The sequence below is a fragment of the Nannobrachium achirus genome, assembly GCF_963921795.1.
Source record: "Nannobrachium achirus genome assembly, chromosome: 22".
Taxonomy (NCBI): Eukaryota; Metazoa; Chordata; class Actinopteri; order Myctophiformes; family Myctophidae; genus Nannobrachium; species Nannobrachium achirus.
The window spans coordinates 25,230,580-25,374,758 of record NC_137829.1 but is presented as its reverse complement, the minus strand read 5'-3'; the positions used below and the strand labels follow the sequence as shown (position 1 = coordinate 25,374,758).

Here is a 144,179-nt window from a genome sequence, read left to right as displayed (position 1 = left end):
GGACAACCTACTTAGAGGAGAGGAGACACAGACCCAGCTCACAATAAGGAAAATAAATAAAGAGAGACATTAGGCTACTCTCCCAGGTTCCAAGTCCTTATAAGAGAAATACCGACATGATCATCATCATTAATCAGATGTCATGAGCAGATCAAATGTCAGTATTTATGATTATGAAGCCTTTCCTCTTCACATGACTGTGACGGTTTCAAGTCTCATCTCAGGATTGCTCTAGAACTGTGAGAAACCAGACTGGACCAATTGTGTGTTTGAATGTTTTTGAGTGGGATATTATTATGGACCATGCAGGTATATAAAAATGTCTTAAGGATAGCCTTGTTCTTCAACCCTTTATTGTGGTAATAGACATTAATGTTATGTAGCAGAGTAGAGCGTTTTAGTTGCCATTATGGTGCAGTATCCTTTTTTGTAAAAATAAATACAACTAAAACAAAAAAACATTCGGCCCAACACTCTCCCATTTCAATTTTCTAGCAGGGCAATACTGTACGATAGAGTTGTGTGTTTGTGGCAAGGTACTAATTGCACCGTTCAGTAAAAAGCAATGTCAAAAGTACAGGCACCTAATTGATTCCTGTGTTGTAGTGAATGAACAGCAATAACATAGCTTAATGCTCAGGTGAAGGATTGCTTGCTCAGGACAAGAGGTGTCTAGCTGGCTGGACACAACACAGAGTGACTAGTGACAAAAGACAACAATTTATGGCTATTAGCTTATGCATACCTATATTTTTAAACTGTCCTATTTTCTGTGAACTTGCCTTTTCCTACATTGATGCTCAGGTTTAAGTTGCTGAATGAGAGTAGGAGCAATATATCAATCTCCTCTAGATGGCGACAGCTACAGTGAATTGTTTTGCCTTGTTTTGTGTAAATGTAATGATTTCATTCCTTCTATCCTCAGCCAGTGACATGAACACTGTGTTGAGCACTGTGTACACTGTGTTGAGCACTGTGTTCATGGAACCCTTGCAATATTACTTTTATCTTGTCATATTTGAAAGGGGATACTGCATCTTTGGAAGCTATAAGGTATTTTTCCTTGTCCCAGTGTTTGTCATCAATCTAGATCATTTTGTAGTTAGAATAGCAAGTCAGGGTTGAAGTTAACAAGTTAATGTCAAACGTATACATGTCATAATTGAAGTGTGTGGAGTTGGCTGTAATTCAATGTAAGGAATATAAGCCAGAGACAAGGCCACAGAGCAACTAGTCCGCTCTTGGTTTTCAATGACCTCATCTCAGTGTTAGCCTCTCTCCTGTATATAAGCATCTGTAAATGTCATGTGACTTGATTTTCTGTCTTCTCCAAACGTATCTTACGACAAGCTTGGGGCCTCTTGTTGCTGACTGGCCAACTGGCTGTCAATAAGTAGCAAGCTATATTTAAATTATCCTTGTCTGTTATTTCATCAGTATTGAACGTTGCATTTGGGGTGTGATTCATAAAAGCTGGGTTCATTTTTGAAGGTCTGTGGGAAGGCAGTAAACATTTGCTTCAAAGCTGGGTGGAGATGCTTCCCACTGGCACTGAATACACCTGAGGGTCTGTCCATGTTCAACCTTCTCATGTTTACGAGTGAAATGTTATAATCTAGTGTAATGTAATTACTGGGAATTAGACCAAGCTGTTAACAGCATTGTCTTTCTGGCATATATCCCGTGAGGTATGATTGTTGTAAAGTTTTAAATTATTTTGAGTCTTTTTTTTTTCTTTTTTTTTTGTAGCTGGTCTACATGATTATGGAATTAATTTATTATGGAATGACTGGGCATGTTTAGTGTTGTTTTTAATTTCAGGCAGCTTTAGAAATGTTATGTCTCGGGTTAGTTCTCATGATAAGTATTATGAAAAGAAAGCACAACAAATGGATATAGGAAGTGGACAGTATTGTGAAGCATAAAAAGGCATAATCACAGCATTGATCTGGTCATATTATCTTTTAAACGTGTTTTGGGGTCTTTTCTTTTGTCTTTTATTTGTCTTACATCCTGACAACTCATCAATTAAAATATTGTGTAGAACTTCTCTTTGATATCATTAGACATCAGGTTTGGATCTTGCTGGCTTAATTATGCACAGCAACACCAAGTTTTCCTTAGGATTATGTCTTGATATAGCTAGGCTATAAGGCAGTCTCTGAACGGAATATGACTTCATGCCCGGAGACATGTATAATACAGGTTCTGTCCATTCTGCAGTGATCTGCCCCTATTCTTAACCAAAATACCAATTACTTGAGTTTCTGTGCAAGTAACTCTAACTGTAGAACATAATTTTTGCTTTTTCCTATACCAAACATCTGTTTCTTTGTCACTCATATTTCCAATTCCTTCTCCTCTTGAATGGCATTATGATCAACCAATCCTGACAACGTCCTGTATTATTCTGTGTACAGTGCAAGGGTTATCCGGGAGAATAAAATCAGAGCAAACAACTGCATGGAATAAACGCTGATGTACTGTACCAAACACCCTGTGGTCTCTGTCTGTTTTCTTAAGAGAAACAACGCTGAATTACAGTATATATTTTTTAAATTATACTAGATTGGCTTCTTATTTGTAAACATAAAGTGAGTGTCTCCCAAAGCCAGAAAAGACTGGCATTGATCACCTGAGGTGTTGTTACCTGACACCTGGGCAAAAGAGATAATCTAGCCTGGCTCCAGCCCCTGAATCGCTGAATAATGGAGTGAAACGAAATGAGAATTCAGGATGATTGAGTGTCAGGCTAGAGATAATCAGGTCAGGAAAGGAGGGTGTCTTCCTCTCAGTCTGTTTTATACAGGCCTACAGATCTACAAGTTCACATAGAGTTAGGCATAGTTTTACTGAAGTTAGGGTTAGAGTTAGGCATAGTTTTACTGAGGTTAGGGTTTGGGTTAGGGTTAGAGTTAGGCATAGTTTTACTGAAGTTAGGGTTAGAGTTAGGCATAGTTTTACTGAGGTTAGGGTTTGGTTTAGGGTTAGAGTTAGGCATAGTTTTACTGAAGTTAGGGTTGGGGTTAGAGTTAGGCATAGTTTTACTGAGGTTAGGGTTAGAGATAGTCATAGTTTTAATGAGGTTAGGGTTAAAGTTAGACATATATTTTACTGAAGTTAGGGTTAGAGTTAGGCATAGTTTTACTGAGGTTAGGGTTAGAGTTAGGCATAGTTTTACTGAGGTTAGGGTTAGGCATAGTTTTACGAGGGGTGTCAACATTGGACTGTCAGAATCCAGGAGATTTATTTTTTTGGGGGTGCGCGGAACTCCCCAACCAGGGTCTGGGGGGTGCTCTCCCTAAAACGTATTAATAGATATATTTTCCTGTGTTCTGTTGAATTGTGTGCATGTTTGATACATTTATCAGGATTACTTTACTAGCATGTGTACAATTTCAGCCTAAAATACCAAATGTAGGTGTACAGATTTGATGACTGCAGCAAAGTAAGACATCTTTAATAATGATGTCTCATCTGTAAGTCATTACTTAAGTGAATATCTGTATGATCTTGCATGAATTGCCCCCACCCCTAAAGCGGGGGGTCTGGGGGTCCTCCCCCAGAATTTTTTTAACATAGTAGATTTAATCTCCTGTGTTGTGGTGAATTTTGTGCATGTTTGATACTTTTATCAGGCTTGCTTTACTAGCATGGGTACAATTTCAGCCTAAACTGCCAAATTTAGGTGTACAGATTTGATGACTGAAGCAAAGGACATCTTTAATAATGACTTCTCATCTTTAAGTCATTACTTAAGTGAATATCTGTATGATCTTTCTTGCATGCATTGCCCCCACCCCTAAAGCGGGGGGTCTGGGGGTCCTCCCCCAGAAGAAAATTAACATAGTAGATGTAATTTCCTGTGTTCTGGTGAATTTTGGGAGTTTGATACAAAATCCAGGAGAAATCCAGGAGATTTGCCAATCCAGGAGCATGCCAGGAGATGGGGTCAAAATCCAGGAGACTCCTGGGAAATCCAGGAGAGTCCAGGAGAATCCAGGAGAGTTGACTTTTACTGAGGTTTAGGGACTAGGGTTTGGGTTAGGTTTAGGCATAGTTTTACTGAGGTTAGGGTTTGGGTTAGGGTTAGGCATAGTTTTACTGAGGTTAGGGTTAGGGTTAGGCATAGTTTTACTTTTACTGGGTTAGGGTTTTGGCTTTTGGGTTAGGTTTAGGCATAGTGGCCACAGGCTGTGGCCCACAGCCGAGCACTCCAGACCTCCACTCCAGCCAATCACAAGCCGAGCCTTCTAATTTATGCGACACCGTCTCCTACAGTAGGAATAATCGCAGCTGGGGGGGTTCGAACTCAACTCCGCGCGAACCACTATCCTACTACTACACAACAACAACAACAACAACAACAACAACAACAACAACAAAAATGTTATTGATTGATTGATTGAAGAATTTATTAGGAGTTTGCAATAGAAAAAAGTACCGTTCATGACAGTAATTGCACGTAATAGCCGAATTATACATTGTTATAGTGGATGCATACAACGTAGCAGATCAGCATTTGGAAGCCTCTGTGTTGCATATTATTGCATAAGCGCGTAATCTTTTGGAGGAAGAAATTGGATCGGAGGAGGAGGAGGAGGAGGAGGAGCCAGTTCCAGAAAGTGGTATTGCTCCCAACAAGGAAGCAGATGCATCTCGCTCTTCTGTTCCAATTTAGAAGCTATTAAATAAATATTGCCAACAACTAATTTACTAGTTCAGATACAGCTATAGCTGCGTGATCGAAATGACTTCGATGGATTTGGAGAAGCTGAAGATGACGGGCGCTGGCAGAGCTCTAGCAGTTCTGACCAGTGGCGGAGATGCACAAGGTAAATCATATGAGAAACCCCACGTCGGTGTGCACTACAGTTATAGACTAAAATAGGTGTGACATTAGTCATCTGTCTTATATTTTATGTCGTTATTGTTGACTTGTTAATTGCCACATTCACTGTAGTTTACATGGGTAAATGACAGAGTTATGGGCGAATTGCGTCTGATCTAATCCAAAATGAGAATATCTCCTTCAACAACATCTTGTGAAAAGGATCTGAGGACTGAAAATCGACAGTACCGTTTACTCAGATTGTGAAGTAATTGGGTCGACAATATTATAGATATGCATTTAATCGATTTTGACATTTGCAAATCTATCATTAAATGTAAAAATCGATAAATGACATCTACTCTAGTCTTTGATCAAAGGCTTTATTGTGAAGCATGATAAAGAATGCAATGAATGCTGCTGCTGCCTTCATTCACAAGGTCAGTGGGTTGGGATGGGTGTGCCCAAACTGTAAAAGGGGACTGTCCTTGTCAATGGTGCAGCAGGGGTTGTCAGAATGGATTGCACCTTAGAATTTGTCCGAATAGAGATGCAATAAACATGCTGTGTCATCATGCAGTTTACATTTTTTCATAAGAGCTGTAATGAATTCAGTGCAGCAGTAATAGTAGTAGTAGTAATCCATGCAATCTGACATGTGTATTTGTTCTTGAACCAGGAATGAATGCAGCGGTCAGAGCTGTGACCCGGATGGGTATATATGTTGGGGCCAAGGTCTACCTTATTCATGAGGTACTTCTTCATCTCATCCCCTTTTCAGATGATATATTAACAATAACAAGCATACAGTACATGCTGAGTCAGGCCTGTTTCCTGCCTCTGCTGTGATCAGTAACTATGCAGTTGAGTTTACTGCCTTAATAGTTTATAGTGAGGCACTTCCTCGATCCAATAACAGTTGCTATCCTCTCTGTTCCATGCTCCCAGACTTCCCACACATCACATGCACAGTGCTGTCATTTTAAATCAGTTGTTCTACAACCAGCGGTCCGGGGACCACAGTGGTCCTTTAGGCTGGGGATTCCAGGTGGTCCCCAGCTAAATGATGGAGAGTTGGTACACTCTAAAGAGTTACATTCTTCTTAAACATCTGCATTACTTAATTTACAAGAAGTACACACAATTACATAATGTAGAAGATTTATGTTATTTTGAATGAACTGTTATCTCTCCTATCCACATCAATACAGCATGGAATTGTGCATAGAATCCTATCCAACGATAACAAAATATTTGAGGGTTTGGTTCTGAGAGGCTGAATCTCATCGAATAGTGGTCTTTGCATGGCTCAAACGCAGAATAAATAATCATCCTTTATATGAAAAGGGTTGAAAACCACTGACACACAGTCAGGGGCGTCACAAGGGGTAGGAAAGTGGGACTGAGTTACTGGGGCCCAAGGTGGAGGGGCCCTAATAACTTTATCTATTGAAAAATAGCAGATATACAAGCTCACAGCGCGGCACTGAGTGCCGCGCTGCGAGCTTGTAGATCTGCTATTTTTGAAAAGTTGTGAAAATGTGTGAAAATCTTTGAATATATGTATTTTTTTAAGCGAACATTTCTATCTCAAATTTTGCTTCTGGGAGTCCCTGGAGCTAAATATTTTGATATCGGGGTCCGTGGCCAAATACATATCATCTTGGGGGTCCTTGACATAGGTTTCTTGCACACATTTTCACGATTTTTCAAAAATAGCAGATATACAAGCTCGGGCTTGTATATCTGCTATTTTTCAATAGTTAACATTCATGGGGGGCCCACAGTGAATCCTTGTACCCAGGGCCCAGAATTTGGTGTGACGCCCCTGCACACAGTACACAGTTCTGTAATTTTAAATCAATGCTGTTGGTTTTCACTAGGGGTACCAAGGCCTTGTAGACGGGGGCGACAACATCAAACTTGCAGACTGGCACAGTGTTACCAATATCATTCAGCAGGTAGGCAGACAACACTGTTATTGTATGTTGAGTATTGTGCTTGGTAGTCATGATGCAATTAGGGCTGTCACGATATGACATTTTACATGACGATTAATTGTCACTCAAATAATTGGCGATTAACGATTTAATTGTGTTTTTGTCGTTGATAATTACATTTCTGTTTGGCTTTTAGGCTTTGAAGTTGTACATGGTAGATATGACACATAACCTAAATATACAAATAAATTACTGACATATTTGACAACTTACTACTTAAAAAATAACTTTGATAGTGGAAATAGCCGATCTACAAGCTCACAACGCGCCGCATCGCGACGCGTTGTGAGCTTGTAGATCTGCTATTTCCGCTATTTCCACTATTCACGATTATGACGATTATGACAAAATAATTGCGATAATGTCAAATAATCACGATTAGGCGATTATGTAATAATTGTGACAGCCCTAGATGCAATGTTCCTTTCTAAATACAGTATAATGCACTAGCATTATTATTGGTTGGTAAATGTATATTTCTCGTCTCATATCGACTCTCTTTCTCTCCTTGTCTCTCTTTTCCTCCCATTTGTGTGGTCTTTACTCTTGTTACCTCCTCACCCTTCTCTTCACTACACCTCTTCTCTCCCTACGTGTCTAGTTCTGATTGTAAACCGGTAAGGCATCTTGCTGCATGTGCTGTAGTGTAGCCACCAATGGTAGAAAAGCAGCAAGTTGCATATTTTTATAGAATACAATATTGGAAGCATTTTCTTTATCCATGTGTGTACTCCATGTTATTCATTGTCTTGGATTTGTGCATCTGATATTTTTGAAAGGGCATGCTTTGTGAACCCAAACTTGTGAGTTAAGAAGCAAACCTGCCCTGTGGGCTTGCTTAGAATAGTATTTTACATCATTGTTAGTGTCTTTGTTGCCTGTAGTCGCAAATTCTTGTTGTTTCTGTGACACAAGTCACACAACACAGGATCCTGTTGTGTGAAATATACACAGTCTTAGTTCCAATACTATTGTATTCATATACATTCAGTATTGCCAAAGTCTTCTGCAGGCTTATGTAATGGCTTATTTGCCATTATACTGACATTGTAATCCATTCAGTAAGATCCACATTTATAGATAGAACACCCATCACAGGAAGTGCAAACCATCAACATTATTACAGGACATATCTGATTCAAAGGTCATGTTAGGCTGGCAATTACCGGTTTTGTCAGCTTCTTTCTTTTTTAAGACAAATACCAGAAACTATTATTGTCTCCGGACATCCTGGCCTGAAAAAGAAAAACTGCCACAATCGATCTGTCTCCCCCCCACCCCCATGCCTCTCTCTCTCTCTCTCTCTCTCTCTCTCTCTCTCTCTCTCTCTCTCTATCTGGCTCTCTCTAGCGCTCTCTGGCTCTCACTCTCACTCACATTCATACACAAACATCACATGCTGACTTTCACCCGGGAGGGTGACATTGATAGTGAGTGTGAAACAAGGTCAACTACAAGCTGTGCAATGTCAAGTTGTGCATTTGAAGACTAGCATCCAACACAGTTGCTCAAAGACACTACACAACATCTGTCAGCTGTCCATCCATACGGTTGTGTGCAGGTGAAAGCTAATCACAAAAAAAGATACATACTGTTCCATAAAATGTTACCAATCTAATTGATAAGCTAAGAGCTGTACACTCTGCAAAAGCTTAATCAACAGTCCCGAAACTGTCTCACAGAGACTGACGCATGGAAGGCACTTGCCACTGAATACTACTACTACCGTATACGACTATACGTATATGTTTCCATGTCCCATGTGTAGCTTATTGCAAAACAGCTTAGCTATTAAGTGCCTTTTTTTTTGCAGTACACTTTCTTTACTCATTCTTATGAATGGATGTTTTTTACCTGGTTAAATAAAGATAAAAATAATCAAGAAGATTTATTTGTCACAACTCTCTCTCTACGTCGTCCTCAGACGAGCCCTCCATTGGCATCTCCAAGTCATCTCGGTTCTCCATACATCTATCCAGCTCCTTTGTGCTTTCCGCACCAGCATCTTTCTTTAGTACGTCCACGTAGGTAGGTGTGGGACGTCCTCTTGATCGATGCCCATGTGTTGGTTCCCGGGAGTTGACCGGGAGTTCTCTGTGTTTGTGGCATTGGCCAGCTAGTCTCATCCTCCTGACTGCCATCCTCTCTGATACACTTGGTAGTGCCTGGTACAGATGTTCAGTATCACATGTAAAATTCTGGTGTAGCACCCATCCAGGGACTTCTGTAGGGCTTGCGTTAGTGTCCAGCATTCCCAGCCATACAATAAAATGTTTTCTAAGAAACGAATAATGCATGATGCATCATTACACACACACATGGCACAGAAAATGTGCAATTTTAAGACAAAGACAAAGGGCCCTATTTTGATGCACTTAAGCTCACATCTTATGTGTGAAGTGATACCGCCAGCATCTTATGTGCAATCCTTATTATGCAAGTGGCACTGAACGCAAACACTTAAGGTTTAAGACTCGGCAGCATATTTAACATATGGGGGAGTGTTCATATGTTAATTAAGGGGCGCAATGCGGTAGCTGCTATTATGAACCTTGACTTAAAAAAAGTCTTGAGCGCAAAAATAAATGTTTGGTTGTAAGGACACAGCAGTTTGACTCGGCCATATCTCTGTCAATTCTGAACCGATTTTTTAAATTAAATTACATGAATATTGTCTGCCTATCAAAAGATATCAAGCTAAAACGCGACTTCGGCTCTCAACGAGCGCACATAGCGCGCAAATCCATATTGGCACTCTGCATCATGAACCATATCTCGGTCAATTCTAAGGCGATTTTTTAAATTAAATATTCTCCATATTCTGTGGGAAGTCTAATTTCATTTGCCACTTGCCAGACAGCCATCATTGTACTGTCAAAGATAGCAAGCGAAAACAAAAGCCGGTGATGGCCACAACACAGTACACACGCATGGATAGAAAGCCCCACTCAGTCAGTTTCAATCCATTAATTCTCAAGAATGTTTGTGATTCTAATTTGACTATAATCTGCAGACATGAGAGTTTCAATTCATTGTTTCAATTGATGTTAGTCTATTTACTGTAAATACAATGAGTTGAGCGCCCGAGTGCAGCTGAACTTCTGAAGAGTTCATGTGTAACTCTGCAACACTTGAATTAATAATTTATATCATGATTGTCATTACATTCTCTTTGATCAGTAACATGTGGGTGACAGTATGATACAGTATGTGTATCAAATATGGTTTTATTTATGCAAGCATTGGGATTGTGACCATATGATTATGGCCATGCATGCACCTCTCCTTTCAATATGACTTTCTTTTTCTTTTGGTCTCACCGCTTAACACACTCAAAATAGCACTGCATCTTGCTGATCTTTTAAAGGGAATGGCAGCCAATGTGGGTCTTGCCTGTACAGTGTCGATGCTTATATGCGCTGCATGCTTAATGCGGGCATATTAATGTGTTTGTTGTTACCTCAACAATGTAACATCAAGCTCTAATGGGTTATTTAGCACCATAACATAAGTTACACTATTGTTGTTCACGGCATGCATTGAAATCGATATGGTCGGACTCGTTAAATAGATAAATGGTAAACTGTAATCATGCTGGATATTCTTAAATTATATATTTTTTTATCCCATGATTTTGTAACCTATTTATCACCCGGTGTCAATTATCTAATGTAATCCTGAGCGCTACACTCCCTCTGCCAACCTCGGGAGACAACAGACTGACCTCATGCTTCCTTCTACAGTATGCATGAGGAGTCCAAGTTTCTTCTTTTCACCTGACAGGGGGGAGTTTCCCCGGTTGGACGTAGCGCGTGGAAGGAATACGTTATTCCAACCAGTACCTTTCCCCTGCCTCCACCGGCTGGCCAGGCAGTATAGAGACCAGGATTACTGCATGTTTTTTGTGATGGTACCTACCCTAGGAGACACGGGGAGAACATGCCAACTCCACACAGAAAGGCCCTTTTGCCAACCCCAGCTAGGGTATGGGCATGCTGGATATTCTGACCGTCAAGTTTAAAATCCTAACGCAACCTCTGTTTTGCTATCCCTGATTTGATTCATAGGAGTCAGGGTTAAAGGGTCTGTGATCTGTCATTCAGCATGACCGTTTTAATGACAGACAGGCCATGTAAGGGCTGTCTATTTTCCTACATGTACCTCCCTTAGCTCGGATGGTGATCTGTGTTTCCTGTCTCTGTCTATTTCTGCTACAGGGTGGCACTGTGATAGGCAGTGCTCGATGTAAGGCCTTCACGACCCGCGAGGGTCGTATCGCTGCAGCGTTTAACCTGGTGAGGAAGGGAATCACCAATCTGTGTGTGTGTGGTGGAGATGGCAGTCTCACCGGAGCCAACATCTTCCGCAATGAGTGGAGCGGTTTGCTGGATGAGCTTGTGCAGAAAGGTAAGATTCTCTCTGTCAAACGCTGTCTCACTAGTTACTAGGGTTGCTACAGCTAATCAAGCTAATCGATTTAATTGATTATAAAAAATAATCGCTAATCAATAAAATTATAGATTTTCAAAAGTTCAACAAGCTCAAAAGTGAGTTTGTAAATCGGCACTGGCTGCGTAACACTGTTGTACAACGACGTATAAAATATACATAAAATAAGTGGTTAGCATCCCTATTCTGGTGGAATATTTGCAAAAAATAGCAGATCTACAGTACAATTCACTCAAGACGCTCGCGACACGTTAATGTGGGTTTGTCTCACTTACAGGAAGGATCACAGACACACTAGCCAAGGAGCATAGCCATCTGAACATTGTGGGCCTTGTGGGCTCCATAGATAATGACTTCTGTGGCACTGACATGACTATTGGTGCAGACTCTGCCCTGCATCGCATCATGGAGATCGTTGATGCCATCACCACCACCGCTCAAAGGTCAGACTCATTCATGTTACACTGTAACACAGCACTGATGTCACAGGGGGGTGTAGTGGAGGTGGGGCGGGTTGAAGCGCCCCTCCACTAGTTGTTTAAGCTGCACACACGCCTCTACATGCATGGACATGCATGTGCATGGACATGCAAGTGCATACCTTGTGTATTGATCAAAAACAATCATTCACACCATCTTACCAAAGCCAAAGCTGCCGAGTGTCAACAGCGGAAATTAGCCCTGGCTTAATGCATATTAATGGTCCATTGTGTGACCAGTTAAGTACTGTATGTACGGTCTAGCATAGCTGTCAGATGTTTGCAGCTCCGCTAGCAAAAAAAATAGTTGAAAAATCCCCAACACACCCCTGATGACACTGTACCAACTACCAAGTGCCAAGGAGTCACTAACTGAACTAGCATTTCATTTGTTTAGTTACTAATTATGGCATAATGTAGAATGCAAACATAACACTTTTTTTTTACCTTGTCGCAAGTTACTATGAAAAGCTCCACCGGCTGTCAGTCCGTCAGTCAGTCCGTCACTTCACGTCACACTTTTGCCCTACTCTTATCTCCTGCACCGTTGCCCCTATCCATGCCAAACTTTGCACACATACTCCTTGGCTGCCAAACCACAACCTCCACCCCTCATTTCTCACATGGCCCTCTTCTAGCGGCACCATCAGGCTGATTTTTGCAAAACGCATCTTTGGACACTGCTCCTACAGATTTTGGCCTAAAATCACACAAAGTCATGTAATCAACACGGATCTGTCCCATTTCCCATATTCCCTCCTGATTGGCTACGATTGCCTTCTAAAGTTTGTGTATGCGACGTGACGGTCGCTTATCTCCCGATTAGGGAGTCTTACTGGTTATGTTTGTATGTGTGACACTGGAATCAAAGAGATCTTGCAAAGTAATTAGGCCTCTACATTGTAATGAATGGCGTGGAATTAAGACATTTGAGGTGGAAGTCAACCAAACACAGGTCAACTGTATTAAATAATATCCATGTCTCACATTCAATCCTATCTGTTCATGCTGGCAGGAAGGAATCTTGCCCATACTTGTTCCCCTGCGATTGAGCATGCTAATACAGTACAGTACCTCCAAATGTATTATTCAATTTGTGTGTTGCAGTCTATAAATGATAATTGGCCTTATCAATATATATAAAAAAAAAACAATAATGCTACTCCCAACAGCCACCAGCGTACATTTGTTCTGGAAGTCATGGGGCGCCACTGTGGGTAAGTAAGTCTTTATCTGTTTGTCATATTAATGCCACGGCCTAAATCACTCAACGTTGATTTATTGCCATTAGAAGGTGTGTGTTTTGTCATTTTAAATGTTCCTTTTCCTCCCTGTCATGTGGTATAATTCAGGTATCTGGCGTTGGTGACTGCGCTGGCCTCTGGGGCAGACTGGCTTTTAATTCCAGAGGCTCCTCCTCGGGAGGGCTGGGAGGACTTGATGTGTGCCCGTCTGGAAGGGGTAAGGAGAGGACTGCACTGGAATGTAGTTCCAGAGATGTACTACAGTTTGACCAGTGGTGGAAGAAGTACTGACAGTAACACAATATAAAAACACTCTGTTACAAGTAAAAAGCCTATTTTCAATTTTTTTTTTAATCACACCCATGTGAACTGAGCGGTGGAGGCTGTGGGGGTTGAGGTATATGGGTAAAATACATGCATTGCAAGGTAGCTCAACTGTGTGTGTGTGTGTGTGTGTGTGTGTGTGTGTGTGTGTGTGTGTGTGTGTGTGTGTGTGTGTGTGTGTGTGTGTGTGTGTGTGTGTGTGTGTGTGTGTGTGTGTGTGTGTGTGTGCGCGCGTGCGTGAGAGGGGTCTTTGACTTTCAACCCCTCCTGCGTGTGTGTGTGTGTGTGTGTGTGTGTGTGTGTGTGTGTGTGTGTGTGTGTGTGTGTGTGTGTGTGTGTGTGTGTGTGTGTGTGTGTGTGTGTGTGTGTGTGTGTGTGTGTGTGTGTGTGTGTGTGTGTGTGTGTGTGTGTGTGCGCGTGCGTGCACGCGCCGCGTGTATTGCAGTTGATGCTCAGGCTAGACTCAACAGCACCCTCTCTGGTCACCTAGTGGTACTCAGGCTACGGTACATACACCTCAGGCTACATACACACATACATACACACACACACACACACACACACACACACACACACACACACACACACGGATACACACACGGATACACACACGGCAATGCTATGGAGCGGTCTACCACCGCTCCAGAAAAGAAAAGGTACAAAAGTACAAAGGTATTGCTGTACAAAATTAAAGCGGATCCACAAGCTTACAGTGCAGTGATGTCATTACGTGCGCATCCCGCATCAAAAACTCAACTAGTAACCCATGTGTTACTAGTTGTCTTAAACCGCCACACTCTGCTAAACAGTTATGCTGTTATGTGTTTTGCCAAGTCCCGGAAAAGGCGCGCTGTGATTGGCCAGTACAGTCACTGTGATACATTCGGCAGTTGTGCCGAATGCTCACCCCAAAACATGATTTATGAGACTGTGGCGGCTCATGTGGGACAACCAAGGCATGGATGTGTTTGTCATGACAACTAGTAACACATTCATGGGGGAAAAACACTTTTGACCGCAATAAATTGTGTAAAAGACTTGTGTAAAGGGCTCCACTCTTATGCTATGAGGGTTGCTGGGTTCTGCAAGGGAAACTGGACAACAGGGGCATTTCTGCCTAGTAAACCCCATGGACAGTCATTTGGGATCAATATATGTAAGAAAATGAGCCTAGATGTTATTTATTCTGGAGTTGTCCTTTAAGGTAACAGGCTTGTCAGTGTTATTGTCCTAGGCATATGTTATTAATACCATTATGTATTTATTTTCAGAGCCGCAGTAAAGGTCGCCGTCTTAACATCATCATCCTTGCAGAAGGGGCAATCGACCGAAACGGCGAACCGATCTCTGCAGATTACGTTAAGCAGGTAAGCATTTTATTGATTATTATTATTATTGATCCTGGAATTGGCAGACTTTCTGGACCATATCTACATGATAAGTTATGTCTGCCTAATACATTGTCACTGCATGTAGCGTAATAAACTAAACATATGCCTGTCTGTAGCTGGTGGTAGAGAGGCTGGGTTATGACACCAGGGTGACTGTACTGGGACACGTGCAGCGAGGAGGAACTCCCTCTGCCTTTGACAGAATACTGGTGAGTTGGAGAAAGGTGGAACACTAACAGTGGGTCGGGACCCATTTATGGGTCACGGAACAATTTTTAATTGAATAAAAATCCAATTTTCTTTCCCATTTAAAAAATACTAATATTTCAGAAGATTTTCCCTTCATTTTGAAACAAACAAACTCATCTAAGAAATTCCATAAATGTAAGTGAAAATAGCCGATCTACAGGCTCACAACGGGGCTCGAAGTGACGCATTGTGAGCTTGCAGATCTGCTACTTTCACTAGTTTGGGTCCCGGGAAAACGTCTAATTTCTCTTTTGGGTCTTAAAATCTAAAAGGTTTGGGAACCACTGCTCTGGCATAGCCAGACAATCAAAGATCTCTGGCTACTGATACGTCTGTAACAGTAGGCTGAGCCTGTTCATTGGATCTAAATTCAAGGAATGGGCTTGGTCACCAGCAGTATCAAACGCATGCCTGCTGCTTTGAAACCAATCCTGTGACCATCCCATAGTAAGGACCGCCCAAGGTCCTTGAATTGTCTTAAGTCTGTGAATTGGTTCTGTGAAATTTCAGCTGAAACACTCAACCATATATAGAGGCTGTGTGGTAATCAGAAGGTCACCGGTTGAATCCAAGACACTCTCCCTAACATTTTATCATTCTTCCACCTCATAACTTCATACACTTCAGATATTCTCCCTGCATTGTAGTAAGTGGATTTTGAGTGGTACAAGTCATGCTATCTGGTTTCTGTGTTTATATTTAGCTCAACATTGAACTGTGTGTGCGTGCGCGCGTGCGTGCGTGCGTGTGTGTGTGTGCGTGTCATTTCAGAGCAGTAAGCAGGGTGTGGAGGCAGTGGTGGCGCTGATGGATGCCACTCCTGACACTCCAGCCTGCGTCATTGGCCTGTCCGGTAACCAAGCTGTGCGCCTGCCTCTGATGGAGTGTGTAGAGATGGTAGATTATTGTCATTGTCCTCTTAGTACACTTCACCTTGATTCATTCTATTGGATGTAGCTATTAAACATCAAATGTGGCTTTAGTGGCCTAGAATTATTGAATGCTTTAACCAGTGAAAAATAGCAGATATACAAGTTCACAGCGCGGCACCGAGAGCCGAGCTGCGAGCTTGTAGATCTGCTATTTTTGAAAAAGTCGTGAAAACGTGTGCAAATCTTTGAGTATAATGTATTTTCAAAGCGAACGTTTGTAACTCACATTTTGCTTCTGGGTGGTCCCTGGAACTAGATATTTTGAGATGGGGGTCTGTGGCCAAATACATATCATTTTGGGGGTCCTTCACATGAAAAAGTTTGAGAACCACTGACATAGTAGTCTCTCAAGAACAGACTAACTGAGCTCCAGTTAAGTGAAAAGGACCTTTTCTTTGACGATGGCTAGCCAGATTGCTGACATAGAAACATAGGGTTTTTCAAAAAACCTTTGAAGGATTCAAAAGACATTTTCGCGATTTTTCAAAAATAGCAGATCTACAAGCTCGTAGCACGGCACTCGGTGCCGCGCTGTGAGCTTGTATATCTGCTATTTTTTTCAATAGTTAAAGCACAAAATAATGATACAAAATAATGTGTACCCATTCTGAATGGGTTAACATACACTATCCCCATCTGCAGACTAAACTGGTGCAGACCGCCATGAATGAGAAGAGATTTGAAGAGGCTGTCAAACTACGTGGCGGGTGAGAGAACAGATACTGTACTGTACAATAGATGGTTATGTTAGTTACTTTATGTATGCAGAGAGATCTGCATGGTCTGCTGTGCTATAATACACTGGCTGGCTACGATACAACATACAGTAATAAATAAACGTAATAATAAAACATACAGCACATGCATGAAGGCATTATAGGCCATTATAATAAATCAAGTGCACTCTGTTGATACATTAAAGCATTTTTATCATCAGTTAAGATTGCAACTACAAAGTAGTTGCAAGAATTACATTCATGCATGGAATAAACAACAATTACTCTTTTCCCAGAGGGTTTTCTAATGTTAAATATTCATGTTACGGTCTTGGCCTCGCCCACGTGGCGTGGCCAAGTTCTTCCTTGTCTAATGCCTCATTCACACTACAGATATATAGTTGAACGTTTTGCTTGGTAATTCAATGTAATCTCAATGGAAACCAGCTTTAAAGGCTGGATTCCAAGTACAGCCGACACGCCCAGCCTTTAAAGCTGGTTTCCATTGAGATAACATTGAATTACCAAGCAAAACGTTCAACTATATATCTGTAGTGTGAATGAGGCATTAGTCTATGGTCCAACTTCTTCCTTGCGCGTTTGCCATTATGCCTAAACCAAATCTTAACAGCACCCTTAACCTCACAAAACTATGCCTAAACGTACACTAATGTAAAATGTGTCTGGACATGCTTTGGTTAAAAAGAAAACACCTGCAGTGGGATTTGAACCCACGATCCTTGGAATATGCCGTCTTTACCCAGTGAGCTAAAGAGGTTCCAACACCCTTTTAGTTGTTATTTTAACCTTCTTTCTGTCAGAAAGCCTTTCTGGCCGCCCCAAAGGAAAGATGGACAATTCTGATAGAAAGCCTCTAGGGCAAATTAGATTTGATGACCCCATGACCTTTCCTCTAGCACCACCTACAGGTAAAAAGGTTACTTGCACGCTAGTGGTGCGCAGAGATAGGCTTTTGAGGTCGTCCGAATCCATCCGCGCAAATTAATTATCCGCCCATGACATTGCCTCATGAAAAATGACGGTTGCTTTACAAAATATATAAAATAACACACACTCACACAGACACACGAATACAGAGATCTAGCTTTTTATTGATATATATATATTATGTCATAATGTATTTCCTGCATTATTTCATCCGCGGTTATCCGAAATTAATTAATAATGATATTTGATTGATCCAAATCCGCCCGCACCGCGGTGATCCGCGGTGCACCGCGGCTTAAACCGCCATCCGTGCATCTCTATTGCATGCATACACTGTGTCAAAATCCAGAGAGTGGATTGCCATGAAACTTAGTTTTAGGTTTTAGCACAACCTAGTTTTATTTATTCAGATATAGCACCTCATCATATGTTTTATCATTTTACAAATAACTAAACATACCCAAAAATGATCTATAATGTCTTGATAGGAGCTTTGAGAACAACTTGAAGATCTACAAAAGGCTTGCATTCCTGAAGACATCTTATGTGGTAATACTCGCCGCTCTCTCTCTCTCCCTCTCCTAGTTGTTCTCACTTGTTTACTCTTACATATAAACAAATACAGTGGTGCTGTATAAACACCATCTGAACAAATTACAACTTCTCCCCCCCCCTCCTTCAGAGCAACCACTCCATAGCCATTCTGAACGTGGGAGCCCCTGCAGCAGGGATGAATGCAGCAGTGAGGTCTGCTGTGAGAGTGGCACTGACTTATGGACACAAGGTTTATGGTGTCAACGATGGCTTTCAAGGACTGGCCAATGGCACAGTAAGGCCTTCTGCTGTATCATGGGACTCACAATTTATGTATTTGTGTATTAGGATTTAACTATATGGCATTGACATGGCATGTTGCTCTTTATAGGTGTTTGAAATGGAATGGCACACTGTGGCTGGATGGACTGGACAAGGAAGCTCCATTTTAGGCACAAAACGGTGAGGCACATCCTCTGTCTGTATGGATGTATTGATTGATAGAATGAGTGAGTGAGTGAGACTGACTGACGGACAGACGGACGGACGGACGGAAAATCACATGACACGCAAGTCACTCATGGCTGTACGTTGAAATGTAACTGCATGTATACAGTAGCTATTATTATTAGGGCATCTCCCTCTTTTAGTTGTTCTCGCTTGTGCACCCTTATATATAAAGAAATACAATGGTGCTGTATTTTTATTGTGTGTGTGTGTGTGTGTGTGTGTGTGTGTGTGTGTGTGTGTGTGTGTGTGTGTGTGTGTGTGTGTGTGTGTGTGTGTGTGTGTGTGTGTGTGCACACATACACATTATAAACTTTAAATATTTTTGTTGTAATCTTAATACAACTTGCACATGACACACCATGCTGCTGTCTGACTTCTATTTCTGCATCTTCCCTTAGAACCCTTCCAAATAAATTCATGGAAAAGATTGTGGAGACAATCAACAAGTACAGCATCTCAGCTCTGCTTGTAGTCGGAGGGTTTGAGGTAGGGCCACCACTAAAATACTGTGTTCCTGTTCTATTTAGTTATACTTAGCACCGGTGTCGAGAACCGACAATAGCAGATCACGACGTGTTGTGCTGTGCCATGTTGTGACTTTGTAGAAATGCTATTGTCAGTGTGCGAAACTGGCGTACAACTAGGTATAAATCAGGCCTTAGTCTGCGTGAATATGGTTTTCACTCTTCATCTGTGTGTCTGTGGACAGGGCTATGAGGGTTTGGTCCAGTTGGCGGAAGCCCGGGATCGTTTCGATGAGCTCTGCATCCCCATGTGTGTCATTCCTGCTACCATCAGCAACAACGTACCTGGGACTTACTTCAGTCTTGGAGCAGACACTGCCGTCAACTCTGCCATGGAGGTGATGTGAAATTGTCACAAAGATGGAACTGATAGAGCAGATGCCGGCACAGCACAATTATTACATAATCGTCTAATCGCAATTATTTGAGATAATCGGCAATTCTTTTGCATAATCGTCATAATCGTTTCCATGTTGAGAAATGTTAATACAGTTACAAACACTTTCAAAAAGTTGTGGAAATAGAAGATCTACAAGCTCACAACGCATCGCATCACGGCGTGTTGTGAGCTTGCAGATCGGCTATTTCCACTATCAATGTTCTTTTTTAAGTATAAAGTTGTCAACTATGTCAGTAATTTCTTTGTATATTTATGTGTCATGATTGCCAAGTGCAAATTCAAAGCCAAAAAGGAATGTAATTGTCAACGACAAATACACAATTAAATCGTTAATCGCAATTATTTGAGTGACAATTAATCGTCATGTAAAATGTCCTAATCGTGACAGCCCTAGCACTCCGTCCAAACCTTGACATTTTCATCCCAGTTCAAAATGTTCATTGTGTGATCCGTAATACCGTCATGTCACTGATTTTCTATCCAGGGATGCGACAAGATCAAGCAGTCTGCCAGTGGAACCAAGAGGCGCGTGTTTGTAGTGGAAACCATGGGAGGTTACTGTGGCTACCTGGCGACTAGCACTGGCATCGCAGTAGGTGCAGATGCAGCCTATATCTACGAAGAGCCTTTCAGTATCCGTGACCTTAAGGTGAGAATACATTTTTCGAGGCCCAGTGTGGTGTAATTTGGCCCCCATCTAAGGAACCATTTTCCCCTCCTGTCTCTCTTTTCTAGCATACTTTTTAGTCATGGGCATTAAATGGAGATAAAAAAAATAAAAAAAAGAATCTAGTCACTATTTGCATAATCACGCATGCTGACAATTACTGTACACATACTAAGAAACAGTACAGAATTCTAAGAACTGTTTTAAAACTGCATGTTCTATTTCATGATTACAATACTGTTATTACAGTCAAGCTGTCAAAGACTGCACACAGTGCGTTTTATTTTATTTTCTTCTTCCTGTATGGCAACTCTCCTGCACTAAATAGAAGCAGTTTGTTGTCTTAAGGTTGCTACATAAAGTCCACCTACCACACAGACAAACTTTTAATCAAATTGAAAAATGTTTCCTGCAATGTCATTGGCCACTGTATCCCCTCTGGACTCCACACGTCCTAACACCTAACACCACACATCAAAACATGTTACGCCTCTGTCTGAACACACCTTTAAACCATGGATGTTGAGTATTTTATTTATCGGCGGTCTTAATAAAGGAAAAAGTGTGGTTAAAATAATCCATCACTGTTTACCAGTTCTTGAAAAGACAAAGATAATTAAGTAATTAATACATTCCCAGCAGTCTGACATCAAACATATAATTTTCCAAATGTCTGTCTGTCTGTCTGAGTGTCTGTCTGAAACAGCGTTTCTCCTCAGTGGCTGGAGCAATTGATCTGAAATCGCATCACCATTAGCATATGAACACACCTAACATAACTGTGAAGCCCGTTTGTCACTTTCACAAATCGTATGCTGTATATTAGCATTTTTATGGTGCATCTACTATCTATTCTGCATCTAGCATGAGGCCTATCTATTCTGCATCTAGCATGAGGCAACATGTTTAACCAGCTCTGTGTGTGTGTGTGTGTGTGTGTGTGTGTGTGTGTGTGTGTGTGTGTGTGTGTGTGTGTGTGTGTGTGTGTGTGTGTGTGTGTGTGTGTGCGCGCGCAGGCGGGGGGGTGGGGGGGAGTGTCATGGCCCTGTTACAGATGTTGTCCAAAAATCATGCAGATCAGTAGTAGTACACAGTATCTCTATAGTCTATAGCCAAACGAAACGGGTATTTCTTACATTGATGCTCCTACATATTATCATGTAAGCACCAGTTAAAGTTACTTTCCATCCTTCATATACTGTGTACCCACAGTGCACCCCATAACCCACACACTGCACATCATTTCAGAGCTCATATCTTTGAACGGGTAAGGGCTAGTTACAAATAATGGAGTGATATGCAGCAACTGCAAGTATATTTGTGTGACCTTTTAATAATGGCAAGATATTCTTCATCAGACGATAAGACTGCTCTTTAATTACCTTGCCTTTTGCCCAGACCAATGTGGAGCATTTAACAGAGAAGATGAAGAAAGATATCCAGCGAGGTCTGGTACTGAGGTACATAATACCTTTATTCATATGCATAGAGATTAACTGCTGACTGTAAAGCCAATAATAATAATAATTATAATCATGAATTAATTTTATCTGCACTCTGTATTATCAGGAATGAAAAATGCCATGAGCACTACACTACTGAGTTCATCCACAAGCTTTATTCAGCGGAGGGCAAAGGCATCTTTGACTGCAGAGTCAATGTGCTGGGACACCTTCAGCAGGTATGGAGCCACTATTTGCCACTGGGTTTCTGTGAAAGCGAAGCACATACTTGCTCATATACTGTTGACCATTGGTATACTCTGTGGCTGTTTTTCTGTTTCTGTTTTTTTAGGGAGGATCACCTTCACCATTTGATCGAAATTTGGGCACTAAGATGGGAGTCAAGGCTGTGACGTGGCTTTCTGAGCTTTTGACTGAAAACTTCCGGCAAGGTAGGTCAATTATACGTTTCTTTTCGAAGATCTATGCTTGGTGCAAAGGATTTTTTTCTGAACTTAACTCAGCGAGTGCCCACACGTCAAACTCTTTGATGTCGCTGGAGGCCCACGACGCGTTTGACGCGTTTACTGTATTTACAGTAACAATATTAAATACCACCGTAAGGTCGGGGCTACGCCTGGATGTTGCCCAATCACCGCGGGTTGTTTCCATTGGACGCTGAGAGCATCGCGCGGCCGTGTTTCTCCATATAGTCCAATGCATTTCCCCATCTTTAAAGCCCTTTATCTCTGATGTTTGTTTTTATGGTTAAAACTCCGGGCGTGGCTGGAAACATGGCCAAATTAGATTGGCAAACAATAGCTAAATCCTACACTGGCCCATACTAGGTGGAAGAACAAAACTTCCTGACTACGGTCATGTGACCAAGTGACGTCATTACCGTGTGCAATAGAATGGTGGTGGACCTGGGCAGTCAGAGGGGATAACTCTGGCTCCATCTAGGTGCAGCCAATGTGTTGGAAAATTATAACAATTACATTATTAAATCATTCTAAGTGTTCGTTTCTTTCTCATCAGGGCGTGTGTTTACCAACTCACCAGCGACGGCATGTGTGCTTGGTCTTCAAAAGAAGGTTGTCTCGTTTATCCCTGTCACTGAACTGAAGGCTGAGACAGATTTTGAGTAAGAAACCACAATCTACATTCACTGTTACTATCAAATGACCATATCAGTATTCAGTATATAGGTACTGTATGTTCATTTTAGATTATATTAAGTAAGCACAATAGCTAAATAACTCTGCTTGGTTTATGCAGGCATCGGATGCCCAAAGTCCAGTGGTGGATGAACCATCGGCCGATGCTTAAAATGTTGGCCAAGTACCAAACCAGCTTCACTGAATACATCCCAGGAGAGATCGAACATGTGACTCATCGATCAATCAGCATCGACCCTGGGTTCTAGACATTCAGGAACTATGTTCTCCTTAAATAGCCCTTATCGATCAGCCCCTTCCTGCTGTGTTTTATTTGGTTTGTGCATATACTGTATTATGTGTACCTGAGAGATTAATGGCATTTTAGAGCACTGAACTGAATCACTTTAGTTGTTGGACAAAGATAAAGCTAATTATTTAAATGTAATAATGTGGACATTAGCCCAAGATTGAATACATTTTATTGTATAAATTAATCTGTAAATTGAAATCCAAGATAATTAATCTAAATACATTTATTTAGGTAGGTTTGTGTTGTTTTAAGGTAATGGAAATCTATATGTGTCTCAATGGCAATGTATCTACGAAGTAAGAGATTAGCTGGAGCTGTCAGTGTCAATTGATGCAGAACATCCTTGATAGTTGACAGTCAGAACTTATTGCAGCTCATGTTTTGGAACCAGTTCTCTGAAATGTACATTTCAAATAATTATATTGCTTGCGATAGAAGCACCAGTGCCATCATTTTTCTAATTATTACAAACTGAACAATATATTTCACAAATATGCAGTTTATTACATTGTATGTGCAATTACCTCTAAGTCTAATATTATGACACTGTCCCTACAAAACCTTGTGGGGGTTTTCTTAGAAGTAATGTGAATGTTATGTCCTTATATATTTGAATACTACTGCATGTATGTCTAAAATAAAAACTTGTGTGCAAAGGTTTCAGAAATTTATTTTGTAAACCAATATAGTACATAGAACCCTTTTTTTCATTTACAGACAACAAATAGGTATTAATATGTGAAGGCAAAAGAATAAATAGAACACTTTTCATTTAAAGACAACAAATGGGTATTAATATGTAAAGGCAAACACAAAACTTATCTGGAGCCTATGAGAAATTTCCCAAACAATTTTGATCTTTTTTTGGTCTTTAAATAAAGTGAATACTGTCTTCAAATAAAGTGAATACAATTGTGGGAACAGCAAACTAACATCTTACAAAGCAGAAAATTTGTATTTTTTTCTGCCAGATATTTTTCCTAAAACATGCCAAAGTTGGATCGTTTCAGAAATGTATTTAGTAAACCAATATAGTACATAGAACCCTTTTTTTCATTTACAGACAACAAATAGGTATTCACATGTGAAGGCAAAAGAATTAATAGAACACTTTTCATTTATGTGAAGGCAAATACAAAACTTATCTGGAGCCTATGAGGAATTTCCCAAACAATTTCAAATTTGGTCTTTAAATAAAGTGAATACGATTGTGGGAACAGGAAACTAACATCTTACAAAGCAGAAAAATTGATTCTTTTTCTCTCAGATATTTTTCCTAAAACTTGCCAAAGTTGAATGAAAATGGGAAAGCATCTCCAGCAGGCTTTTCTTTTCTGCCTACAGCTGCCTCAGGACTCTTGGAAGCAAAAGAGAACTGGAAATCATCTTCAGATCTCTCTGTTTGGTCCTCAGGACTCTTGGAAGCAAAAGAGAACTGGAAACCATCTTCAGATCTCTCTGTTTGGTCGAAGAGGAACCCTGAAACACATCATACAGTACATCAGAGTTAGCATTTGTTTTATCGTCGCTGTCGGGTGGAAACCTTTCATGTCCAAAACGTCCTTTTTTATTATTTTAAATACATTAAAATAGTGAAAATAGCAGATGAAGTCCACAATGCATCTTGTGAACTTGTACATCGGCTATTTTCACTCCTTTTGTGTGACACTTACAAAGTAGTTACTAAATATGGAGATGAGAGGTTTCTGCATGACAGCAATGATATCTATAATTTGCTATATTAAAATGCTATAGTATTTGCATATTTACCACGTGGGGATTTGGATTCAGAAGATTTCTGAAAAAAAGAGATAAACACTGACTTCAGATACATAACACTAGACGAACAAACGGAAGAAAAAGAACAACCAAGAAATTAAGTTAAGTTATAATGTTAGAAATGTATGGTACCTTGTCGCTGAAATATGAGCTGGTGAAAGTGAACGGTGACTCCTGTAAGGAAACAGTTACAGTATACATATATCAGAACAATCTCACCTACCGGTACGCAATTAGTACAAAATGTGTTATTAAATTGAAAACTGATCAGATCTTTTCCTCACCTCCTCCTGTGCAGAACCCATGTCAAACCCAAATCCAGAGAAGCTTGTGGTGCTGGCATCAGGGTTCATGGAGAATAGCATGGAGAAAGCAGGAGACTTGGAATCAGAGGTCCCTTCACCTTGCGAGCTGCCAGGGCTACTGCTAAATTGAGTATCACACACACACACACACACACACACACACACACACTGTTAGTGACTGGCATTCATGTCCCCCCTGGCTGAGTTGTATTACTGTAGCTTACTGTACCTATAAGCAACACAAACACAAAGGCCTTACTTGAGTGAAAAGGTCGGAGTTGAGGGCACAACTTTCATTCTTGTCGGCGGGGTCTGAGAATTGACACTTGGAGGTGTAGACGGAGGAAACACTGCATCCTTTTCCTCCTCTGTAGAAAACTCCATCTGCTCCTCTTCCACAGTGACTCTCTCCTCTGTCCCTTTGTCCCCTGCATCCTCTATCTCTGACATGGTGGAATGTTCCTCCTGATCAAGAGAACATCTTGAGAGAACATTTACCCTGGGAGAGGAAATGCCTCCAGAAAACAGTATCAGCAAACAAGGGATAGTGTTACGGGAAAGGTTAACTCACTATAGTTATCTGACTCTCTGAAATGACTTCAAACTAAATTAAGCTCTATCTGAATTTACAGTTAATCAACAAACAAGTACAAGACCTGATCCACTGTCCCACAACCCTGGTCCTGATGGGCACTTGGCATCTGCTCTGAGCGCTGCAATTGTTCTGAAGGAATAAAAGGACTCTAACTGTAAAGTTGCCTGGAAAATAGACTTATGCACAACACATCAAAACAAATATGGGAAGCTATGTCTATTAAATTCATGTCCAACTTACTAAAGATGGTACATACCAGCTGACTCTTGAATAGACCACAGTTCATGTCTTTCTTCTTGTGGTGCAGGAGGGTAAGGAGGAGAATCCTCTTCCATGTTTCTCTCCTGGGTCTCTCCTGTGTTAACTTCCCCAGACAAGTTGTGAACATCCTGCAAATTCTGTTCAAAGTGAACCAAAGAAGGCACTTATAAACACAATGCTAGAGGATGGGAACAAATCTTCTGGATACAATATTAACCGAATGCTGACCGAATACCTTTGTGTGGCTGAGATGAATAGAGGCAATGTCTATGGAAGAATTAATGTCCTCTGTCGGATTATCTAACTGCTTCTCCGTCTCTGTCACGGTCAGCTGGCCAGAGGCACTAAAGGAAAACAGAGTTAATTACAGAAATATAGAGTACAGCTCAAGGTAGGTTTTCACTAGCCTTGCGTTGCCAGACACTCATTCCCCCTACCGGTCACACGCAGTGTGATATAGTCTGGCAACACAAGGCTAGGTTTTCACCCCCATGATTTCATTCAGTGTTCTCAAAAGCATACCTCTCTGGTGTGTTCCCAGTGGAAGAAGAATTCACTGCTTGACCTGCACAGTCAGAAGTTAAATGAGCTTTGTGTTAAGCGCAATGAATCTTGAAACACCATTATGTAAATTATTAGGATAGTATAACATAAAGTGTATTACCAATTATATTTGCCATCTCTTTCTGCTTCATTGTCATTTCATTTTCAAGATCCTTAATGCGACTCTCAATTTCCTCATTTTCAGCCTTTATTGTGAGGAGCTTTTTAGCAAGGGGTTTCTGGTAGTAAAGTTCCTTGTGTTTCTGGAACTCTTTCTTGTAGCTTGCAAGCCGCTCTTCGTGCACGCACCTGTTTTGGTTCAAACGGAAAACAGTCCACTCAATTAACTTAATTTCATGTCCAAATATAACATTTCACCCAGCCACCACTGAACTTACAAGAGTTGGTTATAGTTGTCCCGACGTGTGTCTAGTTCTGCCTTCAGTGTCTTCTCATACTGAAGAAGTAGGCTGTTCGTTGCCTTCATGCTGGGCAGATATCAAGTGATATACTGTTATTAACAAACAACTACAGCATACTTAAAATATTACAACCGTCCTTGCATTGCGTCTACCTTCTTTGAAGTTACAAATCCATACCTTTTTGTATTGTCTTTGATATGTTTCACAGATTTTTGTTTTGCAGTGATTTCTCCGTCAAGTCTCTGGATAGTTATTTTGGTTGTTTCAATGTGGGATTTCTTCTCTGCTATGTCAGCTCTGCTAACTGTTGATAAAAAATAAAGTAAAGATGTTCATGTTATTGAATGCAGATGAGATAATGTTACTGCAAGTTGTAAGCTTGTAGATCTACTATTTTCAACAATCATTCTAAATAGAGATGCTAGGGTTCATGTTGTTGTGTATTCTACTGTCAATCATTCACAGTCAAAATCTACATGTGGACACAGACAGGTGTCTTGACTTACTTTTAATTTGTTGGTTTATCTCATCCTTCTTCTGAGCAAACTCTCGAGTTTGAAGAGCTATACAAGACCATTGAGAAACAACAGATGAAATTAGAAAAATGTGTTAGTCTCTGTATTAGCTAGCATTACTGTAAAGTAACTAAGTACATTTACTTAAGTACTGTACTTAAGTAGGCTACAGTTTTGAGGTGTTTGAACTTTACTTGATTTTCCAATTTTCAATACTACATCTACTCCACTACATCTCGGATCCAAATATTGTACTTTTACTCCACTACATTTATTTGAAAGCTTTAGTTACTAGTTACTTTGTAGATTATTATTACAAAACCTACATAAACCACTTCATGCAGCCACAGGCTATAGACATTTCGAGCATTTTTGTATACATTTAAAAACCTGAGATGGGACATAGGCATATTCTGCATAATGAACACTTTTACTTTTGGTACTTTAAGTACATTTTGATACCAATACTTTTGTACTTTTACTCAAGTACATTTTGAATACAGGATATCTACTTGTAAAACAGAGTATTTCTACATTGCAGTAGACCTATTGATACTTTTACTTAAGTAAAACATTTGAGTGCTTTTTCCAACATAGGTCTATGTATTAGCTAGCGAACCAATTTAGTTTGTGTTGGCTAAAGCTAGCAATGGGACAAACTGACATCTCTTACCTAATTGAAACATGAGCGTATCAAGTGACTTCTGGTCATCCATTTTTCAACTGACGTTGACATTAACCATAAAAGAACAGTACTAAGTGACTAACTACTGTACAATATTCATCCACCCACAGTTGTGAACAGTTGACATGCTAATCATTCACAGCAACACGGTTAATTTGTCAATATTGGTCAATTAGTTTGGATCTTAATCAGTAGGGGGCGCCAGAGGGAGCCTACAGTAAACGGTGAAGGAAACGCTCAATGGATGGAAACAATGAACGGAAAAACTGTGATAACTATTATTAGGCTGATGTAATGTCGTGCCATTTGCGTGTATATCTTCCCATATTATGAATATGTTTGCTTCTCTCCCGTACATTATTTATGTCCTGTTATTTTATGTTTTATTATTTTTATTTTAGCCCAATCCGTCCTGTCTCTCTGAATGTTAAAATAAAATAAACACATAAATAAATAAAAAACTGCAAAGTGATTTGTGTGTAGACTACAGTATGGACATTGGTTCTCAAAGTGGGGTCCTTGAGGGAGTTCCAGGGGGGTCCCCATGCCAGCTAAAAGATAGGCCAGGAACCAAATCCAAATGGACAGTTATGGTTGGGCCTATGTAACTCAGATATAGCCTGGTTAATAAACCAGACTGCAGATAGTGTGTAACCCGTGTAACCAAATGTACCAAACGGGTCCTTTTTACACACACTCTCTGAGTTAAATTAACATTGTGTCCGACGTAGCCTAAAATGCATGTCAAACTGATGGGGGGTCCTTGAAATTAAAATGGTTGGGAATCGCTGCTAAAATCTTCTCTTGTGGGGGGTCCCTGGCATATCTTTTCAAATTGGGTCCGTCCGCGGGCTAATAAGTGGTGTCAATTTGAGGGTCCTTGATATGAAAAGGTTTGAGAACGACATAGCATGGTTTGACTAGTGGGAAAGCCTGGTGACGCGAGGAGGATCTGGTTTGACAGATGAGGTGGGTTAGGGGCGGGTTTAGTGCTATTCTGGAATACAGTTTGCGGAGCGCATCTGTACAGTATCTGACTGCCTGCTCACCCACCCCGAATGTGTGTCAAACAAATACAACAATAATACAGCCGACGATATAGATGTGCCGATCTAGTTGTGGATCCAATCAACTGATTTGAGGTAAGATTCTGTTTCAATTGCCATTTTAGATCCAGCCTTTGCATCCGTCGCTGGGGACAAAAGAGCCGACATGGGTGTGATTTAAAGGGTGGGGGATCAGCTGTGTAGACTGGGCCGGCCACATTGTGCACATCCTCTCTCACACAGCCTTTGGAAAATCCGCCTAAAAGCATGTATATCCCTCTCTCTTCTCCCTGTAAGCAAAGTCTACTGTAATAATGATTTAATTATTTTAAAAAACGGGGTTTCGTGATGGTTGATAACATGGGTGTTGGCAGTGTGCAAGGAGGAGATTTTTTAAGGCTATTTATTTAGGCTGTATCGTTTTAGCATAAAAGAGAACTACATTTACGTTTTTTTTTTTATATATTTTTTGATGCAAAGTTTTAAGTGCTTCCTCAGTTCAGTTGCCTTAATACAGATACATTACAGTACACAGACTGTAGCTAACAGAAGATAACGGTTTAGCTTAATGATCACATGCTGCTATGGCTCATTCAAAATCCAGGCATGGACTACAGAGAGAAGAGAAATCTAAGCTATCCCTGTTCAAATGATTATTTTTATAACTCTAGTCTCTCTCTCTCCACCGCCCCCCCCCATCTCTCTCTCTCTCTCTCTCTCTCTCTCTCTCTCTCTCTCTTTCTCTCTCTCTCTCTCTCTCACACACACACACACACACACACACACACACACACACACACACACAGACACAGACAGACCCTATGTACAGTAACAGTATAGTGTTCCTTGTAGTCTACAAGTTGTAGATTTCCTTACAATGGATGGCAGCAGTCTGTCCCGTCCAAGAAATCACCATTAGTTTCTATATAGTCATCAGAACAGTATAGTCAAACGTTAGAAGTCACTCTGCTATAGGCGAGACCATGGCCCAAGTAGAGGAACCACAGACTGAAGGGGCGAGCAGCCCTCAGATGACCTCCTTGAGGTCTGACACATCAGGGAGCCATGCAGAGGAGGGTGAGGTGGGACCTGCCATGAGGAGGAAGAGAAAGAAGAAGAAAGAGCCTCGCCCTGAGTCCATCATCGTTTACCGCTCCGACATGGAAAGAGCACCTGGAGATGAACAAGGCGGGGAGGAAGGTGCAGAGAGAAATGCTGAAGAGGGTGCAACGTTTCTTTCTACACCGACAGGCGAAGGTGAGAAGACGCTGTCTTTTTATTACTTTGAGTTGTTGTGTCAGATTCAGTTAAACAGTTAATTAACGATTAGTGCCAGAGTAATGAGTCATTCATTTGAACAATTCTCATGCATTTGACATTCTACACCTGACACTGCACTATAATAAATTGTGATTTTCTGATGTTGTGAGCACAGTCGTGAATGTTGAGTCATTTATCTCGTGATAATTTAATCTGAAACTGATCTGAATGGCGCTTCCAAACAGCCCCTCAAAAATGACAATGAAAACGATTGGAAGCTACCCAGTACAAGAAAACACCCTTTATTTGCTTTTGTGCAAAATTGGACGCAAAAAGGCTTAGGATTTAAATATACTGTTGCCTTTTGGTTGATATGCTGTTGCCTATCAACCAATATATGCTGTTGCCTTTTTGTGTTCAAGTGTTTTGCAATTCATGCAAATTATTAATTATTGTGTGTCATTTGATCTGTTAACAGGGGCAGGGTGGAATCTACCTCCAGACAGTAGATACGTGACCTTGACAGGTACCATCACCCGGGGTAAGAAGAAAGGTCAAATGGTGGACATCCATGTCACACTGACAGGAAAGGAACTCAGGGAACTGGCCAAGTCAAAGGAACGACTTGACGCCGAATGTGAGGCAGGGGACGGTGGCAAGTGTACGTGTGGCTTCGGCATGTGCCAGGGCCCACATGTCGTCCTATGGAGCCTTTCCTGCGCTCCCTTGGTTTTCCTGTTCTCTTTCATCACCTCCTTCTACTACGGGACGCTCACGTGGTACAACGTCTTCTTGGTTTACAACGAGGAGCGGACATTTTGGCACAAGATCACCGTGTGTCCCTTCCTCATCATCTTCTACCCCATGCTCATCATGCCCATGGCTCTGTCCCTGGCTCTGTATTCTGCTGTAGTGCAGGTGTCCTGGGCGTTCAGCGAGTGGTGGCAGGTTGTACGAGACCTGGAGAAAGGCTTCTGTGGCTGGGCGTGTGGGAAACTAGGCCTGGAGGACTGCTCCCCCTACAGCATTGTGGAGCTGCTGGACTCTGACACTTGTATCTCTGGGACTCTGCAGAGCAAGGCCCCAAGTGAATTCGCTCAGACTTCCTCAGTGTAAAAACAGGGTGACACTTACGTCCATGGTCACACATGGATCCATACCTGGCTGAAAATACTATTTGGATTTGGTATAAAGACTTGTTTAAGGCTATACATATACGTGTGTATCAAAACAGCAACATGGGTACGCCAAGACCCGCCCGCGGAAACTTGTGATTGGCTGAACCGGAGGTAGAGAGCGCTCTGTTGTTGTGTTCACTTGGACTGAGCGAAGGTGCCGAAAGTCTTTACTTTTTACTATTCTGGCCCCCTGGTTTATAACGTCTAATGGCGCTTGTTCGACGGTGTCTCACGTGGATCAAGGTCGTCTGAGACGGCGCGCCTCCTTCGTCATCACCGAAAACAAGGTCTCCTTTACAAGAACCAGCCTTACCTGTTGCTGTTTTGAAACACGCTATACCTACAGTACCTACAGTACCTACTGTACATGTGTGGACTGCCACGTAGGACAAGACCAGTACAGGACATTATTTGAAAGCTGCTTTAAAACAATTTACTGTGATGGACAACTTGCTTGACACCACCCGAATTACCTTAAAGTTCCAAGCATTTTAAAGATAAAGCAAAGATTAGCAAGTACCCTCTCTCCAGCCTTTCCAGTCTTTCACTGTCACTATCAAAAATAAAGCAGGGAAAAAAGAAAATGGAAAAAATATTAGTAAGTACCTGAGCCAGGTCTGGATTAATCAGGCTTTTCTGAGTCAGGGTTAATTATTGTGTAGCCAATGTAGGGCATTGAGGTTATGGTTTATATAGGCCTACTTACACAGGCAACAGTCCGCCATTCCGAAACACCGCTATTCCGAAGCAGGGTTAGGGTTAGGTTTAGGGTTAGGGTTAGGGGTAGGGTTAGGGGTAGGGTTAGGGTTAGTTAGGGTTAGGGTTAGGGTAAGGGTTAGGGTTAGGGTTAGGGGTAGGGTTAGGGTTAGAAGTCAACGTTCGGAATAGCGGTGTTTCGGAATGGCGGGGTGTAACCCTTACACATCTTTCTGTATACACAATGGTCATTGATTATGCTAGAATAGCAATCCTACTCAGAAAAGATTGATAACTGGGCCTTGTCTTCTCTCCAGTTCCTGTAAGGATTTGGGTGCATTTTGGACACAAATGGACACATACCTCTCTCATGTAAATATACGTATTTTAATGTGTGTGTTGTCTATGTTGTCTACACTGTTATCATGACTTTTTAATGCAAATTTCAAGTGTTTTTAAAGTGAAATTATTATTATTACCCTTATTATTATTATTATTATGCATTGAAGTTGTATTTAAGCCATAGTCACGATAAGCTGATGAATCAGAGATTTTGTGGCAAATTTCTGTGTTCTCACAAATTTACAACACCAGCAGAACAGGTGTTTGGATTATTGAACCACTCAGTGATGTCTTCACAATTATGGTCCAAACTCAAATGAATTCAAGACCTTTTTGTACTTGCACCAGAAGATAGGTTTGACATGTTGTTATTTTAAGGTAGCTACTTTCATTTATTTATTTTTTAATACATTTGAGTTGGGTAAACTAGCTCAAATGTATGTAGATGGCTGACTTGATTAAATGTATGGTAAACTGATATCTTGTTATTTGAGAGATGTGTTCACATACTATAAGACTGATATGACAAAAAGGACTAAAAAAGTTTGATGTTAGGTAATAAGAGACTAAGGGCTGTATTTTGATTGTCTTAAGTACCAGATGTTATGCCTTAACTTAAAGGCCTGTCCATACTGTCTCCGACCACCCAACCTTTCGTCGGAGAGTTCCAACTCTCCGACGTGCAGCTTTCCAAACTCTAGTTCGGGGTAATGCTTTTCAGAAGATGCGAGTGACGGCATTTTGTAGTTGAACCGGCAAAGGTTTGGTGGTCGGAGACAGTATGGACAGGCCTTTAAGTTAAGGCATAAGAGCTGGTACTTAAAACAATCAAAATAGAGCCATTAGAGTTGAATAAAGACACGATTTTACTGTGCACATGGATGAAATATTTGCAGTTAACATATTTCATATTTTGGACCACTTGTGTGAAGCAATTCTATATATTTTCAATTGCTGTATGACAATTCAAAGCATGAATTAGTACTTGTATATATGGGATGCTTTTTGTACTTTGTAATTTGCCTCTAGATGATGCAATGCAAAGAGATGCATATTAAATTGAAATAAACACTCTCCACATGAAATTCTGTGTGATGTGCGTGCTGTCTTCATGACATTGACTCTTCGATTTGTACCTCTGACATCACTGTGATGTCAGGGGAACCAAATCTCTTTAATTGCCATATATGGAGATCCCTGTGATGCCAGGCGAACCAAATCCCTTTTATGCCCATATATGGAGATCCCTGATGTCATCAATATTAAGCCCATTAAGCCTTAAAGGGTGAGGTCGCTTTTCTCCCTTAGGCATCGTACTGGTAGCTTTACTGGCACATTGATGTGAAATCTGAAATGTTGACTGATGTGCTATTGATGTATATAAATAAAATTATAAATACATACTTTTAAGGGCAATAGCCTAAATAGAATAGGCCTATCGGCTATCAATGAACTGCAAGGTCCATTTGCAGTGAAAACATGAGCATGCATTTCATAATTCATTATGAACACTGGAGGGCGTTTTTACCTACTTTTCATTTTATTTTAATTCAATACAATACCAGAAATAAATAGTGTAGAACAAACCATCAATGCATTCGTACAGCACGCACTGTTTACTATAGTAGTTTACTACTACTACGTTAAACAACAATACAATGTATAAATGATCTAGACCGGATCAGACGACCTGTTTAGTGAGAAAGCCTGGTAGGCGAGGTTACCTGTTTAGTAAACGAATACCAGGCTTTCTCTCAGGAAAGCCTGGTGAGGCGAGGTTAGGCAACTGCTAGCTCTGGTCCATCCATAGCTGGCAACTGCCTGGAAATCTATTTTTTGCCGATGGGTTTGACGGTGACCTGCTGGTGATGCGAGATAACAGCGCAAATAGGAACCTTTTGTTAGCTGTATTTTCTCCATCCGGACTCATAACAGAGTGACACGGTATCGAGGAAGAGGGAAAGGATTGAAGAAAGAAAGAGCAGCTACAACAAATAAAGACCGAAACCATGCCACCAGCAGCCAAGGTATTTTTAATCACGCTACGCTGTAACACAATATAGCGTTGAGTTATTAATTTGGTTTAAGAAGTTAAGAGCTGTTTTACGTAACATCCAGATGGTTGTGTTATCGTTGCATACATTACGTTCAGCTTCGCGGGCAAGTAGGGACATGTTGATGATGAGCTGACAGTGGACTGGACTGGACAGGCTGTCACGCCCCCACGAGCGACTATAATAAAAACTGTTTAAATCTAACCATCAATCCCCAGTGGTTTTCAACCTTTTTCATATCCATTATTTATTCAGCATTTGAGCCACGGACCACCATTTGATAAGACACAGCCTCTCAGACCCAAAACCACACATATTTGTTTATTGTTGTTGGATAGGCTTTTGTCCACATAGGAGAGATAACAGGCAAACGTTGATCAAAATAACATTTTTTGTACATTCTCTAATTGTGTAGACTTAGGTAAACTAAGTAATGCAGATGTTAAACAAGAATTTACGGGTCCGTTTGGTTTCATTTTACACTCTCAAGAGTTAAACATCTACTGTAAGGGTCCATTTGGTTGCCAACTCTCCATCATTTAGCTGGGGACCACCTGGAACCCACCCAAGGACCACTGGTTTAAAACCACTGATGTACCTCTATGAGTTTGATTTACCAGAGAGTCTATTTTATTACATGTATGAGTGAGCACCTTTTAATAATTGATATCTAATTCTTGTTAAAGCCATCGAAATTATATATTCTCTCCTGTCTCTCATATTATTTCCCCCCGCTTGCAGGCAGCCTGTGTGCTGTGCATGGATGTGGGGTATTCCATGTATGACCAAGGCGGAGACGGTCCTTTTGATCAAGCCAAAAGAGTCATTCAGAAATTCGTTCAGCGTCAGGTAGCCTACTACATGCTGCATCTTCTTGTTATGAAAGAAATAAAAGTACTACATTTGTTTTATGTTTATTCTACCCAGCGTAATCTACATTGAAAAATGACTTTGCCCCCTCCCCAGGTTTTTGCCGAGTCAAAAGATGAATTGGCTTTGGTTCTTTTTGGCACCGACAAGACCCAGAACCAACTAGCACAAAAGGACCAGTACCAAAACATCACTGTACATCGCAATCTGTCCATACCTGATTTTGGGCTTTTGGAGGAAATTCAGAATCAGATCCAGCCTGGAAGTCAACAAGCTGATTGTATCCTTTCTCAAGTCACTATCTTTCAGGAGACTGAGCTAATGGACGTTCACACATAACCATTTCTAGGGCATTGATTGAATTAGCTGCAAATTGACTCTAGATTATTTTTTATATGTTGAATCTAGAGTTGCAACACCAACCATTGACAGCCCATACATCCAAACAGAAAAGTGCTACCAAAATAATCACCTGCACAGAATGTCTTTTCTGAAAGTAGCTCACATGGATAACATTCAATTAAAAGTAGTCTACGGTGGTTTTTTATGAAACAAACACTTTGCAGATAGAAAAAGGATAATTCCAGCCACAATGTTGGTGAGTTTGACGTTGTTTAATCAGATGTTTAATGTTTTAACTGTTTGGATGCATTGGCTGCCAATGGTTACTATTGCAACTCTAGTTTCTTTGATTGACTGATTGATTGATTGAAGTTTTTTAGCAGTTTGCAATAGAAAAAAGTAGAGTTTCATGACAGTACAAATCACTGGTACAAGGTCAACTACAAGGAAATCCTAGTAAGCTTTACGGCTTATTTACACAGGAACCACTTTATAAACACTTTCAACAGACTTTTATTGCACACTTGTCAAATTTAGAATGTGTACCCTTAAATGTTGTTCACCAGGGCTCGATGCTCTTGTTGTTTGCATGGATCTTCTTCGGAGAGAAAAAGAGTAAGGCCACCGCTGCTCCCACATAATCAATTCTAAAATCATTGATCAAGAACTTGCATGGGCAGATTGGGCACCACTTTGTCAAATTTAGTGAAGTCATTGCATGCATTTCTTTTCCTTTCAGAGTGAAAAAGTTTGACCGGCTCAACATTGCCATCCTGACAGACCTCGGCACAGTGGCCAACCAGGACCAGCTGGAGATTATCGTTGAAAATCTGGCAAAAGAGGACATCAACCTGCAGTTCTTGTAAGACTCAGACTCAGACACTGTTATCTTGAAACAAAAAATATTTTAGTCAACATAGTCAACTGTACCCCAACCCACCATGGTTGATTCATGAAGACAATTATAGTTGTTATTTACATAACAGAAGTATTATGTACATGTTGACCCAGATTTATTCAATATTGTGTGGACTATATATTCAGAACTGTTGCACACGAGTAAACACTTTTCTTTTGTAAATGCTACAAAAATCTGGGGTTAAAAATGAAAATGTTCTACATCACCAGATTACACTCTTGATGCAAATCTTTTAAATCCTCAAATCAGCTGGTGTCAGTCAACCAGTGTACCTACTTTGGCCAGATTTGGCTCCTTGACCACCCATAACAATATTTGCCTTTTCAGTTTACCTTTCCCGTTGGAAGATAATGATGGTAAAGAAGCCAATGGGGACAGTAGAGTATCCAGTCATGCAGGCAGAGGCAAAGCTTTGTCGGTGGAACAGCAGCTCGGCGTGGAGTTGATCAAGAGGATCATGCTGGGTCTGGATGACATAGACGGCTTGGATGAAGTTTACACCCTCAGGTTGGGAGCCAGTCACAGCTGTTAATCCAGCTATTGTATCTTCTTTTTTCCGGCACGCATCATCTCCCATCTCAAGTCACACATGCCGAGACATATATCAAATAGAACTGAGAGTTATTATCGTGAAAGGACAGTATTGAGTGTTAATGTATGGCAGTGAACCAGTGGTCCTTGAGGGGGGTACCATCATGTGGTCCAGGTCCTCAGCTAAATGACAGAGAGTTGGTAATTTGGGGTCGGAGAGGATAAATCTCATCAAATGGTGGTCTTGGGCTCATTGATGATATGAAAAGGGTTGAAAACCACTGCTGTATGGTATTATCTTAACTTTACTGATATTATCCATGTGACTAACTCTTGTTGCAGAGGTGCCATTGAGCAGCTGGCCATGTTCAAGTGTGTTGAGAAGAGACCTATGGCCTGGCCCTGTATGCTCACCATCGGCAGCTCTCTGTCCATCCGCATTGTGGGATACAAAGCAGTAAGTAGTATAGTATATATGGAATAATTACTGTGTATCTGAACTTGTATTACATGGTATTATTATGTGCACTGTGCAGTGTTACTGCACACACTGTACCTACTTGATTTGAAATAGATTCCAACATGGTCTTTCGTTTATTTTTTATCATATTATAATTATTACGTGCATAAGATTTGGCATATTAGTAGCTCTCAGGCTTAACCACCTATATATATATATATATATATATATACACACACACATACATACATACATACATACATACATACATACTGTTCTTCATCATAATGAATAGTGGAAAAAAGCTGATCTACCAGCTTGTGTAAGTTTGTAGATCTGAACACATCAGAAAGTGGTTAAGTAATATTAATGTCAAAATAATTCTCTTCTAACATGATCCATTCGAAGTGGTTAAAGTAATAGCAGGCATCGACACTAAGGCTTGCCCACCTGCCCCCAGCAGGTGGGCAAGGTTAGGGTAAGGGTAAGTGCTTGTTTGAGCGGGGATGGAAACGTCTATAAACATAACACGAGATATCTGTCTAAACATCTGAACATGGACAGAATGCTCTATGTTCTGGTCTGTGGAATGTCAAATAAGAGCACTGTTTACCTATAATGTGTTGTTTTCACTGTTGCTATACTTAAAAATATAAAATGGATGTGAACCCATAGTCTTATTCAATCATAGCTATGTAGGTATTTGGATACAAATTTAGGTATGAGTGTTAAATTGAACGGTAATTAATTTTTTTAAATGGACGATTCGATTTACTTTTCGGGCAAGAGGGCATGACCTTTGGGCAAGTAGAACATGACCTGTACTTGCTCGATGGGCAAGTGCCTTTGAGACCTTAGTGTCAACCCCTGTAATAGTAATAGCAAAACAATGCTCTACCAAGAACCAAGGCCATCTTATAAAGAGCCAATGTGTCTCCCGAAGGTGACAAGTGAGAGGCCCAGGAAGGGGTGGACTACAGTGGAGGCTCAGTCCCACAGCAAAGATGATATTAAGAGAGAAACCGTATACTGTCTGGACGACGACAATGAGACCGAGGTCGCGAGCGACGACACCATTTCTGGTGAGACTGTGCTTGCTTAATTACAGACACCCACACACAAACAGACACACACGCAAGCATTTGCAAACACATACGTCCCAGTTTCAAATTATGTTCAAACCAAAACAGCTTGCTATGAATTGGTTTTATTTGATTAAAAACCGGTCTTGTATTTCCCTTTTTTTTCCCCTTCTAAGCCAGTGGTTCTCAACCTGTGGGTCTTTTGGGGAGTCCCCAGATGATTAACTTAATGTGCAACATTGTTTTCTCTCTCAACAGTAAACAAACCAACAAAGTTTATGTGTATAGAGGGTATCTGCACATTTCTAAAGTGACAATTTAATTTAATTTAACCTCTAAAATGAGAAATTAAACATTGGCCAAATTGTAAAATTTTAGAGGCAGAAATTGTGAAAATGGTCAATCTACATGCTCACAACATCTCTCAACGCGAGGCGTTGTGAGCATTTAGATCTGCTATTTTCACAATAGATTAATTTGGGGGTCATGGACTGAAAACGTTGAGAACCACTGTTCTAAGCAACCCAGAAATAATCTAGTGGCATTTTCTCTTTTTGTTTTCTTCCTGTATTCAGGATTCCGCTATGGGAGTGACATTGTTCCCTTCTCCAAAGTAGACCAGGACCAGATGAAATACAAGCATGAAGGGAAATGTTTTGCTGTCCTGGGCTTTGCCAAACAGAACATGGTATTATTACTTCCTTTTTTATGTCTGTCCGTCCATCCGTATATAATCTCGCATACTGCTAGTATCCGTTCTTACAAGTTCTGTAATATCTTTTCAATTCGGTCAACAACAATAATGCCGTAATTGCCGGACTATAAGCCGCAACTTTTTTTTCCCATGTTTTGAACAGGGCTCTTAAGTCTGACATCATTTTGTAGGCGGAGGAGAACTTCTGGTGCCAGCGCCCGTGAATCTTTTTACTATAAGCTCATTTCTCTTCTGTGGTAGAATTATACTTAAGTCGTTATTTTTGTCTCGGATCTGTTGAAATAGCGAGGGACACAGCACTGCCCATATACAAAATGATGTCACGGCTTAAACAGCTAACAGCCACCAGGGGCGCTCTAGCAGGAAGCAGGAAGGACACCTGTGGCTTATAGTCAAGTGCGGCCTGTATATGTACACATTTGTTTTTGTTCTAAATTTAGCTGGTGCGGCTTATATTCAGGTGCGGCTAATAGTCCAGCAATTACGGTAATAGCAAATATAAACTAGAACTGCACTCTGCAAGCAGAGCACGCCACAAGGTAGTCCCGCCAGGAATCCGCGATTTCGCGATCACAGAATTTAACGCAGAATTCGCGACCACCCGCGGATTTCTCTGCCATTCGCAGACTTTTCTGACATCTGCGGAATAACAGTCGCAAGTGGCACAGAGCGGCGGTAGTAGTTATTACTACTATTATAAAACGATTTGTACATGGTCTGGCCAGTGGCCACCTCATACAGAGCCTGGGGGAATAGCTTGGCTTCCCTCCTGCTAGCACTGATGCTGAATGGTCCCACATTCCTGACAGAAACTGTGTCCTGAACTATAGTTCCTCTCTATGTCTCTATGGTCCTGGCAATAACAATGCTGATGCAGAAGAGAATAAATAAATATTACACCCATACTAGGTAGTAGGTAGGTAGGCTATCCTCTAAAATGTGGTATGGTTTGGATGACAATATAGTCTTTGCAACAGAAAGTAATTATTAAAAACAATGACAATTAAAAAAAGAATAGATTTAATATTAGATTTTTATTTTCAAAAATGATTATTACACTAATTACAATTAATTGTAGCTATTTCATGAAGGGGTTTACTTGATTATTAGAACTATATAATTTTTAGCTTGATAACTGGTCATTTTAGGTAATGTCTGCGGAATCAAGAATTGTTCTCTGCAGAATTCCGCAGAATCAGGCTTGTTCTCCGCGGAATCAAGACTTTTTTTCTGCAGATTCCTGGGGGGGACTAACAAGGTGTGCTCTGCTGGCCTCATGTCCCTAATGTCTTCGCCGTTAATGAAGACATTACCAAGAGCGCTATACCAAACTCTGCTGTGCTGACATCATCACCTGTAATGCTGGTCCCTCATTGGCTGTAGGGGGACATCTACATACATACATACAGTACATACATACATATACTGTATACATTCCCAGAATCCCAGCCGTTTCAGGGCTATGGTCTTCAAAAATCCAAGTTACCTACATACATACCCAGCCGATTACAGTACTTGCGCCCTCTGCTTGCGCAAGTAATAAACGCAGAGTCGTCCTTGGGGCTATTGGATACACATCCTGTGAGACTGGGGTGCCATGGCATTGGTCCGACATTTCGTTGTTCCTACATCCCATTAGTCCGAATCTGGTGAATGTTAACCTGGTGAAAATACTATGCCTAAACCTAACCTCAGTAAAATATACCTAAACATAACCCAAACCCTAACCTCAGTAAACCTATGCCTAAACCTAACCCTAAAACCTAGCCCTAACCAAATTAGGACTAATGAGATGTAAAACTAATGAAATGTAGGACTTATGGGCAGTCCCGAGACGGGATCAGAGCAGTCAATACTAGGGCATCTGTCCTGCTGAAACGATTGTCAAATGCGTCATTCGAGCATACAACATAATTCGTTTGACATTATTGTTTTTCAACATTTCATAGGGTAGAAATACATTATCCAGTATTATTCATTAACTTGCATCAGAACGATAGGATTTGGTTTGAAAGGGTTTTCTCCCTCTGTAGGGCATAGCTTAGTTTTTGTAGTCTCTCTACATTAAATGTGAGTTATTGTGAGTTATTGTTGCCAATGTGCATATAATTCCTCTGCTGACACTTTAGATCTGTCTATGCAGGTCCAGCGACATCAGTTCATGGGAAACCAGGTCGTCAAAGTGTTTGCCCCCAACGACGACGAGGTCTGAACAAAGGAATTCTGGATTTGTTCACTTCAAAATACAGAATTAACAGCAGTTCAACATGGATCAACAACATAAAACATATTCTCTGTGTTGAGCAGCATGCAGCAGTGGCTCTGTCGGCTCTTATCCGGGCACTGGAGGAACTCAAGATGGTGGCTATTGTCCGTTACGCCTATGACAAGCGCGCTAACCCTCAAGTAGGAGCAGCCTTCCCTTGCGTCAAGGAGAAGTACGAGGTGAGGTCATCGGCTACAAAATGCAATGTCTTTCAACAAATAAATGCAAATAGAGAAATGCCAGTGGCAGTAGGCTAACTCCAGTTATTTTGTTTCACAGTGTCTCTTGTACGTTCAGCTGCCCTACATGGAAGACCTCAGGCAGTTCACATTTTCCTCTTTGGAAAAGAACAAGAAGTTCCAACCCTCAGGTATTAATACTGCTCTTTCTTAAAATAAACACTAACTTAAGGCATGTTTTCACTACAGTTCCGGAATTTTTCCTGCAAAATAATTAGCATAATAATTTTCAACTTGCCGGGAGTTTAGTTTTTTGGGTGTTTTCACATGAGCAAAAATGCTGGCATAGCCATAAAATACATTGTTTTCACTAAACCATTGTCACGGTATGAAAGTCTGTGTTGCCAGACTTTGCGAGAGAAATAAGCAACCAGGTGTACGAAAATAAGTGATATATAATAATATAATAAAAGTGATATTATCTAGGCCACAAGAGCACTTTAAAACTATACGCATCGCCGCATCAGCTACTTGAAAAATGATCTAGAAGCTTACAACAAATAAAACGCAACCAGAAACTATCAAATTATATATAAGCAACTTTGCGGAAATCAAGCCCATAGTCGCTTATAAGTAGCAGGCATGGCAACACGCCACACAGTCTAGCTGCTTGTTGAGCACTACAGTCTATGGTTGAGCAGCCGTAACGGGTGCTTTGAGTCTTCGCTTCTCTCTCTCTTTCTCTCTCACCCGGCCTGAACGGTTCCTGAACCCTTCAAATGGATTTAACAAGTTACAAGACATATTCTTCATGCAACAACACATAAGGTTCAGAAAGGATCGCTGCATGATGCAACGTGTTGCACTTGTGGGCTTGTAGATTATTAGCTGTTTTTTTTTCTTCACGCGGCACCATAAACGATGGATGACCAGAGAAAGAAAGAAATAGACTTCTGCTGTGTTTGTCAATGCGATTCTAGCCTAAATAATTAATCCCCTATACAAGGTGAAGTTGTAGACCTACTTTATTTCTATATATTCCTTTACATTCAGGTCGTTTTCAATCCCAGATACAATGTTTTAAACTGTTAACTGGCTCCTTTTATGCACCTGGTTGTCAAAAAAACGGCAAATTCACGGCATGCGTTTTCACTGGAGGGAAATCTGTATTGTCACGGTACTTTAAGCAAAAATTACTAGGTATTTTGCCGTCACGTTTCGGACACCAAAACTTCCGGCACACAAAATAGGTGGCCGTTTTCACATGGCGTGAATTTCAAAATTGCCGTAATTTTTTAGAAAACTTCCAGAAGTTTTGCTCTATGAAAACGGAGCATTACTTATACAGTATATGATACCTGCAAGCTGTGCTTCAAAGTTGTACATCTTTGTTGAGGGACAGAAACATTGACATTTGTGTGCTTTGTGATGCTGCCAGAGACTCAGCTGGCTGCAGTGGACACTCTGATTGACCGCATGATGCTGGTAGAAGACGACCAGAAAGGAAACAATGTGGATTTGTTCAAGGTCCACCACATTCCCAACCCTGCCTACCAGAGGCTCTTCCAGGTACTGCAACATACAGTAGTTGGTATGGGTAACTGTGTGAAGAGGATGCAGCACTGTAGAGCTTTGTTTGGGAATTTGCAGAGTACTGGTAATGTGGTGAAGACGGTGTCGGTCCACCCGGAAATTGTAAAAATGTATATGATTCTTTAGTTTAGATCTTTTACATTATCTGCTGTTTGCCAGTAAAATGTGAAAGGATATGCATGTAATTTTTACACATTTGTGACACTGAAACCTTGTCACTCATTAGAAAATGACACGCTTTTCTTTTGTTTCTTGTAAGTCTAATTACTCGACCACTTCGCTTTTTGTTGGTTGACTATCATTCATGCTGCTTATTGTGACATTGCACTTTTGTAAGTCGCCCCGGATAATCATTTAGCGAAATACCTAAATTGTAAATGTAAATTGTTTGACACCCACAAGATTTCTTTCTTCTTGAATAATCCCAGAAAGACTTGGATCAACCATTCATTAAACCAGTTATGAATCTTACTCTGGTACTTTTCCCTTGACCGTGACTAGGGATGGGAAGATAAGCGATATTATCGTTTATCGTGATAAAGCTGCATATCCGGTACCACTTAAATGCTCTATAATTGGTAAAACGGACCTGCAAATAACGTATTTGATGCAGTCTCTATACCAAATCTCTTTGCCAAAAAAATAGCCGATCTATCGGCAATTTTTTGGCTAATGTTCCGCCCCAGGATAATGGATGTTGGGGATATTTTGATTGACGCAATAATATTGTAAATCACGATTTCTTTGGTCACAATAATCATGATATGAAATTTTCATATCGACCCATACTTACTCCAAACCTTCCGCCTCCGTCCCTCAGTGTCTGCACCATCGGGCAATTAGCCCTGGCACTCCTCTGCCCTCCTTAGAGCCGTGGCTGAAGGCCCTTCTGGAGCCGCCCAAGGCCCTCAGTGAAAGCTGCAAGGCTCCACTGGAGGAGATGAAAAAGCTGTTCCCTCTGAAGGAGGTAGAGAAGAAGAAGCAGTTGAAGACCAGCGCTCAGATCTTTGGCAAAGGGTACGTGTGGCCTGAAGCCAAACAGGAAGTGGGTGGGAGGCCATCGGCGGGTCGTGTAAGAAATATGTGCGTTTTGTGGCCAAAAGCAACAAAAGCTTAAAATCCAATGATTGTATTGAGTTGCTTTTTTGGATAGTTTTTGTGTATTTATTGTAAATCTATTTGTTTTACAGAGAGGGATGATATGAGGATTTTTTTTTTTTTTTTTTTTACTAGCGGGGCACTACGTCACTTGCAAACACTCGCCCATACGCATGCATGTGAGCGGTCACCGATTGAAATAACCTCTTAAATATGTATGCCTATTAATTATTAACCTACAATATATGTTGTCATATGTATTTACCTTGCAGAGCTCTGTAAATGTTCATGAATCCATCAGCCACTGTTACCCAAACGTAAAAAATAGAGAAAAGAAAAAAAAAGAATGTGACTGTTTATGTTTACAGTACAAGCGTATTTGGTTTACACAATGAACAAGAATGTTGTATATGTACAGTATGTAGTGAAGGATTTCTGTAGTTTATACAGCCCACTGTCCCACTGACTCTTTGCTCTATAGCTCTGAAGAGCCTGACTCCAAGAAGGCAAAGCTGGATGAGGAAGAGGGGGAATTCAATTTGGCTGACATCAGTGAAGGCGCTGCCACTTCGGTGAGAGGCACACTGTCATATATATCAATAGTCCTAAATAGATATACCGGTACACTATACTAGATAGTTTAAAATGTATTGGAAAGCATAACTGCATAACATAACTATGAATTATGTTTCTGACAGATTAAAGAGGACCGCTCTAAGATAACATTTAAAAAACATAAATCATCAAACATTATATACATGTTCTAAAAGAGAATGCTTTCATCTTTTATGACTTGAATCTCCCAATTACTCAATTCTACACTAGGTGGGTAGTGTGGATCCAGTCAAAGACTTCTGTTCTTTAGTTAAGCAGAAGACACTTCCATTTGGAGAAGGTTAGATCATATGTTTTTATTCTGTGTCTGTGTGTGTGTGTGTGTGTGTGTGTGTGTGTGTGTGTGTGTGTGTGTGTGTGTGTGTGTGTGTGTGTGTGTGTGTGTGTGTGGTAGCTTGCTTAACACTTTGTTTGCCTTGAAATGCCATGTTCAATTGTTCAGCCCCATCAATACTGTTTTTATTTTCTCTTTACTTTCATCTGTGATGATGACCCATGTGTCCTTCCCAGTCTGTCAGCAGCTAACTCAAAGGATAGAGCAGTTGCTTAGCAACAAGAACACACACTACTTCATGAAATGCATCAACTGTATCCAGACCTTTAGAGAGCAGTCTATCAAGGTAAATAAATAAACTGTCTTGTCTGTTTGGAGAAGCATGGCGAATGTAATGTTGATATTCAGAGCGCATAGTATGAGTCAACTTGAGAAGATTACAGAGTCTGTTTAGTGTCTCGAGAGTGAGACACTAAGAGTGAGGCGTGCGTGCGTGCGTGCGTGCGTGCGTGCGTGCGTGCGTGCGTGCGTGCGTGCGTGTGTGTGTGTGTGTGTGAGAGAGAGTTAGTATGGCCTGTTTAGAATGTTGAGTGAGCAGAATGGTAAATGGGTCACTGTCACTGAATGTTGTATGTTTTTATAAATCCAGCTGGGGAATGCTGCTCTGTACAATAGCTACCTACAGTCCCTGAAGAGGAGCATTCCAGACAGGGGCCTGCAGGACTTCTGGGATCTGCTTGTTCAAGGTACGATAAGGCCCTGGTCATTGGAGACGATAGGATTTCCTCTAATCAAAATCCTCACACACCCAAGAATTATTATGACTTGAAACGTCTCCGCAGTGTGTTTTGTGCCAGAGTTAGGGAGATAAGACATAGTGCATGTTTGCAATTGTGCTCTGGGTTGTATCAGAGTATATGTCTGTTTTAATAAGTGTACTGTAGTTGATAGTGGGCGTAAGTCCTGCCCGGATGAGATTAGTTTTATTGATAAGGTGATGTAACACGATTCACTGATAGAAAGTCCACTGTGTGGAAAATGGGAATATTTGTGACTATTATGGGGTTCATATTTCCATGGGAGTAATAGGGGTAGGTTACTTATTTGAGAAATAACACCTGCTTTTCAATAAACTCCCGCATCCAGTTCCGGTGCTTTTCGAATAAATAGCATATTTCACATACTTCACACACAGTAAACACCTCCCTTTTCCATCTTCAGTCATTTTGGGGAGTGATATTGTAATTATAGATAGTTCTTGGATCAGTGAGTGAGATTTCTCATTTGCAGGGTAAAGAATGCCATCACACTAACCTGGACTATAATATTACTAGTTTTTTGGGGTCAGACCTGTTTGTTGGGTCAGGACACCCAAAAACATACTTTCTTTTTAGATGTTAACAAATATAAATTAGTTTTTGGGACAGGGAACAATAATATACCTGTAAGTCAATTTCTTCGTAGTTTTGTGCATTGGTAGCTTGCTGCTACTTTAGAACTAAATCAGCTGTTTTCCTTTTCTGGGCCGAAAATAAATTGTTGGCACTCATTACATATTTGCTCACTCTGTGTCCTGAACTTTAATTTGACCTGTTTGACAGATGCCATAACTCTCATCAGCAAGGACGAGGTCGAGGAAAGCACTATGTCCAAAGAGGATGCTGCTCAGGTAACTTGAAGAAGCTCCTCATACTTTATCTACCGGTATATACCCCACCCCCACCCCGACCCATCCACCAAAATGGCTGACATGAATTACCTGTTACCTATCCACTTCGTGCCTTGTAGCACATACGGTCTACGTCCTCACTGCAGCAGCAGCTGACATGAATATGGTACATTTTTCCCTCAGTTCCTGGTTACAGAAGAGCAGAAGACGGAGGTAGCAGCCCCTATAGTGGAGGATGATGGAGATGTGGATGACTTGGTATGTGCTGACCCTGACTCACTCCTCTTTCACGGGAAATTTCAGTATTACTTCATTATTGAGCACAGAATTCACTGTGGGAATACGTTAAGGCCATTCACAGGAAATGCTCTTGTGAGAAACCTGATTGTGTGTCTGGCCATTGAGACATTTGATATAACCTCTTAGTTTCTGCCTTTTCTTCTTTTCCTGTGCAGCTGGACATGATGTAAGAAGGGAGGTGATGGGAAGCCTCTTGAGTGCACATAGTGGAGTGAGAAGAAGGCATCCTTTGAATCAGGACCAACCCCATTCTGCCGTCCTTTGTTCTGTCTCGCACTCGAAAGGCTAGTCATTAGACTATTGTAGTTTGCATTGGTGTAAAACATTGATAGGTTTTGTTTGTCTCATCCTTAAAATGTTAGAGGCTCTTTTTCCACCAAGTTTTAATTAACTAATGTTAATAAATACAAGTGTAATAAATAAAAGTGTCCCCCCTCTAGACTCTACTGTCTCAGAAACTGCTGTCTTTTTAATCTAACCATAATAAATGCAGTAAAGTTTTATGGTGGATGAAAAGTGCAGCATTTTTATTTATTAAACATTATATCCAAGGTGAATACATTTCCGTGCCAAATCCAGTGAAGCACAAACAATGCATATACAGTAAGTGACATCATGGACAGCCCTTGCAGTGCAGTAGGAACCAATATCTCCATGTTTTAAAATAATTAATACAACAGCGTTAGCACTGCTATTATGTACAGTGCACATTAAAGGTTCATGTCCGCCTGACAATGGTCCCTCAACATATCCAGTGGATTAAACGATGAAAGAAACTCGACTGGGACAGGTCAGAGAAGTCTTTTCCTTTGAAGATGGCTTCCTGGTCACCCTGGGCCAGCTTGATTAAAACCTCCTGGTCGATATCACTTCCTGCGGAGAGCACTGTGGAGACAGCCTGTGCCCTGCGCATGGCGCTTACAGCCTCTTCCAGGCTCTTATGATCGCTTACACCATCGGTGATGAAAACAAAGTTGATTTCGGCGTTGTGTCTCGTTTGGCGTTCGCCACCAGTAGACAAGAGATTGTTGATTGCATAGAGTATGGCAGGCCCCACACTAGAGGAGGAATCCAAGTAGGTCATGTTTCCCAAGCCATCAGCGATGACGGCCGGATCATGCGTAAGAGGAAAGGCCACGTGGTTCTCATTTTCTTTTCCGTACTCAAGCAGCGCCAGACGGGCACGCATGCCGTCAGTCTTACTCCGAGCTAAGGTCAAAGTATCTGCCACTCTCTGCAAAAATCCATGGACGTGGTGGAAGTTCTCCATGCCGAGACGCTCTGAGCCATCCAGCAGAAATACAACATCCACGGGCCTCTCTGCACACCTCGCCACATCAGACTCTGCAGGGACGGACACAATAAACCATTGAGCAACCTTTCTAGTGATGAAATCTAAACAGCCGCAATATCAATACAATTCAGTGTGGGTTGAAAGTAATAAATGCTACTGTACAAGTTACTATAAAACCAGTTTGGAGGGCATCACTGAATTGGGGAGTGATTGTTTGGTAGGATGTATACATTTTATATTTAAAAATTTCTATTCATATTGAAAGATTTCTATTTAGGAAGTGATGTCACATTGACCCAAACTAAGTCATTGCTTCTTTTACTTAGTGGTCCCCACAAGTACATCTTGCATCTATGTGAGTATGTCAGTGCTGAGGGTGTTCTAGTACTCTTTCCACCTCTGCAGTTCAGTTCATATAATCATGTTTGACTGACCCTACTTAACATGTATGCAGGTGATATTATACAGATAATTAGTTGACCATATGCAATGCAAAGCTTACCCATTTTGCAAGGAAGATCAGGGCATACAATCACAGGTTCTGGAAAAAAGGATATACAGTATAAAAGTCTGTGCCATAACAGCTAAACGTTGTCATCCTCTTAACTGAGTGTTTATACCAAATCATAGCTTAATAAAAATAGATGTAACCTAGATATATGAATCCTGTGTGTGTCGATGGGACCTCACCTGGACAGAGCACAGTCTCCATCTGGTCAATGAAGTCCTCGGCCACCAGGTCAGCAAAACGCTTCATGCCTGTGACACGGTCCTTCCGCTGGCACGCTATGGACCCCAGGATCTCATCATCCTCCACCTGTCCAAACATGTCCCCAACTCCAATGGCGTTGACCACCACACTATTGTCATTGCAGAGGTAGGAGAGAAGAGTGTCGTCGTCTTTCGGGTCGAAGCGCCCGTCCGTGATCACCACCACAGACACCTTGGCTTTGGCTCTGCGGCTGTCCCTGATGAGGTTGTCGTAGGTGAACTTGAGAGCCGAGGGGGTGAACGTGCCCCCGGCTATCCACTGTAGGTTCTTCACGGCCGTCTTGAAGGCAGACATGGAATTAATGTTGGGGTCATTGGGATGAATGGCCTCAAACGTCCCGTTGTGACTGTACTGTACCACTCCAACTCTGGCACCTATAGGCAAGACAGGCATGTTGGGTACAATATTCAAACACTATGCCTTCCCTTATATAGTCAGTTAAGCATCACGTTTCATCTATCTATAAATGCGAGAAGTCTCTGCGTGTGTGTGTGTCTGTAATCCGCGTATCTCGAGAACCGTTCGTCCCACCGGCTTCAGATTCGGCACGCGCGTTCCCCGCCGCGGCACGGAGTGCAGTGCCGGGTCTCGACCCGACCCGACGCGCGGTTTTCCCGAACCGGCGCGAAACGTTCGGAATCTCCTTATGCGGGGTTGATTGTTGACTAAGCTCTGACTCATTGTGACATCACTTCATAAAAGGCTCTGACATCACGTACGCCACATGAGTCAACAAAAAATCTCTGTGAGTGTGTATGTATGTAGGTAATCCGCGTATCTCGAGAACCGTTCGTCCCACGGGCACGCGCGTTCTCCATATATGGGCATAAAATGAATGCCCCCATATGAGAACCGTTCGTCCCACGGGCACGCGCGTTCTCCATATATGGGCATACAATGAATGCCCCCATATATGGGCATAAAATGGATAAAGGGACACAGACAGACAGATTCAGAGATCTCCATATATGGGCGTGAAATGGACGCAAATAGACAGATATCTCCATATATGGGCATATATGGGCATAAAATGGACCCAGAACTATATGGACGCAAATGGCATATATGGGCATAAAATTTACGCAGAATCACAAAGATCTCCATATACGGGCATAAAGGGACACAGACAGACACACAGACAGACGGATACAGAGATCTCCATAAATGGGCATAAAATGGACGCAAATGGCATATATGGGCATAAAATTTACGCAGAATCACAAAGATCTCCATATACGGGCATAAAGGGACACAGACAGACAGATTCAGAGATCTCCATATATGGGCGTGAAATGGACGCAAATAGACAGATATCTCCATATATGGGCATAAAGGGACACAGACAGACACACAGACAGACGGATACAGAGATCTCCATAAATGGGCATAAAATGGACGCAAATGGCATATATGGGCATAAAATTTACGCAGAATCACAAAGATCTCCATATACGGGCATAAAGGGACACAGACAGACAGATTCAGAGATCTCCATATATGGGCGTGAAATGGACGCAAATAGACAGATATCTCCATATATGGGCATATATGGGCATAAAATGGACCCAGAACTATATCTGCAGTGATCTCCATATATGGACATAAAATGGACGCTGACAGACAGACAGATAACAGATATCTCCATATATGGGCATAAATGGACACAGGCAAACAGATGGTCAAAACGGGTCCTATGACAACAGGTATAATGGGGTTTGCATTAAAGGGCGGGGCATTCATTCCCTATTTACATTGTTCCGAGTTGGCCAGGTCGCCGACTAGACGCTGGGCCGCCCGAAGGGCGGCCCAGCTTCTAGTTTCAATAATAAGTGACGTTCGTTGTTCATTGACTACTGAAATACACACTATGTGTATTTCAGTAGTTGGCATATAACAAGCAATAACAATATTTTAATTAACCTCAAATTATTTTTGCATGATGAGATGGTGAAACAGCTGTGAGCTTGTAGATCTGAAAACACCAATTGACATGAATCCAAAATACACTGATGATTGTGCTGTCAAACAACAAAACTATATGAAATCTATGAAAAGGTTGTGGGGGTCCCTGCTTCATCTCTCTTTCAACTGAAAAGTTTGAAGACCCCAGATTTAGAAAGCTGAAAATACACTTAATGGCAGTCCTCCCTTTGACCTCACAGCCGTTGAGTCATTTCACGGCCAAAGCAATTACAGTACTGTCCAAGTGCTTTTGGAGTTCACAGTGTATCTTAGCATGTGGGCTGATTATGTCTGTGGAAACAGTTGTCTAATGTGGCAGTCTCAATTTTCACTCCTTTTGAAAAACATGTCTGCAAAAGAATTTATACTGGTGCCTGTTTTCTTTAATTTATTTGACTTTTGGCTTTTTTCTCAACTGTACCAGTAAGTGATGAGGGGTCGTTCGCCATATTGCCAAGCCTGTTGATGGTGCTTATGACAAAGTTCTTCTCCAGGGTGAAGTTTGTCAGCCCAACACTCTCTGAGCTGTCGATGACAAACACAATGTCCAGAGCTCCACAGAGCTTCTCACAGTCTGGTGAAAGACAACATACGGTTCAGTGTGTTGATGCAAAAATACAGCTAATACACCTTTGTTATTTTATTTGCACACACACACACACACACACACACACACACACACACCTGATAACCGTTACTTACCACAACAACCACATGACTCCCTGATGTATGACATGACATCACATTCCTGCATTAAACCGCACACAGATTAGCATTGTCACAGCTATGGAAAAGTAGATCAATATTCATTTAAAAACAAATATTAATTAAGAAATCACTCACAGTGAGGCCTGGATCTCCTGCTGGTCCTAAACCACCCTGTGGTTATAGAACAGAAGGCAAGATTTTGACATAATCTGAGAGAAGTTGAATTCATTGTTGTGTCACGGTCGGGCAGAAAAATCTCCATATTTCATTGTTATATGTTTTTTCACAAATGAATACCATTGTTGTATGACGGGGTCACACAAATAGTGAAAATAGCCAATCTACAAGCTCACAACGCATTGCGATTGTGTAGTGAGCTTGCACATCTGCTATTTTCACTATTTTTGAAACATTTTAATCTAAAATGAAATGACAAAAATAGGGACGCCAGGTTGAAAGAGGTTAAGTCTTTGGATTTTATAAATATTTACACAATGAAAAGTATTAACAGTAGTGTGGGACTCAATAATAACTACATTGGATCCATATTGGAACACATGTTTTTTTCTCCCCCATTTCCTGTAAAGCAGTGGTTTTCAACCTGTGGTAGGACCACTGAGGGGGTTCCAGGTAGTCCCTGATGGAGAGTTGGAAACCCTTATAGATCTTTAACTCTTGAGAGTGTAAAATGACACCAAATGGACCCATACGGTAAACTAATTTGACGCTCTCAAGAGTTTAATCGACGTTTTGCCTGTCAATATCTCCCCTATTGGTATACATCAATACAACATGGAATTGTGGGTAAAAGTCGTATCCAAAAATAACAAAATATTGTACGTTTTGGGTCTGAGAGGCTACATCTCATTAAATAGTGGTCCATGGCTCAAATACCGAATAAATAATGGACCTTGATATGAGAAGGGTTGAAACCCACTGCTGTAAAGTAATGGTCGGATTTTGGACGTACAGATTCTGTTTTCTTACATCATTTCCAGGATCTCCTCTCGGACCTCTCTTCCCTGCTTCACCTTGTATGCCTTTCTCAGCCTGAAGAGTACAAAGCAGACGTTTTTCGGTAGAGATGAGTCATTTCTCTGGAAAAATAACTAGACGTATCTTTGTTACATTTGGGATGTGATTCAACTAAATGCGACACTGGTCAATACTCTTGAAGGAGTTTATAATTCGATGTGGTTCCCCTTTATCATTCTTATCAAGGTTTATCACTCTACCAGTGGTATTGTCAAACAATAGCCATTAAGCGTCATTAAAATCATAATTTAGAATTTAGAATAGAATAGTCCATTTTATTCTAACCATTGTTGAAAGGAAAATGTGCTACTGTCAGTCCCCTATTCTCAATGTCATTCTGTGTGCAAATGGCCAGCGATGTGCAAGTGCGTCCAAACATTACTTTCCGAAAGCAACAATCCAAAAACCCTATACTCCGACTTTCCGCAGCGATTGGCCAGATGTGTGTGTAACTTCTTATTTGTCTAAATTAAATTGAGTCATCGTCACGTCATAATGAAGTTGATACTTCTCTCACACAATTTTGGCTGGCATACAGTTCTATGAGTAAAAGTGACACTTGCCCATTATGTCACGGTGACAGCTGCAGAAACTCACAATATCCAAGCTGGGCCAAATCCAGGGGGTCATTATAGGACAAGTCTGTGGAGATTTATGTCACCTGCAGCTCTACAGATTTGGTGAGTTCATCTATTCTATTCTTGTCTTGATTGTCATTTAATTATTGTAGCCTAGTCCTCCAGGCCGAAGGCATGGCCGAGACTAAAATAAATATTTGGAAATACTTTCCGTAATTGTTGATCTGAAGTACAGCAACTGTAATGGGATATATTGCTACATTTTCTGACCTGATGTGACTGCAGAGTGCAGACATAAGGCTAATAATTCCCAATTTGTATGTTGTTTTGGTTCTGACATTTTAGTTAGTTAGGTGATATTGCCAATAGTACCTACTGTGCTGTTTGTTATTTCAGATAATAAACACTTTCCATGAACTGGTTAACTTACAGGTTCTCCTGATGGTCCCTTGGCTCCAGGTTTTCCTTTGGGGCCACAATCACCTCTGCTCCCCCTGGGTCCTCTACTACCTGGATCACCTCTGTCTCCCTGGGAATAAAGTACAGTTGTTCCCATAACGATACCAGTATCGGAAAAGCTGCCGATAGTGCCTAAAATGCTGGTCTCAGTATCGGTGAGTATGGCAGTCTATGCCATTCCGATACCACACACACAACTTATCGCATGGTGATGGTTCATTTACAGTAATATTTTAACATTTTCAGTTTATGTTACATGACAGTATTGCACCCTTAAGGTCTTTGCACACTGCTGCGTTTTTCTGGCCGAATATCGAGTGAATTTCGGAGTACGTAAATAAAAAGATCTACCTCAACTTACGTTTGCACACTGCAGCCCGTTTCGTATTTATTTTCGGACCAGGGTAGATTTTTTTGGGATTTTCGCAACTGTTGCCACTGAGTCCCTTGCTCTCTCTCTCTTTCCTTTCTCTCTCTCCCTGGCCTCCGGATTTCGGATTTTCAAAACGCAACGAAGAAACGCAGTGCAGTGTGCAACCAGCTTTACTGTACTATTTGCATTCTTAGTTTACTAACTTGTAGCTGCACAATTATTAATGAGTGTACAAATGTATTTTTTACACCCTCTCCTGTAAGGGTCCATTTAGAACACCCTCAAGGAACACTGAGAACCACTGTCCGAGATCATTTTTAAATTACACACTGGTATCGGTCGGATCGGGACTCGGTATTGACCGATGAAGTGCAACTTATGGGTTTCGGAAAACGGTGTCGGGAAGGAGAAAGTGGTATCGGTACATCTCTAGAACAAAGACTTGTTTATACTTTGTTGCACAGCTGCATCATTTGATGAAAACGAATGACTGTCGAAAATACAATCACAATATAATGACAGAAGCCGACGTAGCTAGGCAAACTTACTGAGGGTCCTCTTGGTCCTGGATAGCTCAATCCATCTCTTCCTTTGTCTCCCTTTGGGAAGTAAGGAAACAATGTTATATTTGAAGAGTTGCCATGTTCCTTACTAATGTAAATAGGATGAAACTTTTTTTTTTTTTTTGTTCATGTTTAACGCTGTGGTTTTCTTCACAAATTTAGTGTGTTGGTTAAAAATGCATTCCTCTTTAGCTCACCATCGGCCCACGCGGACCGTGGTCTCCTCTCGGTCCAGCATCGCCAGGGTTACCTCTAGTTCCCTGTAACAAGGAAGAGGATCTTCTGTTACAATGCACTGTCATCATCAGCCATGTATTGTATATACTGTAGTGTTACAGTGTACATATACGTTCACCAGCCAGGTCAAACTAAGGGAGGTTGTGGGTGGGTAGAATGGGTAGATTGTGATAGTGTTTTTGACTTCCTGAGCTAAATATTTCGAAGCAATCTTAAACAATATACTGTACAGTAGCATTAGCAAATGTAAGTATACCAGCTTTTCAAGTAGTTTTATGAAACACAAAGAATAATGGAGGAGGAATAGAATCATTTTGAATACAGACAATAAAAATGCTGGCCCGTTTTGACCAGAAGGTCTTTATCAGACTCTGATGAAGGCCTTCCGGTCATTTTTATTGTCTGTTTTCAGATGAGTTAATAAAGGCTTTTAATTCATGTTCCAATTCTTGTAGTTGCTGAAGAGTGCTTCGATTTAATGCCTTCTATTTTTGTACTATTTTCTTGCTTACTTTGAAGAGCTGTAATGATTACATTTGTGTTGTTTGATCCACATGACACCCAGTGTCCTAAACTTTGAAAACAACATACATTTCCCCCAGGGCTGCCTTGGGCTCCTGGTTGTCCCCGTGGCCCTGGTAGACCTAGGTCCCCCTGAAAGAGCAGGTCAGTATCACAGACAAAACACCATTACTCACCATTGGTTTAGCTGCTAAATCAAAATACACACAAAAACATTCATTTTGCAAAAGTTTCTCAAGGTGAATTAGAAACTTATGGAATCAATGTCCAGTGAACTTGGCAGAATTTCAAGAGGGAGTAACATTACTGGAAATGGAAAATGTGAAAAATGTCTTACAGTTGCCGAGATATCTCGTCAAAATCACTCACGTCTCCTGTACGCTCACCTTCGCTCCCTTTAGTCCATCTTCCCCTGCATGACCTCTGATTCCCTCTGGCCCTCGTTCGCCCTCAAAGAAAATTAACATGTCTCAGTTTCAAAAGGCAGCAATAATAATAATTATTATAATAATAGTAACAAAAACAACAACAATAATATATACAGAACATATTTCAAAGTGTAGTCACTGTAATCTTCATGCTGTTATCAAACCGTATAATCTGTCTGTGAGAGAAACTGTGAAACATTCAGTTGTACTGGGAAAGTGAGCTTGCAACAGTATGGACAAAGACTTCTTAAATGTATTTTTCTTTCCTTGCTCAGAACAGTATTTTGGGGTGTGGATGATGAATCCTCTGGGAGAGAACATTGTTTACCTTTTTATCTCTATCTCTATCAGTTTGTCCCCAGACTATTTCCTTCTCTGCCAACTTTTTTTTTCATTAAATCTTTCCTCTTTCATTGTTGTTTGATGTTTTCCATGCTAAATGTTGTTTCAGTGTTTTTATGTTCTTGGCGTCATCTCCTTGGAAGGGATTTCTGTTCTCAGTGGGACTATCCCGTTTTAATAAAGGTTAAATGAAAATAAGAAAACCTCAATTGATGATGCATCATACATACCATAGACATCTGTAAGAGTGTTAAAAGTACCTTCTCGCCATTTGGCCCAACAAGTCCTTGATTTCCCTTAGGTCCAGAATCTCCTCTCCTACCCTGGTGACATTTATGTTATAATTAATGTGTTCATAACAGACTTACAAATGCAAAAATCAACAATTTGTTAAAGAAAAGAAAATTGGATTACAGGTTCGCCTTTTGGTCCAGGTTCCCCTCCAATGCCCTACAAGGAAAAACATTTACATTTACAATACACTTCGTAACTTAATAACAGCTATAATTGTACAAACAAATAACCATAATAATAATAATATTAACCTGTAATCCCTTTGTTCCTGGCAGCCCAGGATTGCCAGGATTTCCTAAGTCACCCTGTATGAGAAGAACATTTTGCTCATTGATTGGAGTCAAGGTACAGGAGAATACACATTTGCACAGAATATTTGATGTAATGTTTTTCTACCTTTAGCCCAGGATCACCATTGGGGCCAGTGGGCCCAGGTTTCCCAGGGCGACCTGGATCGCCCTAAAAATAGAACATAGAAAACCATGGTCTTAGCACTACAGTAAAATCAATGACCATACATGAAGCTAGTTAACATTTGTTTGTTAGGTTTCTTTAGAACTTGATTATATTGTGTTTTTCTCTAGATAGATATCCATTTACATTGTTATATTGCTGTTAATGTACTGACCTATTATCTTGTTTATTATTGCGATGTTGTATCTGCTTATTGTAAGTCGCTTTGGATTAAAAGCGTCTGCTAAATGCCTAAACTGTAAACTGTAAACTGTCTTAAAACAGCTTGTTTTTGTCTATGACTGTTTACATTTGCAAAATAGTATTCTCTTGAGTCGAGACAGACTGTTGGCTCACTCAATATTCAAATGCTTCCATGTAACAAGGTGTACATTGGAAGCATAGAAAAGTAAGTGGATACCTCCCCCCACCCACACTTCGCGTAAATAAGTTCTACTGGAAACCAAATTAGCCGAAGCCTATCTAACTTGCTGCTTAGCCAAAATGGAAATTCTAAATTATATTTTAAAGAAATGTTTTAATATGATGACAAACAGATGAATGTTTCCTGTCACATCTTTTACAAGGCATTCAAAGGTTGTGAAAGTTTGGTTCAAAACTGGACAATTCAACCATTCAATTGAGTTCATGTGCTGGACAAACCTTCTGTCCATCATGTCCAGGTGGCCCAGTGTCACCAGCTTCTCCTGCAAAGCCATCTGGCCCCTTTCAGAACAAAACAGAAAATATGTTTTCCTTATATATTTGATTGATTATAATATGGAAGTGTATTGCTGCCAGGCCAGGAAAACAACTTACATGACAAAGCAGCACGTTATAAGGTGATAATGTATTATTAACTTGAAACGTTTCAGGTTTTAACAAGATAAGGTAAATAGCGGTTCACGTTTAATGTTATAACATGATAACCTTTTGACTTGTTATAATGTGAAACGTTTCACGTTAATTGTTATCTTGTTCTTAAAATAACATTGTTACGGGTGTGGTGTTGCTGTGCATCTGTGTTTTAGGTCCTTAGGGTCATAACAAACATGAAAAAGTTATCAATATCTTGTTATAACATGAGAAATATATTGCATGGCAGCAATATGCTTGCATAATTATGGGATGAACTTTCCTGAGGAAAACATTGCCATCAAGCTCGACCTTGATTACAGCACATGATACAAATACATGTTTAGATTTTCATTTAATTTGTTTATTTGGGAGGGACAACATGTATTAATGAACATACATAAAATACGCTGTCATGCATAGAATTTAGCAAGAGAGAGAATTTAGCAAGAGAGAGAGATGCACAAGTAACATTAAATTCAGTGTATAGATGAACAGATATACTGTATGAATGTTGGACTCACTATGTCTCCTGGATCACCTTTGCAGCCAGGAGCTCCAATTCGCCCAACTTTACCCTGAAGACACCGACAATCATATCAGTTTCCATATACGTGTCATCCACAATTCTGTTCCAGTAACATGTAGTAAAGGACTGAGTCTCACCTTTTGTCCATCTGTTCCATTCCTGCCATGCAATCCAGCAACACCCTGAGTAGTAACAAGTCAGTCAGCAAAGAAAATCTTAAACTGAGAAGAGGTGAACATACAAAAGACAATGATACATGTATATTCACCTTTGCTCCACTGGCTCCAATTTCACCCTGTCCAAAAAGAAGCCACATGTAGATGATTTTTATTTTTATTTTTTTTATTTTTTTTAAGATTGAAATGCAAAAAAGATTGAAAATTAACATTTAGATCTTACCTTTTCCCCTATAGCACCAATCTCTCCCTGTATGGCAGCACACAAAGACATGTTTAAGAGACAGATATAATACAGCATGTGAATGTCTCTGCAACATGTATCTTGGATCAACAAACCTTTGGGCCAGGTCGTCCAATTGGGCCTTCGATACCAGGATCACCCTGTGACATAAGATACACAAATGTCATACAGTGCAGCTTTTTAATATGAATTATTTGTATGACTGTACATATCAAACTGAACAATAAATACCACAATATTGTAGACTGCTGCAAATGTCTGTGGTCAGAGTCTATACTTACTTGATGACCCTTTTCCCCTTTCAGTCCTGAATGACCACTGCCTCCTTTTGCACCCTGAAAATAAAAATATTTATGTTTTAAGAGTGGTGTAAAGCAAAAACATATACTTCTTAATGATTTCACACAACATCCTCACCTTTGCACCTCGATGACCTTTTGGCCCAGAGATACCAGGGGTTTCCAGGCATGTATGTTGGTAACACTGGAAATGGTAGATACAAATTATTACATTTTTAAGTTGACTTTTGTACAAAATCTTAGTGAGGATGAATCTTGCAATGTTTTCGATTTGGATAATTATGGGGTATAATATGAAAGCAGTTCCCAGAGAGAACATGTTTAAAACAGTTGTAGAAGTACAGCCTCATCTAAAATAGTCTTACCTGTAAATATGCTTGATATTTCTGTGAATAAAATAAAAGATTAAGTACTTATGTTATATATTATGTAAGCATATCAATTGTATACACACACACGCTCACGCTCGCTCGCGCGCGCGCGCGCGCGCACACACACACACACACACACACACACACACACACACACACACACACACACACACACACACACACACACGCACAGGTTTGCAATTGCTACTTTGTGGGGACATTACACATAGTCTACTATCTTTTTGGGGACATTCCATTCATTTTTAACCCTAACCCTAACCCTTAACCTAACCCCTAAACACCTTGTGGGGACGTATTAATTTGTCCCCACAAGGATTTTTCCTCCGATTGTACTATCTTTGTGGGGACATGAGGTCCCCACAAAGATAGTATTGCAAGCCCACACACACACACACACACACACACACACACACACACACACACATATATATTTATTGAAGGCTGGAATCACCATGGCATTTATGATACGGTCAATGGAATCTGTCATTATTTTTGGTCGTCCGTCAACGATATCCACAGCTATGTAGTCATCTCTATACACTTCGGAGGGGGAGTTGGCGATCTCCCTCATTCCTATCTCATCAATATTCCTGGAGGCGGCCACCGAGAAGATGTTGATCCCTTTCTCCCTGGCCCTCTCTGCCGACACCTTGATCCCTCCACACGGGCTGCCCGTCACGTGACCATCAGTGATCACCACGGAGAACAGGACAGTCCTTGTTGAAGGGTTGTGGTGGGTCATCTCATGAGTCATGTTGGTGAGGGCACAGTCGGTGTAGGTGCCTTTGCCCAGGTATCTGATGCCACTTAAGCTCCGGATGAAACTCTCTCGGGTGTTGAACTGGCTGAAGACCACTTGTTTCTGGGAGAAGTGGAGTCCTCCTATGGACCAGGTGATCCTGACCTGGCCCCTGTACTCTTCATCAGAAAGCTTCTGTGCAAAGATCTTGGTGAACTCCTTGACATTGTCCACTAGTATACCAGGGGGGGACTCTTGTAGGGCGATGGTCTCGGACGTGTCGATGGTGAAATATAGCCGGACAGGACAATCAATAACCTCTGAGAGAGAATGATATATTAACACAGGTCCAACCACAGTAAAAATGCTCATACTCACATATCCATTTGTACACTGTCCCTAAATTCTCACTAAAGTGACCAAAACATTTCCGAGTGTACAAATGTAACCAAATGCACCCCGCATTTGGTTACATTTGTACAATTTCATTTAAAGGAGTAGTTCACCCCCAACATGACTTTTTCAATCATATTGTTTTGTTTTTGTTGCATTCCGAAGCCGATAATTTGATTATAATAGATTTACCCCCATTTGTTCCGGATGGAGACCCAAATTCAATGGGCCTACAAAGAGTCTCCTCAAATTATTGACTTCGGAATGCGACAAAAACAATATTATTGAACTAAAGTCTCCACGGGGTGAGTAATAGATAGAAAAAAGGTTATTTTGGGGGTGACCTACTCCTTTAGGTCCCTAAAGTGACCCAGAATCCAGACAGAATCCAGACTCAGAGCTTTATATAGGCTACTTGACTCACTCTCACAACCTGTAGGAGTTGGTGATGGCGGTTTGACGGGGGGTGGAGTCGGTCTTGGTTGGTCACCTCGTCCTGGTATTGGCCTTGTTCCACGAGGGCCGAAATCCCCTTGGGGGGTTGCAGCTTGGAGAACGCACAGAAAGAGGAACCCTGAGACCAGCATCATGGTGCTCAACCCTGAGGAGAAAGGAGAAGGGGTGAATAGGATGGTGTTTGAAGCAGCTTTCTATTTAGTTTATGATGCTCCCTTTTGCACAGCAGGAAATGGCTGTCAAACAAGTGAGTCATCCCAGAAGGCATTTCCAGAGACCTTTGGAATGTTTAGAGTTGTTTTAAACAATTTCAAGGAATAGCCACACTTGGGAGTATAAGCACACAATATTCAATAAAAATGGTGAAATGGAACTGTTGGCTGCCAATCGCACCTACTGTAGGCTATACTTTATATTCAGATAACATTTCATTTTAGGTAGCCTATTAGAACGTACTTTACTTACTGTATCAGTGCATGTGTCAATTAGATATATTACAACATTGCCAAGAGAGCTGGTTTCAGCCATATTATCTTCCAAAAGTTATGCGTTTAGAATCAAGTATATATAGGCTATATCCAAATAAGTTCTTAACAATCATCATGCAAAACAAATAACTTAATTAAGAGCTTACACTACCTTTGCCAACTTCATGTGCCGACTCCACTCCACACAGCATTGTTGGAAAATGGGAGGATGAGGTTTAGTGACTAAACTTTAGTCTAGCCTGCTATAGCCGGCTAATGTATAAAAATCAAACCAAAACAAGAAAGCCGTTTGCGAAGAGTCGGTCTAATTGAAGCGAATTCCACAGACTATAAACAACAGATTGCCATCTTCATCGGAAAGTACCCATATCAGTGAAGTGGATCGGGGTCAGCTCTTGGTCGAGTAGCGCCTTCTTCATCTGCATGCACGCACAGGCGCGCCGTGCGTAATGGGGCGCGCGCGTAGCCTGTCCGACACACAGACACAGCCCAACACTAGAATCCACCAATTAGCTGCATTAGTAGCCTATATAGTCTGGTTAAGCCAGGCTAGCCCAGCACAGCAGTGAGACCTCTATTTCAAACACTCGGCAACTCGGCTCGTCGTCGGAAATCACATGATGTAATTACTGGCTCTGCTTCAAATTCTTGGCCCTTGGCCTTGGCAGAGGTGAAACATCAGAATATAAAGTTCTTCTCGGACGTTTACATACACCTCTATTTGATTTGCCAAGAGGTGCCAATGTGCCATTTTGTAAAGGTCTTTTGTAGCCTAATGAGTGGAGTAGTAACTACTTGTCGCCTAATGTTCCCCTAAAATGCCTAAAAGAGATCGTAGTAGCTTACGTAGACCTACTAGCATGCTTTATTCGCCTAGTCCACTTTGTTGATATAATATAGACATAATTTGCATTCCTCAGCGGACTGTCAGTCCTAAATGATTGTGTCTACAGATCAGCCTCCAGACCGTTTCATTCCCTTACATGGAGTGAGCTGTGTGTCTAGGCTACTCCAGCTTTGTGTATAATGTCAAGGCTGTAGCATGGATGATGTACCGGTATGTCTCTCCAGCTTCTTTCCAACTGTTGCATCTATAATCTATTCATTCTCACAAGAAAGCATGTCTCGCAGTGTCTGCCAGTGATACAAGGTCAACTAAAAGGAAACTCAATGCAAGCTTATTTCCGTTGAGATCCTTCGCCGTATAACACGGTTCTATTGTGAAAATAGCAGATCTACATGCTCATGCACATCAGCTATTTTCACAATAGGCATATATTTGACAATTTGGCCAATGTTTAAATTGTCATTTTAGAGGTATTAAAAAGTCCTTATTAAATTGTCTCTTTAGAAATATGCAGATATCACTTAAAGCACAACTTTGTTTTTTTACAACAAGGTTCATATTTTAGTCATTTAAGAAAAGGTGAATTAAAATGTTTCAATTTACTTTATCGTTTTAGTGATTTTAATGATTTTGATTTGCATGCATGCCCCCTGGGAGCATGCATGCAAGTGGCTAAATATGTATTTTTAGACACAATAAAGCCCATTCCCAAGATGCACCGCTATCCTGGGCAGATGTGACTTTGGGGTCTGGTGTAAAGTAACAAAGAAATTGTCTGCTTATTGGGTCTAAAAAGAAGGAAAAAAAGACACTTGTAAGCATGCCCCCACCCACTGAAGTAAAAATCACACCAGTGTGAAGTGAGCGGTGGTCGTGGAGGCTGCGCAACAGCACTACTGGGTGGGTGCAGCGGGGGTTGCAGTAGCCTACTTATGGGTCAAATAAATGCATTTCAAGATTGCTCAACAGAGGCACTTGAAGGTAGGTCAGCCCACAGATATAAAGAGCTAGATGCCTCGTTCACCTCTGCAGTTCATTGGAGCGACGTGCAACAGTTGTAGTCCGGACATCCTGGAAAAACTAAGGGAACGCTGTCAGTCAAAGTGACTACTGGCCAATCACAGCACGTCTTTTCCGGGACTTATCCAAGGACTACAATTCAATTCAACAGAGCCAGTTCCGATGTTGCGCGGCTCAGCTGTTCTTACAGGCTGCGTACGTAAAGACCCACCCCCACCTACCTCTGATTGGCCTAGCAACTTCCCTATGTGTGACGCAGTGGAAGCAATGCACACGTGATTCCCTTAGTCCCTCGATGCACACGCATCAGAGTCGAAGGAGGCGTCTACCTTTCTATGTCTATGGGTCAGCCAGATGTTGGAAGTAAATGGTGCTGGTATAGCAGTGGGGCCAAAAGCAAGGTGAGTGTGAGCCTGTGTGACCCCCCCTCCCCTGCTTGTGTTTGACATGATGTAGAGATACTTGTTGCACTAACTAGCATTGACTGTTATGGTCACTTTGATTTGGGCACTGTATTATATTGATAGTCGTGCTTTAGGACACTTTATGTATATATATTATTCATTCCCTTTTCTGTTGTACCTTGCTCTTACTGTACTTACTGTACTCTGTTCTTGTTTTTTGTTTTTATCTTTTTCTTCTCTGTAACTTTGTAAATAACCTTATACTGCTGTGCTGCGCTGTGTTTGTGTGTGTGTGTGTGTGTGTGTGTGTGTGTGTGTGTGTGTGTGTGTGTGTGTGCGTGCGTGCGTGCGTGCGTGCGTGCGTGCGTGCGTGCGTGTGTGCGTGCGCGCTTGTGTGTGTGAAGATAACACAGCCTGTGTGTGACCGCCCCCTCCCCTCTCAGCTATTTTCCACAATATTTGACCGTGGAACTGCATTAAACTAAATGTAACGCCTAAACTCTATAGGCCTATTCCAAGTGCTTGTTGGGGAGGGGGTCCACAGTTTAAATATGATTATTTTGTCTATACAGTGGTTCTCAAACCTTTTCATGTCAAGGACACCCAAATTATTAATTGCGACTGTAGGTCGCAGATAAGTATACGTGAACGGTCACAGCTTGTCTGTCTGTATGTAGGCCTATGTAGGCCTATATGTATGTATCTCTGTCACACCTGACACTGTGGTTCTATGGGTTTGTTAAATTGTCGCTCTGACATCATATTGAGTGAAAGATTCTATTTCCAGAAGAAATAAAATATTTAAGGTGTTTTACATTGTAGTTATAGAGGACAATTATAATGTATATATATATTAAGGCATATTTGTCGTATTAGCCAGGGATCCTTTTAACAGAAAGAGTTTGCTGCTCGGACATCACGCTCTGGCTTCACTATGATGTCACACTAACAGAATCCCTTGTATGCCCATATATGGAGTTCCCTGATGTCATCAATATTATAAGCCCATATCTAACAGGACTTCATATGGGAATACCCATACTGTATATGGAGGCCACATCGGCCACATACCACACTAAAAGAATCCATATACAGACCCCCATCTGAAAGGATGTTGAGCCAGGGAGCCCCATACAAGATTTGTGTTGTTAAAATCTTTGAAAATAGCACATCTGCAAACTCACAATCCATCATCATGCAGATTTTGTGAGCTACGAGCTCACAAAAGCCCTTTCCCCTTTCAAATAGCCATGAACTCGGGTTAAACCGATTGTAATGCAATATTAACTCTCTGCCACTGACTGGACACATCTACTTAAAGGGCCAAGCATCAACATCAGCCACATAAACCTCAACAACTGTTCCAAAATGGCTTTATTCACGAGATATGGTATGCGCTTGGCTATTCAATAATGTTACAAAATATAGGCTACACATTTTGTCAATGTTAGCCAGACTATACTCAATGTAAGCCCTCTATATGTTTAGCTTGAAATGCTGTCATGAGTGGTGCACATGCCTCCTGTTTGGATTAAATTCATACTTAGTTGCAGCTTTGTGTTGAAAGGGGCGTTCTTCCTTGCAGGCACCATAGTTAGACTATTATTTACAGGTGACCTAGAGCTTTGATTTTATCATGTCATGTTTTCAATACATCAGTAACAGCCAGGTGTCTGCCGCAGCAACAGCAGTGAGGTCATTCAATTGTCCTAGTGATTGAAACTATATATGCCTCGTTTAACTTCAAGTTCAGATTTGCTGTTGTAAAAACATTATTCAAAGATCTTATGGATGACTCAGCAGGTCATTTGAGGGGAAAACTCCCATTCTGCAGGCCTATAGCCTTAGCCTACTGTTTTTGTACTGTAGAATGTACTAGGTCTGAATGCAGGTCTTTTAAGCACTAATTGGCATCAATTTCAAACAGAGATAAGAATACAAAGGTACTGTAAGCTTTATAACAAAATAAATGAAGGCTTTTCTTCGTTTGTTGCTTTTTTATTTAGGTGGAACCTTCCTTCTGAAACTGTTAAAATTACTGACAACAATAAACACAAAACAAATTATAATAACAATACAAACAAAAATGAATCAAGTTAATAAAATGGGGAAAAAGCAACATAAGGTTGATCAAAATGAACAATTCTTCTACATTCTCTAATTATATAGACTTGATATGATATGATATATTACTTTATTGTCTGTTCACACTGAAATTTCTCTCCATTTAGCTGCATGGGGACCACCTGGAACCCCATCAAGGACCACTGGTGGTCCCCGGACCACTGGTGGTCCCCGGACCACTGGTTTGAGAGCCACTGCTGTAGTAGGCTACTATCAACTCTAAAAGTATTTGTGTATAAGGTTGAGTGTTTATCAATGTTCAAAGGAAGTGCACTCAGGAAGCCACTCATCAGGGGCTCCATTAGAAGAGCAGAGTGATGCTGCCATTGACCGGATCTCAGAGTACAGCTGCAGCAGCTGTTTTGTAGAACATCTTCCAGTGTTGTTTGTGTGTTGAGTGAAAGGAAGAATCCGAATTAGAATCGTCCAGGCTTCTTTGAAAGCAAACCACTTGAACCCTCGAGTCCCTATTATGGGGTGGATGAAAAGCTCTACAAGCTCACAACGTGTCATATCGCGACGAGTTACTTGGGAGTTTGTAGAATGGTTATATTCTGCTAAGATGTGGTTAAAATGTGTGAGGTTGTCTTTTCTGTTTCTCATTGTAAGCTTCAAGCTTCTATTATAGTCTCTATTGACATAATCAGGACCACCTGACAAATTAGGCTACATTTTAAAATATCACCATTGCCATTTGGCAAAGGAGATAGACAGGTAGAGAAGTGATTTGGTAGAGTCAGAGGGATTGGGTGGGGGTGGGCTGTGAAAACTTCTAATCCAGTATTTGTAATGGTGTCCACAGAAATTACAAATTATCATTATGGGAGAAATAGGCCTGTGGCACTCCAACTTCTATCAAATCAGCAAATCAAAAGTTCACCTTAATCATTGCTTTACAAAAAACAACATATGTTGTTATAGCCTATAACAACTTATATTGTTATACACATAGGCCTATATTTAATGAGTAAACAAACACATTTTGAGATGGAACTGGATGAATATTGGTTACATTTGGTTGCCGAACGTGGTGGAAGTACGATTCATTTCTTAAGAAAAAGTAGCAATACCACAATATAAAATGCAAGTTTTGTATTAATCTAAATCTGCAAAGTAACTAACTGTGAAATAACTGAGTGAAAAGTACAATATTTGACTCAGAGTTTTAGTAGTAGTTTTAGAGTAGAAGTACAAAGTATTCAAAAAAAGGGAATACTGAAGTAAAGTAAAAGTACCTCAAAATTGTACTTAAGTACAGGACTTGAGTAAATGTACTGCACTGTCCACTGTTTGACAGGGAGATTGTAGTTGTTGAATTACATGTATTTCTTAGCAGTGCCTAAATAAGCCACCAGAGGGGAATGCAAGCTGCAAAAACAGAATGCTGAGATCCATTCAGATGACTCTTTTTCTTCACACACACAAATAACGGTTACTGAGTTCATTATAGAACCATTTAAATGAATGTTTTTTTAGTGAACCTTCAACTAAAAGGTTCTTTCTGGAACCAAAAGTCGTTCTTAATCTATGGCATCACTCTGAAGAAACATTTCGGTTCCAGTTGGCACCTTTATTTTTCTGTGTATTGACAATAATTACAAGCCTCTTTTTCTATTCATCATGACACCTATCACTTCAAAAAAATAAATTGAAGGTGACGCTACTGAGGTGCTACTTATACCATGTGGGCTACAAAAATAAAGAATGTATAGCAAAACAGTTTTAGTTTGTTTTTCTGTTTGTATGTATCTATTGAGTTAACATTACTCTATAGACCCCCAGGTGTGGTTATAATACCGGTATGCAAATATGTCTTCCCTGTGTATTTTTGGTTTGGAGTCAAAAGGCCCAATTGAAATAGACCGCTTTAATGACATAATAAGATCATCCCCTCCCTTTTTTACCAAACAGCAACACTATGTGGCTGGCTAACTTCACCTGGTTATGCATGCATGCTCCTGGGTCACATACACCAACATAACATGTTGTTATACCTTATCCGTGGACCGTGAGCCTTACTCTGACTTGAAAAAGGTCCTATAGGGCCAACACATTAGTCCAAATGCAGTTTGAATATGGAATAACTTTTCCTTATAATGAAAGGTCTCAAATACACCCATTGCATTTGATGTTATCCTAGATAAAGTACTATGTTCTATCCGTCTGTCTTTCAATGTTATATGAGATACTTAAAGTTTAAGTGTGGTTCCTGTGGAAATAAGCCTCGGCTTTCTAGGATCTCCTTTTAGTTGACCTTGTACCAGTGATTTGTACTGTTAAATCACTGGTACAAGGTGTTATGGGAGAGTTTATGCTTCATCTACAATTTCTCCTCTATTGTGTTTGACCGATGATGCTTCTGTGCTACATAATGGCTGTCATTTCATCCCACCACAAAGATGTGGGGAACTTGAGAAGATTCTCCTTTCCAGTTTAGTTGCAGCTAGTGAATGTGTTTGTACAATTTAATTTATACGGTGGTTGACGGAAAGCCCTTCCTATTATCTTGCCAAACTGATATTGTGTGTTGATATGGTCAGTATGCTGTACAAAAAATCTGGCTTATAATGCAGCTTGAGGTGAAATGCTGCTAATTTTAGAAGCATTATGATTTCAAAGGACATAGGAGGGATTAGACGCAGTGGTGGCTCCTGGCAAATATTTCAGTGGAGGGGGGCTGGAATTTGCGACTGTATATATATATATATCCTTATTATAATTGCCAAAGGGACCCATGGAGTGCCACTGGCCTTCGGGGCAAGTGTTCTAGCAAACCAGTTATCCTACCGGTTCCACGCTTGGTACATATACTGCTCAGTACTCTGGTAGGGTTCTAAGCTATCTTCCCCACCATGAATGTACTTACATATTGTACAATTAATATAATATATATCATATATATAATGTAATATCATTTTATTCAGGCAATTTTTTTAGCCACCTTTAATTTTTGCCACAAGGCACCCAACTGTGCATTTGGAATTCCATATATGGAGATAAGCGCATCTGTCTGGAATCCATAGACCCCCCCCACCTCCATATATCATAAGCTCTCAGGTCGCATACACAAACTTTAGAAGGTAATCGTAGCCAATCAGGAGGGAATATGGGAAATGGGACAGATCCATGTTGATGACGTGACTTTACTGTGTACCGCTTTGCGTGATTTTAGAGCAAAATCTGTAGGAGCAGTGTCCAATTTCTTTTTGTAAGAATCGGCCTCATGGTGGCGCTAGAAGAGGGCCATGTGAGAAATGAGGGGTGGAGGTTGTGGTTTGGCAGCCAAGGAATGTGTGTGTGTGTGTGTGTGGCATGGATAGGGGCAACGGTGGCGGAGATATGAGTAGGGGCAAGTGTGACGTTACGTGACGGACAGACTGACTGACAGCCGGTGGAGCTTTTCATAGTAACTTGCGAACCTGATGGTCGCAAAAAATGAAGACTTCTTCACCCTGTTCTACAAACAAAATGATTTTCAAAGACACAAATATCATTCTTTCCCCCAAATAAAAAAATAGCATATTAACCCTTAAGGATGACATTCAATTAATGAATTCCCATAAGGTTTATTTACCCCCCCCCCCCCCACCCCCCCCCCCACACACACACACACACACACACACACACAAACACACACACACACACACACACACACACACACACACACACACACACGCACGCACACACACACACACACACACACACACACACACACACACACACACACACACACACACACACACACACACACACACACACACACACACTCACTCACTCACTCACTCACTCACCTTTGATTTGGGGCTTATCAAAGCTAGTCAGGGAGTGAATATAGAAAGGATGTAAATGTATTCATGGTGAACTCTCAACAACCTCCCGGCTGCCTGAGTCGGTGTTGTACAGTAGCTCCCACCCATCAATATCAGCACTTCATGACTTGAATAATTCAGCAGAAAATCACTGAGCTACAGTACCTGAACCTTTGCGGATACTAGATCTGTGTAGATTAAATGAATGCGAAATTCAGAGAGAAGCAACACTTGGGCCAAATTATGCTCTTTGAACTGTCACGGAGCACCATGCTATATGCTTTGATAATTCAAATATAATTCAATGTTCAGCTGGTTAAATCGATGTTGTCAGCACCATGTTATATCGATCAGACTTGGCCACAGTGTGGCTTATTTTAGAAGAACTGCTGTTGTACAACAAATAAACCAAGGGCATACAAGTGTACGTAGCTGATGAAGCATAATTACAGTATCTGAAAAGGTTGAGCTGCAACATAACTTTGGTTAATGCAGATCATGCTTTTGATGTATACATTTATGAGCTTTATACTTTGTGATGATTATCTGTCGAATGCATTTTGGAAATGGGTTGCGGAGAGCCTTTTCTCAAAAGGTTATGAGCACAGTGATTGTGTTTTTCAGGTTTGCTTACAACGGATTATCGCAGCCCCAAAAATGCTTTTGGAAAAAGCTTAACACCCTTATATACTGTACGGTATATTTAGTTGACGGGGTCCCCCAGGGCTCTATACTCGGCTCCCACCTTTTTCCCTTTACACCAAATCTCTTTGCCCTAAGAGCTTATAGATCAGCTTATAGATCAGCTATTTTCAGTGTTCACTTTTCACAACATTCCTAGGGTTAATGTGGTTAATGAGCACACAGTGTATAGAAAGTGCTAGCCAATACAATCATAGCATTATTCTGTTTAAGTTGAATGAACCTACTAGTGTCTGCATGTTTATCACAGTGTTTCTTGCGTCCCACAAGCTTCTGAAGTTTACTGTCCCTCATGATGACAACTAAGACCATTCACAGACATGAATCATGCATTCTGAACAAGTATGCTATCAAAGAGCATTTCTGTTTTTTTGCCACTATGGGATGAGGAGACTCGACACTGGTAAAGGTGTGGGACCTAGTGATGATGATAACTAAGCCAAATTAGCTATTAACTATTCACTGAAGACAGCTGTACTTCAGAACATGTATTAAGTCAATCAACTGCTGATGATAATGTGAGAGGACACTTATTTTCAAAATAAGTATCATATTATCATTAGTATCATTGTTGCTATTTGACATTTACAGAACTCCTAATTAAAAATCTCAACATATATCATCAACATTAAAAAATACAGAAAAACATTACCAACCAATTCTGAAAATCAAACAAATTTCATTTTTTATTGAGTCCACGTATCCGAGATGCATTTGAAACAAACAAGAACATCATATTAATCCAGTGCAGTTAGGACAAGGCCGTTTTAACTGTCACCCAGTTTAATATCAATCTCCACCTCCTCCACACAGGATATAAGGCCTCAACTGAATCCTCAGACTGTGGTGACTCTCATGACCAGCTCGCGCGTGCCGCCATTGGGCTGACCGCGGGCCTCCGGCTGTCTCAAGTGGCTGAGGAGGTGGAGGATGTTGTAGGGACAATGCTGGTCTGGCACTGCCATATCGACGCCGGAGTCGGCATGTGTGCTCAGTGCCGCTGCGGCCGTCACCAGTGTTGTAGCGGTGGACCCCGGTGTTGTGGAGGCTACTACCATAAGGGAGGAGGTGGATATGGAAACCCCTACCCCGGTTTGATGGCCCTCGCCGGATGGAGACAGAGTCCTTTCCATGGTAGTGTCCTTGGTATCTTCACTGTCCATTGACTTGTCATAGTTCAGAACCTTCCACTGCTGGTTGACGGCCTGCCAGCGATGGAAAATGCGGAACACGGAGGGCCCCTCGTGGACGATTAGCGCTGTGGGCATCAGAACATCAATTAGACAACGCCTCTATCTGGCAGCAGTGTTAATGATACCGCAGGGTGATATATCGCTGCAGCAGTGTGCCGTGTGACTGTGATAAGGCAGAGAATGAAGGTGAGGCTTACAGTTGGCACCAGCCGAGGGAGAGGCAGAGCAACAAAGCTAACCCTTGAGGAGGTAACCAGACCATAACTCCTCAGATACATTCTCCCATTTCATGCAAAACTGTTAGATATGGTACAGCTTGTGACATGCACTGTGATACATGACAAATCCAGGTCTTGGGTTTATAAAGATGAAGTATTAGTTCCATGGTTTTGTTCAATAATGTCTTGTCAGAGTTCAAAATTGCTTATTGATTTGTCCTCATTGAACTCGGTATGCTGGAAAATCAATCTGTAACAAGAGATGCTGGGTCGTTTGATTGCACTGCCTGATTTTGTCACATTACAGTAGGTTATTGTGAAGGGACATTTGGGGTTCTCTATTTTATTCTATTCTTTTCTATTCTACTTCTGCTGAGGTCAAAATGTTGCATTAAAGGAGTAGTTCACCCCCAAATCAACACACACCCCATGCAGATTTGAATTCATGGATATTCTTTTGTTTTTGTCACATTCCTAAGCCAATAATATGAGGAGAGTCTTTTGTCCCCATAGGGAACAAAGGAGTCGCTTTGTGTCGCCATTTACTTACTTTACTTCTTTATTGCACAGCTGCTCTGACATAGCTTGTATATTGTATTTGTTCCTAGTGAACTTGTATTTGTTAAATGAATGACCTCTTTCATTAAGGAAATGATTCTAAATAAGCCTTTTGGCTTCTTCCTCTCCTTGCGCAGTATTTTGTATACTCAATATGTATTGTTCTATTCTATTTCTTATAATAATGTGCTAATAAACTAAACTAAACTAAACTAGGGAACCACTGCTGGTCATCAAATTAATGACTTAGGAATGTGACAAAAACAAAAAAATCAAACCTTGGTTCGAAGTGAAGCAGTGCATTTTTATTCTATGTGTTCTAGAGCTATGAAATCTGTGTTCTAGATCTATACATTCTGTGTTCTACTTTCTATGTTCTTTAGTTCTATACTTTTATGAATTCTGAATGAAAGATTTTGTCTGGCGGGCCAAATTGTCATGTGAAGCTTGACCAATCCTCAATTCTGCATGCACGGGACATGTACGGGACAGACAAAGCCACTCCTTGAGAATCTATGGGAATCCTAAAAAAAAAACATGTACGGGACAGACAAAGCCACTCCTTGGAACCGGCTTTCACCGCTTCAAAAATATCCATGAATTTAAGTCTACACTGGGTGAGTAATCGATTCTTTTGGGTGAACTATCTTAATACTTCTGTCTTTAATTTCATCCTAGAAAGAGGTGCACTAGGTTTAAGATATGCAGAGACTAAAAGTAAGAATAGTATGCCAAGTAGATGATAGGCAGCTAATAACTTCTGCTCCCTGTATTTACAGACTCTGATGACAAGAAATCCTACCTCCCCTCCAGAAGTATTTGTTTGTCTCCTACTCTGTTCACTGATAGGGGGAAGTCAGCTATTTTCTCACTAAAATCTGCCAGGTGAAATGTTAATCTCTATAAAGTACTCCAGAGTCAATCCCCACTACCGAACCGGAGACAATCAATCTCCTCTTCCTCTTTTCCCGCTGTCTATTGCAGTGGCAGGTGGGGATTTTTCAGTGTGTGATGCCATCAACCAGCCACAGGCTCAAGAGGAGAACATCCACGATGGGATGGATTTATGCTACAAGATTTCTACAAGTTTAAAGCCCTAGGACACCCACACAACTCCTGAACACTGTGATGGGTGTAAATGCCTTAGATTTTCTTTCTTCTCTGAGACTATCCCAAAGTACACTGATCTTGAAAGCTTGTGTAGGACTGCTATTTTGGTGCTTAATGTTGTTGCTTGCTCTATGTATCTAAATGAAAACAATTCAGTTAATGATATGAAAGTACTTAAAGAGGTATTCCCCCCCCAATCCACTTCACACTCCACATTAAGCATGTTTGATTCACACATCCTTGGTTCTGGTGACTGTTATGATATTGTACTTCGATTGCATGAGGGGATCATCATTTTTCAATCCTTTCTGATATACACAAATGCTGACATCACTGCTACTAAACAGTGCCCAAATTTGGGGAAAACTGACATCACTGATACCGCAGCCTGTACTGCGCATGCGTCACCGCCATGGTAATACCGGTATCTGCATGCTGAAACAGTGCCCAAATTTGGAGATGACTGACATCACTGATACCGCCGCCATGGTAACAGCCGCATGCTGAAATAGTGCCCAAATTTGGAGATGACTGACATCACTGATACCGCCGCCATGGTAACAGCCGCATGCTGAAATAGTGCCCAAATTTGGAGACGACTGACATCACTGATACCGCCGCCATGGTAACAGCCGCATGCTGAAATAGTGCCCAAATTTGGAGACGACTGACATCACTGATACCGCTGCCATGGTAACAGCCGCATGCTGAAATAGTGCCCAAATTTGGAGACGACTGACATCACTGATACCGCTGCCATGGTAACAGCCGCATGCTGAAATAGTGCCCAAATTTGGAGACGACTGACATCACTGATACGTCTGGGTTCTCCAACAGTACTTCCGAGACTCCTAGATTCAAACCCTCATATACTGTGCACACCCCATAAGCCAAACTGCACATCATTTGGAGCACATATGTTCGAACGGACAAGGACTAGTCTTAATTAAGACCAGGAACGCATCTGTTACACATAACCACTTTAACCATCATTTTTTATACTTTGGCTATTCAGAAATAGCAGATATACAAGCTCATAGCGCAGCACCGAGTGCCGTGCTATGAGCTTGTAGATCTGCTATATTTTTTTAAACCGTGAACATTTTTGCAAATCTTTGACTATATAATCTTCTTAAGTGAAAACTTTTAACTCAAATCTTTTCTTCTGGGGGGGGGGAAATATTTTGATATGGGGGTCCACGGTCAAATACATATAATTCTAGGGGTCCTTGACATTAAAAACTTTGAGCACCACAGATAAAGAAACATACGTTTTTTTCAGAAAACCATTAAGATTAAGCGAATTCTTTGGGTATTTTTCATGGGTTAAAATAGTTATTCATTTTTACACTATTAGTGTTGTTGTCTCACTCACCGATGCAGACGATGTCCATGAAGCCGTACATGCCATAGCAGATCTGGAAGAGCAGGTCCTGGCGCTGCCAACGGGCTGAGGGGCTGAAGGACGACCACACCAACCAAGAGATACTGGCCATCAGGAAGAGGGAACCCAAGATGGCCGCCGCAATCTGCACTTTCTCTATCACCGTCAGGGAGATGGCCTGCCACTGGGATGGAGAGACACAGACAGACTGTTATATGGTCGTTGTCGTGTGGAAACCTTGTGTGTCCAAAACCGTTTGTTTTGTTATCATTTTAAAAAATGATTTAAACTAGTGAAAATAGCCGATCTACAAGCACACAACACTGTGTGCTTGTAGATGTGCTATTTTCACTAGTTTTGTGCGACAGTCTTGTATGATGAAGATGGGCTTTACTTTACGAAAAAGCATACACATTTGAGACTTGGAGATACAAGGTTTCTGCCTGACAATGACGATTTATTACTTGTGACAACATGCACTGCTTCATCAGATACTGTATGACCACTGATAAAAGATGCAGCTGTTGAATCTACGTGGTAGAACTTCTTGATTTATTGTGTACTTCTGTGTACTTCTCCCACTCAACTTAAAAAAGGTTCTATGTTCCCCACTCATCCAAAAATGCAGGAAACATTCATTTCTAATTATCAATAACAACTCAAAACACAACAATGGGGAGAAATTACGAATACTAGTGGGACAGGTAGCACTAGGGACATCTGTGGGTGGGGAACATAGAACCTGGGGAACATAGAACCTTTTTGGGGGGGAAGTGGGGAACATAGAACCTGGGGAACATAGGGAGGACCCCATATTATCTTCTGGTCATTTAATGTGAACCACACTATGCATTCAATGTACGCATGTATTGTACTTAAACTTCAGAACTTGTGGTGTTACAATGCCAGGGGTAATTTTGTTCGCTAAGCACAGCATTCAGCTGAATAATCTCTATCCTTAATTAGAGGAAAACTCTTAGGAGCACCTTGATGGTCTTCTAAATACACAACACAGACCAAAGAACTGACAATTTGGCTTATAATCAGGGCAGGGCGAGAGTTGTGCTTACAAGGGGGGTTATAATACTGAACATATTGTTCCATGAGCTCCCGATGAAAAACAATGTTGTGAATAATTCAACAGAGATGATTTGTGACAAATGTGTGTTTTGGCACTCATATTCTAGTTTTTATTTAATTTTAATTTTCCTGTCTTTGGTGCCAAGAACCTCTAAAACTCCTAACTTTGCATATTTCTAACACACCAGTATTGTAAATTACACTGAAATCTTGCCTCATTCCACAAATAGATTCCCCTAAATTTGGACCCTCTGCAAGACAACGGCACTTAATCTTTCCCCTAACATCTCACCTGTAGTGGGTTCTTAGTGCTGATGGCGATGACCTGGTATTTGTAGTAGCACAGCTCACAGGCCCAGGAACCTCTCTCGCTGATCCATTTGATGAGGCAGGGGTGATGCGTGCAGCGTACTGATCCACTGCACCGACATGGGCTCAGTAGCTCCCCCTGTAGGAATAAGAGTCAGTAATCTAATGCTGAGAGGTCATATGACTCCTAGACAGACACGTCTGTTCTCAATATCGTTTTTTTGGTTTGTAATGATACATTTCAGAACCCTCTGGTTCTTAAAGGAGTAGTTCACCCCCAAAATGATTTTTTTTCTATTGATTACTCACTTGAGTAGAGTAGAGTAGAGACTTGAGTTCAATAATATTTTTTTGTTTTTTGTAGCATTCCTAAGACACAATTTGATTATAGTCAATTTACCCTGATGGTTTCCCCATCCAGTGCCATGCATTTGGATCCCCATCCAGGGTCTCATTAGTTACTTAGAATTTAAATGTCTTGTTTGATGTTTGATTTACAATATTGCAAAAGTTACTTAGATTTTTATTTTTTTATCACAAATACTATACCACAAAAAATAATGCACTGAATGAAACTGTCATTCAGTCTCTGCCATTTCATGACATTGAACTGTACACCACAGAATAAGCTGGTTACTAAAATTCGAGAAAAGGCATAGAAATCAGTGGATGATCAGTTGGAGAGGGAGGGTGAGTTTAACTTTAGCTGTACAGAAAAACCTGCGACAGGCAATAATAATAATGTAATATTGAGTATTAAAGTGAGAACATGCTTACAATAAATTGCCAATCCCATGCATGTCAGATACAGTAGCTTTCCTAGCTAGAATGCACACATGCAAACATTTCACCATCATGTTACAAGAGAAAGCCAGTCTGTCAACACATGGCAGCCTGGAAGTCTCATATATTCCACCTAGTTGGCAGTCATAATGAATGATTACTGGCTGGGTTAAGAACGGCAGGGATTAGTCACTGAAGCTTCTGTTCACTGAAACAAAGATGAAAACTGGTTGTATATTGCTGAACAGTGTATTGATTGAAAATATTGGGATGACGTTGTTGTACTGACCATGGTTATGTACTTTGACACTTGATTTTATAGTTTGAATTATTATAAATATTACTTAAATCTTTCACATTTGGCTTGTCTCCATTCCGCCATCTGGCCCCTTAAATCATGTCTACTTACTCCCTGCATTCTTCCATCACATGCACTGATTAGCTTATTTCTTGTGGTCACATGAACAGGATCTAACAGGTACATTATTCCACTCTTCCTCTTTCTGTAAGTTACTCTATCCAATATCACTTAAGGATAATACAAATGTAAATACGAGTGTCTGATGACCCTTCACTTGGTTGTTCTTAACAGAAAACCAAGCACTTCTTTCTAGTGATTTGACGTAGCTAAATTTAAGCAGCTACCATCAAAGACTTACTGCACAAGAGACTCTCAAATTAGTTTCTTCTCTGCCATCTAAAAAGCCTGGGATTTAAAAAAAAACCTTTGTTGGACAACAATATGACAAATGTATTCTCTTGCCCTGGGCGCAAAGCTCATTAAAATATATTACTACTCTTGTCATCGGGGTCCACAAAATATAGGCACTCGACCCATTTTGGGTTTCTGACCTACAGTTTAAGAAATGTACATGGAACCATCCAATCAACTCCCTGGCCTTGCAAAGATATGAAGTTTAATTCTCCACTGCAGAAAGACTCTCTTACCCTCTAACCTGGGGCATTGCTCATCCAGAATTCACACACACTGCCATACTATATCTACTATATATTAACAAACTCACTCACATGGTCCCTAAACAGCAAAGGTATCCTTAAGAAAGCGCAGCAGCGACTGTACTTTCTGAGGCGCCTCAGGAGATTTGGCCTGAGCACCAAGGCTCTTGTAAATTTCTATCGCTGTACCATAGAAAGTGTTTTGACAGGATGCATCACAGTGTGGTTTGGTAACTTGACTGTTCAAGACAGTAAACAGTTACAGAGGACTGTGAAGAAAGCTGCCAAAATCATTGGCACAGAATTACCACAGCTACACACAATCTATAACACACGCTGTAAGAAAAAGACAGAGAACATCTTAAAGGACAGCAGTCATCCCGCCCATTCCCTGTTCTATCTCCTCCCATCCAAAAAACGTTACCAGAGCATCTCATCGCACACCACTCGTTTCAGTAATAGTTTTTATGCTCAAGCAATCAGGTTGCTTAACGAAGAGATGAAAGCGAGACGTAGGTAGTCATGTGCACTGTACGCAGTTTTTAAACTGTACACTGTTACACTGTATGGTTTTTGTTGTTTTTGGGTTGTCTTGGGTGACTTGTTGTTGTCTTGTTGTTGGGTTGTTGTTTTTGTGTGTAATAAGGCTGAGAGAGCTCCTGGCACAAGCATTTCATTGTATGTCTGTACCTGTATGGATATGCGTGTGACAATAAACCTGAACCTGAACCTGAACCTGAATATCTACTACGAATACAGCACTGCAGACATTTTGTGGAGAACGAGCAAAAAACAGCGAGGGTCCAAATAACGTCTCCTCGCCATCATTGTCCTGACACATCTGACAGAAGGAGCAGCACCCTGGTCACAGCGAAGGGGGGGGGGGGGGGGGGGGGGGGGGTTGAAGGGAGCAGTAAAGGAGAAAAGGCTCATCTGCAGATGGCCATGGTGGGAGTGTGTTGGCAGGAGCATCAGAACAGTTCTGCCATGTCCAGTGGGACTCGAGCTACTCGCTGTGACACGGCTGATCACAGCCAAGAGTTGAAACCCGGATCCACTCATAAGCAACAGAGGAGCAGAACCTTGTATCAAATGTGGCGTTTTTATCTCACACACACCCTCACATGCACTGATAACAAACCAAAAAATACAAGCTGTGAATATTTGAAATTTTACACTGTTAAATAGTATATTGTATTAATAACCAGATTCATGGTGGTTTGGGTAGTATGATTATACTCCTCTGTGTCATATCACTTCTCCTCCACAGACAGCCTGGTGCACTTAATTTAGTTCTTATAAAACCTGAACCGCGTCTGAGTCAATAGGTTTTTCATTTTCTAAGGGTGGAAAATCAAGGAAAGTGAACTCCATTAAATATAGGCGAGGAGGACATAGTGAGATAACAACTTGCTCACCAAGAAACCAAACAAGTGAAATTGTTTTATTGCGTCCAATAATGAGTTTCTGGATAAAAACATTTTTTCTTTTAAGAATATGCAATATGGTATCATCAATACCGAATAGAATTGAAGGGCCACGTGTAATTTCAGATTTATTTACCTATAATGACCACTCATAAAACATAATTATGCCAGCAGAATGTCTTCATTGCTTATTCTGCTAGAACCATTGTGGTTAATAGTTAATGGCCCCAATAAAGAGTAATTGAATAGAAGAGCAATAAAAGGTTTTTTGATGTAATGTTTATGACTTCATCGTTCCTGCCAATAGATTTTGGCACAGGGGGCAAAATATTTCATTCCCTTACATAACTTGTTTATATGCCATTCCCCAAGAAATGTCTGAGGAGACATTGTATGTGTTACAGAATGCATAAAGCATAGTGCTTCAGTGCTGTGGGGGCTCAGAGAAAGAATGATGCTAACTCAGCCCCTCAAGGGCTCTCATTGTCCCCCTGACAAATGAACTGTGGGAGTGCATTATCTGTGTTATGATTTAGGAGTGAAAGCCAGTCTTTTCTAAGTAGCAGGGAGTCGCACATGCTTGACATGCAGCTCAAGTGAGGATGAGATAGTGCAAGCATCTGCCCCAAAGGGCACTTCAATGTAATAGTGCATGACACTCCAGAAGACGATCCCTCTGACAGGGGAAATATTGCATGGCTTCACTTTGATATAAGCCTACTTCAAGGGCATGGGATACCGTATTATTATTATCTGCTGATCTGTACGATCAGAGAAAGATAAGGCAGGGGAGGTGTTCCATGGTGGATCTCTGAGTGAAGAAGTCTAGAGCAGATTGAGCCCGAGAGTATTCTGAATAGAGCAAAAGGACAAAGGTCTGTCAGAGACCCTGGTGAATCATTTTAAGTGTGGTTTGATCTGGCTCTCCTGTAGAAGTGCAAATCCTTTTGTAATTGCCTCTTGTTCGGCTTTTGTTGAACATCGCTGATAGTAAAAGCCTTTAAAAGGGCTCAAGGTCACAGTATATGGAAACGAGATGAATAAGCCATAGCACCGAGGTAAAAGCAGACATTCATTTATTAAAGGTCTTTACCTTGAAATGTCAAACTGACACTTCATCTGAAACTTGCTCAATGGTTCATTATTTACTGTATCTGAGACTATTTCTTAACTCTAAAAGTAGTGTTCTGACTTGAAACAACAATTGCGACTAAAGCTGTGAATCACACAGGACAACTCAATTACACACAGTAAAATCTAGAATGCTTATTTAACTCTGAAAGTGTAAAATGGACCCTTAAGACTCACTTTAACATGCTGGATTTTATTGTGCAGCAATGCTGAAAAACACCAAGATTTATTCACTAAGATTAGCAAGATAGGGTACCTCTCAAATATCTACTAGAGACCACTAGACGAGTCTATAATAAATCATAAACTGCTTCCCAATAATTTCCTGTGTCATATATTCTACTTTAGCAGGCTACTTAACTGAAAATATGCCCCTCTCTGAACTTCCACACATTATCTTGACTGTTGCAGCCTCGGAAAACGGAAGTGTTTTGAAGGTGGATTGTCAGATCAGATACTGGCTGCCTTGGTCGACATCCCAGAGGCTAAGGAAGAACAGAGGATAACTAATGTCTCCTGCTGCCTGTATCACACAGTCACACACATTGTCCACTCATTTCTCTTTTAGAATAGAGCTGCCTGCTCCTGTGCCCATTTACACCTCAGCAGATCTATATCTGGACTTTACCCAAACCAACAACAGAGGCGATAGGAGAAGGAAGGATGGCGATAGATAAGGACTTGCATAATGAAACAATGGCATAAAATAAAGTGCTTATACAAAGAGGAGCTGAAATGTCTGAAAGCCATGGGAAATACTGCAATTTTCTGAGGCTGTTTATGTTTGTATGCATTGCAGCGTCTGCTGTCTATCTTGTTTGTATGGCTTTGACAGCATGCTGAATCTGAAAAGTCAGGTAATTTAAATCTAGGTAGACAACGGCAGTGGCTCAGGGGTAGAGTGGCCGGTAGAGCGATCGGATGGAGAACCCCAGTTTGATCTCCTCCCCCAGAGTTAGTGTTGAAGTGTCCTTGAGCAGCCCGGGGGCAGACCTCTATTCAGAAATACCCCCACTGAGGTTAGGGTTAGGGTTTAGGTTAGGTTTAGGTGACACCTCCATTTAGAATAATGGAAGTCAATCTTCTGAATAGCAATGTTTCTCAATAGAGATGTATAACCGCTGAACCCCTAATTGCTCCCGATGTGCTGGTTGGTGCCTTCCATGATTTCCTCCACCGTATGAATGTGTTTGTGAATGGGTGAATTTAATGCACAATCTATGTAAAGTGCTTTGGAATAAAGCGCTATATAAATGCACCATTTACAACTGTGCAGCTGTATACATACAGTAAGTAGCCTATAAGAATTCATTGTGTTACACTGTGATTATATTCTTCTGCATTTTTCTCATAGACTTCTAGATATATTTTTCTATAAATAACCCACTGTGGCATATTTAAAATGTGATCACAAAGGTTCAGCTGAACAGTGACTGATATGGCAAATCAAAATTGCTGCTGCTATATTACAATTTAATGGCAGCACACCTTTACTACAGTGTCTTCTGTCAGGCTTTTCTTTAGATTTACCATCCTTTCAATTGATTCATGAAGTGTAACATAATATTAATCATCAATAGTCTCACAGGCAGAGACAAACACTGTGACTAATAAAATAAATAAAAAGGTGACTAATGAATTAATCTCCAGTTCTCTACGGAATTCCTGCTCCGTTCACATTCATTCATTCATTTCTACTGTTAAGGCGGTGTGCGATCAACAGAGTAAAGACACATTATTTTGATTAAAAATGCATGTAATTGTAAACTATATGTGAATTGTATTCATATACTCAGTTTATGGGTCTAATGAGTTGCTGTGGCATCACTGTTCATGCTCCACACTTGTCAACAAGGTGGACAAGGTCTTTCATTTCATTATGCCCCACTGTCTTTTCATGCCTCACCAACTGATGAGAGCATGATGCAGCGTGAGCCTTGCTGAGCAGACTCCCAGGCCACTGTGTGATCTTACTAACAAGGAATTGGGATTGGGCACTTTTTACTCTATATGTCCTGAAAATAAACCTCACCAGTGGATCATGCTGTAAAAGCATGCCTGATATCAGGGGAAGTCAGGCATATAAAGACCTATATAAACATAAGTATTGTCCTCTCTTTTAGAGGGACCACTTGCCAATGAGAGATCCCATGACATGATGGTGACAACGAGACCTCCCCCTTTTCATTGACTTACATGCTCGGGGCCCTGGAAGCAGATCCTACACGTAGGCGTCCTGAAGCCACTCTCAGAGTAGCTGGTGATGGAGAACCTTTCTTCCAGTTTCCCCTGCTTCGAGCACTCATCGGAGGAGCTGCTGCAGCCGCGCAGGGCTGCTGACAGCTCTGCCGCATCCACCCAGCGCGCCACCGGTCGCTCTGTAGCAGCTCCTCCTGCAGGTGGAGAAGTCCAGTCACCACCTGGGTGCTGCTGCTGCTGCTGATGGCCCCGCACTAACGTGTTGTTATTGTCGGGGACCGTGTCGCTGCCGACCCCCTCATGGCTCTCCGTGGTTTGTCCGCTCATGGGGGTCAGTGGAGGCAGCGGTGTGGCAGGTGCCGCCGGTGGCCCGAGAAGCAGCACCCTCAGGTCACTGAGCAGGACGCAACAGCGGCTCTTCAGCATGCCCTGGCTGCGCAACATCAGTCCGTCTCCGGAATTCACAGCACCGTTCAGTGATGCTGATTGCAAACACCATGTGCCCCTGCTGCCATGAGCAGGCACTTATTCGATGGCTTTAATCCTGCGATATTTGTTTGTATATTGTTGTTCTCTCTGCGTATTCTTCTTTTCAGTTAATGTTGCCTTTTAATTTCTTCCCACAAGAAAGTGGATCCAAAGACAATACAATTCCCATCGATGCAAACAAGTGTCGGAAGCCATTAAGTTCAATAGGCTACATTATTTGCTAAAAAGGGAAAATGAAAATGTTAGATTTACAATCAGAGGGACGTGCATTCAAGTAGGCTATAGTCTAAATTGTCTTGTTCACTCAAATGTCCGAGGCTCGCACATTAATGTCTGTCATCCTTTCTAATAGTGTAGGCATGCACAATCTATTTAGAATAGATTAGACTATCTGGTTTGTCATCTCTCATCCAATGCTGAAACAATCATATCTGCTCCCAGTCATAAAACAGTAGCCTCTGTACCAGTGCATGCTCAAGCTTTAAAAAGAAAAAGAGAGAGAGAGAGAAAAAAAGAAATCTATGAAAACTCGATTTTAATCTGGTGCTCTTGTCTTGTTGCTGTCAATGCCCTTTACACTGAAATCTGTTGATGGTGTTAAACCTTCTTACCTGGACAGCCACACCAATTTCCATACGATCCATATTATGGGCTATTAGTCTCCGTTCTCAGGTTCTCTGATAGATTCCAAGCTGGGCTGCAGCCACGTTGTTGACAATTACGTCTCTTACATGTTTAGTAGTCCTCAAATATCGATTATTTTCCATGTTCAGGAAGTATAGCTACACATATGCGTTTCAATAATCCACCCATCAGTTAAATTCAGACACGATTCTCGGACGGACGGTGAATGGAATGATCTGTGATCATTGTGCTGCAGCTTCAGCACCATGATTCCTGGGACAGCTCCCACGTCACCAGTAGCCAGCACAGTGTGATGCAAAAGGCAAGCGGAGGTTGGAACTGGATGAGTATACTCTGTAGTAGGCCTACTCGCCTTCCAAAAACAACTGATCAGATCTAGCCTACAAACACAATCTATTGCTTTCAGGCAGTGCAGTGCTGCTGGTAGCAGGCTACAAAGTTAACCAAATATTAACGTCGCTTACGTTGTGGGCAGTGGTGTAAAGTAATTCTAAGTATATTTACTTAAATACTGTAATTAAGTACAGCTTTGAGGTATTTGTACTTTACTCAATTGAGTATTTCCAATTTCTAATATTTTTGAAGCGGTGAAAACAGCTTCCTATGAGTGGCTTTGTGTGTCCCACGCCCATATATGGTCATTTGAGTCCAGAATGAACAGTTTTTTTCAAAAACAAAATGTGTGTTTAATGTCCATATATGGTGATCTCAGTCCAGAATGAACAGGGTTTTTCAAAAACACAATGTATGTCACCTCATGTCCATATATGGTCACTCCAGGCCAGAATGAACAGGTTTTTTCTGTCCCGTACGTCCAGAATATCAGTCCAGAATGAATAGGCTTTTTCAAAAAGCAAAATGTGTGTCCCATGTCCATATATGGCCATTTCAGTTCAGAATGAACAGGTTTTATCTGTCCCGTATGTCTGTCTGTCTGTCTGTCTGTCTGTCTGTCTGTCCGTCCGTCCGTCCGTCCGAGGTTTGATTTTTACTTTTACTCCACTACATCTCAGAAGCAAATATTGCCACTTCAATTATTTTAAAAGGTTATAGTTACTAATTGCCAATACTTTTATACTTTTACTCAAGTAAATTTTTTACTTGTAACAGAGTATTTCTATAGAGTATTGAGACCTTATTTAAGTAAGAAATGTGTGAGTATTTTTTCCACCACTGTTTATTTTGATGTAATAACACAAGAAACATCATGTAGCCTACAGGCAACTCCTCCTCCACGTGTCTTCTTGTTATGAGACGTAATTTCCTGCGCGGCAGAAACACACTTGACAACTTTACGTGCAGACAGTCAATATTTCAGTTTATAATCGGCTTCAACAGATCCATACTGTACCACTCAAGCGGTTAGGGTTGTACAAGGTGGGATTGTTTATTCTATAATTGCCGAGGAAGACGCTGTTTACTGCTGATTTGGTGTTTTTTGCACTGGCTAGCTTGCTAGCCTCGCTAGCTGCTATCGTTAGCAGACACTTGGCTGCAGACTTTACTGCAGTTTTTACTGCTGGCATTCACACTTAAGATCACTTGGCCACAACGTAACGTTAACATTATGCTTAAGTTGGCCACATACTTTGTTTATTCGATTAGCAAATGTATTGGGACGGCTGGACATTGACTCAGTGCGTAAAGTATTTGTAGCATGACAGTAGAGTAACTGCACGTTACACAGCGGTACTTCAATAATGTCCACTCAGCTGACTGAAGAACAGAAGCGAAAAATTGAGGAAAACAGACGCAAGGCTTTAGAGAAAAGAGCCCAACGACTTAATCAGACTGTCAACAACACCGGTCCGAAAAGCTCAACCGGGTCCATCAGTACCCCAGAATACTCCAAGCAGAATGTGCCAGCTTACAGTGACTCCTCTCATCAAAGAGGACCAGTTTCTGCTTCAACCTCTGGACCAGGCCAGTTTGTTCCTCCATTCAAAAGGGTCCCTCAAAGTCCTAACCACCAAAACCAAGACAAGCCCCAGCAGTTGTTCTCTGGTGTGTGGAAGCAAAGTGAACAGAGTAACCCTGCATTGAGACAGGTGAGAAAGGAACTGCAACTACTGCATAGTACTGTGTTCTATCCTTCTGTCATTCAATGTTATGAGTTAAAGAGAACACTCTTTAATGGAAATACAAATAAGCCTTGCCTTACCTGAGTTTCCTTTTAGTTGACCGTCATAAAATTGTGCCTTTTCCAATGCAAAACCTCTAATAAATACCTCAATCAAAATCAATATGAGACTGTATTTTATTAGTAATTTTCTGCTAGCGCTGATGGAGGAAAAACTGTCTTTGATATTTTGTATTGTATTTTCCCCGTAGATAAAAACGATAGACCCCCTTCCTCAGACAAAAAGCCAACATGTGAACATGAACATCCCTAGCATTACATCCAGTAGCTCTGCATTCTACAAACAAGGAAGTGCTAAAGCTGCCCAAAGTCCCATGGCACAGCTTTCCTCAAAGCCTTCAGCATTGAATGGTGCACCACCTGCTAAGAAGCCTGCCATCGCTGTGAGAGGAAAGTGTGTGCCTCACTCGGAGGGCCGCTTCAGAATAGAAGTAAGCTACCATGCAGAGCTCATTGCTGCGTTTAAAGCCATCCCTTCCAAGAATTATGGTGAGTCACTGGCTGCCAAGGCGTCTGTACCTAAGCAAGAGATTTGTACTATTGCAACTGAAACCCCTGATGTTGAACATTTTTGCACACCAGATTGAAATCTATTTACATCTTCACTTTAGACCCTGCAACGAAAATGTGGAACTTTGGTCTGGAGGACTATCAGCAGCTAAGTATGTACGGTAGTCTATTTATGAATTGTCAAGATGAGTTGACATTTTAATCATTTCAAATTATAGCGTCACTCTACATAGGGACAGCGTCATTTATTATAATTGGGAACTGTTGCCACCATGTCGGTTACGTTTGCCTTTGTCCTAGTGCAGGGTCAAACTAAAGTCATTGACAGTCCCCCCATATCCAATGACATAATTTGTCAGGATACTTTGCTAGTAATGACAGCCTATTTACCAATGTAAGGACAGTCCTAAATGTGTTATAACATGCCTTAAAACTAACATGGATTTTGATTGTTAATGTTGCAATGCTTTTTGTCCCTTTTTTTGGTATTTATTGCCATGTCACCTGCTCCTCCCTCTCCATGTTGTAGTGAAAGAAGCTGCCTCTATCTCATCAGTCTCTGTGAAACCTCTGGAGGGCATGGAGGTGCTGGATATGGGTGCATCATCTATCCGCCCTCGTGACGGTGCAGCACTGGGAGCGCTGATGAAGCTGTGTAATGGCTGGCAGAGACCTGGAGCTACTGTCCAGGGTCAGTGCTGTCTGGTGTCCCCAACCCAGTTTGAAGTTGACATTGGCTACCACGTTGACGTCATAGCAGCTTTCAAGCAGATGCCATCCAAAAGCTATGGTAAAAGATACTTGGATTATAATGTATGCCAACTTTATTTTGTCCTTCAAATGTATTGTAGAACTTACATGTACAAAGGCGTGATTTGGTGATTCTTGGTGTTTAGACATGAAGACAAGGAAGTGGAGCTTTTCGTTACAGGATTACAAAAGCCTCAGTGAGTAATAATGCCTTTGTTATGCACATATTGTTTACCTGTGTTTGTTGCATTCGTCATCTTGTCTGAGTGCTCTGTGTTCCGTATGCCCAGTGGAAGTCCTCAGTGGGATAGCGGCAGTGGAGGTGGAGCCTCTGCCCAGGGCGGTCATCCAGGCTTTCGCAGCCAGTTTCGACGGGACTCGGGCCAGGTCGTTAGAGGTCCCTGAGGCAGACCTCTCCAGCATTGAGGCCTCGCTCACATCCAGCCTCATGCCCTTCCAGAGGGAGGGAGTCAAGTAGGTGTATTCAGACAGTCATTACTGCCTGCACTCTGTCCATGTAATTTATCCAGCTACTTAATAGGTGCTTAAGGTCAGGTTGTTTATGGTTTGCTCTTTCATAGGGTTGGGGTGATCACAATTTTGAAGAATCGATACATAATAGATTTTTATACAGTATATTTTACTTTACTTTAACACACTTGGTGCCAAACACAAGTTTCCTGAGTTTTGGCCGTATACAGTATGCCCCTTTGCCAAACACGAGTTTCCCCGAGTTGGCCGTTTTTGAAAAACAAACAAAAGTTGTGCACTCCCTACAGTTTCGGCATGATCTCGATGGCGAAATGCATGTTTGACTCCCAGAACAATTCTATCTTTCAAACATGGCAGCCATGTTTGTTTACATTTGAATAAAACACTATAGCCTCTATCTTTTGAATGCCTGAACGGATTTCCAAGCAGATTTTTTAGTTTGAAAGCTGTGAATGGCGTGCACACATGTGGTGCATCATCTGTGCATTATCTGTGCATGACCCGTGCACAATCGTGCACATTAAAAGGTAAAATGGTGAAGACATTAGTCGATTTTAATCCTGGCAGCAAGCTTGTTATAAAGTCGACACTTTGAGTGCAAAATAAACTTGATGAGTGGTTGTTTGCCAAGTGTGCCATTTAAACCACCCTCAAACTAGAGGTCAGTGTGTGGTTGAATGTACTATACTTTGTTTCTTTCATGACACTGAAATTGAGACATTGGTAGCATTGAATCATTATAGCTTTCATTTTACTGTTGTGATTTGCTGCCAGTAGTCAATTGTTGTCTCCATAGTTTTGCAGTGTCTAAGGAGGGCCGCCTTCTCCTGGCTGATGACATGGGGCTGGGGAAGACGGTGCAGGCCATCTGCATCGCAGCTTACTACAAGAAGGAGTGGCCATTACTGGTTGTGGCTCCCTCCTCTGTGCGATTCACCTGGGCAGAGGTGAGAATCATTCTCTTAGATTATCGTTTCAAATATTTGTATTAATTTTGAATTTTAAATATAGGGCATGATGTCAGGACAATGTAACATTTTTAAGAAAACAAAGACAAACAAGAAAAACGCACGAAAGAACCCCCAAGACACCCAGCCCACCCCCCTCAGCCAATCCCCACCCCAGAGCGCCACTATAAATTATTTGCAACTATCTGGAGGCCCGCTCATGTTCCAGGAAAGAAATTAATGGTCATTCTCTATAGATTATCAAGTTGATCTCAGTCCTGTGAAGTAAGGAATTAGGTGAAACTAGAATGAGTCCTCCTCGGAGCACAGGTCTCCGCCAGGTCAGGTAGGTTGTTGTGGGCCAGCAATGTTTGGAAATTCAGCCATGACTATATAGACATGTGTACCGATTTGAGTGATGTTTGGACAAAATGTTTAAGTGATGATTTGAGGCATTTTGTTCAAAGCGAACCACTCCTGCAAACTTTAGATGCCAATCTTATAGCCAATAATCAGGATGGAATATGAAAAATCGGAAAGATCTGTTTTTGAGTATAAAGATATTGTGTACAGATTTTGACCTGTAGGAGTAACATAACATGTGTTTCGCATAAACCGCTATGGTTTATCGCAGACCGATATGAAAAATCCAACGGTGCCTGAAATTAGCTACAGACCGACAGAAACACACGGACGGGCGGACAGGGGCAAAACATAGTCTCGGCCATGCCTTCAGCCTGGTGGATGGAGTATGAAACACCTGACAGAACTGTCCTGAACACATCATGACTATAGAGATGATGTTGGGGACTGCCCATAAGTCTGAAGGTTCATTAGTCCGAAGGTTCATTAGTCCGAATTTAGTTAGGGTTACTAAGGTTAGGGTTAGATATAGTATTCTTAACAGATTCGGACTAATGAACCTTCGGACCAATGCCATGGCACTGATAATGTTTACCGATTTTTGTGATGTTTGGACAAAATCTGTAGGAGTAATATAATTTTTTTTTTTAGCAAAAATCACAGGTCGTTGTGAAATTTCAGGGCGGAGGTTGTGATATTGCCTCCAGAGTGTGTGCGCACAGTTTCACGTCGATCAGGCCAACAGTGTCGTAGATTCGCTGTACACAGACGGACAGGGGCAAAATCATAGTCTCGACCACGCCTTCAGCCTGGTGGAGACAATAATAATAATAATGTATAGACCAGATTTATACCGTGCTTTTCTAAGTAATCAAAGTCTGTTTACATGGGAAAATTGCCACCACCTGAGATTATTTTTGAGGTATTAGACTGTGGTATTCTTTCTATTTGAATTGGCCATATGCCATTATTATTAAATCAACAGACACATTTCAATCTACCTCGGTTAGCTATTCCCTACACATTACTAGTATTTGAGGAATTCTAATGCCGTCCCCAAAGGCTGGTAGCACTCTGATGGGTAATTTATCTTCAAGAGAGGAGACGGCAGTATTGAATTTCATGCATCTATTTCTTTGTCTCAAGGGTGCACTTGGTAATTTGAACGATGAATCACTTGTTTGGTTGTAGACACTGACATTTTAAGCATTAGACTGTTTGTTTGTTTGTTTATTTATTTGTTCTGCTGCTTTGTTGATCGCGTCTTTTCCACAAGAATTTTTACCTGACTTGAGATCTTAACACATTCACCGTATCCGCGCTCATCCGCACCTTAGTTATGGGCTGTAGAAGAAAGCTTGTGTGTCAGCTGTGTCTGTTTGGAGGGAACCTCTGTCAGCTGCGCTGCTCGTCACTGATTGCTTCCGTGTCGCCACACTCACACCAACCAACCATGCGACCATTTGGTTTTACCAAGCGGGAATCACATTCTCGCACGCATCGCCACTGTGCTAACGTCTGTCGCTGTGCTAGCGAGAGGCGTTGTTACTGTTGCGCACCACCTCAAAAACGCCATGGTCGGTGGCCAAAGAAACCGTATTTAGAAGCTCTGACCTGACGGTCGCCACCCACCATTAGAGCGTGTTACTTGTTTATATTGTTGAAACACTTTTTCTCCTCCTACTCATGAGTTCTCTTCCACCGTCTCATTTCTCACACTTTTATCTTAGATTCTATTAATCCATGTTTAATGAGCGGCTACACTAGCAGGCTACAGTAGCCCCATATTTTCACACATTTTCATTGGACTTCTGTCTCATAAATGAATACAGTCTGTCTTCTAAATGGGTTCCCTGCATCAGATCAAATCCCCTAATCAAGGCCTAGGATCAGAGAGGACAGTCTAAACTGACATCTCTCTGGCTGGCATCTTATCTGCATTATTGTTTTGCATTTAGCCAGATATACTCCAAAGGATGGGAGCTGTAACTGAGTGAGTTAAAGCCAGGTTGACAGGCGAGCGGAGAGCAGGGAAGTAAATTGTCAGAAAGATTTGGGACACTGTTTTAATTTTATTATTCTTTTCACTACTTGAACGGAAACACTGACATAAGATGGGCTGAGTCTAAAGTGTAATCTTTGCATCAGCTGTCACTAACATTTTTTAAATGAGTTTCCTGTGACATTAACAATATACTACAATTTTCACATACTGTATCAGATTATAAATTGTCAGCACATAGAATGAGCTGGATATTCACCCCCACTGTTGACAGCATAAGGTGTAGATGGAATGAGCTGAATATTCACCCCACTGTTGACACTGATACCTTAAGGTGTAGTAGTATCTTCCTAGTGTTCCAATTCTGGTCATAATAGACTTAACATTCAGCAAAAATAGCAATTCTGCAAGCTCTCAATGCATCATGGTATGAGCTTGTAGATTTGATGTACACAAAAGTATGCAATAAGGGGTTAAAACGCACCTTTTATTTAATCTAATGTTCTGAGTTTAAAATTCACATAGTTTATAATTCTGTTTTAGCTTTTTACTGTTATTACCTCATTGAATTATTGAATTAGTATCTGTCTGTAGGCTTTCAGACGGTGGCTTCCCTCAGTGAGTCCTGCCAGCATTAATGTGGTGGTGAAGGCCAAGGACAAGCTGCGTGCCGGTTTGGTCAACATCATCAGCTATGATCTCCTCAGCAGGATGGACAAGCAGCAGACAACCGATCCATTTAATGTTCTAATCATGGTTAGTGGGTGTGGCTGGTCCACAAGGCTCCACTCAGAATTTTGTTCATTCAAATTGAAAATTAATTCAGTCGATTCATTAGGTGATTGGCATTAACGAATGAATGAATGAATTATGAAATAATACTGTTTTATTGTATATGTGACAGAAGGAACATGTTTATATTTTATGCAGGATGAGTCCCACTTTCTGAAGAACATAAAGACTGCCCGCTGTAAAGCAGCATTGCCACTATTAAAGGTACTTTTTGCAATTGATTGATTTGATCAGATTAAACTTTGGTAGAACCCAGTGTTGCATTCGTGGATTTACCTTTGGGGGAGACTCTATTTTAATGACTTCATGCCAGATCGCTTAACCCCTACACTACATGAGTTAACAGGCCAGACAATGAATTATTGATGTAATGTATGTTTGTAATCTCTGTAACAACAATCCATCATTTCTAATACTTTGAAGGCATGGTTTATTACTTGAAAACTGTGGGGCGGTCTAATTTAAACCCTCTACTCTGTCCAAATCAAGTTCCTGGCTGTTTCCATTTCTGTCTTCCCACCAGGCATGATAGACAGTGATTCCCCTGGACCTGGAATCTTCAAGGCATAAGAGTTGACCATGCAGGTTTTTGCTGGGCAACAGATATGAATGTTAAAATCTCCTACAGTCAACAGTTTTATCAGAGAGCAGAGGCCATAAATGATATGCGGTCTGTCACATAGGACAGGTAGTGACAATCCTAAGAAATATCCACCTCAAAAGTAGAGAAGGCAATAGCTCTGCATTTAAAACAGTGGATATAATCACCTTCTGACATTCTGGCAACAGTAGCTGCTCCCACAATGCCCAAGGTTTACCTGTGAAGGAGCAGCGTAAAACTGACAAAGATCCTGGTGCTATTAATTTCAACGCCCTTCTACCTACAGTCGACTCACTAACCAGTGTATCGATTTCAATTTTCCGTCCTCAGGCAGCGAAGAGAGTGATCCTTCTATCTGGGACTCCTGCCATGTCCAGACCCTCTGAGCTCTACACGCAGATCCTGGCTGTCAATCCGGCCCTCTTCCCACGCTTCCATGAATTTGGGGCACGCTACTGCAGCGCCAAACAGGTACCTTAAGCCGGTACCTTAAGCCCTCGGCGTGCAACGCCTCTCTTGATTGTACAGTAATACTTAATATCTGGCCACCTGTCAATGAGACCTGCGACCACACAGAAGAATGTGGTGTGGGTCTGTGGGATTAGATCTTATTTCTTCTTCCAGCTTGGTTACACGGTAGGTAGGGTCTACATTACACTGATGGAGTTGTATGTACAAATAAGGGATAACATTTCAGATTGCTGCCAGACACATGACACAGGAGAAGCATTGATATTTTTATTGTTAGTACTTTATCTAGCTACAGTCAATGGATCTACTGTGTGTACAGTACGAGTAGTATTGATGTGTTTTATTTAAAAAATAATAAGTATAACATTACATGTTCAATTCAGAACACGTCCCATTAGTGATATTTCTCTAAATGTATTTCTCCTCACTTGTTGTCTTCACTCATACTTGAGTGGGCACCCATTTAATTTGCTCTCTATGCATTTACATAAAGTGTTTTTTAATTAGCTTACTGTGACTCGGATTTGCATGGGTTTTGGATGTTTGGAGGGAATTGCTTTAATATTTCTAATCAGACTCCCTTTCCTCCTCAATGAATCGGTGCCCTCTTGGAAGAGAAAGGCAGACACCGCCAGTCCCTCTCTTTCTCTTCCACTCTCTCCACTAATCCTCCCTCCCACCCTCATCCTATCCTCCCTCCAGTCCGACTCCAACCATCGCTCTTAATCTTCATCTTTTCCCCCTTTACTGTCCATTCTTCCCTACATCTTCCCCTATTCTCTGTTCCCCTTTCCTTCACATTTCTTTTGTCCACACCATGTATATGTCCTTTTTTCATCTGGGGTAGTTGCCTGGATAGCGTTTCATCTTCATCATTGCAACATCCCACTTCAATACCTGAATCAGCTTACTGTCTCTCTACGTTTAACTGTCGAATTTAAAGAAAAAACAGAATAAAAAAAACAGAATTCGCTTAAAAACAACCCCTCAGTCCTTGTCTCTGTGTCACCCTACATCCACTCCTTGCTCCATCCTCTCCACTTCAGCTGGCCTGGGGCTGGGACTACTCGGGGTCATCTAACCTCGGGGAGCTGAAGCTGTTGTTGGACGAGAGTCTAATGCTGCGACGCCTCAAGTCCGAAGTTCTCTCCCAGCTACCCGCCAAGCAGCGCAAAGTTGTCACGGTGACCATAGATGGAGTAAACACACGCACCAAGGCTGCCCTCTCTGCAGCAGCTAAGGAGCTGGCCAAGGGACACAACAATGTGAGTTTACATTGACTTTGAACAGTAGATATGGAAAACATGGAAAAAATAACATGGAATTTGGAAAATTGCACACTCCAAGCCCAGAATGGTTTATGATAAGCTTATTATACAGACACTTTGTGTGATACGTTTAATTTTTTAACTGCTTTGATGTTTAATATTTAAGTTTAACATCAGTCTTTGCTGCTACTAGAATAATAAGTTAAGTGTGAAGCTATAGGTTGGGCACATGGGTACCTGCATACCACAGTGGTAAAGTACATGCATACCACAGAGAAGTCTGTGGGTTGGAAATTGGAATCCACCACGGTGCATCCGGCTTTGTTGAGCATCTACTGTATAGTATGAACACAATTGGCTAGTGTTCAGGGGAGGGAAGCCAGGCAGGAAGGGTGACATTTGTCACTAAACCTATGGGCTGGGCTGGCTCCTGTCAGCAGGGAGTGTTGGGCGGGGGGAGTAGGGTGGGGGCTCCTCACTGTCAGGGGAGCCAGTAGGATACAACAGCAGTGAAATACAGAAATATGTATGGAGCAGAATTAGTTGGCATAATGACTACATTGGCGAGAAAAAGTGTGAAAGTATAATAACACATTTCAGATAGAGATGCTGATAAACGTTGATAATTGAAATTGTGCCGGCACATCTTGTCCACGTATCCATGTATATATGAAGGTCACGCCTGACTCTGTGGTTCCCCTGACACATCACTGTGACATCACAGGTGATATCACAGGTGACAACACCTATGTAAAAGTCCATATATGGGTATTCCCCAGAATCCCTTTTATGCCCATATATGAAGATCCCTGATGTCATCGATATGGCCATGATGGCCAAGACATTGCCCATATCTGTGTGGCTGGTTCAGATAGGGATCTCCATGTATGGGCATAAAAGGGATTGTATGTTGTGATGTCATGGGAACCACCCTAACAGAATCCCTTTATGCCCATATATGGAGATCCCTGATGTCACCAATAGATCCCTGATCATCAGTATTAAGCCCATATCTAACAGGACTTCAATGGGAATGCCCATATATGGAGGAAGACAGCCCATATCTGTGTGGCTGGTTCAGACAGGGATCTCCATGTATGGGCATAAAAGAGATGTACCATATACAGTACATGGATCTCCATATATGGGTACCAGGGGTCTCCATAAATGTGTAACTGGTCCGATATACATCACTGGCCAGATGACCAAGAATTGGCGCGACCTCGCCCTTTAGGGCCCTGAGGCGTCTTACTAGTGTCCAGAAATGGATACATCTACAACATGATTGCTTTAACTGCAACCTGGAATATTTGAGAGAAGATTCCCTTTTAAATATTTATGTATAACATACACAAGTGCATAGTTGAACTCGAGTGTGTGCATTATGCTCTTAACCAAGAACCTTATTGAATCATCAAACAGAATGTTGTGTCAATTCTTATCGCATGTTGTTCTTTATCTCTCTTTTAGAAGATGAAAGAGAAGGAAGCCCTCCTCGTCTTCTATAACCACACGGCTGATGCAAAGATACAAGCCATATTGTGCGTAAATCATTTCCAAGGGGGAACTGCAAGTTAGATCGGCATAGATTTCATAAATGCTTTTTTTCCCTTGCAGTTCTCTACACAATAAAATCCTTTGTGTTAATTTAACAGGATGAACGCTGTGATTTTTACTTTGTATTGAATGTAGTATTGTAATTTTGTATCATCATTAGGGAGTACATCTCAGACATGCTGGAGTGTAGGGAGAAGTTTCTTGTTTTTGCCCATCATAAGATCATCCTGGACAACATCACCAGTGAACTGGTAAAGAAGGTAATCTTAAAAAAAAAAAGAAAAAATCTTAAAATATGGAATGCTGTATCAGTACTTTGCCACATCAGGCAGAAGCAGGTATATCTTCAGGGTTAGTGACTTTGCTGTGTTCCAGGGATTGGCCAGCTTTGTGGCAAGTCTCCATTTTGATCCTGGTTGGTGTTGCATGACTCTGGGATTTCTGGAGGCCACTCTCAGTGCTGCACTTACTTTAACAAAACAAAAACATATTTTTAACTCAGCACCTGGAACCAGTTGATTAAGCTCAAGTGGCTGTGGATATTATCATACTGTAATAAACAATAATGGAGTCAAAAGGTCACCTTTGCATCAGTTTGGACTTAGCTTAGCAGGAGGTTCCTGCAGACGTCTTTGGAAACCGAGTTTTCTTTTGACTGTCACACCTCTTCCACAGAACATCAATTACATCCGCATCGACGGGACCACTCCGTCAGCTGATCGGCAGCAGCTGTGTGAGAAGTTCCAGTATTGCGCAAACAGTTGTGTGGCTGTGCTGTCCATCACTGCAGCCAACATGGGTATAACCCTGCACTCTGCTGACCTGGTGGTTTTTGCAGAGCTCTTTTGGAACCCAGGGGTAAGGCAAGACACAAGGAGACCTTCACGAATATATGATTCACTTTGTTTAAATGTTTTCATTATTATGCTTTCACAGCATATAAATCCATTTTACGCTGAGTCGCTGACTGTACCAACTCTGCCTGCCTTCCATTCTATTATTATAGGTCTTCGATATTGGATGTGATAAAACCGGAGATTGGTGGTTAAAATAAGTGACAGCTCAGTGCAGTTTCTTGGCATTGCTTAAAAAAAATGAATGTTTTCCAACTGTAGGTCCTCATTCAGGCGGAAGATAGAGTGCACCGTATTGGACAGACCAGCAACGTGGATATTCATTACCTGGTGGCCAAAGGAACGGCTGATGATCACCTGTGGTGCGTACAGCACTGTATCTGTCACTGGGACTTATGTTCCTGTATTTAAATCAGTTCTTAGCTGTTAATTATCTGGGGATTATTCTTTTTTCTTCTTCTCTGAGCAAGCATGTTGCTTCTCCCTTGAGTCAGATTCAAACACAATTATAACTTTCACAACATACTTCTGTTACGGACCACTGGGCAGCTGCTGGGAAGGTTGGGGTTAGAGTTTGTATTGCGCTGGCCGTTGCAAAATCTCACACGCTTTTCTTATTTTCTCTAATACAGTATTTATGTTGTGATTTGTTGTATGCTGGTTGTAATTTTACAATGCATTTATTACAGGCCCATGATTCAGGAGAAGATGAACATCTTGGGGCAGGTGGGCTTGTCTGAGTCAAACTTCCAAGAGAATGCAGAAAATGCCAGCTTCCATTCCAAGGTGGGTCCTGTATATTGTTCATTTTAATTACTTTTCAGTGGCCACTATATATTTGTAATTGGTATGACATAATTAGATGGACTCTTGAATGAACTGTTAATATTCACAGTTACAGTGAGGACCACAATTTTAGTCCACAACCAAAAACAAAGGCCAATGTTTCAGGCAAGGATCACGGCTCCATTGACTTCCATTTTAAAATGATAATGATAATTTCAAAAAGTATAAAACATAGCTTTTGTGGCCTACTGGCAGCATACATACAATGTGTCGCACTGATCGGTTCAGCTGTTTGCGAGATTGTCGATGGCTAGTCTTTTTCAAGGCCACGCTGTAAAAGATGATCTTGAACTCAAGAGCCATCTTTGAGTGGATCTGTCTATTTCTCAAAATCACTGGACTGATCTGTGCCTAACTTTATCAGACACCACTACTATTTGTTTTTTTACTTACTAGTGTTAGTCTGACTCAAAGATCCACATTGGAGCCATGCTGTTCCCATGTCAATCCCAAGTTCCCTAACCCAAGTTTTTACTAGTGATGTCCCACTCTGCACTACACTCCCTCAGGTCCTCTGCAACACATACAGCCAGTTTGATTGGTTGGACAGTTCTTGTGAGGAAAAGCCCGGACACACACACACACACACACACACACACACACACACACACACACACACACACACACACACACACACACACACACACACACACAATTTCCTTGCATTTATAGATCAGTAGATGATGTTCTATATAAATTACCGCCATGCATGGGTGTAAGGTGGGATTGAAGTCCCTACAATACCAATGTACTGTATTTGCGTAGTTGAACCAAGGTTATTTACTTAATTTAAGAACCGTGCTAAACAACATATGCCTGTAGATTACTCGTCTGTTTTCATTGTCTCACAAGTTCTATCTGGGTTTTGCTCAGGACCCTACGCAGAAGACCATCACAGAGATGTTTGCTCAGGACCCTACGCAGAGGACCATCACAGAGATGTTCCAGAGGTCATTCACTGAGGAGGACGACATGGATGAAGCTGGTTTAATGGAGGCTTTTGATGACTGGGAGGAGGACTGCCACACAGGAAGTGATCACACACATCCCTAGCAAAATGATACACAACATTATAGACTATTGTTGCCTGAGGCAGACATTTGTCTTTTGACAATTATCCACTTATCATGACGTTGTTTGGTTAAATAAATAACAAAACTGTGGATTTTGTGGAAACTGTGAATAAATAAATACATCCTTAACTATGATTGAGTTCAGTGAGTTTTGTATCCAAGCTACAGAACTCTGTTTTGAACCATTATACAGTATAGTGATTCACTGCTTCACCGTCAGAATACCTTTTTACTTTTATTTTATGATCATTGTGGAACAGATTCAGTCTTCATTTGCCTAAGTCTTAGTGCTCTGGTTCTGGAGGCTCTTCTGACGTAGGACTCCAAGGTGTCATGTCTCCTGTGATAAAGAGAATGACCATATGACATAATAACTTGTAAAAAGTAGTACTATTTGCATACTATAGTACTATTAGAGTTAATTAAGAGTGAATTAAAAGTAGATTAGCCGCTGATATTGTATGTATTAAATTGCTCATGGGACCAGCACAAGGAACATACAGTAATATTTTTATTGGTGAATCGAGAAAATGTGAAATTAAAGTATGTGTACTGACCTTGTCAAGCGAGTCCTACACTGCCGAGATCAAGAAAATGTTTGACAGAAAGATACTGCGATGTCTTACCTTCACCATATTTGCTGCCATCGACTCCAATATCAGCGGCATCAACTCTCTCTGAGTCAGGAGAGGACATCTCTGCAGGATTTTGGTTGGTATCTGGAATGTCAGTGTTGAGACTTAGCAGTCTTCTAAGAATGCAAGGAATATAGTGCAGTTTATTTCTGAGCTGTCATTGCTTTTTATACCCAGCATAACTATTTCCTAGCTGAATATTACCTGAAGATTCTTCAGTTGTAGATCTTGACAGTCTGAAATTCAGGGCATCTGCAAAACTGTCATGTATTCCTGAAAGAGAAATGGATCTCGGGTTAATGCAAAAGTTAAGACAATTATTTAAAGAAACTTACAGAGGAAAATTATTTAAAGAAACTCTTACTGATATAAACTATTGCATATGAATATGGTACATGATTACCTAAAGGGGTGGTTTCAACCTCTCCATTGTTGTTGAGCCCTGCCTCTGAGCAGATGTCACCAAATACAAAGTTGATCTTCTCTTCTGCATGCTGTTGACTGGAGGAACCATGAACAGCATTTTGTAGAATGTTGGAAGCAAAGCGGGCCCTCAGGGAGTTTGGGGCCATCTCTTTGGCCTGGTTAGGGTCTGTGGGGCCCATCATGGTCCTCCATTCCTCCACCGCATTCTCCTTGGTCAGCACCATCATTGTGCAGGGCCCACTGACACAGTTGGAAAGGTAAACAGAAATCCTTAAAAATACAATGAGATGGTCTGAATCTGTTGCTACAATTAAAGGCAAACCGGAGCTGATGCTGAGAGAAAGTGACAGCTGAGGAAGTTTCTTAAACTGAAACTCCAAGCTGCACCCATCTCTCAGCCTGTTATTTCTGGACCGTTGTGTAACAACTCAGTGAAAGGGACTAATCGGAGCGGAAGATACAGCGCTAAATCTACATGCACAGTGGAAAAACAATGAAACGGAGATGGACTTTCTTGCCCCTTGCCTGGGGCTTCCTTGATTCTGAGCTGCAAACACATTGCTGTTTAAAAGGTTGACTGTGGCTTGAAGTGGAATTTAAAGCAGGTCTACTGTGGTTGCTTTACTCTGCTCTCGGAGATTATGTCCAGGCAGCAACTAACCGGCACATGAACTCCACTAGCTGGTTGAAGAATAGCTTGTCCCTGTGCTCTTTATAGAACTCCTCAGCTATCTTCCTGGATAGAATGGTCTCCTTCATGCGAGTTATGGAGAACCCTCCCCCACGGATCTCCTCTAGAATCTCATCTGTCAGGAGGGGAGAGGAGGAGGCAGACAAAGAGGACATGAAATAACCAGTCATGAAGTTCATACATATACTGTATCAGCTCTATTCATGCAGAGGCAAATTGGATAGATTTGTTAACCAGCATAGTGCTTCCAAGCTGTGTCAGAGATGTACCTCGCTGTCCCTCCATGGCGTCTGGTTTGATTACAGCCAGGGTATGCTGCTTAGGGAAGAAGAATTCAATGTCTCTCTCTGCCTCTTCACTGCTTGCACTGCCATGCAGCTGGTTGATGGGCTCATTCTCCACCACAAACTGAGCTCTTAGACTTGAGGGTCAGGGGATAGATGGGCACAAACATCTGGTGTGTAGAAGTCAACCCCAAATAGCTTAACCTCTCACAGGAGGTTTGAATGAGAATCAGGTGACTACTGACTATAGGCTCACTCACACCCTATTTGTTACAAATGCTCACCTACTGTACTGTATTATGGCATGCTCCGAATAGGGATGCTAGGGCTGGTTAAACAGTTGATGCAGTGTTTTAAAAATTGATTATTGATTACAGTTATTGTTGCCTCTTATTTATGTACTGTATGTATTATTTTAAGGCTACCTTTCCAATTATGTATTTCATGATTTTAAATGCCCATGCATTTCAGTGCACTACTGCCATGTGCTCAATAATAACGGTAAACCTAAAGTGCATTCGCAGCAGAGACATTGGCTGAAAGGCTTTCAAACATCTGCTTATCTGTTTGCCTATGACATGCCCATTTGTTTTCACTGATAGTGAGCTGTTCATTTGTTTGTACCATAAAATGACTCACCAATCAGGCTCCTCCTCTTTGGCTTTGGTGACGTCGGCAGGACCAATGATGTTCCTCCAGTGATGGATGGCAGCTGCTCTTTTCAGAACTAGAGCCAGAACTGGACCACTACGAACACGTACGCACACGCACGCACGCACGCACACACACACACACACACACACACACACACACACACACACACACACACACACACACACACACACACACACACACAGTAAATGCAGCATACAGCTTTTATGGATGGAACTAATTGGCTAATCCCCTAGCCTAGAACATAGTTTTCTCATAAAATAATATGTTGATATGTTGACTAAATGTTTGCTCTTTGAACTGTTAAAGTGCACAATCTGCAGGCATATTATGCAAATAATGCTCTATTAGTAGACTAAAATAGAGACATAGGTCTACAGACATCGACAATGAGCGAGGAGAGTCTCTCACTTGCTTTCCTCTTTACAAGAAAGGAGTAAATGAGAAAGAAAGTAAGTTCCATAATCCCCAATAATTTATATGGTTGCGACCGAAGGTCGCATATACTCTGAAAAACCGTGTCGCTTGAGTGACCTTCCTTCCTTCCGTAACCTTCCTTCTGTAACCTTCCTTCTGTACGGGAGTGATGTCAGTGTGATGTCAGCGAGTTGTGACATCACTTCCTGTACGGGGCGGCTACACGAAATGTGGATAACGCTATATATGGAGATAGTCCAGTCCATCATGTCATATGGGACTACCGTCATAGACAGTAGCCAAAAGAGAAGGATACACAAGACTAAGAAAGACAAAAGAAGAGAAGAATAAAAAAGAAAAAAAAGGAGGAGGAGGATAAAGATACCAAAAGGAGAGAGAAGAAAGGGTGGATGAGGTACAATGTGTCTCAGAAAAGAAAATGTAACAAGGAGGTGGCAACGGGGCGGCTAGATAAAGTTATTAGGCCTGGATCGGACTTTAAGTCCACGCACAGGATTCCAGAAGTGTAGCGCTTATTCGCTCTTGTATTAAACTGGTACTCGAAACGTTCTTAGAATTTAATATACTAGAAGCTCCAGCGTCTAGTCGGCGACCTGGCCAACTCGGAACAATGTAAATAGGGAATGAATGCCCCGCCCTTTAATGCAAACCCCATTATACCTGTTTTCATAGGACCCGTTTTGACCATCTGTCTGCCTGTGTCCATTTATGCCCATATATGGAGATATCTGTATCTGTCTGTCTGTCTGTCGGCGTCCATTTTATGTCCATATATGGAGATCACTGCAGTTATAGTTCTGGGTCCATTTTATGCCCATATATGGAGATATCTGTCTATCTGCGTCCATTTTATGCCCATATATGGAGTATCTGTCTGTGCCTCATGCCCATATATGGAGATCTCTGTATCTGTCTGTCTGTGTCCCTTTATGCCCGTATATGGAGATCTTTGTGATTCTGCGTAAATTTTATGCCCATATATGCCATTTGCGTCCATTTTATGCCCATTTATGGAGATCTCTGTATCCGTCTGTCTGTGTCCCTTTATGCCCGTATATGGAGATCTTTGTGATTCTGCGTCCATTTTATGCCCATATATGCTATATATGGATATATTCAGAGATTTTTTGTTGACTCATGTGGCGTACGTGATGTCAGAGCCTTTTATGAAGTGATGTCACAATGAGTCAGAGCTTTCGCCGATTTCCTCTGGAACAGCCTGATGTCAACAATCAACCCCGCATAAGGAGATTCCGAACGTTTCGCGCCGGTTCGGGAAAACCGCGCGTCGGGTCGGGTCGAGACCCGGCACTGCACTCCGTGCCGCGGCGGGGAACGCGCGTGCCGAATCTGAAGCCGGTGGGACGAACGGTTCTCGAGATACGCGGATTACAGACACACAGACAGACAGACAGACAGACAGACACACACGCAGAGACTTCTCGCATTTATAGATAGATATTTTCTAAAGTAAATATGGGGGCGGCTGTGAAAAAAAGAGAAGAATAAAAAAGAAAAAAAGGAGGAGGAGGATAAAGATACCAAAAGGAGAGAGAAGAAAGGGTGGATGAGGTACAATCAGTGCGGTATCCTCCTTGTCAAGCTCGACGTTGGGCATTTGGACCTATACATGGAGAAATGGAGCGAACCTGTGTGGCCTAAACATGGAGATGTGGTACAGAATGACTCATATATGGGCAATTGGGCATAAAAAGTCATGTGACATCACTTCCCGGCCTAACAATGGCTACTGTCTATGACGGTAGTCCCATATGACATGATGGACTGGACTATCTCCATATATAGTGTTCTCCACATCTCCATGTTTAGGCCCTATCGCTCACACCCTAGGTGGGGTTGGCGATAGGGCCTTTTTTTGTGTGGAGTTTGCATGTTCTCCCCATGTCTCCTAGGGTTGATAACAACTAGAATCGTCAGAGAAACGCTGTGGTTGGCCAGATAGTCAAGAATTGGCGCGACCTCGCCCTTTAGGGCGAGGTCGCATGTCACCCTGAGGTCGCATTCCACCCTCAGGTGTCTTACTAGTATCTTTAATTATTAACTATATTAATTAACCGAATGTCTGTCTGTCTGTCTACTCTGACGTCATAGTATTGACGTCACAGACTGGCCTGGACACGGAAAACCATATATAGGCATAAAAGAGAGCCAGACAGACAGACAGAGACAAGAGATCCCCAAATAATGCATGGGCATGAAAGGGACACAGACAGACAGACAGACAGACAGACAGACGGATACAACGAGTATTGCACAACTGGACGTCAATGGTGACTATGCTGCGGGCACCGGTCTAGTATTATCCAATTTTCACTTATTTGTCAAATTGAATTTATCGGTAACACTTGCTACATGTATGCATCCCATGTCTATAAAGTCTAATCTATAAAGTTATAAAGATATGTATAATGCGTTATCTGCTTATAATTCTTCCTAATTATAGTTATAAGCGCTCATAAATACTCATAATGCTTCATAACAATAATCATAACACATTATAAAGCATTTTATAGCGCCCTTTCTTACTTGGCTTCATGTCAAAGTGTCCTTGAGGAAGGCAAAATCAGTTATCAGGCTTATGTGGACAATTTTACCTATCATGGTTGAGTATATGTTTTCAGCAGGTCAAGCTTCGGCTCTTCTTTTTCATGTGAACATAAACGGTATTAACCATATTAACTTGGCCTGTAGCACGCGTGTGTACGCATGCACTAATAGTAATATCATACTACCCACAACGGTCACATATTGCCTTCATTTGAATCCCAAGGTGCATCAACGTGAACAATGTTGCACTCCCAGCGCAGTGCCGTTAAAAAGACATGCATACTGTCACGTATGTGTTGTCATGTACTGCGGGAAAGAATAAATGCAGTGCTGATGTATAAGTGCAGTTTTGTACGACCTCTTTAGAAAGTAATAATTAGCAGCACCATATCAGAGCAGAGAAGTAAGTTGCAAAAAACGTACTTCGTACACAGTATACACACATGCACGCACGCACACAAACACAAATTAAAAATAGTCATACCATCCCATGATTTACAGTTTGTATAATGGTATTTGGAAGTGTGTTACCTGGTCATGTTCTGGAGCAGTGCTGGAAAGTAATCCTCTTCAACATGCTGAGAGTAGAACTGTCTCACCTGCTCCTCTGTTAACATCACGTCTCGTTGGAGAGCAACAGTGAAGCCTGCTTCATGGATTCGAGACAAGATATCCTCTGCAAAACAATAGAGAACCCAGATAATGAATCAGTACCTAACATGGTCCCGGACAAGACGGCGCTACTCTTCTTCCCAGCTAAGTCTTGCCCCATGCAAGATCTCACTATTTCCATAGATAATGCATTGGTGACTTCAGTTCCTACTGCTAGAAACCTTGGTGTGGTCCTGGACAGCCAGCTATCATTCAAGGCACACATTGCATCAGTCACCCGGTCCTGTAGGTTCACACTCTATAACATCCGTAAAATCAGACCCTTCCTCACCCAGGAGGCAGCCCAGCTCCTCATTCAGACATCTGTCTTATCAAAGCTTGACTATTGTAACTCTCTCCTCACTGGTCTCCCGGCATGTGCACTTAAACCTCTCCAACTGATCCAAAATGCCGCGGCACGACTGGTCTTCAACCAGCCTAAGTTCTCACATGTCTCTCCCCTTCTCCGCAGCCTCCACTGGCTCCCGGTTGCGGCCCGCACTGAATACAAAACACTGATGCTGACCTTCAAAGCAGCCAAAGGTATGGCTCCTCCATACCTCCAAAACCTGATCAACCCCTACACCCCCACCCGTTCACTTAGATCAGCTAACACAGGGATGCTGACAGAACCCCCGCTAAAAACTCCAGGGCAAAAATCCACTCGTCCGAGAGTTGTGGAATAAACTCCCTGTCGCACTTAGAACAACGGACTCACTCGCTAGCTTTCGCCGTGGACTGAAGACTCACCTTTTCAGACTCCACCTAAACCCTTAGCACTACAGAAAAAATCAATGACCATACATAAAGCTAGTTAGCATTTGTTTTTGTTTTTAGGTTTTTAAGAACTTTGATTATATTGTGTTTTTTTTTCTAGATAGATATACATTTGCATTTGTTATATTGTTGATGATGTACTGACATATTATCTTGTTTATTATTGTGATGTTATCTGCTTACTGTAAATCGCTTTGGATTAAAAGCGTCTGCTAAATGCCTAAACTGTAAACTGTATGGTTCAGTGTGACAGCATCATATTTTATAGTTTGTGACTTGGTTTTGCCGTATATCATGTCCACAAAATGAACTACTGGTCTAAATCTGTCCATGTATACTCATGTCATTAAAGGGGAGAACCACCCATTTTCAACATTGAACTGGAACTTCAACTGGAACTGCAGCTGGAGGATTGATTGTGGGGTTTGGCTTGCAAAGTACACCGTACAATGTACTTTGCAAGCCAAACCCCAAAATCAATGCTCCAGTTTTAGGCAACACATAAGGGGAGGGGGGGACTTTTTTCTTATTTCCACATAACAAATCAAAGGTATATTAATGACATAGTTCAATGTTGAAAATGGGTGGTTCTCCCTTTTAAATTAGCATACTACCGTATGTTTGTTTTAGGATCCATCACAGGTCTGCATATAAATGGGAACCATCTTCCGTGTGTGTGTGTGTGTGTGTGTGTGTGTGTGTGTGTGTGTTTGCGTGCGCTCATGTACTTGGCACAGACTGTACCTCTCCTCTCTCTGGCAATGTCAGGCCGGATGAGAGCCAGAGTTCTCTCCACATGCTCTTCCTCTCTATCCTGTTCACCGATTCTAAAGTTGGGAAAGAAGAAGGCAAGCTCCCTGCTGGCCTGGTCGCTGTCCTCGCTACCGTGCACGGCGTTGAGCAGCGTCTGTGTGCCATATTGTGCCCGCAAACTGCAGGAGCCCAGGGGGATAGGAAGGAGAGGGGAGCAGATGGTTGCTCGGTTGGTGCTCAACCAGAGAGGAGCACAATGTTTGGGTGTGTCTGATAAATCACTGGTAGAATGTGGACTTCATTTCGTCATTCTCTCTCTCTCTCTGTGTGTGTGTGTGTGTGTGTGCGTGTGTGTGTGTGTGTGTGTGTGTGTGTGTGTGTGTGTGTGTGTGTGTGTGTGTGTGTGTGTGTGTGTGTACCAACCACACACACACACATGGAATGTGCTATATGCCAACATGAAGCTATATGCCAACACAACTGATAATACTGTATATGTTCACATGAAAAAGTGCATGTCTCAGGGTTGTATATTATTTGTCTTATGGTAGTATATTTTTCATATTACTTGCGCCAGCAGAGCGTGCAAATAGGATGATAAATGCTGTCTGTATGTGGCACCAATTAGCCAATGAGGGAGCATCTTTGACAAAATAAGCCAATGAGGGAGCGGGCCTTTGAACTCAACCTGTCTGTATGTGGTACCAATTAGCCAATGAGGGAGCAGCGTTGTCACCAATTAGCCAATTGCAGACACATACAGACAGTACTCATCATCCTACTTGCACACTCTGCTGGCACTCAAGTAGGCCATATTTGGCTATGAGTGCAGCAGTAGCAAGTTGGCACCTCGACAGAGAGCGTGAGTCTAGTTATTAATGTTTAGCAATCATCCATACAGGAAATAGAGGATGGCAATTCCTTTATATGACACTACTGCTGTCATGTCAAGGTCTTTGCTTCTTTTAACTGTATAAGCAGGTAATATAATGTAACATGGTGACTACTGTAGCTAACTAACCTTTTTGGCCAGTCCATCTTGGCTTCCTCCATGTCTGCAGGGCCAATGAACTCCTGCCATGCTGTAACGACATTGGCTGATCCCTCTACTTGAGACAGTACCAAGATGTGGGAGTGGCCACTGGACATGAACTGTACCAAGTCCTCAAAGCAATCCTGAAAAACAAAAACACCATTACATGTTAATAAATGTAAACAGACACATGCATATAATTAGTACACACATATACACAAACACATACTGTACATAAAAAAATACATGCTTACAGTTCAGATAGACAACTGTGTCTATCTGAACACACACACACACACACACACACACACACACACACACACACACACGCACACGCACGCACGCACGCACGCACGCACGCACACACACACACATTATTAATTAAACTCAAATCTAGCCTTGTGCAGAAGCTTTACAGTACCTGATTCCTCTTTCACACATCATTTGTATTTCTGAATCTGTAAACATTTGTTCTTGTTGCAAACTGCATGCTTGGCAAAAAATAAAAGCTGCTTACACAGCAGCTCTATTTTGAGCCTCGTGAGGAAATACGTATGAATGTGTGATGTATTGCGCACTAATTGAAATGATTTTGCTATGGTGCAGAGGGACTATTGAGTTCTCCCAAATGGGATGTTGACTCAGAATTTCAATGACTAACATTTAAATTTGTCTTCTTCGCCGACCAAAAGTTGGTTTGACAAATGAGGCATTTTGTGCCTCGAACTTAAAGCATGCCTGACCCATTTTGTATGAAGTCGTTGATATCCTGTATGTTGTATACTGTATGTCAGGGATCTTCAACGTTTTCAGGCCAAGGACCCCTTAGCTGAGAGAGACACGAAGCAGGGACCACCTCTACATATTGTATAATGTGTGATACAGATTTTTCATCGATTTCATACATTTGTTTGACAGCTGTTATCAGCAGTCTGTCAGATTCGTGTTGATGTAGACTTTTAACCACTTAAATCATCGTTACTTACTATACTTGACCTTTCACTCTGTACTTGGTCAGCTCTTTTTTTTTACCTCTACACCGAACCTATTTGCCAAAAGGCGTTGAGAGCTTGTAGATCGGCTATTTTTGGCTAAAGTTCTCAGAATTGGGATGCGAGGGTTCAAGTTGTTAATTTTAAAAGAATTATCCTATCACACAAAGATTTGGCGGCCCCCCTGTAGTAACTTTGAGGACCCCCTATTGAAGACCCCTGCTGTATGTGCTAAAGGAGTCTTCCTATTATATTAAATTCTCTGCTTTTTATCATTCCCACCGGGAATTGTACCGTCATTACCTCGGCTTCTTTGTGCTGGTAAAATGCTCGAGCCTCCAACTCTGTAAACAAGTGTTCCTCTTGAGCCAGGATCTCAAACCCAGCATCTTGAATCTGTCAGAGACATTAGGTGAATGCAATGCATAATCATGGCATGAACACTAAGCCAATTTAAACACACTGTGAGTCAGTTACCAGGCCTGAGGCGGTTGTACTGTAGTTTTAAGGGCATAAGCATGTTTCTGTACCTTCATTATAATCTCATTTGCCTTGCCGTGAGCAATAGCATCTGGTTTGATGATGGCTACTGTGTAGGCTTTACTGGTGGGAACTAAAGGGAGAGAGAAAGAGAAGGAAAGGGAGAGATAAACAGTTAATCATCAATAACATAGAAACAGCACGATGTGATTACGATTATAATGAATGAATGAGAACAGTAAACACGTCACCAACAATGACACAACCAAAAAGAAGCCAAGCTGAAGACACATGGGACATTTTATATAATAATACCAAGTATCTCTTCATCATTCTGGTCCTGATCAGCGCCCTTCTCTTCTTCTTCGTTATCTACCAAACCTTCGTCTTTAACCTACAATACACAACAAACACATATTTAATCCAAGCATGTGTTCGGGTGTGGACACATGCGAGAATTCTCCTTTGTTGACCAGCAGATATATGCTTTCCCACATGGGAGACCGGGGTTCGGAACCAGGATGTTATGTATCTGTGGGTTTGTGTGTGTGTGTGTGTGTGTGTGTGTGTGTGTGTGTGTGTGTGTGTGTGTGTGTGTGTGTGTGTGTGTGTGTGTGTGTGTGTGTGTGTGTGTGTGTGTGTGTGTGTGTGTGTCAGACAACCCACCACACCGCGCTCGCCTCCCTGTTCCACCACCAGCTTCTCCTTAGCCAGCTCCTCTAAAATCATTTTTTGAAGAAGAGGAGCTTTGGCCCCACGCAGCACAGCCACCAATTCTCCACCCTGTTCATAGAATAGAGACTAATAATCAGTGCTACAACAACATGATGAATATACATGATCATGGCTATATGACATGAGGAAATGTTTAAGGCCGAAAGGGAAACTCACCCCATAGAATAGGAAGGTGGGCTCACATTTCCCTCTGTAACGCTCTAAAGCATCAATACTGTCTGCCTCTGCCTGTGTCACACACACACACACACACACACACACACACACACACACACACACACACACACACACACACACACACACACACACACACACAGATTTAAGGCCTGCCCTTTTTTCCCCCAAAATCATTCTCTTCATACTGGGTCTACCACTTACCGTGGCAAAGTGTAACAGGTCATCACCAAGTTCGTTCTTTATCTTCCGGAGCAGACTAACAACCGCTCTGCATGGACCACACCATTGTTGGTACACATCAACAACTATAAGGGGGAGAGGTGTGGATCATTAAGGACCGGGTCACCTCTGGGACAACCAGATCTTATTTTATTGTTGTTTGGGACACGATCAACACAATCCTAAGTACTTTTTTGAGTTCAATCTGTGTTTTTAGATATTTTAGGATTTCAGCATGCTTGTAGCATGCTACAAAACTGGTCATATGATGCATTTTGCATCATATGACCAGTTGTAGCATGCTGAAATACTAAAATATCTAAAAACACAGATTGAACACAAAAAAGTACTTAGGATTGTGTTGATCGTGTCCCAAACAACAATAAAATAAGATCTGGTTGTCCCAGAGGTGACCTGGTCCTTTATGATATTATTAATGTTGACTTGTCCTGTAGGTCACTTCCCATTTTCAGCTTCTTGCCATTTTTTTTGCATATTTACTTGACCATAAACAACACCCTGTTGTTTGTTTCTTGACTATGATTGATCTTGATGTTCTGCTAAATGCCACAAGTAAGCATCCTATTGCAGTTACCTCAGTGGACACACTGGGGCAGCAGAATACAATAAATGACAGACAGTTAATCCAGAGCAGCATCATTTAGACCAGTTTTACAACAAGGGTGCTGCCAAACTTTTAGTTTAGTTTAGTTTATTTGATCACTCACATTTTTACAAGTCATACATCCACTTAGTCATTGTTACATGTGACTTAAAAAAATAATAAAAATAAACTACTTCCAAGCTAGACTCAAATCTCTCCACAGTCAACATTGTTGAGACAATCAGCTAAATATGGTGAGCTGGTTTTGAAAGCCTCTTTTCAAGTTAGGAAGGCTCTCTCAAAAATATATAAGCAATAGGCCTGCAACTTTGTACAATATGTGGTCTCTCACGCTCTGCTTTTAATTGACCTGCATTTTTTAAGACCCCAGATTTAGACTAAATCATTTGCCATTAATGTGGTATTTAAACTGGTAATATTCAACTAAACACAGCACATGTAGGCTACTTTAAAAATAGGACAATCAAGCAATTGGGCATTTACAGTTCTAAAGTCTTACCTGTTAAACCTTTAGTTGCAAGCATTTCATCCCAGTGTTCTTGGTTTGTTAGAGATGCCTGCATGGGGATGAAACAAAAAGTGAAAATAAAAGCAAACTGTTTTTGGGTCACATATAATAAAATCAGTAGGGATGAACTCTTGAGCTGATGTAGCTGTAAACATTTTCTAACCATGACCAACCTGTAAGCTCACTTCTTTCTTCTTGCCTGCCATTATGACTATGCGAGACTCAAACGCTTAAAATATAGGCCTATTGTCTTCACCAAAAAGGTCACCAGACCTATTAGCCTTCAAATATTACGATGTTTACGCCAAAGAACTGTGATATCCTTTTTGTTGCAGACTCACTACATGTGCTTGTTTGGCCTCTCGGTTGCCTAGCAACGACTCATCCCCTTGGATAGGTTGGACTCATTCACCACCAGGGGGTGGGGATGAGTCGGGCTGGAACCACCCAGGCTAAGAAATAGGCGGCTCGCGGGTTGTTATAACTTATTTACCGTTTACCCCCGGGCCCAATATCAGTTCTAGCCCCAATCAGTGGCCCGCCAGATTATTTTGAGAATATGATTTGATTTCTACTCAATTGATTGCTGCAGCAGAGCAGAACGTCCCACTCCGGCGGTGGCTCTTATGCACAAACACAAGCCAGGTGCGCATGGCGCAGCAGGCCTCGGTGCTTCAATCTCGCGGCGCGCGTTCCTGTTGGTGGAAACTTAAACTGGAAAGACCACTTTTGAGTTTGAAGGCGCCATGATTTGTCATTTAAAACAGTTCTTATTAGTGTTAAGAAGTCGGCCACGTGTCAACAATCATTTCAGGACGCAACATCTTTTCATTGAGCAGAGCACCACCAGGTAACCTAGCCTACTACAGGTAGGAGTACCAAGACACAGACAGGCATTTTGCCTTTGCTGATATTCCTTATGCACTGTTACGGAACTTTCCTCTTTTAAGCAGGCTGCACAGCACAGATCAAGACGGCCATCCATCGGCCAGGTCTTTTCTTGTGCTGGCAGCTGCACAGACGCTCCATCATCAGTCCAGTTCAGTAAATGACTGACACCCCAGTTTATGCTCCATAATACCCCATAGTCCATAGCATATATGAATGATGTAATGTATGTAAGTATAAATTATGTTTTATAATGTAGGCCTAATGTAATGTAATGTAATGGCTATGGTCAGCTACCATACATTCAGGCTATTCATAAATGTTAAGGGGGGAAAAAACAGCATGTTTAGAGTTTATTGTGTCATTATGTACACTACAGTATATAGCCTATAGGTATTAAAATCGGTTTATTAAATAGACTTTTACTATGTTCTGGCCCGCCTTGCCTTAGAAAAGAAATAGTCATGAGGCCAAACATATTTGCTTGCCCTAACTTGTGTCATCATATCTGCTGTTAAAGGGGTCCTATCCTGCATAATGGTGGAGATCCCCTGTCCCTTTTCACATGATGATACAAGGAGGAGGACGTCCTTTATGTCAGTAAGCTCTGTTTTGTTATAAGATTTTGCTGTTTTAACAACCTTTTCCTTCATATTCAATGTACAATGTTATTTTATACATTTTAAACAACCTAAAATACCATATCTCATTATGGAAAATTGGAAATAGAAAAGCGATGTAAAAGCGACGTTGTCAGTGTTTTGTGGTGGGTTTCATCCCATCACATCACCTACACATAAAATAGCAAGTAGGCCTATATTGGTCACATACAAATAAAACAGTTACCCATATCTAAGTTCATACATTTAAGTATGATATCGATAGACCTTTATTGAACCTACAGGGGCAATTCAGTCACCAGAGGTAGCACAGCAGTTTGGTACAGACACAGAGAGTAGACTACTGTAAGTACATCATTGTAATAACATCATCAAAACACCAGTCATTGATAATAAACAATAGTATACTGTATGACAGTATATAGTCTGTACTTGTGTGACAAAAAATACACCCAATCATGGTGTTGCTGCAGTATCCCGCCCTCATGTAAGCAAACAGTAAACTAACAGTATACACCCTATCTATGCAATAGCCTATGCAGAACAAAACACACACAGGCACAGTGCTTATGCAAAACAAAAGAATATTGTGTACAGTGTCAACAGTATTGTCGGTACAATAAGCCCACCCTACAATGTTACTGAGGAATAGAATAGCCTAGCCTACTCTGGGAATATTACGCTACAACCCCTGTGTAAGAATGATAGAGTCAGTGTCCGTATAGTAATTGTACTGTGTTACTTTAGACAAATTATTATTTACCAAGCAGAGCGACCATTGTGTGCCTTGTTGTAAATCCCCATGGCTATCGGCACAAAGGACAGACTAGCAGCACAAGCGTGTATTTACTTTTTCTTTTATTTTTCATTTGTCTATTATCATTGTTTTATAAATCCTGTAAGAGGTGTTGGCTACTCTACCATTCTATAAGTTGTGAATATTACATGTGTTTTGTTTCCTGTAAATGCAAATTGACAGTCAGTTGTGTAGAGTGTACATTCATTGTACTGTATGCAATATGCATATACTGGTTCTGGCTGTGGCACCAGCATGCATTTGTGTTAGAAGGGGTTTGAGAAAGTTTTACATTGTGGTTCGAGCAGAGCAAATTGCACACTTATAGTAATTTGGGTAAACGGTGAACAGAAATGAGTGGGCACTGGACAGTGGGAGAGTGCTGGACAGAGAGTGAGAGGAAATGAGAAAATGGGAGAGGAGACCGGGCACTGAGAGATAGCAGGATGTCTTATGTCAGAGAAGCAGCTGTGCAATTTATTTTGCAGCCCCTGTAAGACCTGTGTCTATGGACATCACCTCTTTGCCTTGCAGCTCATTACGTAGCCAGTTGGGACCAACGATCCCTTCCTCTCCATCAACACTGTTGTGACAAGGCATTGACACAGTCTTCACCCGGAGAAATTAATAGTGTTGAAATGTTCAGTTGTGGCGTATAGGATCACAATTATCTTTGTTTTAATCACGTTGAAGAGAAATGCTGACTTGATGTAATGATCTTGTCTAATTGTCTACGTTTAGGCATTTTGCCTGGCGGACTGAGCAGTGATTATTTCCACCTGCCTGTAGCTGTTTTTATGCAGATGTGCTCTTGCTCACAACAGTCAGAGCATAATCATGCCGTCCAATGGGAATGTACTGGGAGATGATTAGAATGTAAAAATCGAAGTCTGATGTCATTGTGACATTCAAACCTGTTTAACTGAATGTATCAATAAGTCAGTCTCTAGAACATGTATAGGGGAGGAAGTATGTACATCTTTCAAACCAAGTATTGTAGCCACAGTGATTTCATGCCCTATAGCTAGTACTTTAGAATAGAGGAAGGGAATCAACATCACATGATTGTGTTGCAATAAAGGTGCTTCTTGCATGGATTAGGCCACACATTTAGTCATGGCCAAGTCCTGAAGGCCATAGCGTACACATTTATACACCATCTGCAGTAGGATTAGCCACTGCAAGCGCCTGTGGCCAGTGAGAAAGACCACTTTCATTAGGGTCGTAGAGAAGCCACCATCGGCCACCTCCTCTGGCTTGCACAAGACTGAGAGCAGAAAGTTGACTTGGCGAAACAACTGAATTGATCTCGGAAGCTTCCAAGAGGGCAAAGTACTCTGAGCTGGTGGAAGAGTGCCAAGGCAATGGGTGGCGAGCAAGGTGTAAGCCAACAGAGGTTGGATGCTAAAAATGTTATTTAACAAATAAGCAATTGTACATTGAGAAATTGAGAAGGTTTTACAAGACGGTACAACTAATGAGGAAATCGGCAAGCCTGAGATCCAATGGCAGGCTGAGTCTAGGGGTCTTGGCCCTGTCACCCTTGGGTCACCAACATGGACTTAGGAACAATTAGAAGCGCAGAGTCGGAGGACCTCAGATTATAGTTTATGAAAAATAGGATTTCAGCAACTTTACAAGGTAAATAGGTGCCAGAACACAAATTATGACAGAGTTTTAAATGTTAAACAATACAATCTTAAAATCAATTCTAAAAATGACTGCCAGTAGAATAGATCAGCTAAAACTGGAGATATATGTTCCAACCTCTGTGTTTACCGATGCAGAGGGTTTGCAGGCCAATCCCTACAACATGGGGCATCACAGGGACAGTAGGCCATGAAGTTGCGCCACAGAGCCAATAGAACTTGCGTAAAGGTACCTGTGGATCAGGAGAGGAGAGCCATGGATGGGGTAGAGCTAAGTAGCTAACTCAAGTCAGGGCTTGATCAACATCTGCTGGGTCGCCTGGGAGAGTGAGTGATGCCCAAAACATCTAAGGACTCCCAGTAACATCACTGTATTGTGTCTAGGTTCATCACAAGATGATGTTCAGTATGATACAGCTACTGCACTGTACTCCATTGTTGTCAGGCAAGCAGGTCATGTTTGATATGAAGATTGTTATTACACACACAGCAATAGCATTTGAATTCAATGAAATTAATGTTTTTACATTTTGTAACATTCAAATTGCTGTATTTATCCACTTTTAGGTTGACTATATTATATAGGTTAACAGTTGAACAATGAACCATTTAAAACATATTGTGACACCAGCAGAAGCCTATCCTAGTATGACTGATCCTGTTCAGAGCCCAGTCATACACATTCTCATTCTGCAGGATATCATTGTTTTAGTCATGAGCCATTTGTTTGACAGCCATGAATCTCTGCTTGAACTTAGTTACCATACTAATGGTGGAGGTTGCCATGGCAGCATGCCGGTCATCCACCAGTCTCCCGGCGGGCTTTCTGTCCCCATGGAAAACTTGAGGAAGCACTCATCATCTTCCCCCGGTGAATTGTTAGCTAATCTCTCGTCTGCTGAGGCCAATCTACAGACATAGATGATTTACTGCTATGACAGCAATGAAGATTAATCACCATTAGCACGTTTTAAGCCTCATTAAAGAACAATTCCATTTGTTGTTAAAACTATAAGCTTCAGCTACAATACCATCCTCAAAGCAGAGCCCCAAAAGTCTATTTAATGGATAATTAAAGCTGCATTGTGATAGTTTTGATTGTGACAAGGCCTAAAAATATTGCACATGAAGATTTAATATAATAATGCGATTAAGATGCACCAGCCATCCAGTTAGTTTCCCAACCCTCTTTCCTATCATGGACAGCTCCTCCTCCTACTCCTCTGCCCGAGGTGTTCCCAGATCTGTTGAAACATATTGGCACCTCCCTTGCACTTTACAATCTGCTCACCCCTTCCGCACCTTGGCCGCAATATGCAATGTGAATGGCATGAACCTGAAGACACCGGAAGTGGCGGAAGTGCTACGGTTTCATGCGTTGCAGTCTGTTTACATTCCCCGGCGATTGGTCGTCATTGGCCCCCCCGAGTGCTCATTGGCCGGGCTGCACGTCAATTGGGTGAACTTCCGGTGAAATTCTCCCAGCGGAAATAGCACCGTTCTCAGCCTATGGTCGTAACCAGGCTTTTCTCTTCGCAGATGAGTAAGCCTGGCTACGCGAGGCTACCCCTTCCCATACCCTACAACATGTTTCCCTCTATGGCAGGTCTACTAGCCACCTCCAATACCCATATCCCTCAATGGCATGTTATCCAGATGACCAGAAGTAGCTTGTAACTAAAGTTAGTAACTAAAGTCTGCCGTAATCAAGGAGAGGGCGACAGCTGGCTTGTTTTGACACACAATGGCCTAATTGTTTATCAGTAGAGATCATACCGCACAACGGCTTTAAAGGTGATACACCATGAAAATTCACTTTTCCTATTTTAAAACCCTTTTTTGGGGTCCCACTAGCACCTTCTATCCTCACAAAGTCCCATTTCAGACTGTTGTGTCTTTCTCTGGTTTTGGGAAGGTGGAGGTTAAATGCATCCCACGGGTTTTCAAAACAGGCTGTCCAGATTTGCTGCCGTTTGTGACGTCATAAACGGCAGTTTTTGAAGATTTTCTTTTTTTCCAGCCTCATATTTAGCCTCAAACCTTTTGAAAAATGTTTTTTGGGACATAAACAATATGACATAAATACTTTTTAAATTCATGGTGTATCACCTTTAAGATGTAAATGGTAAATGGGGCATTTATATAGCGCCTTTATCCAAGGCACTTTACAGAGATTGTGCATTGCATTCACCCATTCACACACACACATATTCATACACTGATGGCAGAGAAAACCATGCAAGGCACCAACCTGCTCACCGGGAGCAACTAGGGGTTCAGAGTCTTGCTCAAGGATTCGTCCCTGTAAGATACGATGCTGTCACCTTGTGAAATAAAAGTTATTTTTCAGTGATTTACTGCAAGCGACCCTGTCCTTAGTCTTATGTGACATACTGTACTGTAACAGCAGTGACAAGTTCTTCACTCCAAGAGGGCACTGTTGCCTCAGCATTTAGCCATCTTCACAGTTCAATGAGGTTTTGTAATACAGGGAAACCCCAGAGCTCTTTATATGCAACCAGCATATAAAGAATACTGTATCAGCTCTTGCATAACTTAAACATACCAAATGCATTAAAATACATTTATACAAAATATAATAATTTGGTCTCAGATTTAATTGTCGTACATTTTTTAACAATTATCACTCCTTAAAAGAGAAACCATTTCAACCGTATCTTCATATAATTGATCCTCACTTATTCATTAAAAGATGGCAAAAAAAAGAAGAAAAAAAAGAGAACAGCCAGCACTCAGCAATATCCTTTCATAGATTTATATAATACAAAGCAGCTTGTAATTATATTTCTACTGCTTTTAGTTAAAAGAGCTGGAGCACTTCATACAAAAAATTAAAGCATTTGCTGACCAATTTTCTTTTTTATAAATCGCTTTTTGAAACAGGGTTACAAAGACAAGATACAAGCAACAAAATAACACCAAGGAATTAAATAATTAAAAACCAAACAATAAAAATAAACATCAGTTATAAACAATTAGCATCAACGAACATCAATTAAACAAGTTGATTGATGAGTACATTGATGAGGTGGAGGAGATAAACCACAAAAAAATAGTTAAAAGCCTTAGATCCTCGGGTAGGGCGTTTCCAGTGGCCCCAGGTGATAAGGCGAGTTTTAGGGTCAAACAAGAGAACCCTACCTGAGGATCTAAGCCTTAGATCCTCAACCTGTGGGTCCAGACCCCCAGGGGGGTCCCCAAATTATTTTGGGGGGTCCCCAGATGATTAACTTAATGTGCAACATTGTTTTCTCACTCAACAGTAAAGAAACCAACATAAAGTTTGAGCGTATAGAGGGCATCTGCACATTTGTAAAGTGACAATTTAAGGACTTTTTACCTCTGACAAACTAAACATTGGCCAAATTGTCAAATATTAAAAGCAGAAATTGAAAATAGCTAATCTACATGCCCACAACGCCTTGCGTTGCGAGCCGTTGTGAGCATGTAGATCGGCTATTTTCACAATGGAACTGTGTTATACAAAATGTAATTGCTCAACTCTTAGTGCTCCTCATGGTGGAGGGGTCACCAGTTAAAATATTTATAATGGGGGTCGCGGCCTGAAAAGGTTGAGAACCACTGATCTAAGGTATGCTGGATCTAAGGTACCAGCATATCTAAAATGTAAGTATTAGCCAGGAATTACAAGGCTCATCAGTAAATTGTTATAATCAATTGTGAAACTCGCCATTAGGATTAGCCAGTGGAAAGAAGGTGTAATATTGAATAATATACTTGTTTCTTAGAGTTATTAAATAATATAGCAGTTGAATGTTGCACTCTTGTTAAAGATGGGAGATAACCTTTTTTATGAGCTCAGAGTACAGGGAGTTACAGTAGTTTGAATGAGACGAAATAAGCATGAATGACCTTTTCAAGGTCTGCAAAAGATGAAAAACGTGTCAATTTGGCTAGCTGGAAGCTGAGAAACCTTGAAAGAGCATTGTACTCCCGTAGTCCCCTGACCATCAAAGGACAGGTGGGAGTCAAAACTCAAGCCCAGATATTTGACTGAAATTATGCTTAGTGAAGTAGTACAGTATGTTCAGTCGCTCAGTCATTCGCTCTTCCTTTGGGAGATCCCAACAGCTTGCTTCTCTGCTGTTATACAATAAGAAACTCATGCACTCACTGAACCTCATTGCAGTTAGACGGAGGGAGATTAGTTCGCATATTTCATCATTACTTAAGAGAAAGAGAAATATATTGTTGCTGTCTGATGGAAACCTTTTACTCGGGATTTATTATTATTATTTTATTTACTTTTCAGGAAATGGAAAAAAGGACCTTCCAATGGATCCATTGGAACATCAAAGTCTTTAAATTCTTGTTAATTCCTTTCATCTGTTAAATATGTATAAAACCAAAACGCAACTTCTTGTTAATACTTTTCATTGGTTAAATATTTATAAATCCACAGACAGACTTAACCCCTTTAAATCTGCCGTCCCTATATTTTGGGAATATCATAGGCGAAACCTTTCGAAATGGTTAAAAAGCAGATCTACAAGCTCACAGTGCTTTGCTTTGCAATGCGTTGTGAACTTGTAGATTGCAACTGTTTTGTGATACTGTCATAAGATGGAGTATAAAATAGGGCATTTATTCATTCATGAAAAAAAAAAAAGATAAAATATGGAGATTCTTTTCCTGCCCGACAGTAACAATATAGAGACAGGGAGGAGAAATGAGAGGGTGTGAGAATAAAGCAGAGAGAGGGAGATGCTAGATGGTGACAGAGACAGATATAGACAGTGCTAGTGATTGACTGTCAGTCTCAAGAAACAGGAGGGAGCTCAGCTTTCTTCCCTTTAACCTAATGAGAAGAAACACTAGTGTCGGAGGATGCCAGCATGGGGGAAGTCATCCGCACCCAAATAGAGACTGCTACTGGCTTTGTCAGGGTCCATTAAGTAAATTGCAATATTTGACGAATGCATCTACTGTCTCTATTTCCATTCATTCGTACAAACTGGCCCGAAGCAAAAATTGCTTTTATTTGCTTTCCTAAACAAGATGTACATGCAGCGACAAGAACAATATGTTTATATACCATTTAGATGAAAATGATGATTGATATGTGCATGTTGTAATGCAACTACATGGTTTATTTCATATCAGGGTGATAATGAACGAAGAATGAAGGTAAATCACTCCTGGGTGTACGTGGACATTTTGTGATTGCTTTTGGTTGAGGGAGAAAGGAACATGTGGATACAGTATGTTGGCCTATTTTGTGGTTTGCACAATCAGTAAAGGTAAAGTTGATGAACGACATTGTAATTTGTCAGGCTGGGCTATTTGTGTTTTATTTACCCAGTGTTTGCAGACCTTGTGAACCTGAAACATTCTAACAACTACAAACAATATGCCCCAGGTACGATTCCAGGCCAGGCCAGCAATGTGTTGGTGTGTGTCCAATATCTATATGGGCATGTTGGTTGGATCAGAGGTTCTGGACAACTAGATCTCTGAACTACCTGGCGGCGGGCACCACACTCCCTTGAGTCCTTGCCGCTCTGCACGCAGAGTTTGAAGTCGGTCGGTCACCATATATGCACATCACCATATGGGCATAGAGGGCGGATCTATGACTCTGGACAACCGGACCTCTGTATCTGTCAGTCCATGACCCTTTTATGCCCTCTGACTGATTTGTTTGCGCCTGATGCCATGACGCACATATTTATACGTAGCTGCATTGGAAACTCCTTGTATGGTTATGGTCATGGAGTAATAGTTCAATGCTCCACAGTGTTTATTTAAAACTAAAAGATAAAGTTAGACGACGTTTCGGCCATCAGCTGGCCTTCATCAGGTAATGAAGGCCAGCTGATGGCCGAAACGTCGTCTAACGTTATCTTTTAAATAAACACTGTGGAGCATTGAGCTGTGTGCGGACCTCTATTCTTTTTAATCTCATGTTGACCTGAGCCCAGCACCAGCACTTGGAAAGGATATGCGCATCATCTTGTTCTTTTCATGGAGTAATAGTGACATGACAACGTGGTCCACCGGTACGCCCATCGGCCGGTCCTACCTTAAGCCAATTTTAACATAAGATAAAGCCATAACAATTAATATAAAAATACTCAAAAAATACAAGTAATGGTTAATACTGGTTACATTTATCCATAAAAGTGCTATACTGTTATACTTATACTGTGAAAACCATTTAACGCAAGTTGAACATAAATTCAGACTCGTCTAAATACCACATGTGGGACATAGTTTTGTTTTGTGTCAGTTTTAGATTTGTTTTCTGCACTTTATGGGTGCACTGTAAACTGTCTTTTGGGCTTAGGTTCGATTCCACACACGCTTCCTAATATACAGTGTGAATGTTTGTGTTTGTGAATGCTGTCCACATGAGACCAGGAGTCAATTTATAATTTTGAAAAGAAATAAGCATCCTGAGTGTGTGGGGGTGGGGGGTTGTATTGGTGTAGGAGCCAAGTCTAGTGAGCCGCAAGTCCTAAACATAATTAATTGTATAATCTTTCTTTTGGTAAACATTGAAAACAAGTCCTCCTGACTCAGACACCATACAGGGGTACGTGGGCAAAACCATTTTTTTGTCCACTCTATTGTTGATTCTTGTTGTGACATTGTGTTGTTAGAGGTACCGGTAGTTATCTATGGTCAAAACTGAGACAGTTTCAGGTTAATAATGAAAGACTGTGGTCAGTCAGTCAGTCTGCCCACAGTGTGCGAGCGTTCTCTTTTAGTTTTCATACAGTATCGCCTCCATAGATGCACAATGCTAAATATCTGTGTGAAATTATGTGAAAATCTTCATTTGGACTTTAACAAATCAAGTCGGGGGATCGGCCTACTCGGGTCCATTTATGCCCATATATGGATATATCTGTATCTGTCTGTCTTCGTCCATTTTATGTCCATATATGGAGATCTCTGTATCTGTCTGTCTGTGTTCCTTTTATGCCCGTGTATGTGCCGGTTCCGGAATACCCTGATCAGCCTCATCAGCTCCGCATACGTAGATTCCGAACCTGGTAAACCGCATATCAGGGAAAGCGTGTGCCGAATTTGAGGCCGGTGGGACGAACGGTCCCATTAAACCTGTTGTCATAGGACCCGTTTTGACCATATGTTTGCCTGTGTCCATTTATGCCCATATTTGGAGATAATATGCATCTGTCTGTCTGCATCCATTTTATGCCTATATATGGAGATCTCTGTATCTGTCTGTCTGTATCCCTTTATGCCCATTATGGAGATCTCTGTATCTGTCTGTGCCTCTGACTGTGTTGCAGACACAGTGCCGGTTCCGGAAAACCCTGATGTGAAATATTCTGAATACGGAGATTCAGAATATTTCGCGCCGGTACCGGAAAACCGTGTATCGGGTCGGTCGAGGCCGGGCACTGCCCTCCCCGCTGCGGTGGGGAACGCGCGTGCCAGTTCCGGAAAACAGCGCATCGGGTCGGGTCGAGGCCGGGCACTGCACTCCCCGCTGCGGCGGGGAACGCGTGTGCAGAAGTCTGTGTCGTGTGGCGTATGTGATGTCAGAGCCTTTTGTGCCGGTTCCGGAACACCCTAATGTCAGACATCAGCTCTGCATACTTAACCTAGAGTGCAAAGTGAAAGTGTGGAAGAATCGTCTATTTGCACAGGAGTGATGTCAGAATGAGTCAGCAGAAGTGATGTCACAATTAGTCAGCGCTTGTTCCGGCTTCCGGAACAGCTTGATGTCAGACATCAGCATCAAAACTGCGTATCGGGTAAGGTCGAGGCCTAGCTAAGAATGTAGGCAAAGATCTGAGCTATCTGCGTGTGAAATTTGGAGTCTAGAACCAACCATGTGCTGTGAGGGCTCTTTCATGCGATTTGGGCCAATTCGGCCGCGGCTTCAATTAGTAGTTATTAGGATAGGATAGGATAGGATGTGCCCATAATATCGATAATTCAAATTGATACCTCGTCCTGTGGAGAACAGAATGGCCAGAGGCGGTTCTGGTTGAAGGATAAGGAGAAGTAAAATCAGACTTATTAAGTGGATTAGGGGCTATCTGCAGCACAGCATGTAATTGGTTTTTGTGCTATCGTTGTTATGTTTTCAGATAGGCACTAATTGAAAAGCAAGTTTATTGGTGGGGTAGAGTCTTCAGTCTTCAGAGGGTTGGGTTGTGGTTTAAAGGTCTTGTTTCAGATAGTCTCCCAAATGATTACAGATAATGGACTGGTTTCCTGAAGCTTGCAGTTGTTCAGTTAGATCTAAATCCCCTGCCAATTTTCTGCTGATTTCATTCTCCTTTTCTGCCAAGCCTCATGCGGGAACGAAACCCCACAGAGTGGCTTTAATGCGTTTCAATTTGAAGTTACCTTTTACTCGATGTGCTTTGTACTCTTCCTTATTTCTTAGCTGTGTGTGTTTGTGTTTGTGTGTGTGCTCACGTGCACACTTGTGACTGTGTGTATGTTTTCTTTACAAAAGCAATCAGTCTTTGCCTGAGGGAGGCCTGAATCATGCAGCACAGCAGTATCCAGTCCATCCAGTTTATTCTGTAGTTTTTGGAGCGTGTGCTAGCACGAGCTCCCTATACGTGGCTTTGTGTGTCCACTTGAAAAATTGTGTTGGTCAGCACGAGTTGGTCAGCACGGCGGGATCTGCACATGTGCGACTTTTACCACGTGCACGCACGCACGCACGCACACACGCACGCACGCACGCACGCACGCACACACACACACACACACACACACACACACACACACTCAGTCAAGAGATATAGAGCAGCAGCAGCTCCACACAGACACAGCCATTTGTGCCGGTTCCGGAACACCCTAATGTCAGACATCAGCTCTGCATACTTAACCTAGAGTGCAAAGTGAAAGTGTGGAAGAATCGTCTATTTGCACAGGAGTGATGTCAGAATGAGTCAGCAGAAGTGATGTCACAATTAGTCAGCGCTTTAGTCAGCGCTTGTTCCGGCTTTTTTTTTTTTTTTTTTGTTTTTGTTATATCGGTCGCATATCGGTTATATCGGTCATATCGGTCGCATATCGGTTATATCGGTCATATCGGTCTTATATCGGTGCATATGGTCGCATATCGGTGCATACCGATATGGCCAAAAAGGTCATATCGGTAGCCGATATATCGGTAACCGATATATCGGTCGGTCACTAGCACATAGAATATATTGTGCAGTTGTTTTTAAAAGTTAGGTACAGTAGCAACTACTGGAAAAAATGCTGTTGGTGTATAGTATACAATATATCAAACTTTATGCACATTTGAGGATGCTCTTTTATTCTCTCTTTGCTATTTTGCCTTTTGCACTCTCTTTCTTTTTCCTAAATCTTTCTACGTTATTATTATTGCGACCATAGGTCGCAGTTAACTATGAAAACCGTCATATCTTGTCAGTAACGTCAAAGGGTACGTCTCAATGTCTATAGCCTCAATGTCTATAGCTGACCTATGACATCACATTGTTGTGACATCACATTGTGACATCACATTCCGTCCTTGCCCATATGGAGATCCCTGATGTCATCAATATTAATCCCATAGCTTGGAATTCCCATATATGGACATATTTTGTGAGTCTCATGTGGTCTACTCTATAACATACGACATCTATGATGTCAGATGTCAGTCATATCCATATTTGGGAAAATATTTTGTCCTCATTTTGTCCAACTTAAACTACCAACCGCAACTCGAATCCCTCTTGCAAATGAATTCCGTTCGCCCTTAGGCGTCTTAATATAATAACCCAGTTATTACTGGGATCTGAGTGTACGTGAAGGCACATACCGGTAAGGCTCAAGTAGGTCTGAGATGTAGGACGGTGCGAGGCCGGACATGTACGTGATAAGTGAAAATGTAAAATCAATTCTAAAAGTAACCAGTGCAGGGAAGCTATAAAACGGGTCTTATGTGGTCACATTTTCTGGAGCCAGTTAAAAACTGTGCAGTGCATTTTGAATGAGCTGCAGACGGTGAATAGATTTTTTTGGAGAGACAGGAATAAAGGGAATTGCAGTAGTCGAGGCGTGAATAGATGAAAGCATGTATGACCTTTGTCAAATCAGGGGTGGACAGAAAGGATTTGATTTTGACTATATTCCTAAGATGATAGAAGGAAGTTTGGACAACCTTCTTAACATGGGTTTCGAGGGAGAGGTCAGAATCTAGGAATACACCTAGATTTCTGACTGGATTGTAGATTGGGAAGTAGTGGTCCAAGGTTGTTTTTTATGGGGGTTAAGTCTTGGGTAAAATTAAGCATGCTCTCTGACAATACATAAGGTCCTCCCATCTGACCACTAAACGCACGTCTCCCTTATCAAGAAGAGAATTTGACAAATCATAATCATTTCGCTCTAATAATAATTATTTGATTGATACTCCTTCCCTCATGCATAGTTGTTGCTTTTACATTTCACTTTTTGTGCATGCAGATTACACAAATGAGTTCTGTGTTCATTTAATTTGTGAGATTTTGTTAGCTTTGTACAGTACAGAGAGAGGCAAATTGTTTCCCCCTATTTCCAATCATTATGATAATTAAGTAAACTGGCTCCTGGCTGTAGTTGCAACTACAAGATTTTGAATGCACAACATTTCTGCTTTGTCTTTAGTGTTTTATTTAAATTACTAAACATATTCATTATTTATTGTTTGATGTGCCCTTTGTGAACTTTGAGCCCCTGCCCCTCTAGTGGTCTGCACGGTCCTGCTGTGCAGAGAGTTTATTTATGCCAAATTTGTTCCTCAGCCAAGTCATATGACTGTAATTCTGCAAAACAATGTAATTATAACACTGAAAACATCTGGCTGTGACCAGTCCTCCAGAATGAAAGATGGGGGGGGGAGTACATAGTCATGAAATCTTTAGCTAAGATGCTTACCTCAAGTGCAACACGGTGGTCTTCAGGCAATTGTTCTTTAATAGTGCATGTGACTGTAGACTAAATCTTTTTTTATGCTTGACAGCATATGATCGAGACACTCAAACAAAAATTTCAATTCTCAGAGGTAACCTAACCTTGTGATGAAAGACAAGTTAGACAACAAAAAAAGACATGAAAGTGAAAACAGTTACAATATTGCTGCATGAAGCCCTTTGGGCCTAATGCTACAATAGTCTTAAGCACTCCAGCACTCTCCTCTGTGTATTTCCGAATGCACTGGTTTCTTTTTCTATAATGAGGAATAATGGTTTCTTTTCCTTTTTTTTGTCCATGAATTTAAGGGATATTTCACTGTTTTTTTATTTTTTGGTATCAGGCTTTTGGGAACACCTGGGACAGTTTTTATGTTCCTTGATTAAATATATTTGATATTCATTTAATCACACACGCCCCCTTCCTATATCAACCCATTTAAACTTAAAACTCCATTTTAACCATGATAGATTCATCGAAATCACCCTGGTGACTCATACTGCCCTCCTAATACGTGAGGAGGTTTTTTGTTGTTGAGCGGTGCTCCTGGAAGGAGCTAAGCTCCAACATCTGGCATTTTCATTTATTTTTGGTAATTTTGTAAAATGAAAAAGTTAAATACAATAAATAAATGAATGAAAAAAATAATTGAAAAAAACACAGCCTCCTCACATAATTACGTACAGTATCTTATACATTGATTTTATGAAATGTTATTTGTGTGTTTTCTATATTTCTCTCATCTGGTTGCTTGCTGCCTGCACCCATTTCAAAACACTGGTGATGGCCAACAAGGCAATCAAGAGCATCTCTATGATTGGCCAATCCGTTGTTGTTGGGCCAATCGGCCGACAAATACTGCAACTTCATCACTCAGTCAGTCAGCGACATGTATACTCCCCAGCATGTATTCTCCAATAAAGAAATGGAGCAGTGGTGCTTGTTGTCTGGTCAGTGAGATGAGATGTGAGTTGAGGTGAATCCATCTATAGCCCATCATCCCTCATCCCTCTGTCTATAGCCAACCTCATCTCCTCTTCTCATTCAGTCTGGAGAGTGAGGATGTGGTTTCGCAGTGTGGTTTGGATGATAGTTTCTCTTCACCCACCCCCAACCTCCATGCTATACCTGCATGGCTTCAAGGTAGTGTGTTTCCGAGGAAGGGAAGTAGGTTATTCCACTGTCAGCATTCTTCACCTCAGTGCTGCATCTGACTATTGCTGCTTTAGTTTTGATGGGTGTGGATGGGGTTTCTGCAGTTTTTCTGTTGTAAGAGAGGAAGAAATGGCACAGAGCCTCCTGTATCTGCTGCTGCATGTGGCTAGATACTGTAGCAATGTATTATTCAAAGACTGGATGCCGTAAAGATGCTCAACTCACATTTGAGAAGGTACAGTAATGCCCCAGCAAGCTCTGACAATCAGATGACCAGCTCATAGATTCCCTTTAACACCTTCTGTTCTCAGCGAAAAAGATTTCACACTTCCTGTAAAACTTCATTCCCTCCAAAGCTACCGTACAGAATGTAGGAAATAGTGTGTTTCCCCCTCAAATCACTGTCTCAACATGATACTGTACGGTATACAAATATGACAAAAACATGAAATCTTTCTTTCAAGCTACCAGAACTACTGAATTATCTAAATCATGCAGAAAATCAATATTCTAAATACAGCTGTTTCTTTCTTGTTTTCCTTTTGTTTTTACAGCGATTTTAAAGATTTCACAGCTGGGTTTCTGTTTACTTTGGTAGGAGAGGAGATAATCTACTCAGATTCTCAGCAGTCTAGATGCCAATTATTATTCCAGAAAAGGAGATAGCCTACACCAATGTAGTACATGCTGTGTATGTACGTGTGAAGAATAAAGGTTAATTGAATTAGCGCCATCTGTAAAGTGAATTGGAACCGATCGTTTTTTCTTTTTTGTGTTCTCCTCGACATGCTGTCAAGCGTCAGTATCAGAGCATTTGTATGCTGGACTAATCGTCTTTGCTTCAGTGCACAAAGGCTTCATGCCGAGCATTACGTTCACAATTTATGCTCATCTAAGGTGACATTCTACAGTGGCTGAATTGGGTTAGCCTATGTAATTGGGCTGAGGCTATTTGTTGAGCTGCCCACTTTGACCTGTCCTTTCCTTTTAGAAGGATCTAAGCAGCTCCAAACTGCTTTTATTGGAACCTGTCTCTAACCCTGGATTCTGCCTGTTGTGATTCATAGGCTAGACTATTCCTGGATTGTTTAAATCTTATACGTATGCCAAGGAGGCTGACAGGCACCCGTGGTTGGTTATAAATACAGGAAGCAGCATGTGACTCTCATGTGTATTCTTTCACACAGTATGTTGGTTGGGAGATGGGACGTAAGCAATAAGGAAAATGCCTTGTGGATAGACCAACTGTTTGGGATCAAATGGTTGATCATTGTATTGTCCTAGACTAAAACATTGTTAATGTAAATGTTTTCTTAAAATGTTTCTCAAACATATTTTACAGTGTTTGAAAAGATTACGCTACAATCAAGTATAGCTGTTAATGAGTTTCATTTAACTCCAATTGTTTCCATCGTTGTTAAAACTGAATGGAAACAATTAAAGTTAAACAAAAAGCCTGCTTCACAGAACCAATCCAAAGACACGGCAAGTTTATTGTTTAGCACATTTCGAGGTGCTTTACATAAATTATTAACCATAACCATAATTTAAGACATACATACAAGATTTTATTTTATTTTAAGAGTTGCGTCTCAACGTTAACTTCTGATTCTTGGAACAGAAAGCAGATCTGTCCCAGATGAGTACAGTCAGACATTTATTTTGGCCCTAAACCATTCAATGCTTTATACACCAACAGTAGTATTTTTAAATCAATTATTTGATAGACAGGATGCCAGTGCAAAAATATCTAAGAACTGGATTGATGTCATGTGGTCCACTTTGTTGATATTTGGAAGGACTTTAAAAAGCAGCAGCGTTCTCATCTGAATAACTGCAGTTGCCTGATCACTAAGGGACGTGCTGGCCATTGGGAAAAGCGGGACAACTCCCGAACGGCCGGTCCAGGCCGGCCATTAGGAAAAAATTAAAAATAAAATGTCGGCCTTCGTTCCATTTTGAGGGCTGGGCGGCCAACAAAGTAAATCGTCACTGTCGGGCAGAAACCTTGTATCTCCAAGTTTCAAATTTGTAATTTTTTATCGCAAAGCAAAGCCCTGCTTCATGTATGATGAAACAGGGCTTTGCTTTGCGATAAAAAATTACAAATTCTGCTGTTTTCACAAAAGTTGTGAAAACAGCAGATCTACAAGCACACAACGCCTCGCACCGTGTTTGTAGATCGGCTGTTTTCACTAGTTTAAATCATTTTTTAAATGATAAATACAAAACAAACGGTTTTGGACATACAAGGTTTCCACCCGACAACGACGAAATATAACTCATGTAATTGGCCCACTGGCTTGTCACTGCAGCGCTATAGAGAGAGATCTCTCTCTATAGCGTGCAATGATGGCCCCTCCAACACTTTTTCCCGGGCTGAATCAGGGGCCCAGCACGTCCCTGATCCCTGATACTGCGTTCACTCATTCCTTCACCAGTATCATATTGTGGGAAGGAACGAGTGAGTGAGTGAATGCACAGTATATGAGGTTGGCTTGCAGGCTAACTGTAAATGCCTCAAGTCCTTGATATATTTTTCAAGATGATAGAAGGCTGACTTTATATTTGGCGTTAATCTCCATGACTACGGTATACCGGTACTTGAAGATTTCTGTCTTTACGGCAGCTCTTCATATTCGTTGCCAAAGCTGTATAGATTTGTTAGTGGTTCTGCCAGCTGCCGTTCTATATGGAGGAATTCCCTCAATGATTGGGAGGAAGATTTAATCACAAGACTATGTATGAGCTAGCATTCTTTTTATGTTTTTTTTTTCTTTTTTTACTTAATAGGTAGATTGGCAGATATCTGAATGCCCTATCTATATGCCCTATGTTTATAAAACATGGACAAATAAATACATCCTTTTAAATGGCCTCTTGGGTAGTTGAGTCTTAGTAGTCTTTGAATTTGGGTTACATTAACTAGATATATAGCTTTCCCTTTCACATGTGAGTCCACCTATAGTTCCTGCCTGCCACGGTCTCTCTCACTCTTCCCTATACAGGACACTCACCCATTCAGCCCTATACTCCCCTGCTGGCATAGATGAGAGGCGTGAGCTCCCTGGAGCAGCTTACCCTGTTGAACATCACAAAGCAAAATTAAAACCCTGAATGCAAATCATTTTCATTTGACCACTTCATGAAGAGGTCCCTTTCAAGAGCCAGCCATGCTCAATAATGCCAGGCCCTTCAAAGCCTTTCGATCACATGCACAGTTTGATGGTGATGAAAGTCAGGAAGAGGGGTGTTTTGTTTCACACAGTATGTTGAAGATCAAATATTAAATGGCAGCTGATGTGTGTTTTATTGAAATACTGGTTTGTTTAAATATTTTCATAAAATGTTTTATGAAAAGAAATGCTTTTGCGCAATGTTTTTTAAAGATTTTTATTAACTAGCAGATATGGTAGGATGCTTTACTTTTTATAAAACATTGAAAAATCTTGGGTAGGTGTGTCATATTATTCTTTGAGCATAGACTCCAAAGCTTGCCCTGTCACTTGTGCGTCCACCCTACTTCCTGCCTGCCCAAGCTCTCTCTCTCCCCTTTCCCTACCACCCACCCATTTAGCCCTCTGAACTCCCTGGCCGTGAAAGTTCAAGGGAAAAATCGTCCATCATCAAACAACAGCACGGATGAGAAGAGCGATCTCTCTGGAGTAGCTTACCCTGTGGAACATCACACAGCGCAATTAAAACCCTGAATGCAAATCATTTTCATGAGACCACTACATAAGGTCCCTTTCAAGAGCCAGCAGCACTCAATAATACTAGACCCTTCAAAGCCTCTCGATTATGTGCACGGTTTAATGATGAAAGTCTGAAAGGGGGGGGGGGCACATACCGTGCTTGGCAAGGTTGGTATCAAGACGTTTACCAATGGTACAGATCTCGTGCACACACCGCAGCACTGCAAACTTTACAGTACCCTTAAGGATGACATTATTATGCCATTCTTTTTTGAATATTCATATTCACCCTTACGCTTCATCCTCGACCAACCACCTTCAAAGTTAATGAGTGATTCATGATTGATGAGTAAAAACTTTGTTAATTAAGGGAGCCACCTGCAGGGAGTATTTGATAGGAAAAGGGTTGTTTTAAGTCTGTTAAATTCTGGAAGTGTTTGACCTTGCAGCCTCATTGGGGATATTTGCATGTGAGAGTGAGGTAAAATGCTTCTCAGGGGTCTCTGGCTATAACTTCGTAATTAAAAAGTGCTCAGCCAGGCCCTAACCTCACAATTCTTGCTTGGGAGACAGTATCAGACATTCTTAGACTTCTCAATTAGACTGGTTGGAAAAGAAAACCTTGTTTTTAGGGAGAATGGGCGAACAAATTACAGCGTAGCAAAGGCTAAAAGTCAATCTTATTAGTATTAGTAGATTTGCTTTAACATTCTCAGTTAGCGACTGCACTCCTTTCAGCTCCAGGGTGAAGTGGGTTTTTCAGAGCTGCGTTCTTCCAACTGCACTATACTCATCGTTATTATGCCAAACATGTCGGCAGTTTTGTGGAGGGACTTAGCTGTTCCAAAGCCATATAGCTCTAGGTTTCACCAGGTGGATAACAGCGCAAGAGGGACATGACACCCCGAATAACAGCTCCTATCCTGGGGCCCACATTTATTAGGGGTTACTGAGTGCATGATTGCGACTGTCAGGTCGCAGTAACTATCAAAACCTCCACCGGCTGTCAGTCTGTCTGTCACCCCTCATTTCTCACATGCCCCTCTTCTAGCGCCACCATGAGGCTGATTTTTGAAAAACAAAAACATTTTGGTCACTGCTCCTACAGATTTTGCCCTAAAATCACGCAAAGCGGTACACACAGTATCTCTACAGTCATGTCATCAACATGGATCTGTCCCATTTCCCATATTCCCTCCTGATTGGCTACCATTGCCTTCCAAAGTTTGTGTATGCGACCTGGCAGTCGCTTATCTCCCGATTTAGGGAGTCTTAGAGGTGTCTCGTACAATCTAATACAACACTAAAGCTTAATTTTTGTCGAATGACGAAAATGGCAGGGCAAAATATGAAGCACATTGTTTGTTTGTTATTTTCTTTGAGCGTGCATGAAATGCAAATTAGGCTAGGTTTATTTCACAAATGCATCTCAGTTAAAAATAACCGTTTATTATTTACAGTATACTAGCATAAATTGGAGCTTTAGCTGAGGTTCAGGAGCAGAGCCACACCTGAAACAGTCCCCTTCCTACAGTATGCTACAGTATGCCTTTCAAATGCCTAGCATATCTGTTCGTTCTCGCTCCACACACAAAACTCCCTCTCTTCATCTCTGTTCCTCTCTCCCCCTTTTTCCTTTATCTCCCCATCTAAGGGTAGCTACCATGGGGTCTGCTGAAAAGTGTTGACAGATTTTGTGCTTTACCATGATCATCGGCACGCCAGCATTGCTGCAGGAACGAGGCGATAGCCGAGTTCCGTAGTCAGGCCTGAAGTGCCGATAATCATGGTAATATTGTGATTGTGCAACAATTACCCTGAAAATAACATGTCAATTTCATATAAACTTGTGAAGGCCCGTACCTCTAGTGGATATAAATGTGTGGGTCCTTGACCTTCACATGAAAATGCTTGCAAATTTAAACAACATTAGGAAGGAAGCCCAAATAAGCAACTACACTTTAGAAAACACAACCCACGACCATCAATAGTCAAAGCTAGCCCAACGTCGCTTATTATAATACTTGGAAAAACTGCTGTTGAGCCCAAGATCGGCGGTGAAATATTCCCCACAACGCAATCGATTGGCCCTCACCCTGCCTTCTCTGGTTTGTATTATCACCACTGCTCATATCTGTTTAATAATTATCATTATTTGTCATTATTGAAAATAATTATTGATGGTGTATACTTAGCTCATGAAATTGATCTACAGTATCAGAGCCCATTCATCATGTGTTTTTAACTGTATTCCCACTTTTTCCACAGTACTGCTAAAAGCATTATACTCCCATGTGGAATTCAAACCGTTACAGAATGTGTGCGTGAATGCAAATGACATGGTCACGCGATCTCAGGATTGGTCAGGGACGCTGGCCTGGTGGTCAAGGCGCATACCACATACTAGGCTATGATGCCTGCTGGCGTCGCCGGTTCGATTCCTGATCCGAACGACCTTTGCCACATGTCATTCCCCATCTCTCTCCTCATTTCCTGTCAGTCTACTCTACTGTCCTATCAAATAAAGGCATAAAAAGCCCAAAAACAAATCTTAAAAAAAAAAGGATTGGTCAGGTCAACACTGTCATCTGATGTATAATAACGTATTTGGAAGGAATGGAAGTCTCAGCTGTACATGACTGATTTGGTCATGATGCAGAGGAAAACAATTGCACATTGCACACTCACAACCAAAGACATTCACTCAAAAACAATATGAAAGCCAGCAGAAATCCCAATGAACTCTGAGAGGTCAAATAAGTGAGTCTCCAAAGTTAATCCGTGTTTTAATAAATCCAAAAGAACAAAAGCCTTATGTATACTTAGTTGAAAATAGCCAGTCTGCAAGCTCACAATGTGTTGCTCTGTGACGCATTGTAATCTTGTAGATCAGCTATTTTCGGTGCACTAGAAACACTGAGAACCTGAAGATTCAGATACTCTAATTAAGAGAACTGCCTTGACTTCTAGTAGGCGGTTTATATCCACAGGGAACGTCACTAATCTGAGTGTGTGTGTGTGTGTGTGTGTGTGTGTGTGTGTGTGTGTGTGTGTGTGTGTGTGTGTGTGTGTGTGTGTGTGTGTGTGTGTGTGTGTGTGTGTGTGTGTGTGTGTGTGTGTGTGTGTGTGTGTGTGTGTGTGTGTGTGTGTGTGTGTGTGTGTGTGTGCAAAGCTTGATTTGTGTGTCTATGTCTGGCTTACATAATTAAACTAATTAAACTTGATTTGATGCAATTAGTATTCCCTGGATTCACCCGCATTTCAAAAGTATCTTTGCACCTTTGAATCCAAATGAAAAAGTCTCTTTAGTTGTTAAAGGGCGACCTTGCTTATTTTGAACTATAATTGTATTGTTCTGTTATGAGAAGGAAATGTCTGTATTGTCAGGATTCAGGTTAACCTATACAATCTGCTAAGTCACCCTTCAACCATCTCTATGCTCTTGAAGACACTATTATACGGTGTATACTTTACACACATTCAGTAATTATTTTCTATAATATTAATATTCCACACTTGTAAATGTGTGCACGCCTTGTGTTCTCCGCAGATCAATTGTATGCCTTAGCCTGGCTGTTGAGGGTTCAATGCCACCAGTAATCAATACATTTACTGTATATAGGGGCAGTTGTTAATGGCCATGGACAGAGACACAGATGAACATTAATATATTCTGTTAATTTATGTATTTGTAACTCAGAGAGTGTACAGATGTAACTAAATGGACCTTTACGGGTGGGTCCATTTTGTACATTTGTACACTCTGCGTTAAATGAACACTGAGGAATCTACAGTGCAGGAGCTGGGCTGAAAGTACCAACCCATTCTCATCATCTTCTTCATGTTTGTCCTGAGCCTCCCCAGCTCTGAAGATGACAGGGATGTACACACTGCCATAACACCTGTGGGGTTAACGCTGAGAGGGAAGCCACTAGGTTTGTCTTTCATCTGAAACATAAATGTGTTATGTGACAGTTTTGAGAAATGACTATGAAATTAGTCTTAGTGAGATTCGTCGGTTATCTCCATATATGGAGGGATGTGTTGGTTATCTCCATATCTGGAGATTCAACCTTCAACGTGTAACTATGGCTACCTAACGACTAGCCACATGACGTGAAGGTGAGTGAGGGTCTTGTAACAGCCACCCCCAGATTTCCCGTGGAAATCTGTACAATACGAGAAGGCCTGAACGGAAACTCTTAGTCAACTGGCCACCCCATCAAAGAGTAAAGGGACATCAAGGCCTCTCTCTTGTCAATGGGCTGGTGTCGGCCACCCCGTACGGGTTCTAGTCTGAGGTGATAGCCTGCCACCCTGTTAGTAGGCAGGGGTCCCGACAAGCCAAGGGGTCGATTGCACCAGCTTCCTCCTGCCGCGAAGGGTGCCAGCATGACTCACACCCGACGATTTTGACATCTTGTTACTAATCTGTCGGTAGATAATGCCGGTCTTATATAAGGGTCATTTGTGTACGGTGTGATGTCATACTGATGCGGAGATATGAGCAGGGCAAAGGTGTAAGGTGTGACGTGTGACCGACCGACGGACGGACGGCCGGTGGAGGTTTTGATACTAAACTGCGACCTGACGGTCGCAATTAACACCTCCTCACACAACACGCAGTGTGCTGTCTAGAGGAGAAGCTGACTCGCATGCACTGGACGCAAAAAAGAGTGTTTTGAGTATTCACCACTCCCTGGTTATTTTATCCACCCATGGCCACGATGCCATTTGGTCCCAACAAAAGGTACTTATTTTTACCGTAGTTCCACTTAAAGGAGTAGTTCACCCCCAAAATGACTTTTTTTCTATTGATTACTCAGGCCATGGTGAGTAGAGTTCAATAATATTTTTTGGTTTTTGTCACATTCCTAAGACAAAAATGTGATAACAATAAATTCACCCCATTGATTCCGGATGGTGACCCGTTTCGAAACGGGTCACCATCCGGAATCAATGGGGGTAAATTTACTCGAATCAAAATGTTGTCTTAGGAATGTGACAAAAACCAAAAAATATTATTGAACTCTACTCTCCATGGCCTGAGTAATCAATAGAAAAAGAGTCATTTTGGGGGTGAACTACTCCTTTAACTGGGTAAATGCAAGGTACATATTCTAGTTACTGGGTAAACACTTAGTAATTACTAGGTAATGTCATGGAATTGACCCATGCTTTCTTTTACAGTACAGTTCAACTGTAACTACTGGGTAATTACATCTATACTATAATTTTGCGAATGTCTGTCTGTCTGAGTGAGTGAGTGAGTGTCTGTCTGTCTGTATGAAACAGCGTTTCTCCTCGGTGGCTGGAGCAATTGATCTGAAATCGCATCACCATCAGCATATGAACACACCTGACATAACTGTGAAGCCCGTTTGTCACTTTCACAAATCGTATGCTGTATAATAGCATTTTTATGGTGTATCTATATCTATTTAGCCTACAGTACCTTTTGTGACCACACATGTTAAGGGAGGGGCGCTGTTGTTCAGGCCATGCACAATCACACACAAACCCACACACACACACACACACACACACACACACACACACGGGGGGGGGGGGGGGGGGGGAGTGTGTGTGTGTGTGCAGGCGGGCAGGCGGGCGGGGGGGGGGGGGGGGGTTAGCCATTAAACGAAACGGGTATTTCTTACATTGATGCTCCCACATATTATCATGCAAGCACCAGTTAAAGTTACTTTCCATCCCTCATATACTGTATGCACAGTGCACATCCCATAACCCACACACTGCACATCATTTTGGAGCTCATATCTTTGAACGGGTAAGGGCTAGTACTCATAATTACCTGGTAATTACCTTGTAGTATCCAGGAACATAGCTGGTAACTACCAGGTAATAAACCTAGTAATTAATACGTGTATTACCAGGTACTTAACATGTAATTACCAGGCAAATACTTAATATTACCTGGTAATTACCCGGTAGTTTTCAGGAACATAGCAGGTGTTTACCAAGTAATTACTAGGTAAAATACCTGGTACTTACCATGTAATTACCTGGTAAATACCCAGTAAATACTGGGTATTACCTAATAGTTACCTGGTAATAACCTAGTAATTAACTGGTAATTACCGTACTGTAAAGTAAAGTGTTACCAAAGTCTCCTGTCCCCAAAAAATGTCCAGGCTCTGAAGCATGGCCTACATCTGGCCTAGATCTGGCCTACATCTGGCCTAGATCTGGCCTACATCTTGGCACAATTGGCTCAACGAAAATGTCCAGGCTCTGATGTGTGGCCTACTTCTGGCCTATAAAGTATGGCCCATCTTGGCACAAATTAAGTTTGAAAGAAATATGTAGCTCTAAAAATGTGGAAGAAATAGGGTGCCAAAAATAGGACAACTAAGTGTGCTAAAGCAAGCCCATAATTAACTAATAAATAGCACCGCTCATTTCATACTAGGTGTGATTCTTTTCATTTGTGGATAGAGCCCTACCCATAATTTTGACCTTGCGTCAAAATTATGGGTAGATGATTAAGAGTTAATCATCTTCCGGGCAACCTACAGTACTGTACTCATTTCCACCAAGTTTCATGAAAATCTGTTGGTATTTTTGCCCTTTTTCAGATAGAAATCCTTCTTCATACTTGCTATTGGCTTGGCTCTTGTTGGCTGGTTACCCATAGTTTTCTCCCCTCAGATTGTCCCTGTTGGTTTTCATTCTGTTACAGATGGTCAGTTTACTGGTACTTCCTCCTAAAGCAGGGAAAACTCTGAAAGTTCTTGGTTTTGATGATTATAACAAAAAATACCCGTAACCCGCTGTCAAGGGACACTGGCTAGTGTAGTCCTGTAGCTACAGTATTTGTCTTTTAGTTATTCCTCACAGCAGGGACAAAGCCATTGTGAGGGCTGCACCGAAGACATTTCATCAGTGATATTAGTATTATAAGTGTGTTTACCATTTTGACCAATATGATATTACATAAACCTTATTTCATAAATGGCCGCTGTGAGGTTCAATGTGTCTGAAATCTCCATCTTCCCCAAAGATAAGCATAAAATCAATCTGCAATCCCTCATCTACTGAATTTGTATGGTTGCCATTACCCTCCAATGCCTCCATTTACGTCAGCTATCTAATAAACTGAATTCATCTGACCTCTGTATAATTACACACTTAAAATGTGTAAAAAAAAAAAGCATAATAATCTTGTCTCAGATCCCCTTGTAAATGAAGTAGTAACTTGTTTATCTGTGTGTGTATACACACAAATAAATATGTTTTTTGTTGATCAGACGTAATTGCATTGCGATTAAGCAAACACTTAAACTGCAGGCTGGAGTGTGCTGAGCATATCACACCGTGTGGTTTTTTCTACATACTGTAGAAATGTTCTCTATGTTCATTACTTTTATGTTTTAATGTATTCCAAATGGATCCGTAAGGGCACGTTTGGTTACATCTGCAAACTCTCAGAGTTATAAATGAACCCTTTACTTTTTAAACTTTTATTAGATATTTTAGTTTTTTTCCCTGAGCGATGGTCATTCCAAAGGGGAGAAAACAAACATGGTTGTATTGGATTTTATAGACCTAATATCGAAGTGATTTATCTCGTTTATGGCTGTTATATATTTATTTTTTCATAAGCAGTGTAACAGAGGCTGTAAAGCTACTGTAAATGATGGGCTGTATGATGTAGGCTTTGCTCACTGACGTCAGCTTGGACAGGTTTATGGTTTTGAATTGATTGATTGAATATTTTATTAGACAAAAATGGAGAACAGTACAAGTATAGTCAATACAATAAAAAAATGTAGTACAGTACAGTTAAACACCCTGCGTAAAAGGAGCATCCCAAATAAGTCATTTTACGGTCTTGTTTACGTCGAAGTCCCTGGTATTCAATTCATGGACATAACAAATAGCAAGCAAGAAAAAAACATTAAAAACTCAACGCAGTTATAAAAACACTATGTACAGGATAGGGGAAACAAGGGGGTGGGCTAAGGTAAGGGGGGGGGGTGGTCACCTCTCGCCTGTCTATGGGAGAGCACCATACTCTATGGAGAGCACCCTGTAGACAATATGCCTTCCGGTGTGTTCCAAGATTTCTAGCGGAAGTCTGCGTTTAACGCAGGGGTTCCCAAACTTTTTTGTCTCAGGGCACCCCGTAAATATTTTTTAAATCCGAGGCACCCCTACATTATAATTTTCACTCCCAGCACCTTATATTTATAGCATATTGTCGTTGTCGGGTGGAAACCTTGTATGTTCAAAACCGTTCGTTTTGTATTTATCATCTATAAAATGTACTAAACTAGTGAAAACAGCAACAAGCACACAACGCCTCGCGATGCGAGGCGTTGTGTGCTTGTAGATCGGCTGTTTTCACTCGTTTTGTGCGACAGTCTTGTATGATGAAGCAGGTCTTTGCTTTACCAAAAGACGTACACATTTGAAACTTAGAGATACGAGGTTTCTGCCCGACAGTGACGATATTTTAGTGATTATGTTGCGAGGACAACGTTGAGATATCCATCCATGAGATAGCGATTTTGGTTATAACTGACTGAAAATAACTTTGTACTTCAAGTTTAAAATTATACTAAATATTTTTTCAAGTGTCCAAATAAATTCCAAATACTATGCGGCACCCCTGGACTGCCGTCGCGGCACCCCAGGGTGCCCCGTCACCCACTTTGAAAACCCCTGGTTTAACGGACGTTACGTCATGCGGTGCGGGTCTGTTTACATTCCCCAGCGAAAAAACTAAAATAGATTGTAGCTCTTAACTCACTCTTAATAGGTGTAACATTGCTTGAATCAATGTTTTTGTTTGTATATTGTTTATTGCGAGCGCAACCGACGGAGCAGGAGATGTAGACCAGAGTTAATTTCGTGCAGGGAATACGTTTGCAGGAACACCGCACCATGAAAAAAATACAGCTTCCGGTGAAATTCCTACGGCGGAAGTTGAACGCTTTCTGCCTTCTATTGTCACCAGGCTTTTCCCTTCGGAGATGAGTAAGCCTGGCTACGCGAGGCTAATGGGAGAGGCGATAACTACCTCCGCCTCTGGCTTCCTGAAAGGTGAGTTTTCAGCCAGGGCAGTTTTTAAGGAGGCCAGCGAGCTATATGTTTTAAGTGAAGTAGTCAAGGAATTCCACACGTGGGTGTGTTGTAGAAGGAGAATTTACCCATATTTGTCTTATGGGTTTGTGTTATCAGATCGTTGTGTTCGCTCCCTCTGGTGTTGTGGCTGTGGGTGTCGCTAACTCTTTGGAGATGTTTGGTCAGATAAGCGGGTACTGAGGGGATTGAGGGCAGATTTGCATTGACTATTTTGAAAGTCACATTTTTAGTTGTTTAACCCTGTCTTCAACGCGGAGCCATCTTAGGCTAGCAAAATGTGTGGGAGAAACGTGGGTCATGGGCCCCAGGTCGAAAAGTAGTCAAATCAGTTTGTTTTGGGAGGTTTAGAGCTTAGTCTTTAGTGGCTTTTTGATGTTGGCGTACCAGGAGGTGCAAGCCTAGTCAAAGAGGGACTGAAGGGCACCTGACTGAAGGACTGAAGAGTCCTGAGGGCACTTCTGTTGACAAAAGTGGAAATTCTGCCCAGGGATCTTGTTCTTTGATTTACTTTTTTGATCACCATTGTTGCCATAGGTCATCTCTTCCTTGCTAGAGATTACTGTATCATCAACTTTGACCTTGAAATTGTTTACATTTATCTCACTTAGAGAATGTCTGGTCCCAAAAAGAATGGATTCTGTTGGTTTAGTGACAGTTTGTTATCAGTAAGATATTGTGCTGTACTGCAATACAAAGCCAAAATGCAGTAACTACGCAAATAATCAAAACATCATACCTAGTGTGAAGTGAGCGCCTGAGCGGTGCTATTTATTTAATTTATTTTTGGCTAATGGGGCCCTGGGCATACAACAAACGTTATGCCATGTGTGACAAGATGTAGGCCACGCTTCAGTTTACTTAAGCCCTGGACATTTTTTAACATGTTTTTCCCATCAGTTTTTGACCGGACAAAGTCAGGTGTTTGAGCTATAGCTCCTGTTCCAGGAGAACCGCTGAAAAAAAAGAAGAAAAAGATTGTGCTATCGATATTGTATATCAGTTCCTGGGGTAATTGTTTATCCTTCAATATCATGAACTCTTATTTGACCCTACTTTGGCATTGTAGGGTGAAGTATAGGAGAGGGAAGTATGCTCTGTGACTGCTCAGTTTCTGGATTTGTATCTTGGGTATGCACATTTGCAACGCTTTGTTTATGATGCACGTGTGTGGCTGGGAAATAAGCCTACTTGCATAAATATACCAGTATCCTGTATGAGAGTTCAGCGGTAGCAAGACCTCTGTGACCAATCTCAATTTAGTAAGACATGTAGTCTGAAATATGCAAAATGTATGCTCCGCTGTACAACGCTGTCCCATGCCGAAAATAGCAAATCTGCAAGTTCACAACACATCATGGTGTGCATTGTGAGATTGTAGATCTGTTATTTTTAGCAGGAGACAAAGCAGTATGATCAAGTTTATCTAAGGAAAATAAACACCCTGTCTGCTCCCTCTCGCTACCACATGGCCATATAACTACTACTGAAAAATGGAATTACAGGAGGTACTGCCCACGTTATGCTGTGAGTATCTGTTTACAATCCCAGGGCTTGAAAACGGTTCTGTGACTTGTAAATCACGACTGGTGGTTGCTCGAAAAAGAGAGCATCTGAGGGAAGTATATGAAACGGAAGTCCCACCCATTGACACTTTCTTTAAGTTAGGTCAAGTTGCTACGGTATCTTCTCATTCTTCTGACACTCCTTTCAATTGCCACCCTGCCCTTCTTGGGTTTAGATGGTTTGAAAAATATTATGTCAGGGGCCTGCGTCTCTGCTCAAAAATTACCTTGAAGGTGAAATGTTCATCAGCTACAGTCCCACATTAACCACGGTAAACCAACTTCTGGAAAAACAACATCTGCTCTGAGAGTGCCCCACAGCGTCTGTAGAGCCCTAAAGTGCATCAGCTAAACAACAGCCCCACAGCAGCAGTGTTGGGTTCAGTAGCAGAGTTACGTTTAATGTGCTCCCTGTGTGAGGATGTAGTGCACCTCATTTTGCATGCTAATGGCAACATAAAGCGTTTCAGAAAGACAGAATGGCTCTGTTTAGGTTATGACAATTCAAAGTTGAAATTGGTTCCTGCGTGCAGAAAGCTCTCCTCCTCCATCACAGCGGTGATAATTATGATGATGTATTAGCACAGTGCAGTAAACAAAGCACATTTTCTCTCACGGCTCTGCTTGGGAATGATATTTTTTATTGTGTACACTTATTGACTTCCAGTGCGGGGGATGGTGGTGGTGAATGTAATGTTTTTCCTCTGAAATGAATAGATCAGATTGCCACAAGTTCTTAGGTCAGCTCGTTATCGAGACACCTCTAAGAATGAAAAATACTGCTATTGTATTAGTCTCAAATAGAGATTGTTGTTGAAATCTTTGTCAGCAGAGCTAGACTGAAATCAAATGGGCCCCTGCTCAGTTTTTGCTGGTAATGATCTGATACAACTTTGCTGCGTTGCACAAATGTTCAGCAGCGCATACAGAGCAATCAACTGTGTTTCACACTTAGAATGTGCCTCATTGAAGATCAGTGGCTTCTAAAGGGAATACCAATCACAACCAAAGTCTTTTCTTTTTTTTCCTAAGTTGGGAATGGGAAGGATGAGGTGGATTTGTCACTGGCAGTGTGATAGACACAAACACAACAATTACCCATCACTGTGGTGTATCCATGGATATTATCCTGCAGGCCAATGCCTGAGTGGATTATTCAGGGCAGTGCCGGCGTGGAGTGACCCTGATTGAAAGCACTGTTTTGATAACAAATGCAGACAACAACACTTTCACTGTTATCTCCATCTGTTCACACTAAAATCTTCTCTCAATTAGAATGTAAATAGGGAATGAATGCCCGCCCTTTAATGCAAACCCCATTATACCTGTTGTCATAGGATCCATTTTGACCATCTGTTTGCGTGTGTCCAGTTATGCCCATATATGGAGATATCTGTCTGTCTACGTCCATTTTATGCCCATATATTGTGATCTCTGTAGGACCCGTTTTGACCATCTGTTTGCCTGTGTCCATTTATGCCCATATATGGAGTTATCTGTCTCTGAGCGTCCATGTTATGCCCATATATGGAGATCTCTGTAGGACCCGTATTGACCATCTGTTTGCCTGTGTCCATTTATGCTCATACATGGAGATATCTGTATCTGTCTGTCTGCATCCATTTTATGCCCATATATGGAGATCTCTGTATCTGTTTGTCTGTGTCCCTTTATTCCCATTATGGAGATCTCTGTATCTGTCTGTGCCTCCGACTGTGTTGCAGACACAGTGCCGGTTCCCCCTT

The 144,179-nt window shown here is 41.3% G+C and overlaps 9 protein-coding genes across 12 annotated transcripts in view; 5 read left to right on the top strand and 4 right to left on the bottom strand.

The window, feature by feature from the left end:
• map3k13 (mitogen-activated protein kinase kinase kinase 13) overlaps positions 1 to 2,481 on the top strand; it is a 51,707-nt gene extending 49,226 nt beyond the window's left edge. For both annotated transcript variants that reach the window (XM_080752561.1, XM_080752562.1), the window contains exon 15: positions 1 to 2,481. This exon is cut by the window's left edge and continues 1,245 nt beyond it. The gene's annotated coding sequence lies outside the window, so the exon portion shown is untranslated.
• Positions 2,482 to 4,640: 2,159 nt separating this feature from the next.
• Positions 4,641 to 23,767, top strand: pfkla (phosphofructokinase, liver a). The gene is made up of 22 exons (XM_080752579.1): positions 4,641 to 4,835; positions 5,511 to 5,584; positions 6,715 to 6,792; positions 11,049 to 11,238; positions 11,558 to 11,723; positions 12,932 to 12,976; positions 13,112 to 13,220; positions 14,599 to 14,694; positions 14,835 to 14,927; positions 15,739 to 15,864; positions 16,542 to 16,606; positions 18,052 to 18,112; positions 18,246 to 18,392; positions 18,489 to 18,559; positions 19,006 to 19,093; positions 19,317 to 19,469; positions 20,016 to 20,180; positions 21,597 to 21,658; positions 21,768 to 21,879; positions 21,993 to 22,092; positions 22,679 to 22,784; positions 22,919 to 23,767. The coding sequence occupies exons 1-22, from the start codon at positions 4,751 to 4,753 to the stop codon at positions 23,064 to 23,066; spliced, it is 2,340 nt and encodes a 779-aa protein (XP_080608705.1). The 5' UTR covers positions 4,641 to 4,750; the 3' UTR covers positions 23,067 to 23,767.
• Positions 23,768 to 24,028: 261 nt separating this feature from the next.
• On the bottom strand, positions 24,029 to 28,320 carry LOC308307381 (uncharacterized protein). 2 transcript variants are annotated; one of them, XM_080752620.1, is made up of 14 exons: positions 28,204 to 28,320; positions 27,522 to 27,578; positions 27,193 to 27,319; positions 26,992 to 27,081; positions 26,715 to 26,902; positions 26,573 to 26,615; positions 26,286 to 26,394; positions 26,046 to 26,187; positions 25,851 to 25,918; positions 25,454 to 25,659; positions 25,174 to 25,315; positions 25,022 to 25,063; positions 24,881 to 24,908; positions 24,029 to 24,589 (listed from the first exon to the last, which is right to left on the bottom strand). In XM_080752620.1, the coding sequence occupies exons 1-14, from the start codon at positions 28,244 to 28,246 to the stop codon at positions 24,387 to 24,389; spliced, it is 1,488 nt and encodes a 495-aa protein (XP_080608746.1). In that variant the 5' UTR covers positions 28,247 to 28,320; the 3' UTR covers positions 24,029 to 24,386. The 2 variants fall into 2 exon arrangements, with proteins under 2 accessions (XP_080608746.1, XP_080608747.1); XM_080752621.1 differs by having other exon boundaries at positions 25,174 to 25,312.
• Positions 28,321 to 30,244: 1,924 nt separating this feature from the next.
• Positions 30,245 to 31,637, top strand: tmem169b (transmembrane protein 169b; the record flags this gene model as incomplete). The annotated part of the gene is made up of 2 exons (XM_080752672.1): positions 30,245 to 30,518; positions 31,000 to 31,637. The coding sequence occupies 2 exons, from the start codon at positions 30,245 to 30,247 to the stop codon at positions 31,635 to 31,637; spliced, it is 912 nt and encodes a 303-aa protein (XP_080608798.1).
• A 3,042-nt stretch (positions 31,638 to 34,679) lies between these two features.
• On the top strand, positions 34,680 to 48,064 carry LOC308307360 (X-ray repair cross-complementing protein 5-like). Its single transcript, XM_080752593.1, has 21 exons — positions 34,680 to 34,764; positions 35,533 to 35,640; positions 35,758 to 35,941; positions 36,570 to 36,618; positions 36,743 to 36,865; positions 37,250 to 37,429; positions 37,796 to 37,910; positions 38,857 to 38,995; positions 39,571 to 39,683; positions 41,854 to 41,916; positions 42,018 to 42,155; positions 42,256 to 42,346; positions 43,594 to 43,724; positions 44,569 to 44,765; positions 45,328 to 45,418; positions 45,672 to 45,741; positions 45,972 to 46,081; positions 46,385 to 46,481; positions 47,337 to 47,404; positions 47,588 to 47,662; positions 47,860 to 48,064. Exons 1-21 carry the CDS (start codon positions 34,747 to 34,749, stop codon positions 47,872 to 47,874), a joined length of 2,175 nt encoding a protein of 724 aa, XP_080608719.1. The 5' UTR covers positions 34,680 to 34,746; the 3' UTR covers positions 47,875 to 48,064.
• Positions 48,065 to 48,261: 197 nt separating this feature from the next.
• Positions 48,262 to 62,636, bottom strand: LOC308307344 (collagen alpha-2(VI) chain-like). 2 transcript variants are annotated; one of them, XM_080752559.1, is made up of 28 exons: positions 62,447 to 62,636; positions 61,776 to 61,952; positions 60,671 to 61,278; positions 60,193 to 60,213; positions 59,946 to 60,011; positions 59,810 to 59,863; positions 59,624 to 59,668; positions 59,508 to 59,534; positions 59,377 to 59,403; positions 59,246 to 59,290; positions 59,104 to 59,157; positions 58,388 to 58,450; positions 57,668 to 57,730; positions 57,523 to 57,576; positions 57,392 to 57,427; positions 57,238 to 57,300; positions 56,594 to 56,656; positions 56,277 to 56,339; positions 55,646 to 55,708; positions 55,434 to 55,484; positions 54,484 to 54,582; positions 53,428 to 53,490; positions 52,576 to 52,611; positions 52,435 to 52,480; positions 52,154 to 52,306; positions 49,689 to 50,144; positions 49,501 to 49,539; positions 48,262 to 49,048 (listed from the first exon to the last, which is right to left on the bottom strand). In XM_080752559.1, exons 1-28 carry the CDS (start codon positions 62,484 to 62,486, stop codon positions 48,447 to 48,449), a joined length of 3,177 nt encoding a protein of 1,058 aa, XP_080608685.1. In that variant the 5' UTR covers positions 62,487 to 62,636; the 3' UTR covers positions 48,262 to 48,446. The 2 variants fall into 2 exon arrangements, with proteins under 2 accessions (XP_080608685.1, XP_080608686.1); XM_080752560.1 differs by having other exon boundaries at positions 61,785 to 61,952.
• A 9,401-nt stretch (positions 62,637 to 72,037) lies between these two features.
• Positions 72,038 to 83,994, bottom strand: LOC308307395 (E3 ubiquitin-protein ligase MARCHF4-like; the record flags this gene model as incomplete). Its single annotated transcript, XM_080752648.1, has 4 exons — positions 72,038 to 72,459; positions 75,656 to 75,848; positions 77,037 to 77,192; positions 83,548 to 83,994. The coding sequence occupies 4 exons, from the start codon at positions 83,992 to 83,994 to the stop codon at positions 72,038 to 72,040; spliced, it is 1,218 nt and encodes a 405-aa protein (XP_080608774.1).
• Positions 83,995 to 85,977: 1,983 nt separating this feature from the next.
• smarcal1 (SWI/SNF related, matrix associated, actin dependent regulator of chromatin, subfamily a-like 1) lies at positions 85,978 to 99,485 on the top strand. The gene is made up of 17 exons (XM_080752571.1): positions 85,978 to 86,732; positions 87,016 to 87,313; positions 87,436 to 87,486; positions 87,864 to 88,124; positions 88,231 to 88,281; positions 88,375 to 88,558; positions 89,373 to 89,523; positions 92,483 to 92,644; positions 92,819 to 92,884; positions 93,612 to 93,752; positions 94,799 to 95,017; positions 96,491 to 96,561; positions 96,738 to 96,837; positions 97,253 to 97,435; positions 97,693 to 97,793; positions 98,121 to 98,217; positions 99,151 to 99,485. The coding sequence occupies exons 1-17, from the start codon at positions 86,385 to 86,387 to the stop codon at positions 99,328 to 99,330; spliced, it is 2,664 nt and encodes an 887-aa protein (XP_080608697.1). The 5' UTR covers positions 85,978 to 86,384; the 3' UTR covers positions 99,331 to 99,485.
• Positions 99,486 to 99,634: 149 nt separating this feature from the next.
• Positions 99,635 to 112,220, bottom strand: nme9 (NME/NM23 family member 9; the record flags this gene model as incomplete). The annotated part of the gene is made up of 16 exons (XM_080752780.1): positions 99,635 to 99,690; positions 100,389 to 100,651; positions 101,073 to 101,217; positions 101,372 to 101,523; positions 102,026 to 102,133; positions 105,596 to 105,740; positions 107,237 to 107,424; positions 108,267 to 108,421; positions 109,574 to 109,666; positions 109,801 to 109,883; positions 110,066 to 110,144; positions 110,417 to 110,533; positions 110,642 to 110,713; positions 110,864 to 110,967; positions 112,006 to 112,063; positions 112,188 to 112,220. The coding sequence occupies 16 exons, from the start codon at positions 112,218 to 112,220 to the stop codon at positions 99,635 to 99,637; spliced, it is 1,851 nt and encodes a 616-aa protein (XP_080608906.1).
• Between the last annotated feature and the right edge of the window lie 31,959 nt (positions 112,221 to 144,179).

Excerpts from the sequence above, each read along its gene's own strand:
- LOC308307360 (XM_080752593.1), top strand. Across the intron at positions 45,419-45,671 it reads GTGAAGGCGCTGCCACTTCG|GTGGGTAGTGTGGATCCAGT; the intron begins GTGAGAGGCACA and ends ATTCTACACTAG. Across the intron at positions 47,405-47,587 it reads CCAAAGAGGATGCTGCTCAG|TTCCTGGTTACAGAAGAGCA; the intron begins GTAACTTGAAGA and ends TTTTTCCCTCAG.
- smarcal1 (XM_080752571.1), top strand. The coding sequence starts at position 86,385 with ATGTCCACTCAGCTGACTGAAGAACAGAAGCGAAAAATTGAGGAAAAC. Across the intron at positions 93,753-94,798 it reads GCTACTGCAGCGCCAAACAG|CTGGCCTGGGGCTGGGACTA; the intron begins GTACCTTAAGCC and ends TCTCCACTTCAG. Across the intron at positions 96,562-96,737 it reads GCAAAGATACAAGCCATATT|GGAGTACATCTCAGACATGC; the intron begins GTGCGTAAATCA and ends TATCATCATTAG.
- LOC308307381 (XM_080752620.1), bottom strand. The coding sequence starts at position 28,246 with ATGGATGACCAGAAGTCACTTGATACGCTCATGTTTCAATTAG. Across the intron at positions 24,909-25,021 it reads GCTCATATTTCAGCGACAAG|AAATCTTCTGAATCCAAATC; the intron begins GTACCATACATT and ends TCTTTTTTTCAG. Across the intron at positions 24,590-24,880 it reads TGAATCCAAATCCCCACGTG|GGTTCCTCTTCGACCAAACA; the intron begins GTAAATATGCAA and ends GATGTGTTTCAG.
- LOC308307344 (XM_080752559.1), bottom strand. The coding sequence starts at position 62,486 with ATGCTGTGTGGAGTGGAGTCGGCACATGAAGTTGGCAAAG. Across the intron at positions 57,731-58,387 it reads CTGGACATGATGGACAGAAG|GGCGATCCAGGTCGCCCTGG; the intron begins GTTTGTCCAGCA and ends TTCTATTTTTAG. Across the intron at positions 57,577-57,667 it reads ATGGTGATCCTGGGCTAAAG|GGTGACTTAGGAAATCCTGG; the intron begins GTAGAAAAACAT and ends CTTCTCATACAG.
- pfkla (XM_080752579.1), top strand. The coding sequence starts at position 4,751 with ATGACTTCGATGGATTTGGAGAAGCTGAAGATGACGGGCGCTGGCAGA. Across the intron at positions 13,221-14,598 it reads TGTGTGCCCGTCTGGAAGGG|AGCCGCAGTAAAGGTCGCCG; the intron begins GTAAGGAGAGGA and ends ATTTATTTTCAG. Across the intron at positions 18,113-18,245 it reads TCCTGAAGACATCTTATGTG|AGCAACCACTCCATAGCCAT; the intron begins GTAATACTCGCC and ends CCCCTCCTTCAG.